The sequence below is a fragment of the Cornus florida genome, unplaced genomic scaffold, assembly GCF_030987335.1.
Source record: "Cornus florida cultivar Cherokee Brave unplaced genomic scaffold, ASM3098733v1 CherokeeBrave_3.0.0_Hap2_Chr03, whole genome shotgun sequence".
Lineage (NCBI taxonomy): Eukaryota > Viridiplantae > Streptophyta > Magnoliopsida > Cornales > Cornaceae > Cornus > Cornus florida.
In genome coordinates, this window is record NW_026775573.1 from 22,555,523 (window position 1) to 22,699,289 (window position 143,767).

The 143,767-nt window shown below is 35.5% G+C and overlaps 12 protein-coding genes and 1 long non-coding RNA gene across 20 annotated transcripts; 8 read left to right on the top strand and 5 right to left on the bottom strand.

Moving 5' to 3' along the window:
* The first annotated feature begins 16,447 nt into the window (after positions 1-16,447).
* On the top strand, positions 16,448-24,232 carry LOC132299915 (uncharacterized). The gene is made up of 12 exons (XM_059796805.1): positions 16,448-16,625; positions 17,606-17,672; positions 17,773-18,141; positions 18,250-18,464; positions 19,075-19,401; positions 19,540-19,756; positions 21,616-21,708; positions 21,789-21,880; positions 22,119-22,236; positions 22,369-22,454; positions 23,354-23,405; positions 23,537-24,232. The coding sequence occupies exons 2-12, from the start codon at positions 17,664-17,666 to the stop codon at positions 24,056-24,058; spliced, it is 2,100 nt and encodes a 699-aa protein (XP_059652788.1). The 5' UTR covers positions 16,448-16,625; positions 17,606-17,663; the 3' UTR covers positions 24,059-24,232.
* Positions 24,233-26,541: 2,309 nt separating this feature from the next.
* On the top strand, positions 26,542-28,840 carry LOC132299916 (uncharacterized). Of its 3 annotated transcripts, none has more exons than XM_059796806.1 (2): positions 26,542-26,847; positions 27,823-28,840. In XM_059796806.1, exon 2 carries the CDS (start codon positions 28,085-28,087, stop codon positions 28,715-28,717), a length of 633 nt encoding a protein of 210 aa, XP_059652789.1. In that variant the 5' UTR covers positions 26,542-26,847; positions 27,823-28,084; the 3' UTR covers positions 28,718-28,840. The 3 variants fall into 3 exon arrangements, with proteins under 3 accessions (XP_059652789.1, XP_059652791.1, XP_059652790.1); XM_059796808.1 differs by lacking the exon at positions 26,542-26,847 and adding an exon at positions 27,304-27,491; XM_059796807.1 differs by lacking the exon at positions 26,542-26,847 and adding an exon at positions 27,498-27,752.
* A 2,092-nt stretch (positions 28,841-30,932) lies between these two features.
* LOC132299917 (uncharacterized) lies at positions 30,933-31,573 on the top strand. The gene is made up of 3 exons (XR_009480224.1): positions 30,933-31,050; positions 31,131-31,222; positions 31,461-31,573. It is a non-coding gene; the product is annotated as an uncharacterized LOC132299917 (long non-coding RNA).
* Positions 31,574-33,094: 1,521 nt separating this feature from the next.
* On the top strand, positions 33,095-39,041 carry LOC132301266 (uncharacterized). Its single transcript, XM_059798535.1, has 14 exons — positions 33,095-33,238; positions 33,384-33,530; positions 34,599-34,658; positions 34,806-34,990; positions 35,261-35,305; positions 35,976-36,108; positions 36,521-36,579; positions 36,676-36,767; positions 36,882-36,959; positions 37,249-37,310; positions 37,407-37,523; positions 37,627-37,719; positions 37,805-37,996; positions 39,009-39,041. Exons 1-14 carry the CDS (start codon positions 33,095-33,097, stop codon positions 39,039-39,041), a joined length of 1,440 nt encoding a protein of 479 aa, XP_059654518.1.
* A 1,475-nt stretch (positions 39,042-40,516) lies between these two features.
* Positions 40,517-42,422, top strand: LOC132298696 (pathogenesis-related protein PR-4-like). Its single transcript, XM_059795082.1, has 2 exons — positions 40,517-40,979; positions 42,099-42,422. The coding sequence occupies exons 1-2, from the start codon at positions 40,563-40,565 to the stop codon at positions 42,303-42,305; spliced, it is 624 nt and encodes a 207-aa protein (XP_059651065.1). The 5' UTR covers positions 40,517-40,562; the 3' UTR covers positions 42,306-42,422.
* A 6,347-nt stretch (positions 42,423-48,769) lies between these two features.
* Positions 48,770-63,011, top strand: LOC132299918 (E3 ubiquitin protein ligase DRIP2-like). 2 transcript variants are annotated; one of them, XM_059796809.1, is made up of 7 exons: positions 48,772-49,345; positions 51,252-51,351; positions 55,643-55,976; positions 56,195-56,637; positions 56,726-56,776; positions 61,285-61,357; positions 62,528-63,011. In XM_059796809.1, exons 1-7 carry the CDS (start codon positions 49,225-49,227, stop codon positions 62,699-62,701), a joined length of 1,296 nt encoding a protein of 431 aa, XP_059652792.1. In that variant the 5' UTR covers positions 48,772-49,224; the 3' UTR covers positions 62,702-63,011. The 2 variants fall into 2 exon arrangements, with proteins under 2 accessions (XP_059652793.1, XP_059652792.1); XM_059796810.1 differs by lacking the exon at positions 61,285-61,357 and having other exon boundaries at positions 48,770-49,345; positions 62,528-62,746.
* A 1,844-nt stretch (positions 63,012-64,855) lies between these two features.
* LOC132299920 (probable prefoldin subunit 4) lies at positions 64,856-68,805 on the top strand. Its single transcript, XM_059796811.1, has 3 exons — positions 64,856-64,961; positions 65,075-65,185; positions 68,258-68,805. Exons 1-3 carry the CDS (start codon positions 64,953-64,955, stop codon positions 68,516-68,518), a joined length of 381 nt encoding a protein of 126 aa, XP_059652794.1. The 5' UTR covers positions 64,856-64,952; the 3' UTR covers positions 68,519-68,805.
* A 5,856-nt stretch (positions 68,806-74,661) lies between these two features.
* On the bottom strand, positions 74,662-76,205 carry LOC132299921 (PRA1 family protein E-like). Its single transcript, XM_059796812.1, has 2 exons — positions 75,442-76,205; positions 74,662-75,099 (listed from the first exon to the last, which is right to left on the bottom strand). The coding sequence occupies exon 1, from the start codon at positions 76,079-76,081 to the stop codon at positions 75,449-75,451; it is 633 nt and encodes a 210-aa protein (XP_059652795.1). The 5' UTR covers positions 76,082-76,205; the 3' UTR covers positions 74,662-75,099; positions 75,442-75,448.
* A 3,238-nt stretch (positions 76,206-79,443) lies between these two features.
* Positions 79,444-81,120, bottom strand: LOC132301267 (uncharacterized). Its single transcript, XM_059798536.1, has 2 exons — positions 80,112-81,120; positions 79,444-79,526 (listed from the first exon to the last, which is right to left on the bottom strand). Exons 1-2 carry the CDS (start codon positions 81,118-81,120, stop codon positions 79,444-79,446), a joined length of 1,092 nt encoding a protein of 363 aa, XP_059654519.1.
* Positions 81,121-88,337: 7,217 nt separating this feature from the next.
* On the bottom strand, positions 88,338-90,301 carry LOC132299922 (uncharacterized). Its single transcript, XM_059796813.1, has 2 exons — positions 89,553-90,301; positions 88,338-89,450 (listed from the first exon to the last, which is right to left on the bottom strand). The coding sequence occupies exons 1-2, from the start codon at positions 90,153-90,155 to the stop codon at positions 88,635-88,637; spliced, it is 1,419 nt and encodes a 472-aa protein (XP_059652796.1). The 5' UTR covers positions 90,156-90,301; the 3' UTR covers positions 88,338-88,634.
* Positions 90,302-115,769: 25,468 nt separating this feature from the next.
* On the bottom strand, positions 115,770-118,296 carry LOC132301268 (uncharacterized). Its single transcript, XM_059798537.1, has 2 exons — positions 117,350-118,296; positions 115,770-116,351 (listed from the first exon to the last, which is right to left on the bottom strand). Exons 1-2 carry the CDS (start codon positions 118,047-118,049, stop codon positions 116,269-116,271), a joined length of 783 nt encoding a protein of 260 aa, XP_059654520.1. The 5' UTR covers positions 118,050-118,296; the 3' UTR covers positions 115,770-116,268.
* A 5,263-nt stretch (positions 118,297-123,559) lies between these two features.
* On the bottom strand, positions 123,560-128,113 carry LOC132299923 (probable splicing factor 3A subunit 1). Of its 3 annotated transcripts, XR_009480226.1 has the most exons (5): positions 128,007-128,113; positions 125,086-127,377; positions 124,633-124,935; positions 123,856-124,210; positions 123,560-123,734 (listed from the first exon to the last, which is right to left on the bottom strand). XR_009480226.1 is itself a non-coding variant. In XM_059796814.1 (3 exons), the coding sequence occupies exons 2-3, from the start codon at positions 127,258-127,260 to the stop codon at positions 124,666-124,668; spliced, it is 2,445 nt and encodes an 814-aa protein (XP_059652797.1). In that variant the 5' UTR covers positions 127,261-127,377; positions 128,007-128,113; the 3' UTR covers positions 124,293-124,665. The 3 variants fall into 3 exon arrangements, 2 of the variants coding, with proteins under 2 accessions (XP_059652797.1, XP_059652798.1); XM_059796814.1 differs by lacking the exons at positions 123,560-123,734; positions 123,856-124,210 and having other exon boundaries at positions 124,293-124,935; XM_059796815.1 differs by lacking the exons at positions 123,560-123,734; positions 123,856-124,210; positions 128,007-128,113 and having other exon boundaries at positions 124,293-124,935; positions 125,086-127,396.
* An 11,122-nt stretch (positions 128,114-139,235) lies between these two features.
* LOC132299924 (probable WRKY transcription factor 39) lies at positions 139,236-142,755 on the top strand. 3 transcript variants are annotated; one of them, XM_059796816.1, is made up of 5 exons: positions 139,236-139,485; positions 139,602-139,703; positions 140,059-140,897; positions 140,981-141,106; positions 142,106-142,755. In XM_059796816.1, the coding sequence occupies exons 3-5, from the start codon at positions 140,086-140,088 to the stop codon at positions 142,251-142,253; spliced, it is 1,086 nt and encodes a 361-aa protein (XP_059652799.1). In that variant the 5' UTR covers positions 139,236-139,485; positions 139,602-139,703; positions 140,059-140,085; the 3' UTR covers positions 142,254-142,755. The 3 variants fall into 3 exon arrangements, with proteins under 3 accessions (XP_059652799.1, XP_059652800.1, XP_059652801.1); XM_059796817.1 differs by having other exon boundaries at positions 139,602-139,686; XM_059796818.1 differs by lacking the exon at positions 139,236-139,485 and having other exon boundaries at positions 139,496-139,703.
* The last annotated feature ends 1,012 nt before the right edge of the window (positions 142,756-143,767 follow it).

Genomic DNA, 143,767 nt, shown 5'->3' on the forward strand with positions numbered 1-143,767 from the left:
GTTTGAGAGCTTACACATACCCCTAAACCCTTTCAAGGTTATAACTTTTCCCTTACCATGCTTCTTCTTACTCTTTGAGAACTTTGGTTTCTTTGGTTTTATCATTTTGCTCTCCAATATTAGAGAGTAGGCAGAGTCATTGTTATCAATCTCACAAGCAGAGGATTGTCCCAAATCATCCTCAACTTCATCCCTATTCTCCTCTAGATTTCCAGTAGAGAGAGCCTCAAAGGGGTTAGCAATGGCAAGGGGTTCAGGGCTCTAAATCCTCCTAGGAATACAAGGCATTGAGAGGTCAACATACAAACAATTTTTTTTCCCTTCCCTAAATTAACTATCTCAGTTGTAGAGATTGATGGTGTGTTATCTTGGCCAAGATGGGGGGAATTACAAATAGCAGTGAGATCACAGTTGGGATGGGAGATTAAAGGTGTATTATCTTGGTCAAGAGGGGGTTGATTACTAGTAGCAGTGAGGTCACAGTTGGGGTGGGAGCTAGAGTGAGAATTGGTAAATTTCTTTCTAGATATCATTTCCCATTTTTGGGAAATTTCTTTCTAGATACCATTTGTAGAACTTAATATGAATTCAGTAATGGTAGTGTAGTAGAGCTTGATTCCATAGATGTCAAGTTCACCGGCGGCAAACAAGGCGGGTAATACGCATCAAGTGCATTCTCGCAATTAACATTCATCATACCATTCTTCTCATCAAGTTCATCATTTTTCAAAAGCATCCTGGCCACAAAGGTTTCTCAGTTATTACCGTAAAAATTAGATCATAGATTCAATTTGCAATATCATCAACAGCATATCACACTACTGTATAAAGGCTTAAATTACCAAGTATTAGCCCCCACGTACAATGTAATACCCTAGATTTTTGTTAAACTTCTTCATTTGGTATTATGGGTTACAAAAATTATTTAAACTAATCAATTGAAATCGAATTAGCAATTTCAATTAAATTCAGCAAAAAAAAGTCTACTGACACTCTCTGCTTTGACTTCATTTTGACACCTCAATTAATATATTTATCATATTTTATCACATGTTTGTAATCTTTCAATTTTAAAAGAGGTGGTTATTGTAAACAAAATTAAGAGAGAATATAATGAAGAGAAGTAGCCGTTTGGGCTTGGTGTTCCGTGGATATAGGTTGTAATGGCCGAACCACCTTATATTCTTGTGTTCATGCTTAATTTCTCTCTAAAAAAAAAAACTCCCAATGGTGGGGTAGATTTAGAAAATCTTTGATCTAATAGCACACTATAGAATAGGTAATGTCAACACTCAAACCACTAAAGCAGAAATGTAGAAGTGTCTATACTTCATGAGTTCCATGACATCAATTTCACACCACTAAAGCAGAAATGTAGCTTATGGGGGAAAAGTAGTCAATCAAAACAGCTAATTACATGCATTAAAATAAAACTAGGAAGCCGAAACTCTGAAAGTGCGACATATTAAATTTGTTTATTTGAAGAGTGAAAAATTCAACCTGGTTGATAAACACAACGTAACCTAGAAGGAAGTAGCCAATTAGAAATGGGAGAATCAATGGTGTGATGACTGCGTAAAAAGACAGTCAATCAAGGCCAATAAAACTTACTTGGGCAGAAACAGTGCTAGCAAGATAACTAGGAATATCTTTAGGATGACTGAAAGATTCTCCAATTTGATCAAGTACAGACCCCGATAACAAGCTTAAGAAGAATACGTTTCCTGAATGGGTGATTTTATAAAATAAAAGAAAAATAGAAAGAAAAAACAAAAGGGCTAGCCCTTTTAAACTTAACCATTATGAAGTAATCCACAGAGTTAAAACTAAACTAAATTTTTTAATTCCCTAATTTGACGTATCCCAACTACTTAGATTTTGTAAACTAAACCGATTGTATTATAATATAATCAAAACATTCACCCTCCTAGCTCATAAGAATGATAGGAAATAATCTGGTAATAATGAAAGTCCGTTGTCTCAAGTCCTCAATCTTTCTTGCAATACATTTTGCTTGAATATTCTACAAGTAATAATAAGATTTCAATGATGTTTTTAGGGAGGCAGGGATGGGGGAAGATCTAAAAAGATAGCCACTTTGTATCCATAGTGAAGACAACTTGGTTTCTTGTACATCATAATTATCATCCAGTTTAATGCACTAATAGAGTAATATCATCGAGACAATGCTTGGGTCCTCCGCTAGGAGGATGAACAGCTGATGTGGTCTAAGGAAATTTAGACACTTGATTAAAATTTAAAAAAATTCAAAATGGGTCATTATCCATATTCTTAGTTTCTTACGGGTTGAACTGAAAATTGCGGCTTTTTTTTTTTTTGGAATATATAATAATATTTTTCCATAGCCAACCTCCATTTTAAGCCCTAATCTTCCTCCTCCACTACTTGTCACGGGCTTCCTCCCCTGTTTCTTATGTCTGCTTGCTCAGACCTAAAGTATAGCGATTCACTTATCCATACTTGGGTCTGTCATCTCTGAACACCTGCGGCGTCCTAGCATAATATACTAAATTTTTTACTTCAATTTTCCTTATATTTCTCCATGATCCGTGCAATTCCAGTGTTTGCTTTATGGAACATCAATTGATTATGTATATATATTGTGGCTGAAATTTATTTATTGGATTAGATAATTTACCATGGATACTAATGGATTTTGTATGTAATGAGACAATCATTGTCCCATATTTGATTAGAGAAGTTCAACATCAATTGGAAAATGGGCCTTACAATCTTCTTATGTTTGCTTTATACTCTAAATGTGCTTTCTACTAGAAGAATTGTTCGACATTGTTTTGGTAGTTTATTTACAATATTTATCTTTAATTCCACTCCAGTCTCTTCTCATGTGGATAAATGGATAAATAATTAGGCTAATATATACAATTTATCAATTCTCTTGAAAATGCTTGCTTGTTAGTAAATCTATTATTACGAGTTTCAAGCATTTCCAATTTTTCAACCATTTTTATTGCACTTCTAAAACATTTTTAAAAGAATTCCATTTCCAAGACAATTGAATGTGCTGTGAAATGAAAATATTTTATCCTTGTCGAAAAAGTATAGGCTTTCTCATGTTCTAGTATGGAAAAAATTATAATACTTGAAGCCACGAATGACATATTTTGCAAGGTTTAACATAACTACTTAGACCACAGATACACTAAGGTCACGTTTGGCACGCGTTTTGTTTTTACTGTTTTTATTTTTGAACTACTACAATGTTGATTTTGACAACAAAAGTATGTTTGGTACCGCTTTGTTTTATTTTACACAGTGCTAAAACACTTCGTGAACAGTGGCCCAAAACCAAAATATCAAAAAGTTATTTTTTCTTGTTTTAACAACTGTTCATGGCCTAAAACCATAATAGTAGCGCAATACGGGTTAAAAATCAAAATGCCTAAAATATCGTTCCCAAACGTGTTTTCAATTTTTTTCCAAAACACTCCAACAGTAAAAACGCTGTTTTTATTTTAGCCAAAAACAAAACGCATGACAAACGGGCCTTAAGAGCTTAAAATTATGTTTTATGTGTATGGAAGAAACTATATCAAATACAAATAAGGGTGAAGTGCAAAAAACACCTCTATAGTGTACTTACAATGCATATTGCACTCCTCATGTGCAAAAAACATCCCTAAACTATGGCATTTGTGTAAATAGGTCCTATTTATAAAAATTGGACTAAAATTGTAATACCCCTACTTTAAAAAGGGATAAAATTGGAATTTAAATGTTATTTTATGTGCATTTTTATTTTATTTATTAATTTTATGAATAAATGTTTATTTGTGTGTATTAATTGATTTATTTGTTAATTATTTATTTGCGTTTATTATTTTTGTTTAATTGTCTTAGTTGAATTATTTAACATTATTTGCAGTAATTGACTTAATTGGATAATTTGATTTAATTGATTTATTATTGTTTATTTTAATTAAGGGTGAAATTCTTTATTTGTTGGTTTATTTTAATTACTTATTTTATTTATTTTATGTGTTTTAAGTGATTCGTTGCTTCCTTATTTGATTTAATTAATGGGTTTAAATTAATTGTTTATTAAGTATTTAATTTTTGAACAGGGTAATTATGTAATTTCCATTAACTAGGGTTTTAGATACGTTTTAGTTAGGGTTTTTGGAGCCGTCTCATAAGCATCTGATATCTAACTAAACTCGGATTAAGTTTAGGGCTTTATCTCAATGTGACAAGGATTAGGGTTTTAGTATTTAGTTTATAAATACTCCATTATGCGTTAAGCTAGGGTTTTACGATATATCACATAGCATATACACGTAGAGGGTTCTGCAAAACACAAAGAGATGCAGAGTAAGGGTTGAGATAACAGAGCAAATTGTGAGTTCTCGACTGAGGTTTCAAAGTCAAACCTAGGAGAAGGGAAACACAGAAGTAATAGGAGGCTAAGCAGTATTTTCAGTGTGGCCAGAACAGAGGAAAGCAGACCAACTGTTACAAAGGCAAGTTTTATCTTCCTCTTTCCCTTTGAGCCGTGTTCTGTGCACCTAGATGATCTCTAGGGAATAACTAATCAATGATTGAAACCTACATGTTTATTATATGCTTGGGTGATAGTCTGTTTGTTTTAAAATCCAATATATTTACAGTTCGTGTATATTTGTTTCAGTATCCTGTACGTCAAGTATATGATTCTGTTGTAAATTTAGTCTCTGTATGTGATTGCAACTTTTGTAAACACAGTATAGGAACACTACTGGGGTTATACAAAGCTTATAGGGATGCTATTATTCTATTTTAAATACGTGTTGCAATCCGTTCTGCTTCAATTTGCATAGGGTTCCAGTGTTCATACTAACAGCATGTTAAGTTGGGTAGCAAACTTAAGCTTTGTAATTGACTTAAATTGCTATAATCAAACCTTGGGGATGCTATCAGGAGGGTGTTAGATCCTTTAGATCAGTTTAAGAAACAAGCAGAGGGGTAGGAATTGATCGGAGAAGGAGCAGATTGACGAAAACGAAGCAGAGACTGAACTGGAGGCTCTCAAGAGGGAGAGAGCCGGCTCTAGGAAGTCAAGAGCCGGCTCCCCTTCAGCAAGAGCCGGCTCCTAGGGGATTGGAGCCGGCTCCAATAGGGGAAGAGCCGGCTCCTCCATTCCAGAGCCGGCTCCAATTGGTTTTTACGTCCAGAAAGTGGTTTTAGGGCTCTGTTTGGTGTTTGGAGCACTGTTTGGGCTTCTGAGTGATTCTAATGAACTGTAGGGACTTAACAGAGGATCTAAGTAGTTAATTTTAAGTGTTATTAAACTTAATGTTGCATGGTTTAAGTCTTTAAGACAAAGGATGAAGCAGTGTAAAAATATACAACGGTGTATGCTACTAACAGAGAAAGGAACTGAATGGCTTGATTAAATTTTAGAAATTTAATGAGACTTCACGGAGGGATTAAATAGTTAATTTTTGGGTGTTATTAAGACCCTAAATTAATTTAAGGTTAATTCTAAATTAACGGATCAAACTGTATAACACTTATGTACAATTGTATACGGTTGGTGGATGAATGAAGTTTTAAATGCTTAAGCTTATTTTTAGGCATTCCAGTGGGATGTAATATATTTATTAAATGGTCTTAAATATATTATGGGGTCATTGATGTGTTAGATGTAATCTATGCAGGCTCTGGATGTTAGTTGTTGATTTATTAAATCACCCCCTGCAACTGTATGGTTAATTGTTTGGATTTAAATTGCTGAAACATTTAAAAATCTTCTGTAATTAATTGGATATTGGTTTTGGATTTTAAATTGCTGTACTATCATTCGTAGTCTGTAATTTACATGGTTTTGGTTTTAAGTTGTTGAAATACTAAATACTATTCTACAACGATGTGGATGGTTGGTTTTGGACTATAAATTACATGCTTATTATTTATGCCTTGTAATTTACCTGGACTTATGTATTGGAACATAATTGCTGAATTCTTATACTTAATTCGGTCAATTATTTGGAATCATATCTTGGATTATAATTGCGGAATTCTTATATTAAATTTGACCAATTATTTGGAATTATGTATTGGATTTTAAGTGCTGAATTCTCACATTAAAATTCTGTCAATTATCTGGGTTTTGGTTTTGCCTTGTAAATTACTTGCTTATCATTTGAATGTTGTAATTTACATGGATATGGAGGAAGGTATGCACCGGTATGGGACGGTGGCATACTAGGTATGGTTTAGCTCAAAATGCTAAATCCTACCTTATGGATTTTAATTGGTGAACAGTATGACTGGTTCTATCAATTATATGGACTTTGTGGATTGTATGCACCGGTATGGGACGGTGGCATACTAGGGACAGACTGATTTAAAATACTCAGTCCTACCTGTTTTGGAATAAGGGAACGGGTTGTTAAATAAATCCTCCTTATATATATATAAGTCGGTACGGTTGAATACGCCGAATGACTTATTGGATTTCTTGTGAATGGTTAGGAACGGAGTTTAGATATATATGTTTATGGTACCACGAGTTGAGCTTGAGTCTCGAACTTGTTGGTTAGGGTGCGTATATGCAGTGGACGTGTAGCTGGTTATAGTAGGTTGGGTGTACCCTGTTAGGTCTAGGTACTCATGCCCACCTTTGGGTGCGTATTCGCATGTTGCCTTCTATTCAGGTTGAGATCCCTACTGTAGTTCAGTGAATGTCCCATAGTGTGGATATATATATGTATGGACTAGATAGATATTGTGAGGTATCTATGGTGTATCTGCGTATCGGGTCACTGTATGGATTGCAGTTAGATTAGAACTTGCTAGTGGGCCTGACCCACCCTTTTATTATTTTTTTCAGGTGTTCGTCAGTTCTGAGCTGTAGAGCGTGATCGTGCTGAGCAGATACAGTTATTCACTCTACTGATGGCGTAGGATTTTATTTCATGTTAAGACTTGGGTTTTGTTCCAGTCTTTTGAGTACCATTGGTTTTTAGGGGTCCACTAGATGGATTCCCGAGTTGTATACATTGGAGAACGATTTCCATTCTTGGTGGATCAGTTGTATCAAAAATAGTTTTAATTATCAATGAAATTATTTATTCTGAGGTTTTCAATTATTGGATTATCATTCTAGGTTCTTTTTAGCAAAATTTTATTTATTCTTGTTTTCTATATTGTATTCTGTGTTCATTAAATTGCTAATTGTTTTGATATCCTCGGGTAATCGGGCGTGGGCCTGGCCAACCCGCATCCGGAAATTCGGGGGTATTACAGTTGGTATCAGAGCACTCCAGGTTCTAGTGTCCTTAGGAGTGTTTTCGTTATAAGACTTCTGCGTTGCGTCTCTTAAAACTTAGAGCCATGTTAGGATTCGTTGTACTCTTGTTACGGATCGTTAGGAGGAACGGATGTCAATTATATTCCATAGTTATGGAATGGTTGGCACTAGGAGGAGGATGGGGTCCAGGACGGAAGCAATACGGACCTAACGGAGTAAAGGAGTATGTTGTCGAGTTCTTTGCAAGAAACAGAACTTAGGATTGAAGGCTTAGTTCGAAGATTGGCATTGCTTAGAAGGTATACGCCAAAGAAGGATTAAGGTGTAGGTGGTAGGTCACCGTTTATCGGGACCAACACAATTTCAGTTGTGTTCAAAGAAGAGAGAAGTGAAGAGTGGGATTCTGAAGAGGATCCTGAGGAAGAAGATTTCGGCGTATCCAAGAAAAGGGATATTGAAATTTGAGGATGACGAATCGCACAAATGTGTTTTCATTCACAAGTAGTATAGTGAATGATACGGGTAGAGTTGGTGTGAACCAATCTACATATGGATGAATTTGTGTATCATGTCTTAAGGAGTTAATTGAAAAGTACTCTTTAGGAGTTTGGGAACCGGACGGAGTTCTTGTCAGAACAAAGACGTGATTTATATCACATTCTGGAGCGTATAGGAATTAGGATGTAACGTGCTAAGTTGCTTTAATAAAGCCACGATAGTCGGTTTGCGTATTAGGTGGATGAGGGTTAAGCCATTGGATATTTGCTTAAGCAAACGATTGTGCAGTTAAGCTACGGTTAATGGATCAGTTTCAGGGTTGGATAATTGCCAACGAAACTATGGAACAGACTTTTGCGAACTTGAGTTCAAAGAAGGTTTCTTCTTTGGAATGGAGGATATCTTAAAAATGATTATATTTTGGTTGTTTTATGTGTTGTATGTATCTACGTGTTTCATTTCTGTTATTATATGTGTCATTTTGATTGTTATGTGTTTCGCTTTTGATATTACGTGTTCGTTTTTGTTAATTAATCCGGATTAGGAGTATGGATTGGTCGGGGACACAAGTATGTGTTCACTTTTGGATTTCGCATTAGTTCTACATGGCACTTACAATGGAGGAGATACTTGGGATAGGTATCCTAGGTTTTTATGGGAAGTTGTAAGTGTTTTTTTTCACTTCTCATATTGTTGGCACAGGGAGGATAGTATGATAACGTAAAAGGTTTTGTATATTATACGGTGCAGACTTCTTACCTGTTGGTTTGACATGGAAGCGGGGGGTTATACAATTAGACCCTAACTTCATTTAAGGATACGTTAGAGAGATATACTCTTCTTTGTAGTGGATTACGCGCAGTTTGGAGGCGGTAATAGGATATGGTAACTAATTCCATTCATACACTAACGATTTTCCTATTAAAGGAACAGTTGATTGGGTTGTCTTCCATATCGGAAGTAAGGAGCGTGATTAAGGAAGGTCAGTTTTTATGTCTTAATTAGATTGATTTGTTATGGATGGTGTTTCTCCGTTTAAGCGGTAACCTATCGATTTGTGTTTTCAAACATTGGGATGGGATGCATAGAAGTTTTACATATCTATGTTATGGAACTTGTAGGAATATGGCCCTATACCCTATATCAAAATTTGGGTGCGGATGAGTAGTTGTTAAATACAACTTACATGTTGGAAAATTTTTGTGTGTCATGTATATCGGACATATATATTTTTCTTTACGGATTTGGAAATCAGTGGAGCCCTTACACGGAGGCAGAATCCACAACGGAATGGAGTAAAACTAATTCAGAGTTTCGTGAATTCCGAGGACGGAATTCCTTTTGTTAGGGGGGAAGAATGTAATACCCCTACTTTAAAAAGGGATAAAATTGGAATTTAAATGTTATTTTATGTGCATTTTTATTTTATTTATTAATTTTATGAATAAATGTTTATTTGTGTGTATTAATTGATTTATTTGTTAATTATTTATTTGCGTTTATTATTTTTGTTTAATTGTCTTAGTTGAATTATTTAACATTATTTGCAGTAATTGACTTAATTGGATAATTTGATTTAATTGATTTATTATTGTTTATTTTAATTAAGGGTGAAATTCTTTATTTGTTGGTTTATTTTAATTACTTGTTTTATTTATTTTATGTGTTTTAAGTGATTCGTTGCTTCCTTATTTGATTTAATTAATGGGTTTAAATTAATTGTTTATTAAGTATTTAATTTTTGAACAGGGTAATTATGTAATTTCCATTAACTAGGGTTTTAGATACGTTTTAGTTAGGGTTTTTGGAGCCGTCTCATAAGCATCTGATATCTAACTAAACTCGGATTAAGTTTAGGGCTTTATCTCAATGTGACAAGGATTAGGTTTTTAGTATTTAGTTTATAAATACTCCATTATGCGTTAAGCTAGGGTTTTACGATATATCACATAGCATATACACGTAGAGGGTTCTGCAAAACACAAAGAGATGCAGAGTAAGGGTTGAGATAACAGAGCAAATTGTGAGTTCTCGACTGAGGTTTCAAAGTCAAACCTAGGAGAAGGGAAACACAGAAGTAATAGGAGGCTAAGCAGTATTTTCAGTGTGGCCAGAACAGAGGAAAGCAGACCAACTGTTACAAAGGCAAGTTCTATCTTCCTCTTTCCCTTTGAGCCGTGTTCTGTGCACCTAGATGATCTCTAGGGAATAACTAATCAATGATTGAAACCTACATGTTTATTATATGCTTGGGTGATAGTCTGTTTGTTTTAAAATCCAATATATTTACAGTTCGTGTATATTTGTTTCAGTATCCTGTACGTCAAGTATATGATTCTGTTGTAAATTTAGTCTCTGTATGTGATTGCAACTTTTGTAAACACAGTATAGGAACACTACTGGGGTTATACAAAGCTTATAGGGATGCTATTATTCTATTTTAAATACGTGTTGCAATCCGTTCTGCTTCAATTTGCATAGGGTTCCAGTGTTCATACTAACAGCATGTTAAGTTGGGTAGCAAACTTAAGCTTTGTAATTGACTTAAATTGCTATAATCAAACCTTGGGGATGCTATCAGGAGGGTGTTAGATCCTTTAGATCAGTTTAAGAAACAAGCAGAGGGGTAGGAATTGATCGGAGAAGGAGCAGATTGACGAAAACGAAGCAGAGACTGAACTGGAGGCTCTCAAGAGGGAGAGAGCCGGCTCTAGGAAGTCAAGAGCCGGCTCCCCTTCAGCAAGAGCCGGCTCCTAGGGGATTGGAGCCGGCTCCAATAGGGGAAGAGCCGGCTCCTCCATTCCAGAGCCGGCTCCAATTGGTTTTTACGTCCAGAAAGTGGTTTTAGGGCTCTGTTTGGTGTTTGGAGCACTGTTTGGGCTTCTGAGTGATTCTAATGAACTGTAGGGACTTAACAGAGGATCTAAGTAGTTAATTTTAAGTGTTATTAAACTTAATGTTTCATGGTTTAAGTCTTTAAGACAAAGGATGAAGCAGTGTAAAAATATACAACGGTGTATGCTACTAACAGAGAAAGGAACTGAATGGCTTGATTAAATTTTAGAAATTTAATGAGACTTCACGGAGGGATTAAATAGTTAATTTTTGGGTGTTATTAAGACCCTAAATTAATTTAAGGTTAATTCTAAATTAACGGATCAAACTGTATAACACTTATGTACAATTGTATACGGTTGGTGGATGAATGAAGTTTTAAATGCTTAAGCTTATTTTTAGGCATTCCAGTGGGATGTAATATATTTATTAAATGGTCTTAAATATATTATGGGGTCATTGATGTGTTAGATGTAATCTATGCAGGCTCTGGATGTTAGTTGTTGATTTATTAAATCACCCCCTGCAACTGTATGGTTAATTGTTTGGATTTAAATTGCTGAAACATTTAAAAATCTTCTGTAATTAATTGGATATTGGTTTTGGATTTTAAATTGCTGTACTATCATTCGTAGTCTGTAATTTACATGGTTTTGGTTTTAAGTTGTTGAAATACTAAATACTATTCTACAACGATGTGGATGGTTGGTTTTGGACTATAAATTACATGCTTATTATTTATGCCTTGTAATTTACCTGGACTTATGTATTGGAACATAATTGCTGAATTCTTATACTTAATTCGGTCAATTATTTGGAATCATATCTTGGATTATAATTGCGGAATTCTTATATTAAATTTGACCAATTATTTGGAATTATGTATTGGATTTTAAGTGCTGAATTCTCACATTAAAATTCTGTCAATTATCTGGGTTTTGGTTTTGCCTTGTAAATTACTTGCTTATCATTTGAATGTTGTAATTTACATGGATATGGAGGAAGGTATGCACCGGTATGGGACGGTGGCATACTAGGTATGGTTTAGCTCAAAATGCTAAATCCTACCTTATGGATTTTAATTGGTGAACAGTATGACTGGTTCTATCAATTATATGGACTTTGTGGATTGTATGCACCGGTATGGGACGGTGGCATACTAGGGACAGACTGATTTAAAATACTCAGTCCTACCTGTTTTGGAATAAGGGAACGGGTTGTTAAATAAATCCTCCTTATATATATATAAGTCGGTACGGTTGAATACGCCGAATGACTTATTGGATTTCTTGTGAATGGTTAGGAACGGAGTTTAGATATATATGTTTATGGTACCACGAGTTGAGCTTGAGTCTCGAACTTGTTGGTTAGGGTGCGTATATGCAGTGGACGTGTAGCTGGTTATAGTAGGTTGGGTGTACCCTGTTAGGTCTAGGTACTCATGCCCACCTTTGGGTGCGTATTCGCATGTTGCCTTCTATTCAGGTTGAGATCCCTACTGTAGTTCAGTGAATGTCCCATAGTGTGGATATATATATGTATGGACTAGATAGATATTGTGAGGTATCTATGGTGTATCTGCGTATCGGGTCACTGTATGGATTGCAGTTAGATTAGAACTTGCTAGTGGGCCTGACCCACCCTTTTATTATTTTTTTCAGGTGTTCGTCAGTTCTGAGCTGTAGAGCGTGATCGTGCTGAGCAGATACAGTTATTCACTCTACTGATGGCGTAGGATTTTATTTCATGTTAAGACTTGGGTTTTGTTCCAGTCTTTTGAGTACCATTGGTTTTTAGGGGTCCACTAGATGGATTCCCGAGTTGTATACATTGGAGAACGATTTCCATTCTTGGTGGATCAGTTGTATCAAAAATAGTTTTAATTGTCAATGAAATTATTTATTCTGAGGTTTTCAATTATTGGATTATCATTCTAGGTTCTTTTCAGCAAAATTTTATTTATTCTTGTTTTCTATATTGTATTCTGTGTTCATTAAATTGCTAATTGTTTTGATATCCTCGGGTAATCGGGCGTGGGCCTGGCCAACCCGCATCCGGAAATTCGGGGGTATTACAAAAATGCCCTTAGCAACACATTTTATAATATATATATATATACATAGGTACTATTTATAAAAATTGGACTTATAAAAATTGGACTAAAATGCCCTTGGCAACATATTTTATAATATATATATATATATATATATATAAAATATTTTGTGAAATGACTAAAAAGGGTTTGACCCTTCTTCTTCTTCATCTTGGTGGTTGCCGCCGCAGAGAGGGAAGAGAAGACTAGAGAAGACCCGTCATCTCCGGTGACTCAGTTCGAGGAGATCTTGGACCTAGGGCTTGGTTGTGGTCAAGAAATTTGTAGAGACAGTGACTGGAACTTCAGAGTCTATTCTTCCGGTTCGTGCTGTTAATTCGTTGCTTGATGGGTACCATGATCTCACTGGCTTGTCTTGGTAAGTAGTGATTCGGCTTTACTGATATTCGCACTTCAGTGTTTGGATGTTGAGAAAAGGAAGGAAAGTAAGGAGGAATTAAATTCATAATTTTAGGTTGTACCTTAAATGAGATTCCAAATTCTCCTTAATTAAGCCGAAAAGTGGTATTGCTCATGCCCCCACTGTTTGATTACTGAGAAATTGAAAGAAAGGAAAAACAAATGATATATTGATTGTCAAGTTTGTTTTTGTGGTTGGTAGAATTGGATTTTTATTTTGAAAATTTCGTTATATGGTTGATTGTTTAATTACAATTCGCAGAAAGACAATTTATTTTTTCCTCGCAATGATTAATAACATTATGTAGAATACCACTGTCACAAAGGGTTTTATTTTGGAATTCAAAAGCCAATTTTATCTTTGGCTTAAATTAGTCGTTCACATTTGGACCAAATTTGAAAGCTGGTTTTTTAAAATTTGGGCTAGCTTTGATTAACCCAAGAGCTTTTAAGTTTCAAATGTTTTGTCAAGCTTTTAAGTTTCTTGGTCATGTTTCACCAGATTTTAACTGTGCTATTAATTTTTTTTTTCTTTCTCTCTCATTTTATGGTTGGATTAGTGGAGTTTATATAGGATTCATCCCTACAAAATTTCAACAAACTTTGTAAATTCCTTATTGTACCTTAGCACACTGAACACCAACCAACTCTCCACAAACTGACAAAACTCCCACTGTACTACATGAGTACAACTAGAGGGAGATGCAGTACTCACCCTTCCATGTCAAACAAACCTATAAAGGCAAGCTTTTGCAGAAGGAAGTAAGGTTTGGTAGGGGGTATTTTTGGAAGAGTAAAAGGGTAAAATCTGTATTATATTAGTTGACGGGGTGTTTTCGCACAAATTGAGAAGAATAGGGGTGTTGTTTGCACACTTTTTTAAATAGGGAGTAAAAGTGCTATGAAAAGTATACTTCAGGTATTTTTTACACTTACCCCAATATAATAAACAAAGTAGAGATTGAACCATAGTTAGTAACAACAAGCAGTGCTCATGCTGACATGATCATTTACCTTTCTAAAAAAAGAAATAATGCACACCTCGATTTACACGAGAATAAGATATACGCTTCCACATGCATGAGAAATTATTAGATAGTCGGTCCTCGTCTATTTGACACTTGGTGGACTAATTTAATAAGAGTCATTCGATCATAAAACTTTGTAATTTATTTGGGGTCATTTTCTCAATCCTAGAGTCTGTATTTAATTGGTCCATCAAGTGTTAATAGTCCAGGACCATTTAATAATTTATCCGCATTGGAACTGTCTAATTAGGTAATGATAGGTGTAACATTTCAGCCATAAGTGACAGCTCGTGTGGTGTGGCACAGTATGTACCAAGAGACGGGATATTTTCCCCAAAAAACTTCACTGCTAACGGACTAACGGAGTGCCTCCACATGTTGATGAAATATATAGTCCTTGGGCAGTGGCTCTGTAGGTCATAGGTGGCCGGTCCGTTATGGTTCTGCATTGAGAGACATAGGGAGATATTTCATCCTGGTACCAAGCCATTTCTTTCTTTCCAAGCCAAGCCACCATGAGGTGTGTAAAAACCTTGAGGAGAGATCAACTAAGCAAACCTTGGACATTAACCACCAACTCAAGTTCTTCCAAGAATCACACAAAACAATCATTGGGATGTCAATTTAATCCGTACCGCCGGCCCAGCACCGTTTTGCCCCTAATGGGACTGGTTTGGGACCACCCTAATAGGGTTAGGGACGAGAGTTCAATATTCGTAAAGCCCCGACCCTGATAAATAATAAATAATAAATAAATAAATATTCTTTTGTTAGTTATAGTTTATATTTTCCTTCATTCCTAACCATAATTTTAAAATTTAACAGCATTTGTGTTATTATAATTGTTAAATATTTAACTTGATTTAATTTTTTTACAAAATTTATCTTAAATTTGTTTAAGCTGAATTGAATTTTTTAAAAAATATTTCTATCAAGACGCCCCAAACCCGCCCCAACTCCGATGCAAGATGAGGCGGGTTGGGAAATATTTTTACTTGTGGGATAGGTTTGGAAAAGGGGTGCCCCGTCCCATCCCGAACCCACCCCCCTTGACATCCCAAATCGTCATAGGCCTCTACCTCAGAGTCCGGCGACTATGATGATATCCATAGATTATAGAGTGAGCTATAACATATCCATGTACCCCAATATATCAAGGATGACTGTGGAGAAGGTTGCAAGGTTACATGAGAAAAAGAGGTCCTCACAGCAAAACTTAAATGATCGTGTAATTTACTACCAAGATGTTTAAATGATGCAAATGCTCCTTATGATTGATTATCACGAATTGAATTACAGTAATATTAATAAATAAAAAAAATTACAATAACAGCATTTCACATTAAAGTGAACAGTGAAGTGCATTTTTAAGAAAACGGGGTTCATTATCATAAACTAACATTGTTCAAGTTATATGATCTGTCGTGAAATGCATTAGAGAGGACCCATGTCAATTATTGCTTTTCTTTTGACGAAACTGAAGATTATTTTGGCTAGTTAATATGATATAATTTTGAAAAGAAAAATGATCTTATTTTAAAGTATTTTGATATAAAACATTTATTTTTATTATAAAAAAAGAAGAAGCCATTGATATAAAACATATTTGAATACCTGATTGCATTTTTGTACTCAAAATTATTAATTTAAGGATGCAGCTTAAATGAAATGTGTTAGCGATTGGTTGCCCGTGTTTTAAAATTTGCAAATTATTCTACAAACCAAATAGTTAAAAATAATAAAATAAGCGAAATCAGTACTATATATTTTTCTAACTCAACAAAAAATTACAATTCTTCAATTTGGATATTGAAATACCTAAAATGACCTTCAAACAAAATAAAAATAAATAAATAAATAAAATAAGTGCATATTTTAAAAATCCCCCCAAAAGTTATTTATTTATTAATTTTTCTGTTTTATTTGTCTTTTTTATTTATTAAAAAAAGAATTACCTAAAATTTCCTTATGGGTATTTTGGAATTTTTATAAAAAAATTGGTCAAAATTGAAGCCCAGAAGGTAATTTGCTCCAAATTTTGAAAATACAAAGATTTATATGCACATAATAAATAGTATGCATATTTTTTTGTGTATTTTTTATATAGCGAATTAGTTGGAGTTTTTTTTTTTTTTTTTTTTTTTTTTTTTTTTTTTTTTTTTGATATTTGGAATTAGAATTGAAAAAGGAATTGAATTTTAACTAAAATAAAATTACATTTATAATTTGGAATAAAGTGAAATTTGTAAAAATAAATTTCTTATCATTTTGGATAAGAGACGTTGGATATGACATAATTAACCCGCCACATTAACCTACCGTTTTTTTTTTTGAGAAGCTGCCGCAACCCCCCGCTCTCGTCAGTCGTCGCCACCACCTGGGCGTTCGATTGCTATCACACCCAATTCTCTCTCCCTATATCTCCCTCCTTGCACACACATAATCATCAGAAACCAGCTCTCAGTTTTTGGGTTCAAAGGTATAGTTACTCTTTTCTACCACAGTGCACTCTCAGAGTCGTCTAGGTTTGATTCCGAGCTATTTTCGGTTCACTGTTTTAGCTCACGTAACACACACACACACACACACATATATAATGAGGGGAAATATTAAATCCACTGTCACTCCTTTGTTGTAGAGAATAAAGATGATTTTATTTATGCAGCATAAGCTTATTCTTTCCTACCACTTTATGTTTGTATGGCAAATGTTTGTTAAAATGCATAAGTGAATGTCTTTCACTAGTGTACATAAAATATCTGTACTTTTCATTCAACTTCTAGCACTCATTTTTGTTTGATTTTCACTTGGTTCTTAATTTTGAAACATATTCCTCAAACATCTCTTTTTAATTGAGCGAAGGAAAAAAAAATGTTTGGTTCTTTTCTTTTCTTTTTTTAATAAAAAAACAGCTTTTGCAATCAGATTGCTAAAGGTCTTCCTTCATCTTCTGAAGGAAAGAACTTCTGCTTCTGAGATTAATTTTCTATTTTGTTTAATTTAAGTAGATTTTTAATGCCTTCATTCAAATGACCCTCTTGGAAAGTATGAACGATCAAGATCATTGGTCTTAACCCTTAAGGTATAAGGCTTAATAGAAAATGCATGGAATGATTCTATTATACGGTTTGGTTATTTTATTTTATGCTTTATTTGCTAAATTATTTTTTCTGCTCAAATAATTGGTTTTTATAGTTGATAAACCTTTAATAGTGGTGCTTTTCAGGTATTTTTATACTGTGTTCCAATGTTCAAAACTAAATTAATTTTAACTTTAGATATTGACTTGATGTTTTATGAAGCTTGATTGTCTTGAAAATAATTTGCCTCTTGCGTATTGTTTTTCTTCTAAATGGGCACTATGAGACTGCCCATTAGTGTTGGTTGCATATTCCTATTCACTAGGTGAGTCGTATGAAATTTTTGAATGAACACATGCTTCGAAACTGGTTTTTGCAGGTAAACAGCTGTCAGTTGCCGGTTTCTGCATCGTGGAATTTCCTTCCTGTTTGTATCTATGAAGTTTGTAAGTCTCTCTCTTTCTCATGAGGTTGTGCATATGGGTGATTGTGTCCATATCTGTTTTAGGTTTTTGCTACGGAATTGATTGAGTTTGCTTTCTGCAGACATGTTTGAGCAAAGGCAGGGGTTTCCATTTCCCACCATGCCATATACTCAATATTTGTGGGTTCCAGGTCTTACTTGATTGCCCTCTTGACCTTTCAGCTCTAACGATCTTCTCTCCTATTCCTGTGGATTCTTATGTGAGCCCAGACAAAGAAACTTCTGATTGTTCTGAATCTGTTTGTCAAAAGAAACAGAAAATTGAAAAAACCCTTGATGCAAGCAGTTTAATACACGCAGAGCCATGTTATAGAACTGTTAAAAACTTACATCTGTATAATGTTTCTTTTATCGACATTGTGTTGATCTCAAGTCCGATGGGTATACTTGGTTTACCATTTTTAACTCGCAATAAGGGTTTCTGTGCCAAGGTAAGTAAGAAGACAGAATATATTCCTTTTTTCTAAATTTGGTTCTAGTTTCAGTGTAGCCTAATAAAATTGATTTTGCTTGATTGGTTTGGTTGTTAACTGGGTCAGATATATGCAACTGAAGCAACAGCAAGACTTGGTCAGCTTATGATGGAAGATCTTGTTAAAATGCACATGGAGTTCAGGCAGTTCTATGGTCCTGAGGACACTGGTTTCCCTAAATGGATGAAATGGGAAAATCTTGAAGCGCTTTCATCAGCACTGAAAGATATGGCTTTAGGAAGCAATGGGGTGGAGCTTGGTGGTTGGATGCCCTTGTACAGGTAACAGTGTTCATTTGTTAGATAACAGACTTGTACTTATTTTTTGTCCATTCCACCAAATGAACTGTATTGTTCTTTTAGTTTGTTGACTTGGGTAATTGTTCTTTTAGTTTGTTGACTTGTTTATTTATTTATTTTTTTGGCCTGTTAGCTATCAGCAATCTTCAGAAGATTTGCTTTAGTTATATTGTTTTCCAGTTTAATATTGAAGTGTCTGTATCTGTTTTCCTTTTTCTTCTCTCCATCTTTTATTTATTTTTGTATTTTGTATTTTTACCTATTATATCATTTCTGTAAGGAAATGCCCTTTGCCTTGCCTTGCCTTGCCTTATATCATTTCTGTAAGGAAATGCCCTTTGCCTTGCCTTGCCTTGTGGGGAAATTTGTATTTATTGTGTTTTGTGTTATATTATGGAAAAGAAGAAATTTTTAGATCTGATATAAGTTTATTGGAGTTCAAAACGTGTCATTGATTTCCTTCCTAGAGCATCTTTTAATGAAATTTGCGATGAATATGCTAGAATTTCATTTGCATAGACAGTATTTTTCGAACAACCTGGATTTTTTTTATTATTATTTTTGGCTTGTTGTAATGATGGATATTTCTCAGTGCAGCTGATGCAAAGGATTGCATGCAGAATGTTCAGGCTGTTAAATATGCTGAAGAAGCCTGCTACAATGGCACATTGATAATTAAGGCATTCAGTTCTGGTCTGGAAATAGGAGCATGTAACTGGACTATAAGTGGTCCAAAAAGAAACATCACTTGTCTTTCCAGCTCAGTCTTTGTCTCTGCTCATGCAATGAATTTTGATTTCCATGCTCTTCAGGGAAGTGATCTAATTTTATATTCTGATTTTTCATTCCTGAATGTGACGGAAGACCTTGAGGATGATAATTGTTCTGGTCCATCTACCCACAATTTCTCAACTCTCGGGTATTTCTACTTTACACATCTCTAACTATATATCAAGCTGGACTATTTATATATTTTTTATAGCGTCACTGCGGCCAAAAATTACATTGAGATCAAATTCCTGGAAATGTTGAATAAAAATTTCTCAGTTTCATTTAGTGGCAGTGATACCAATGATGATTGGGAAGAAATCACTGAATCTTTGCTTAATACTGATGAGAGTTTAGAAGAGATGGAGAAATTAGCTTTTATATGCTCATGTGCCATGGATTCTGTCAAGGCTGGAGGTTCAGTGCTTATTCCCATTGGACGGCCTGGGATTTTTCTGCAGCTTTTGGAGCAGATGTCTTTCTCCCTAGAATCTTTGACTTTGAAGGTATAGTATCATTTATTCTGAAACTCTCTTTTTTGTGACTATACAAGTGACTTAAACTTTCCCTTGAATGTTAGATGGGGTGGCTTGTTTTAGTTGTTCACCACGATAAAGAACCAATACTGCAACAAAAAGTGAACATTTACTAATTTGACTGGGTAATCTATTTATGCTACAAAGTATAGTTTCGGTAAATAGTTCGATGCCTAGGTTGTTGATTGTCACCACCTAAGGGGTCACCCACTTGATGATTCAGGTTGTACTTTTGCTTTACCCTATCAGCATTACTCTTGGCCATGCCACTTGTTGATTTGGAATGGTTGAGGTCCCAAATAGCTGCGGACTCATGGCAGAAAAAAAAATTGGTGATCTTTGCAATTACTTATCCTTCTTGTTGACATGTCGGTCTGAAGGGGTTGTAGTTATGTCTAGGCGACTTCAACTGTACTAATCCAACCACTGGGGGGTTTAAATGGTTATTGGTGCTTGCACTGCACAACTACACAATTATTATCATTGTTCTTATACCTTTGGATCTACATGCTTAAAATTACCTTTTTTAAAATTTTTATTTTATTTATCTATTTTTATTTTTTATTTTTTGGGTTACTCATTTATACTTCTGAATGGAAGATATACTCAATGGCCAGAGTTATGAGCTCAATAATTTTGATTAGTTAGGAGCAAGCTACGTTGTTGCCTCGGCACCCAAAAGTTGTAGTCAGTTCCCTTTAATCCGTGTTAATTAAAGGGAAAAAGTGAGTAATGGAAGTCTTTTGGAAGAAAATTTAGGTCAAAATATCCTAATTGGTGTAAAGAGGGAGTTCCTGTGAGCACCAAGGCTCGCAAGAACAAGAAAACAGGCAAGGGTTGCGCTGTTGCCGAAGACCAGGACAAGACAACCTCGCGAGAGACGACAAGGACTTGTGAGGATACGGGGTTCAAGGAGAACCTCTAGAGGGGCTGGTCCTCCTCAGTGGGCATGTCTTAGTTTTCTAAGATAACTCCTACCCACGGAGGGCAGGAGGCTTAAGGTAGACTCTCGGAAAATCCCAAGTCACGAGAGAGTACACTTGACTGAAATAGCATGGCGTGGCTCTAGTGAGATTACCCAAGAATACTTTGCTAAATCAGTAGACTCACTGGGAGAGGTGTTGTCGAGGTAGTTGTCTTTGCTATAGCCTGCAAATCCGGATAGTACTCTCCACAGAAGGCACCACAAGAGCTTTCCACCGGTTTTGCTTCACAAGAAGGATTGGTAACATGTCATTGTCGGCACAAACGATGCTGTGCCACAGCCTGTGCGGCTATGTTGTCACATCGGTGCGTGTGGGGTCATCATCCTTCAACAGGAAATTGGGTTGTTGAGGCATGGTGGATATCAAAGAAGGGCTTGTCAGACTGGAGCACAGGTGGCTCACTAGGGTCATAACAGGGGGACTCACGAGGGTCACAAAAGTTACTCGCAGGGGTTTCATATGGGTGCTCCTGGGCTGACCAGAAGGAATAACATAATCTACACGTGGCGCAATAACATGTGCCACGTAGGATGATAACTGTGAAGGATCTGCGTCCTAAGCCTTATAAATATCCAGGGTACTTGTGATGTAGGGAGACACAGCATTCAAGGGCCCCTTCCATCTGATATTCCTTTTGTCTTCTTTCTCTCCCAATCCTCTGCTCTAAAATTTCCTTTACAGTTTTCTAGGTAGTCCCGAGTGTGACCTTTATCCAATTAATCCAAACACGAGACCCCCTTTACAATTGGCAGGGATAATATTCTAAATTTTGTTTTTATTTTATTTCATTTTTCACCTCCAAGTCATGTTCCCTAAATTATAATCATTTTGCTTGTTCTGCAGGTGCCCATATTTATTATCTCTTCTGTAGCAGAAGAATTATTGGCATTCTCCAATACGATACCAGAATGGTTATGCAAGCAGCGACAAGAAAAAGTACATATATTGAGTGCCTTATAAAAGCAGAATTGTCTGGTTTACAAACTTAATAATTTCTTTGTTGTTTGGTCTTGCAGCTTTATTCTGGCGAGCCATTGTTTGCACATGTAGAGCTTATAAAAGAGAAAAAGCTTCATATGTTTCCTGCAGTTCTTTCTCATAAACTATTGTAAGATATTTCCTTCTCTTCAGATGTAAGAAAATCACTTGCTAACATAGCTGTACAGTATTGTATCCAAGAACATTGATATATCACAAGAAACACTTTCTTCTAAAAATGCATTGAAAAAGAAATGCATCCAAACCACCCCTGGAGGTTACTTTTGCATGCACTGTCAACTTGTGCTTGTGATTACCTTATTTTGGTCTGTTCTCTCACCCCTAAGAACTGCTCTTTCTGTGCACAGAACAATTTGGCAGGAACCATGCATAGTATTTTGCCCTCACTGGAGCTTGCGGTTTGGACCTGTTGTTCATTTTCTTCGACGATGGCGTGGAGATCATAACTCTTTACTTGTTATGGAGGTGCCAATTCAATCCTTGAACTACCCTTTTGCCCAATGAATTATCCTAGCGTGTTATGTCTAAAATTCAGCTTTATTTTGTACAATTGGGATAGATGTTTAGTAAATCATTCAATCATTGCACATTCTGCAGGAAGGAGTGGATGCAGATTTGGCCCTCTTACCTTTCAAGCCAATGGCAATGAAAGTCTTGCAATGTTCATTTCTATCTGGAATAAAGTAAGGATTACTCCTTTTTCTTTTATAAATTGTCCACTTTGTGTATTTTATTGATTTCAATTTTAAGCTCATTCTCTCCCCCATCCTCCTCTGTATGTGCATTTATGTAGTGTGTGTGTGTGATTTTTGTCCATATGAGTCATGAATACATCATTACTTAGTGTGGTCCCCGTTAATTGAGGGTGCTGGGAGTGGTAGACTGGATGCAAAACTATCCTTTGGCATTTATTTGCACAAAGTAGCTGCTCTCAAATAAATTATGCATATGTAATTGTATATTGCATTTGGATCTTGAAAGTTAATTCAAAGGCCTTTGTATCACTTTTTCTATGTAGACGTTTTATAAGTAGAAATTGAAATTTAAAATTTTTATGTACCATAAATAAACTGCGAGATGAGAGCATCCTGTCCGCTAATATACAGTCTTATGCACCAATTGGTGATCTTTGTTTTCTTTATGATACCGATTCTTTTGGACATTATTTGGGAAGAAGTCAAATTATCGCATATACAAGGAAAAAACTAAACTACCAATATACAAGGAAAAGACTAAACTACCAATATACAAGGAAAAGACTAAACTACATATATACAAGGAAAAGATAAAACCAAAATATTCTCTAACTAGATCTATTTGAACTTGGCTTTGAGACACTAAATGACCTGGCCTCTAAGTAGATACTTCATGTGAGCAAGAGAGTGTTTTGTATATATATACATATTATGATTTTATTCATATTTATTCTGTCTTAGGCTGTTAGGCTCAATTTTTTTCTGTTAGTTTTTAGGACTTGCTGCAGTATTAAGAATTACAGAATGCAACTTCTCCACTGAAAACCTCTCTCTGGTTTAAATATTGCTTCTATATATTATTGGTGTTTTCGTCCTTTGTTTTTCAGGTTGCAGAAAGTTCAACCTTTGCTGAAGACATTACAGCCAAAGTTTGTCTTGGTAATCATTCAAACTTTTATTTATGAACCTAGCTTTTCTTCGTACTGACACGATGTTTCATGATATCTAATTTGCTATGCAACATACCACTTTTATTAATGAACTCCTTTTTTCTTCTCAACTCTTGATAGGTCCCTGAAAATTTGAAGCTTTATTTTGGGTCTTCAAGTCCAAGAGAATTCTCATTCATTCATTACTGTGAAAACGAATTGCTGCATATACCAAGCTTGAAGGACAGTTCTGAGTTTGATGTTGCGACAGACTTGGCTTCACAGCTCCATTGGACAAACGCAAAAAAGAAAAACATGAATATTGCAAGATTAAAGGGAGAACTTTTTATGGAGCACAGCAAGCATCGGCTACTGCCTGGAAATGAACAAATAACTTCCTCACAGACGAGGAGGCCACTGCTGCACTGGGGCACGCCTGATTTGGACAGTCTTCTGACAGCATTGCAGAAGATGGGAATCAGTGGATCAGTTGAACGAGGCACGGGTGGTGTTGAATCAGAAAATGCTTTTATTGTACGTGTTATTGAGCCCAACAAGGCTTTGATTGAAGTCGATGCAACTAGTACTGTTATTAGCACTTCTGATGAGAACTTAGCCTCCCTCATTTCTGAGGCCATATGTAGCTGTTTAAATGGCATTTAGTAGAAGGAAATCCCCTTTTTTCTTATATATTTTATTTTAGTACTTTCTCTCCATATTTTGAGAGAGATGTAAAAATTGCATATGGTTAGCTCTTTAGTAATTACTGTTGTATTGTTACTTGATGCTCATTTAGAAAAGCTGGGTTGTTTTATATAAACTAGTCATTTGGTTACAATTGAACTCATTTAGTTGGAGTTACAACAGCTCTAGATATCAAAATGTATCACAAGTGGCCTATCCTTGGTCTCACTTGTGAAGAATTGGTCCTCAAGATGCACACATCACCTTGTAAACATGAACAAATATATTGATTTTGGTTCCCATTTTTTTAAAAATTAAATTTACCGAAAAAATAAATATTGATTTTCATGTGCCAATTTTGTCTTCAATCGTTTTATCATCTAATATATAATTGAGTAGGAGCAATTATCATAATTTTTTTTTTTCCCCCTTCAGGGTTGTGGGTCAAATCTTGTTTTTCAACAATGGTGGTAAGATTATGTTTCTTTTTTATACTCAATGGGGGAGTGGGATAGGCTTAAAGGTTTCTTTCTTATCATCTCTCATACCTAAGATGCTATAGAAATTGAAAATGTTTCGGTGATTATGCAAAAGTTTAAATTTTTGTTTCTATCTGAGAAAGAGTTTATAGAATCAAACTGCTAACTTCGACAAAACAAAATAAGTTTTTTGTTGTATAATGTTTTGAAGAGTAACCGAAAGCATGTTTGGTAATGTCTATTTATTAAAATAAATAAATAAATGAATTGGAAGCAAAAATATAAATATATGATTGATAAAAAAATGTCGCAGGTTTGGTAAAAGTAGAGTATATATAAAACACCAAATTGGTTTTGACTTTTGATCAACATTCACAAAACGTTTTGCTACTGTATGAAACAAAATAGTTTTTTCCATACACACTTTTTTCATTGTTTAATACTCGACAAAAACGAAAACACCAAAAATAAAACAGGTACCAAAAACGTGGTAAAAAATCACTAATATGATTCTCTTAGGGGGCAATTTTTCGGAAAAGCAACCAAATAAAAATTGTTGAATCATAGTGTCATAATCGTGAGAGAGAAAATATGAAACATGTCATTTGCTAGCACAAATTTTTTTTTCCCAGAACATATATATATTTTTTCCTTTTCACAATTTTCTTGCTTCAAATGGTTGATGTAGTTTTAGAATAACTTGGAGCATTAATGTTCCATATTTATTTTTTTGCATGCCATGTTCTGGAACCAAGAAAAGCATCTCTTCCGATATTGAAATAAAAAAATATAAATCAACCACCAAGGTTAATAAATAGCGAGGAGTGGCAAATTACGACCCGATCCGTCAATACGATTCGAACGCGACACAAGACAAGTGGGTTTGAGTTGATCTTAAAAGGGTTCGGGTCATAAACAAGTTGACAAGTTGATTAACACGTTTACTTAACCCTGTAGAGTTAGGTTGAGTGATTTAACCCGTGTAATTCGTTTATGACTTGTTTTAACTCAACATGTGATAATCTTGTATATAACATATGTAATATGTTACCTGTTTAAACCCAATTACTATAGATAGTTAAGTCTTTTAATATAAACCTTATTTATGCCTTTTGATTTTTCTTTTGGTTAATTGTGACAATTTATTATTATTTGATTAAATATTAAATGTCTCATTTTGGTCAACAGACTAACACATTTATCCGTTTAATAAACAGGTTGGGTTCTTATTGAGGGTCCTGGATACGATTATTAAATGAGTTGGGTTTAGTATAATACCTTTGTATCGACACGACACGATTATGACCCACGAACACGAATTGCCACCCTTAATATAGTCCAATTATAATATATATATATATATATATATATATATATATAACTTGAGAAGACCCCTAAGCCCAACCTATAATTGCTTCCAATAGGCCCAGTGGCACAGACAAAAAATTAAATACCAAGTAGGCCCACAAGGCAAAAGGCCCAATAGGCTGAATATATCCCTAATTCAGCTATTGGAATATAAACCCTAAGGCTATGCTTGGTACGATGAAAAAGAAAAGAAAGATAACATTAATCATGAGAGAAATGAAAGGGAATAGAATGGAAAGATAATTTTAACCTCCTATTTGGTTGATTAATGAAGAAAAAATATATAAATATAATCATGTTTGGAAAAGAAAAGAAAGAAAACTATTTTAATGAATTTATTATTATACCTTTTTATCTTTTAAAAGATAAATTTATAGATTTAACTATGTAATATAAAAATAAATAATAATTTGACAAAAAGATAGACTAATATTATGTAAAATGAATAAAAAATATGAAACAATTATTTCAGTGATAAATTATATAAACTTCTCACAAATAGAATACAGAAACAATTATTTATGGGCCTAAAAATTTATAGGCCCATGGATGATGGGCCACCAGAAAAAAAAATAATTTTAGGGCAAATTATTTCAGCCTCCCCAGTCGGCCATCTACGTCTATGGTTCTCAACTAACTTCCTCTCCCTCTCTCTCTCTCTCTCTGCAACTGCAAACTACAAAATCTACCAGAAACAGAAGTTGAAAACCCATATATTTCAGTTTATCTATTCGTCTGCAAGAATCAAAAGTTCAAAACCCATATCGGCATATCAATTCTGATTGTTCAAAAAATCAAAACCCATATCTTTCAGTTTCCATCGCCCGCTGTTCCAGTTCGGGTTCGCCGTTCGCAAGCTTCAGCCGCTGTCTCTCAACTCTCAAGCTTGCCCCCCCTCTCTCTCTCTGCAACTGCTAACTTGTATGTATGGATTTTGTTTTAATTTTTTTTTCTAAATCAACTAATCAAGCTCTGTAATTCTTGTTTTGCAAACTAAATCCTATTTGGTGAAATTTTTTATGATCTTTTTTATATAATTTTTTTAGGGCAAATCATTTCAGCCTCCCCAATCGCCTCCATCTCTATTATCGTTCTCAAGTCTGAACTTACCCTCTCTCTCTCTCTGCAACTGCAAACTACGAAATCTACAAGAATCAGAAGTTCAAAACCCATATGTTTCTGTTTATCTATCTGTCTGCAAGAATCAAAAGTTCAAAACCTATTCCCTATATCAAAACCCATATCGGCATATCATTTCAGATTGTTCAAAAAATCAAAACCCATATCTTTCAGTTTCCATCGCCCGCTGTTCCAGTTCGGGTTTGCCGTTCGCAAGCTTCAGCCACTGTCTCTCTTCCCCCCCCCCCCCCCCCTCTCTCTCTGCAACTGCTAACTTGTATGTATGGGTTTTGTTTTAATTTTTTTTTTATTTTAAATCAACTAATCAAGGTCTGTAATTCTTGTTTTGCAAACTAAATCCTATTTGGTGAAATTTTTTACGATCTTTTTAATATAATTTTTTTTTTTTACAGTATAAAGTAACAAAATTTGCATTCCATTTTGAGGTAATCACCGTAATCTACATTTTATTTCACCAAAACAATTTTTTAATTTTATTTTATTTCTATAACTTCTATTTCTGTTTTTTTTGTTGTCAATTATGTCTAAAAGAAAATTTGAATCTGGGCATGAAAAAAGAAGAAAAAAAAAAAAAATCTGAATTGGATTGGATTAGAAATCTGCGGAGATTGAATCTGAAACAATTTTTATCAACTCTCAAGCTTGCCCCCCTCTCTCTCTCTCTCTCTCTCTGCAACTGCTAACTTGTATGTATGGGTTTTGTTTTAAATTTTTTTCTAAATCAACTAATAAAGGTCTGTATTTCTTGTTTTGCAGACTAAAATCAAGTGTAATCTTGATTTTGTGTAAGGGTATAAATTTGGCATCAGAAATAATACATCAAGCCTCTTCTCTTTCCTTCCATTTCTTCCCTTTTTTAGGTGGATAAGAAAGTTACTATTTAAGCCTTGTGATATCTTTCCAAAACCATCCCTTTCCTTTCAACCATTTATGTCCCTCCATCACCTTTCCTTTCCTTTCCTCCCTTTTCCATTGCACCAAACTGACAGTAGTTTTCTGCCCCTCTCTTTCTGTAAAAATGTTAATTCGAACGCAGCAATGGAGGCTGAAGAATAGTGTTGTTCATTTTGACGATAAAAAACTGGTACAGTTTGATTACTATCGCATGATAGTAAAAGTTCAGACAGTTAACTACAACCATGCCTTGGTGGAAGAAGAGAATTACACAGTGACTAAACAATTTGACCCAATTCCGACCACGTCGTTGGTGGATGAAAGATGGTTCTCTGAAATCCTCCATCCATTCCTCTCTACCGTCGGAATCACCAGGATTTCTGACCATAATATTGACAGAATTCTATCTATTTGTCGCGCAATGACGAGTCTTGACACAATCAGTAGCAGTCCTACTGCGGTGCCCGTTCTTGACATGAAGATTTTGGTTGTGATAAAGCTGGCTGAGACACAAATGAGGAGGGCTTTGCCGGCAAGCAAATCATCCGTTGAGGCATTAGAGACAGAGATGCTATTTGACGGTTCTTGTTCAATGGATCAGTGTATCATCTGCTTGGAGAAGTTTCGGGTTGGTTTTGATATGGTTAGTCGATTGCCGTGCAATCATATCTACCATGGAGATTGCATTTCCCGCTGGCTAGAGACCAGTCATTTTTGCCCGGTTTGTCGCTTTGAGTTTCCAACTGATCCCTTGTAATGTAATGTAATTTTTTTATGATAAATTGTAATTTCTGTGATGTTTTCCTGTTTGTTTCATTTTTTCCCCCTTTGTTTTGTAATATCTCTGAGGGAATAAAAATACATACTTTTCTTATTCTCATTTACTGTCTTGTGAGTATATTTATATGAGAAGAGGATGCAATTATATGATGATAGTATGTAATGAATGATGCTTCCCTGTGCAGATGATATGGGACTAATTAGCTCTCAAATTTCTTTCCATCTCTCCAAGGAAATGATCTTACTTTATATTCTGATTTCTTGTTAGTGAATGTCATGGAAGATGTTGAGTTGCTCTGTTCCGGCAACTAACAATTTCTCAAATCTCGTGTATTGATTATGTAATTCATAATAAGAGACTGATAATTTGTTTTCACATAACTTGCATCATTTGTGTATATTGTCTGAAGTAGTTTGGTTTGAGCTCATCCCATTTATATCATTTCATGTAATGGATGAGCTGACCTTTTGCTGAAGACTTAATTCTATGTTTAATTATTATTGCATGTACTGTATTTATTCTTTTGACAAAATTTGTGTATTGTGATTGATATTATCATGAAAATTCTGATGTGTTGATATAAACTATAAAAGGTTGCTATAGCCTATCGTTTTCATTGGTTGCACTGTAAATTTGTTTTCCTATTACACATTGAATTTGAGTGAAAATACACGTTGTTCTTTGTTCTGAATGGAGCCTGCAGCTTGGACCTTCCTGCTCATTTTTCTTGGACAAGGTGTGGGGATCAAAACTCTTTCCTTGTTAATGAGGTTTTTAATTTATTCTTTAAACTACCTTTTTACACAATCCTAGTGTATTATGTGTTAAATTCAGCTTGAAGTTATACAATTGAGAAGAAGTGGATGCAGCTGTCTTACCTTTCAAGGTGATGGCAATAAAGGCCCTGCAATGTTCATTTCTTTCTGGAATAAAGTAAGGACATTTTCCCCAAATTTTGTCTATTGTCAAGTATTAAATTGACTTTCCATTTCACAGGAATATGCTTGTTCTCTCTCTATATATATTTATATATATTGAGCGCATGATTTTAGAATTTATTGATTTTCCTGGTGGAGTTGAATATAGTTCCCTTTGTTGTTTTAAGGCTTAGCTTAGCACAATGCAGCTTTTCCATTGGAATACCTAACTCTGGTTTATATTTTGCTACTATAGGTCATGTCTTGCTTTAGATTCAATTTTTTTTTTTTTTTTTTTTTTAATTTACTGAATATATTGCTGCGACAATTTGTTTGTCGTTCAAATTCACACAATCTTTCATGATATATAGTTTGCTATCTAATCTTTATTTATCTACTTAGTTTGAACACATATTTGCTTCTCTGCTCAAATAATCTGGAGAATATTAGAAGCGGTATTTTGACTCTTCAAGTGCAAATCAATTATGATAATTCTTCTATTTTACATTCTGTTGATCCAAATAAGGCTTGGATTGAAGTCGATGCAACGAATATTGATATTAGCACTTCGGATGAGAATTTAGAGTCCCTCATTTCTGAAGCCATATGTAGCAGTTTGGACAGCATTTTGTTGAAAGAACAAAAGCATCCCTCAGGATTCGTAGCATATTTATGCATGAAGCTACTCTAAATAAGGTTCTTGAACAACATTTATGTAGTTAGCCTTAAATTTTGTGGGCAACATGCGGATTTGTTGAAAGAGAAACATCAAAAGCAACCGAAGTTTATTGATAAATTTAAGAAATGTAGGCATGTGTAGGTGTTTTCATCCGAGCAAGTTCAAAAGGAAGTCTTCGTGGTCTCCTAACGTATTGCTAATGACATGTTGCTGAGGCTGGTTTAGTACAATTTAAATTATCTCTCCTCTGATTTTCATCATTTCAATTTCATATCAAATTGTTGGCAATAACATGTGCCACTTAGGATGATAACTGTCAAGGATCTATGTCAGAAGCCTTATAAATATCCAGGGTACTTGTGACATAGGGAGATAGAGCATTCAAGGGCCCCTTCCATCTGATACTCCTTTTGTCTTCTTTCTCCCCCAATCCTCAGCTCTGAAATTTCCTTTACAGTTTTCTAGGTAGTCCCGAGTGTGACCTTTATCCAATTAATCCAAACACAGGACCCCCTTTACAATTGGCAAGGATAATATTATAAATTTTGTTTTTATTTTATTTCATTTTTCACCTCCAAGTCATGTTCCCTAAATTATAATCATTTTGCTTGTTCTGCAGGTGCCCATATTTATTATCTCTTCTGTAGCAGAAGAATTATTGGCATTCTCCAATATGATAACAAGAATGGTTATGCAAGCAGCGACAAGAAAAAGTACATATATTGAGTGCCTTATAAAAGCAGAATTGTATGATTTACGAACTTAATAATTTCTTTTTTGTTTGGTCTTGCAGCTTTATTCTGGCGAGCCATTGTTTGCACATGTAGAGCTTATAAAAGAGAAAAAGCTTCATATGTTTCCTGCAGTTCTTTCTCATAAACTATTGTAAGATATTTCCTTCTCTTCAGATGTAAGAAAATCACTTGCTAACATAGCTGTACAATATTGTATCTGAGAACAATGATATATCGTAAGAAACATTTTTTTCTAAAAATGCATTGAAAAAGAAATGCATCCAAACCACCCCTGGAGGTTACTTTTGCATGCACTGTCAACTTGTGCTTGTGATTACCTTATTTTGGTCTGTTCTCTCACCCCTAAAAACTGCTCTCTCTGTGCACAGAACAATTTGGCAGGAACCATGCATAGTATTTTGCCCTCAATGGAGCTTGCGGTTTGGACCTGTTGTTCATTTTCTTCGACGATGGCGTGGAGATCATAACCCTTTACTTGTTATGGAGGTGCTAATTCAATCCCTGAACTACCTTTTGCCCAATGAATTATCCTAGCGTGTTATGTCTAAAATTCAGCTTGATTTTGTACAATTGGGATAGATCTTTAGTAAATCACCCAATCATTGCACATTCTGCAGGAAGGAGTTGATGCAGATTTGGCCCTCTTACAATGTTCATTTCTATCTGGAGTAAAGTAAGGATTACTCTTTTTTCTTTTATAAATTGTTCACTTTGTGTATTTTATTGATTTCAATTTTAAGCTCATTCTCTCCCCCATCCTCCTCTGCATGTGTGTGTATGTAGTGTGTGCTTGTGATTTTTGTCCATATGAGTCGTGTGTACATCATTACTTAGTGTGGTCCCCGTTAATTGAGAGTGCTGGGAGTGGTAGATTGGGTGCAATGTGGCTGCTCTGAAATAAATTATGCATATGTAATTGTATATTGCATCTTGATCTTGAAAGTTAATTCAAAGGCCTTCATATAACTTTTTCCATGTACAAGTAGAAATTCAAAATTTAAAATTTTTATGTACCATAAATAAACTGGGAGATTAGATTATTATTATTATGCACCAGTTGGTGATCTTTTTTTAGTTTATGATACCGATTTTTTTGGACATTATTTGGTAAGAAGTCGTTAAATTATCTCATATACAAGGAGAAGACTAAACTACGCATATACAAGGAAAAGACTAAACTACCTATATACAAGGAAAAGATAAAACAAAGATATTCTCTGACAGATACCACCGAGTCATTGACCTAGTTGTAACTTCTCCTCCCCTAATGGGATGGGAGGGGTTCGACGTCCAAGCAGAGAAAAGCTGTGTGATTATGTGTGAGTTGTTTACTTAACCAAAAGAAAAAAAAAGTCACCAAATTAGATGGCATAAAACTTTTATCTTGTCATTTAAGTCATTTTTGGATGACAACTATATCTACCTGAAATTGTCTTTGAGGCACTTAATGACCCGGCCTCTAATTAGATAATTTAGAGTGTATATTTATAATGATTTTATTCATATTTATCCTCTTTTAGGCTCGATTGTTTTCTGTTAGATTTTTAGGACTTGCTGCAGTTTAAGAATTACAGAATCCAACTTCTCTGCTGAAAACCCATATCTGGTTTAAATATTAGCTTCTATATCATTGGTGTTTTCATCCTTTGTTTTTCAGGTTGCAGAAAGTTCAACCTTTGCTGAAGATATTACAGCCAAAGTTTGTTTTGGTAATCATTCAAACTTTTATTTAGGAGCATAGCTTTTCTTTGTACTTACACGATGTTTCATGATATCTCTAATATGCTACGCAACATACCACTTTTTTTAATGAACTCCTTTTTTCTTCTCAACTCTTGATAGGTCCCTGAAAATTTGAAGCGTTATTTTGGGTCTTCAAGTCCAAGAGAATTCTCATTCATTCGAATTGCTGCATATACCAAGCTTGAAGGACAGTTCTGAGTTTGATGTTGCGACAGACTTGGCTTCACAGCTCCATTGGACAAACTCAAAATGGAAAAGCATGAATATTGCAAGATTAAAGGGAGAACTTTTTATGGAGCACAGCAAGCATTGGCTACTGCCTGGAAATGAACAAATACCTTCTTCACAGACGAGGAGGCCACTGCTGCACTGGGGCACGCCTGATTTGGACAGTCTTCTGACAGCATTCACTACAACAAAAATGATTATTCACCGCATTTTATTTACTACATTTAAGCTTTAAAGCTTGTAAAAAAGTAAAAATTTCATTTTTGAATCTAAATTTTATATTAAAAACTAAATGTTAGTTTCAAATAAATTTTTAAAAGAAGCCATTAAAGGACGTCTCCAATGGCGTCAAACCCTCCAAATCTGTGAAGAAGAAGAAGGCACCAGAAAACGAAGATACAGTCGGAGGTGAAGCGCTCGATAGCCTCCTCCTTGTTCACTCAGATCTGTCTGCTCTCATTCATCAGGTATGTTCGAGAGAGAGAGAGGTGTGTATTTTGCTGATAATTTGTTCAATTGCGAAATGAGGAACCCTAGTTTTGTCTGAAACCTTTCAGAAAACCTTGTGCTGCGGTGTGACAGATCGAAGCCCTAGGTGTGTTTTTTTAGGGTTTGCTTCTATTAGATTCTTTTCTCTTCAATTAAATTATGCTTAGTTTTTCGTTCTGTGATTTATCGGCTGCTTTGTTATTCATCGTTATCCTAGTTGTTACTTTTCTGTTTATTATAGTTATTTATTCTGATTACCGTCTTCCAAATTTGATTCGTACAACCCCTACATTTTTTTTGCAAATCATTTTAAGCTTCAGTTATGGCTTTGATTAGTGTCAGGTTGATTTTGCTTATTTCTAGTTAGAAGTAGACGGAGTATTGATCATTTTAAAAATTGAGGTAAAAACATGAAAAATAAAAATGTCATTTTTGTGTTCCCATAACTCCAAAATAGACTATGCCAATAGTGTATGCACATGAATGTGAAAATTGACCCCCAAAAAAAAACAATGTACGAACGTGGCATGTCTTTTGGGTTGATTATGTGCTCTGTTTAGAATGAATAGCAAATGATAGTTTCTGCTTTGTTCGTACATATGATTCTTTTACATTACTTGATCTAATATTCATTGCACTCACATTGGAAACTGTCTTAGTCAATCCACATATAATTAAATTCAAATCGAAAAATATTGATGGAAAATATTCATGACAGCTAATAAGAATTGTAATTCTACCACATTAATATGAACTCTGCCCTATAATATTCCCTTGCAAGTTGTGACAGATGTTAGAAAATCTGTAGTTAGAAACCCCCAATAACATATAATATAAGTATTTCTTGAAATGCTGCTGGAAATATTAAATCCAGCTGTTGACAGTATTTTCGACAAAATGTCGCTATAATGTTTCACTTTGGTATTTCTGTATTGCTTGGCAGTTGATATAATATATGTAATATATGTGTTGTTATTTTTTCATTTTTTTCCCACACCAATCTGCTTTGTAACCGTTGGCTATTGATTCTTGAATTGGATATCTAGGTTACAAAATGTATCGAGATTGGATTGCCAGAGCTCATATTTCTAGTTATTTTTTCCCAGGTAATGTTTAATTGTGTATTGCTTTTCATTGCAATGGTCTAGGTTTCGAGCTTTATACATTTTTTTTTTCTCCTTCATTAGATCCTAAATCATCTTAAGCAGATTGGTGTTTTGTCTCATCAGCGTCACACATCTTAATGTTTTCAGTTTATACCTCATCTAATGAGTGGGGAGAGGCATGTCTTTGACCGCTTTGCTGTTATATTCTCGGTGGTGATTGTTTGGATTTATGCTCACCTACTTACTGTGGGTGGGGAATATAAGAACTCACCTATGAAAACTCAATTAAGCTGCCGAACAGATTGTGCTAGACTTATAGGTGCTGCTCCATCGTAAGGCTAGTTGTTTATCTTCTAATTGATGTTTATGATTCCCGTTATGATGCTTTATGTGATCATGAGTTCCAGACAGTATATCTATAAAAGTATATTCAAATAGGAAAAATCCATGCTAGTTAGCCTACTTTATGCAATAAGCTAGAATAAAGGCTTTGGTGAATGCAAGGTTTAGCTGTTCTCCTGATAACTTAAGGGTGCATGGAAAACCATTGTGGGGTGTCACTGTTGATAACTGTGACTTGTTTTTCTTATGGACATTTTCAGGATTAGAGTGCCATATCCATTTGAATGGGGAGTTCCCACATTCTTGTAGAGGTATTGTGCTTGTTAGTTGAAGCCTGAGATACATCATTAGACATTTGGATTGTTTTTCAGGGAACCATCAACTTGTCACTTCATATTGTTGTTTCCTGTTATGTATCCGTTTCGGTATTTATGTGCTTGTGTCGTGTTTAGTTTCTCTTCTTATGCAGCTGGTCCCATTCCCTAGAATGGAGGTTGGTTAGGTTAGGTAGCTTGATAGTTAGCGTAAAGCTGTAAAACTTTTGTTTATGAGTTGAGTTGTTTCTGCAAAATTTGTATGAAATATCTTATCCAAAGTTGTATTGACTTTCGAAGCAGGCACACTATTGCAGAATCTTTTTGATATTTCTATTGCGACACTTTCCTCCCTGTTAATGGCATAAACCCTCACTTTTCTACATCCATCTTTGAACCTTATTACGAACCTAATTTATATAATACTTGTATTCTATCTCCATGCAATTTTTTGTGTTTCTTAACCATTCTCCAAGTAGAGTTCACATTGCCTAGTTCATTTCCGGATTCTTTTACTTACACACACACACACACACACACACACATATATATTTGTTGTTGTTTTAAGTATGAAGAGTTTGATGCTTTCATAATTGGCATTTTGTACTTTGCATAGCCACATCGATTCACTGGTTTCTTTGGCAGTTTTTAATGTGGATAGCTTTGCGAATTTATTGATCTCTTATGTACTTTTGAAATGTCAACAGTCCACTGGTGCCTTCATTGCTGTGTCAAGGCATGCAAGTGCAACTCCTTTGCCACCTTCTATTCTCAGTCGCGGAGTTGGTTGGCAGGTAAAATTGACTTAGTGATAATTTTGTCTGTATTTTTGCCTTCATTAACACCTCAATGCTAAGCCTAAAAGACTCTAGATATGGCGCAATTTTCCACACTCAATTATTACATGGGCTGCTTCCAAAATGAATAATTAGAATTAATGGCCTACTCAATATTGTTGAACCTCCCCCCAACTAAAAAGAATGGTTCACGCGTAATTTAACTAAAATATTCATCTGACATAGTAGTGGCATTTAACTAAAAAGATGGCTCTTTGTCTTGAAATGATGGGAAACTAATCTGCCATGTCACTTTGAATGTGATTCTTTTGGTCATGAATTATGTTCATAAAGTACTTCTCCAAATTTGACTCTGTAATTGTTAATGTCCCGTGTGTTCTAATCATCTTAATAATGTTCTTTATCGAAGGGAGTGGGCATATTGTTCTCTGGAATATTTGGAACCGGGAATGGATCCTCGGTATCAGTGTAAGATTCTTGTGCAATAAATTTGTAAATTGTGTTGCAAATTTTCATTCTTAATCAGCAGGGGAATAAAACTTGATTTTTCCTCCTATTCTACAGTGAAAATGCTGGTTTGTTAGCATTGACACGTGTTGGCAGCCGAAGAGTTGTGCAGATATCTGCTGGTTTCATGATATTCTTTTCCATACTTGGTAAGTTAGGTGTTATGATGCCCAAATAATGCAAATAATCCATAGTTTAAGTGAACCCATAGTAAATAAACCTTCATTTCCAAGTACATTTGTTAAACATAATTTACTATTCATGGAAATTCGGAGCTGTCTTTGCCTCAATCCCAGCACCAATCATTGCTGCTCTGTATTGCCTTTTCTTAGCCTACGTGGGTATGTGTTACCAAATGTAGAAGTCCCTATTTTATTATAATTTTTCTTCTCGAATCATGAAGCAATTCATGTTCAATAATTTTTCTTGAATTTGCGTTCATAGCAGTCGATCCTTGAAGTTGCTCTTCATTTTTTTGATTCCTGAATTTGCGTTTCATTTAACGATTGTGCGCTTAATTTGAATCTCTACATTCTTGATGATTCATAGCAGTCGATTCTTGAAAGAAACTGTAGAAATCTTCTTTGATTAAAATTGTATGATAATGTTGACCACCTATGTATCCTTTAGGTTTTGGAAAGATCAAATTAAGTGCAGTAGTTATGCTTTTAATTTCAAAGTTACGCACTCAAGTTTGTTGCTTTCTTTTTGCTTCATGGTTTCAGTTTGATTATGTGTTGGCATGAGAATTTTGCTCTTAAATTAATAAGATGTTGTATATGCTGCAGAGAATGAGACTGAAGAACTCCGAAAGGGAATCAAAAGCTCCTTCCCTGCAGAATTGTGCTTTCACAAGAACATTTTTACCCTGCATTCTACCCCCTCTGTTTGCCCAGAGCACCAGAGTAAGTTGCTGCTGTACATTTACCACACTCTTCATACATTTTTAGGCCCTTGTAAACATGTTACTGCTGTTGATGCTGGTGGATTTTTATTTGGAATATGCAGGCTTTCGCTTATAAAAATCCACCAACATTTAAGCGTCTGGTATGCTTTTCCAAAAGGTTTCAGTTTGTTGAACATTCTTCTGAGAATATTAGGGTACATTATCCACAAAAATCCTGTGTTCTTTCTTTCTTTCCATCATTTTTTATTTTTCAGTTTATACTAACATTTTGCAACCTAGATATCCAATTCAAACTTTTTTCCATCAAATTCAAATATACGAATTTGGTGTGGGCACAAATCGAAAGTTACAAGAAAGATAAGGGATGTGGGAAAAAATTCACGTGCTGCCGCTCTTATGAAGCCAGACAATGTGAAATCAATGGAAGAATGGATGGAATTTGTTAGAAAACGTTGTTCTAAAGAGTCCAAGGTAAAAATAATCTCTTTAGCTCTGAATTTTTTTAGTTTATGTTTGAGTAATGTTGCTAGTAAGCCTAGTATGCTGCTGAAAAGCAGCATGAAGTCTAATTTCGATTGCTATAAGTTTCATATATCAGCCCAACGACCTTTTTCTTAGTTTATTTAATAGTAAGTGATAGCTGAGCGTTGCGAGTTCAGTTGGGGGAAAATGTTACAATGTAAGACTTGTCCCACATCAAATCCGATTGGAGAAATGTATGAGTATAAATGGGTGGGTATGCAACACTATTCAATAATTTAAGTTTTTGAATAAATGGGTAAGCGTCAACTCGTTACAGTCAACCTCTAGTTTGGACTTCGGAGTGTACTCTTAGGGCCCGTTTGGACAAGATTTTGTTTTTATATTTTCATTTGAAACAAAAATAAAATTTATGTTGTGGAGTGTGTTCATTTATGATTGAAACATGCCTTTGTTATGTAAATTTGTTGTAAAATTTTTGGTGGCAAAAATATTAGAACATGTTCCATAAAAACACATGTAGCATGATTTAATAACAAAATGGTGAATTAGGCATGTTTGGGTTCTATTCACTGCTACATTGTTTTTTTATTAAAAATATTGAGAAGCACCAATTTTTTATTTCAACATTTGCAATAAATGCGATACTATTGAAATGATTGTTACAATATATCAATCGCAACTAAAATGATTCCTTAGTGCTTAGTGCTGTCAAATTTTTATCTTATCTATATGTCCTTTGTATCAACTTAGTCAAATTGAACTGACATATTTTGATCAGTATTATGGTATGTATGATTTTTCTATTAGAAGCCCTCTTTAATATTTGAAATATTATGATGTGATTTGTGTATTATTTTTCATGAACTCTTAGACTAATCATAAAATTAATTTTAAGATACACTCGGTTCAAGTGTGTGTGTGTGTGTATATATATATATATATAGATAGATCCCTATATAAATATATAACAATTTCTAAATTGTGGGCTGATTTCATATAGAAAACTCGGAATCAGGATTGGGTCATTGCATGAATTTTTTTTTTTTTTTTTTTTTGACTAGTTTATCGTAGATCCCTATATATATATATATATATAACAATTTCTAAATTGTGGGCTGATTTCATATAAAAAAACTCGGAATCAGGATTGGGTCATTGCATGAAATTTTTTTTAAAAATTTCATGATAATCACTTTTCACTTCGCTTATTTTCTTTACTTTCACTTTTTGCTAATAATTTATACGGAATATCTAACAAAACAAATCCTATATAAAAATTAATCAAATCTGTAAGTTGAGCCTAGAAAATATGTAAGACTCGTCTCTTAAAAGAAAATGAAACAAAAAAAAATTTAAATCTTACATGAGTCAATTCTCAATCACAACAATGTTAAACACGGTCGTGACAAACATTCCAAAGCCTAACGAATCAGTCTATAATCTCATCATGGTCGCGTGACAAAGCAGATTAATTGAACAGAACAAAGAGCATTGATTAGGTAAAAGACGAAATTGACCAGCCATTTATTAATAGAAGCACCATGAATGAGACCACAAGGACACTTGTCATGACAAATGTCTTACGTGTCCAGCTGCCATTTGACCCAGTGGGGTGGGGGGGGGGGGTTGAGTCCCAAAAAGACTCCTCATCACACTTTCCCAAAAAAAAAAAAAAAAAAAAAAAAAAAAAAAAAGCAACTTTATCACATGAATAAATTAATAATAAATGATTAGTTGCGGCTTTCTTTGATTGGTCATTTCCATTTCATTTTAGCCGCCTCACATCACACAAGAAATTTTCCATCTTGTAGCAGCCATGGAACCTGTCTTGGAACTTATCCTTGGCTTTGCAATATATATATATATATATATATATATATATAAAATATACTCTATATTTTTTTAAATATTATATATAATTTTAATCTTTATCGCAACTCTTTTTAAAAAATAACATAAATACAACTAGGCTCTCTTTGATATGATAAATGAATGAAGTCTTAATCCAAAAGGGTTATTCTAGACAAAAAAAAAAAAAAGATTTGGGCCCAAGTACCAAATAAAGAATCAGGTCTCCCGATCGATTTTTTCTAATAGCAACTATTTTCTTAAAGGTCAGGCGTGTCATTTGCAAACATAAGTCGACCTGATCCGTGTGTCAAGAACTCCTTACACATCCTATAAATTAGTCGAAGCCAAACCTTAGACATCTTGATTTATCTATAAATTTAATTTATACTTTTTTAATTAGTAGTAGCCAAAAAAAAATAGAAAGTGAATTAGCTAGTGAAACATGTTATTTTGTTACATTTTCTTATTTTTTTATATCATTATTGTATTTTATAACTTTAGTTATTAATATAAATAGGTGCCAAATTTTTAAAATTATAAAAACTTCCTATAACAATTGGTATGACCTAATGGACCAAGTATTTGAAGCATTTTACAAGGTGTTACCACAACTAGCAAGGTTATATTCGTAATTTAAAGCACAGCCACTCCCCTATAAAGGCATAGCCTCTTCATACAACCATTCCCATACCAAAGAAACAAAATGGGACGATTTAATCTCTTCATGGTCCTCATCATCTGCCTGGCCGCCGGTGCAGTCGCCGAGCAATGTGGGCGGCAAGCCGGTGGCCGGTTGTGCCCGGGAAACCAGTGTTGCAGCCAGTGGGGCTATTGTGGGACAACCGATGAATACTGCTTGCCTTCCAAGAAGTGCCAGAGTAACTGCAAGCCTAGCGGCGGCGGTGGTGGCGGAGGCGGCGGTGAAGGAGCTTCTAACGTGCGTGCCACGTATCATTACTATAACCCGGAGCAAGTCGGGTGGGATTTGAACGCCGTTAGCGCCTACTGCTCGACGTGGGATGCCGGTAAGCCTCTCGCATGGCGGCGCCGGTATGGGTGGACGGCCTTCTGTGGCCCGGCTGGTCCTCGTGGTCAAGCTTCTTGTGGCAAGTGCTTAAGGGTACGTCAGATATGAAACTCTCTTAATAATATATATATTTATTTATTTATATATTCATACTATTACATATACATACATTGTATAATTTTATACTATATATATATATATGATGTGTATATATAAAATAACATAGATTAATTGTTGACATTTTCCCAACTCTATTCGATTGTCAAGGATATGAATTGAGTATGTGAAAATTTGACTTTTTTAATTTTTTAATTTTTTTTATCTAACCTGGAGTTGGGACAAACTTATCAAGACCATTGGGCTAAGATGTTTTTACTAATACTGGGCTTTGGGCATTATCAGTTGCTCAGGCCCAATTGGATGGGCTTGGGCAGATGTATTAAAGTTCGATCAGTGCTTGGGCAAACCTCAAGCCCAGCCCAGCCTATTCAAGTGTCAAGTGTCCCAAAGGGATTCATTTCATGGCCCATCTAATATTGTGTTGGCCCACATATATGACCTGTTACTTATTAGGATTTTGCAGAAAATCGACATTTTGTACATCACTTTTTAACTTTTTCTTTTTGGTCTTTGAGCAAAGGACTACTTTTTAATTGATTAATTATTATTATTTTTAAGGGAAGCTAAATTATTAAACAATTTGACAAAGCAAAAATTAATGTGAAATATTTTGAAAATCACATTTCTTGAAATAAATTAAGTATATGGATACAATCAGGAGATGATGCGTAGTTAGTAGTTACCCATTTCTGCCATGTAACAGAAGGATAAAGCAGCACACACACACATTGTTAGAGAACTATAGGAGCTTTTTATGGAATTAATTTTAAGAATCATTCATAATATATTTTTAATACGAGTAGTGACAGAGTACCCGAAAATTGAATACATTCCACTACAAATTTATGTGAGCAAAAGATGATATCAATCATAGTCATAATTAATGACATCACTCCCAAGTCGAACAGTTGAATTTGTCTGACTTTCGAATCACTTATCATTTTCGGCATTTGTATTAGTTTGTATTGACCTAATCACAATTATATTCTTTTGTTATTTATTTTGAATTTGTCTCTTCAATTCGATAGTTTTTCACACACGGAACTGATAATTAGTAATTAATACATATTTTGATTAATAAATTGGATGCAGGTAACAAATACATGGACAGGAGCTCAAACAACAGTGAGAATTGTAGATCAATGCAGTAATGGAGGATTGGACTTGGATGCTGGTGTGTTTAGACAACTTGACACAAATGGAAGAGGATATCAACAAGGCCACCTGATTGTCAACTACCAATTTGTTAATTGTGGTGATGGGATCAATCCTTTACTTTCAATTATTGACCAATATTAATTAATTAAGTCTGTCACACCCCCAATAACATGATTGTAACACCTTTTATCTTTTTCTTTTTTAATTTAATTTACGTTCCTTTGAAGAATAAAGCAAAAAAAGTCGTGTTCTTACTTATTAGTATTATTTTTTGTATGCTTACTTCTTATTTTGTTTTGATTATTCAAGAGACTAAAATTTTCAAATATTATAACATTTATATATATTATACATGTGACAACCCTTAATTTTTCAAACCCCGTGTGCCCTGTGATAACTTGAAACGGCTCTAAAATGCGGTAGCTAAACATGAACAAGTCTATAGAGATGTATGTCAAGCCTAAGATACAAGAACGACTTTCTGAGGAGTCTCGTGACTCAGTGGAAGTAAGACCGGAGTTAGGGTTTCAAAACCCTCCAAGGAATGGACCAATGGCAAAATGGTCATCCAAACTGAAGTGGGTGCCACTGTTCACACCATTGGAAGGACAACGAAAAATTAATGAAGATAGACTCAAGAATCACTTGATTCGTAGTCCGGACAACAAAGATATCAAGTATTGAAGTCAAAGGAAGAGAAACCACATCCCGGTTCGAACCAAATCCTGACACTACCTCATTAAAACTTGAATATCTTGAGTTACAAATGGAATCTAAAATTGTAATTGGTACCATTGGAAAGCTTATTTCGACGCGGTTAGTTTAGACTTAAGAACGGACCAATTCGGAGTTAAAACGAAGGAGATACGATAACTTGAAGTTGGAGGAGCAGTGCTGAAACAAAACACCACACACACACACACAACCTGGACGGACGAACGCTCGTCCCTTAGGGGCGACGAGAGCTCGTAAATGGGCATGCCAAGGCAATACCCACTGCCCTAACTATGAGCGCTCGTCACTGACAAGTATAACAGATTTCTGAACTTGAAACGTGATTTTGAGGACTTTCTGGGTCTTTTTGAAAAAAATACAAAGAAACCTCCCTCCAAAATCATGTTTTCTAGCCAACCATACCAAAAGAAAACTTTCTTTTTCATCTGAAAATCCCAAAATGCCCCTATGCATAGTTTTTGGCACGAATAGTACAAAATGAGCCCATAGAAAGCTCAAATCACCAAGGAAATGGTTTTGCCCGGATACGATTATGCACACAGACGTAACTCACATATTAGGACGTGCTACAATGATCCACGGCTTAAAAATACTGCCGATGCAAAATATGACCTATCAAACCTCAAATGCGGAAAATTTGCCCTTCAAAGGCAAAAAAAATGCAATAACCATACTTTAAGCCACACTTCATGCATAATATATGAGTCCTAGTGGAGGTGCTCGTGCACAATTTACGCCACCCGATTTGAAAATAAACCCTTAAAGGCTCAGATTTTCCTATTTTAGTTAAAAATTGCAGTATATGAAACAAAAATGCAAAACCTAAAACAAAATGGTGGTTGTCCTTTGGCCACACCTCATAAATGGTAAATGAATGCCAAATAATAAATTTCATATGTAATGCACACTCTGGAACAAAAATGACATATTAAACCCTAATTTTTCATATTATTATCATTAAAAGCAAAATTCAACATTTTTCAATATACATTGATTTCAAATGAAATTTAGCCATTGGCCACATATCATATACATGAAATAAGTGTCAAAAAGTGTGCTTAGGCACACATTATAAGTCCAAGGCAAAAAATGACATTTTGGCCTAGCCATGCATTATAACTTTAAAAGTAAAAATCAACATGCTAACACTTACATGTAAACATGAATACACTTAAAAGAACTTCAATCCATCGAAACGACCTAAGGATGTTGTGCATCCCAAACCAAGGCATCCGTACCTGAAAACAACTCGATAACTTTGGGGTGAGTAAATAAATTACTTGTAGGGAATGAGCATGCATCGACTTAACTTTTTACAAGGTTATCACATTGACGTAAAACAATGCAAAAAGGTCATGCCACTTAATGTCTATGTCAAAAGTGTGACTAAGGTATCATCTCAAGCTACTCAAGCAATTGAAATGAACCACGACGCACAAGTATACATGCTCAAATATACAAGACAATGTCAAAACATGATATACGACATATAAGCATACATTTACAAGTATACTAAATTATGTTAAACGAGATAAGCAATATCTAACATACATACACAAGTATTTGATCTATATAGAGCACTCATAAATCAAGTATACAAACACAAGTATACTAAGCTAAACGAAATGCGCACAAGGCAAGTATACACGGCACAAGTATACTAAATGAAATTTAAATTCATGGAGCAAGTATATAAGTTCAAATATACTAAATATGATTTAAATACCCAAAGTAAGCATCAATTCTCAAGTTACAAGTAATCCATGATTAACGACTTGAAATTAAATACGAAATCAAACAGTGGAAAGACTATGACATGCGGTCGCTAGACCAAACAAGTATTTTCGGGTAATTACGACCCACAAGGTACCACATAGTACGCACTTATGACTTAGAAGACTATTGTCTCCGTACTAGAGCCAAACCCTAGCCATCACATAAATTATGTCCTTAGAAGCTTTCCAAAATTAATAAGTTCGAAACTTATACAAAATCAAATGCAAGTTACCACATTCCATGCACAAGTAAGGTTGAATTTACACAAATCATGTCATAGAATTCAAGTCTAAATAGCATATGACATGTCATGTACTCAATATGCAATCTATATACAAAGTAAGAATATTTTACAACAATTGAGCCACATTACCATCCTGAACCACAAGTACTAAATAAGTTTCAATTTAGTAACTAATTTTCAAAGTAAACAATTGTAATATTCTAACAAGTTATATACCTACATAAGATATATTTAAACAAGTTATGCAAGTCAATAATATTCTATATCATGCTAAGTCCAATTACCATTTCAAGAGGCCACAAGCACAAATTCTACATCTAATTAGTAATATGCTCACAAGGTAATTAAACGTACTACATTTCAAGAGATTATCAACCTAACATGAAAAGTCTCTAGATTTCAAATCGATTCCAAATAGACTCAAATTAATATATGTTAAAGGATATAGCACGGTTTTCACATATATTACACCCAATATCAATTTAAGTGACTACAACACTTAAAATAAAATTAATTAAGCTAATTAATTAATTTCTTTAGATTTTTAAACAACTCTAAATGTCCTCAATATAACATAAGTTAAAGAATATACCAAGACCTATTTTAATATCACATTACAAGTTGATTTCATATTTGTTACAACTATGTGAATTAATTTTTCATAAAAGATAAATATTAAATAAAAGTTGCAATTCTTATTCAAATGCTACCAATTTAATATGTGTTGATAAACATACCAAAGCCTAATTTACTAGCATGTTACAATTTAATTCTAAGTTGTATACCATCATGAGAATTAAATCTTAAACATAGAAAATAATTAAATTAAATTCTAAAACTTAAACAAATGCATGCTCACAAGTTATATATATACTTATAAGACAACCAATACAACTAAAATATAAACCTATGACATCACCTACCTCACTTTGAGATGAAATCTCAAATCCCCATCGAAATGAAACTGCTCCGAATCCGACGAAACTTCGGGGTTTTGTCGGGGACAACAAGGTGATTACAAAACCCCAAGAGAGTCATACCAAAATCTTAACTTGGCTGCAAACTTGAACTCGAAAAATGGCCAAAACGGGATTCCAATCGGTTGGAATCGAAGGCCTCATTAAAGCGAACAATAAACGTACATTAAGGCATCACCACTTTCTACTATAGGGAAGGAGTCCAAAGGAGGAGAGATCGAGAAGGTAGCAGCCCTTTGGGCTTCCATGGCTACCGACCAAGAGAGGGGAAATAGATGAAAAATCTAATTTTTCATTTTAGAGACCCCTATTTATAGAAAAACCTTAAAAGTGCCCCGAATGGATTCCGCCAGGTTCGGAAAAGTGGAATTTGAGCAGATATGCTCAAACAGCAAAACTCCGTGAACAAAAAAGAACCGAAATGAAAAAAAATGAACAACAAAAGAAACGACATCAAAAACCGAGTCCCAAGCAGAGAGATATGCCCCCAAAACAAGTTTGACGCTGACCGAGGCTGAAAACCCGAAAACTGTAGGGTTCGACCGCAAGACAATTCTAAGAGTACATGACTCGATAAAATATGAAAATGAATCCCGTATGAAGATTCAAGCCCTAAGGAGACACCTGATCAATTAACTTTTATTAATTGCACAAATACCCCTACACAAAAGGATAACTGCGCAAGTGACCCCAAATGAAAATATCTTCTAAAAATATTTTCTTAGTAACCCCTAAATCAAAATATCTTCAAAACATATTTATGAAAAATATTCCAAGAAATAAAAACGTTCATCCACGCCGCTGCGGGAAAAAGAAACAACCGGCGAGCTTTTCTCTATAAGTAAAGTTACGCCTTTCAAGAAAACTAACTAGAATGGGAGTACGTGAAGTCAAAAACCAACTTTGAGCACGAAGAGTGAGGTTACACGAAGGGAAATGTCAACGAAAAAAATTAACTCGTAAAAATGAAAAAAAGGGAAAGAAAAAAAAATGACGGGGTCATTACAATATATATGTGACTCGTGTGTGTGTGTAAATATGAGATGCATGACTACTATTATAATTTGTAATGCATGTGAGTAACATTCATGTATATTTTCATTTGAATAATCAATAATGCTAAAGAACTGTCTAAAAAGTATTAGTTATTAAATAATAAAATAATTAATTGTCCACCACCAATGACAAAACCAAATTAATTTCTCCAATTTAGCATGGACAACATGAATGATATAATAATACCGGGTAAAGTGCATAAAATATTCTTATATCAAATATTTATAGTGCATATCACACCTCACGAGTAAAAAAACACCACTAAAATTTAAAATTTGTTAATAATGCATGTTTAAGATGATCTCAGAAATAGATTAAAACGTGTTATCACCCGTTTGATGTGATAAAATAGCACGAGAAATTAAAATAGATTTAGATATAATATTATAAAATGGATTGTATTATAATTCTTGGGAAACATGTGAGACAAAATATGTGATTTAAACATGATTTACACATCTTTTAAATAAATTGCATACAATTTCTCATTTTCTCTTCCATGGAGCTGTGATGAAAAATCTAGTGAATTATCAAATAAGCAAACCTAGTGTGGGTTAAATTAACATCCCCAATTTTTTTGATTTTTTTTTTTATAGTACTAAATTAATTATTTATGATGATTTTGTATTTATGCTAAATTATAGTTACTAATGATGGTTTTCTATACAAAATTAAAGCTGGCCTCTCTAATTTTTTAATTTTTTTTTTTCTATTTATGGTTTCCATTTTAACATATACATTAAAATGCACTTTTTTTTTTATTTTTTTATAATGATTTTATATTATTTTTAAATTTAAATTTTACATTACTAATTTGGCCCTCCAATAAAAAATTTATGGCTGCGCTCCTACCTCCATTTGTAGGAAAATCATTACCCTTCGACAGAAAGGAAGAAGAAAGAAATGGAGCAAAGTTACACTTCTTTTGCTTCCAAAATGGTAGCAATTAATTAAGCAAATAATTTGAATTATGGTGAAATTGTCTTTAATTTGATGTAATAAACTATAAATAAGTGGTAACATTACTTTAGAAGTGAGAAATTAGAGGTAAGAATAAGTTTAGAAGAAAAGTAAAAGGAAAAGAAAAAGGAAAAGGAGAAGGTGAGAGTGCAAGATATTTTCTCCGTTTTACACTTAGCTTTTCTCCGTCTTCTTTCTTTTATTTTTGCTCACGATATAATTCACAATCGGTAGATGCAGTTGTGGGGCAATTACAAAAAAAGAAAAAAAGAAAAAAAGAAAAAAGAAAAAAATCTCTGAAGTGACTCCAAAAGATTCCAACTTTCAACCTCAGAATACAGGAGTTAGGCAATTTAGGGTATATATAATTTTGGTAAAAGATATATACATGGGTTTGTTTGACAGCTATAATTGTTTTTGTTTTTGCTTTAATCCGAAGTAGAAACAATGTTTTTATTTTAAAGTATGCTTAAACACTATTTCAAAATTTGTTTAGGAACATAAATTTGTTATAAGATTTTTGAAAGTAAAAACGTGAAAGCATGTTTGATAAAAAATGTTGCTAATTTGAAAAGTTGAATGTTTAGTTAAAAATGTTAATTTAAAATTTTTTGTTTTTGAATAATACTTTATTACTGTGCCAAAGTAAATAAAAACATCATTTTGATGTTTCGGTACTATTTAAATGATAATAAATATTACTAGACATATTTTGTGTTTTACTTTGTTACAGTATCCTAAAAAAAAAAAAAAAAAAAAAACATTATTTAACTTTTCCCTATCTAGAGATTATTCCCAAAAGCGTAAGGCCCACCAAGACGACGCAGTTTAGCCACGGGCATTCCATACACAAGTCCACTACTTCTCATCGAACTCGCTCGAGCTCGTATGTGAACACTTTACGGGCATGTACAAAGAAACCTTCCTTCGTGGGTTCATGCTTTTTCGCTGAAACTCAGAACAACTCTCTCTCTCTCTCTCCTGTCTTTCTCTCTCAACATTCCATCTGATCAGCCTCACTATTCCTTTAACCCCCAAAAACCCAACACACCACACGTAAAATTTCACCAAACAATCCACACCCATCTTCAAATTCACTTCCAATTCCACCCTATTGTTCCACTCAACAGATCCATACTTCTCACTACAAACCCATCAAGCTAAAGGCGTTTGTCTCTGTTTTCCCTACCAATTTTCACAATCTCTCGTCCCCAATGATTCATTATTGAATGCAGTTTAGAGAGAGAAAGTAGATACACACACACATACATACATATATACACAAATATATATATATATAGAGAGAGGGAGGATGATGATGATGGGTCACATGGTGGAAGTACGGAGGGAAACAATAGCGCCATGCGTGACATGCCCTCTCTGTAACAAGCTCTTGAAGGAGGCCACCACAATATCTCTATGCCTTCATACGTGTTAGTTCCTCCAATATGTCTCTCTCTTCTTGTTGAATATTGTTTTCTCTCTCTGCCGATTTTGATGTGGGATTGTTCTTGTATTGTACATTATAAATTGGGTGTGTTCTTCTTAGTTAATCATTTACTGATCTGTATTTATATGTATCAATAATGTGTTCTTTTCCTGTTCTTTTTTTTTTTTTAATTTATTTTTATTTTTAAATTTGTTATTTATTTATTTGTTTTTGGGTGATTTTGGGTTGGGTTGTTCTTATGTTACAATTTATGATCTGGGTTCTACCTACTTTGATTTTTTGTTTATCATATATGTTGCAATTCAGAACTTTTGATTCGTAGTGTAAAATTGTTTCCTTTTTTGGTTCTGGTACTGTTTAAGTATGATTCAGGCCTTCTTTATTTTTATTTTTTTTTATTTTTATTTAAACTTTTTCCCGTTTGTGTTCTGAATCTAGATTTTGGATTTGAATTATAATATGATTGAGCTTTCAAAATTAAGCTAGGCAGAAAATGACAAATATTTCTGCGGGGCTTTGTAGAACTCGGTTAACGGCTTAATGTGCTTTGTCCTTCATCAGAAAAGGAAGGCATGACCGTATGATAGTGAGCATTACATGTTATTCATGCAAATGAAACTTGATTCTTGATAGTGATGTATTGGTTACATTGATACAAGCAGCCGGTAGTCTGTACAACAAAGTTCTATGACTGAATCACATTTAAAAACTTGTGATTTTTTCGTCTTAGAGTTTGATAGGGTTTTTTCCTCTGCCAATTCTTTAAAATTAGCCACTATTGGAGGTCACATGCCAATCCTGCAATTGTTTAGCAGAACAAGAAAGTGTGAAAATTCATTCCTGAGTTGATCTTATTTAGCTTGTAGAGAGCATATATTAAATTTGTTTCTATTTTTGGTTTTTATCTAATTTGATTTGTTTCGAATTTCAATCTTATGGTTCTTTCATTCATCAAAGTTTTTTGTTCAATTCATTTACCGCTTCTCTGTGCATATGTTACCCTTGAAATTTTCTTACATGCTTTCATCTCTTTATTCTAATTCTCGTTGAACAATCATGTCTGCATCATATTGATCATGCTGAAGTACAGCATATCGATTGTGCTGAATTACATCATATCCTTGAAACCTTATTTGTCGTTCTGTGTGATTTCTAATCATTGCAAATGACTCCTTAATCTTCATAGGAGTTAGGTGAAGTCACAAATGATCCTTAATCTTCTTTTGTACCCACTGATATTTATCTCAGTATATGCAAAAGACCATGATCTCATAGATTGATTCCACAATGATCTTTATATGCTTTTATCACTGTTTTCACTTCTATTCATGTCGATAACTATGCAAAAGTATAGAAATTAGTTTATTCTATACAATTTAGCTATTGATGTGTTATAAGCCTTTCCCTGAATCTTTTCCGAAAAGAACCATCTTTGCCCCCCCACCCCCCACACGCGCGCACACAAAAACTAATTTTTTGTGCTATTTTCATAAAGAAGACGACTAATGGAAAAAATAAGGAATATTTTATTTCTCTGAATTTAACACGCATTCCAAATTGGGAAGTGGCAACTAAGGCTTGGACAATAGATTATTTGAGTATTACTAATTTGTTCCTTCAATTGTTGTCCATAGCATTCTTCTTGGACGCTGTTTAGTAAGTTTGCCAAAACCTGCTTGTCTCTTTCCTTGTTTGCTCAATGATCAGTGTAATTTCTCTATCTGTTGACTAGAATACCTGAAGGAGATTAAATACATTATTATTTTTTATTAATTTAAGAAGTGCATGCTCTCACAATATTAATTATCTTCAACATCGTGTCGGAATTAATTGTTTTACTCTTTTATTAACCATTCTGTGACACATTGGGTTTTTGAACTTCAAACCAGTTTGTAGAAAGTGTATATATGAGAAGCTCTCAGAAGAGGAGGCTGATTCCTGTCCTGTATGCAATATCAATTTGGGCTGCATTCCAGTGGAGAAACTTAGGTCAGTCTTTACGAAGTTTTACTGGACCTCTCTGTCTCTGTCTCTGGTTTCTTATTTGCATTTTGGTCAATTCATACTCACACATACATGTATATAATAATATTGTGATATAGGTGAATGAGTATGCAGTTGTTGGTGCTATAAATATATCTTTTATGAACTACTGAATTTTCAGAAATTGTTTAAATTCTATGATAGATTTAGATGTTCAGAACTCCATAATTTAGAAATTTTTAGGAAAATATGTGATACTGTACTAACTTTATTATTAACTAAATATGTAGTAATAGCGGTAATAGTAATTATTGAATCTCTTGGTTAGAGCTTCCAAATGGACCTTTTTTTTTTTTTTTTTTTTTTTTTTTTTTTTTTTAATATATTTATTGCTAAATGACACATCAGTTCGTAGTTCAAGAAAATATTTTGGCCTTTTTCTTTATTGAAATTAATTAAAAGGGAGAACTTCATCAGAGTAGACGTATTCGGTTATGTTCCGCAGTCTTCAGTTTTAGATAACCATAATGTACATATGTATGCATCTCTTACTCTACTAGGAGTGCATTGAGAACTTGTTAATATTCTACCATTCAAAAAAAATAAAACTTGTTAATATTCCAGATAGGGAATTAGACTAAGATCATGTGGAATAGGCATTTCTATAAGATGGTTTTAAAAGGGTTCAAGTTAAATTGAATTGTTGGCTGTGGGTTCTTGTGGTTCATCGAATGGAATCCTGGAGGATGCTTTCAGACATTGGGAGGTATTGCCCAAGAGGATAAAACATAATATATATATATCCCTTTAGATTGTTCTTAGTAACCCCATTCTCAATGTTATGGAAATGGGTTTAATTTGGAGCTTTTTGCTGGCTGTAAAAGGTTGAGTGATTCCCATTCTGTTAATCACATTTTCCTTTTTGGTTTTGTTTGTGCGCGTCATGCTATGAAAATGTGCATGTTGTCTCAAAATCAACTTCAAGAGATGTGTGGTTGGTACTCATTTAGATAAATACTAGTTAACTTGCTTAACTAGTATCCTAAGGTGTCACTATAGCAGTTGACCTGTCCCATAATTTGGTCTTTCCAGCTCACTAGGTGGGAATTTTTGTGCGAAATCTTATGATATCAGTTAGCATATTGCTATGTGTGTGAAACCCTTCTTAATTGGAAAAGGGCTAGCCCAGTGTGCGAGGCTCCCGCCATTGCGGTGTCTGGGGTTGCCTCTGCATGCAAAGAGACTTTCCTTTTTTTGAACTTGTGACCTTCATGTCATGATGGAGCAACCTTACCATTGAGAAATCCTTCTTAATTCTGGTGTTTAATTCTTTCTTCAGCAGACATGATGTTTATCTCTTCTTTGTGTCTCTTCATGTTTGATATACAGGTCAAGGCCTCCAGAATTTTTGAGAGCGGGATAAAAAAAAAGGGTCATATCTTTATTAGTCAAAGGCTTGTAACCCTAATGTAGAGGCTTGTAATTGAAAAACATTGTCTCAGACACTGTGGGACTGATTTTAAAAAGGCTTTGGTGGGCCTTTAAGGACTCTCACTCACTGTGGGAAAATCCATTTTCCCAAACCAACAAAAAATAATGAATAAGATTAATCCGGGACTAGATATGAAAAAATATAAAAAATAAAAAACAACACAAGAGCAACACAGAAGCAGAACCCAATTTCTTCTTGAAAAGGTATATGCTTTTTCAATTGAGATGGAATGATGCTTAGAATGGTCAATAATATCAAAATGTAATGTCTCCTGCTTAGACTGAGAAATCCAAAAGAGGTGATCTGATAAGAAAGGCACTCAAATGAATGAATCATATCCGGTGAGGAAACTCGTCAATGCCAATACCCATGAAGCCTCAACATGCAAAATGGTAGTTCTCTAATTTAAGCAAATTTAGTATGATTGGGTTCATAACTCTTGTTAAGTTTTGGCGGACTATCTGGTGTTTGATACCGCTTTTTGGTGGACGTTTCTAAACAGGAGGCGTGTTTGTGTTGGACATATCTCAGACACTAACACTTCTTGGACACTCGCAACACTTCTATGACACATTTGGACCTATATTTAATTTAAAATTAAAATTTTGATTTCAGAAACATGGTCAATGCATCATGGGCACCTGATTAACATGTGATTAATGAACCTTAGAGCTTGGATAAGACTTCTTTTTAGTATAAAAATAATAACTATAAGGAAAAATCAAATTAAATATTTATGTAAGATTTATATAAAGTTTGAATTTATTAAAATAATACAAGACATTTAAAGGTTTATCAAGGTACTGGGCATGGGAGTAGGAGAAGAGTTATCCCATCGTGTTCAAGTACATATATTTATATATCTACATAATTCATAAACACATGTATACGCTATATGTCATGTACTTGTTATAAATGTCTCTCTAAGATAAGGTATGTAATTTGTATATCTATTATTGTCGTGTTCTCACCGTGTTTCATGTCATAATTCTTTTTTTCCCTTAAATTTTAAACACGCCTTCTTAAGAGTTTCTGATCATCCATTCTGTTTTGTTTACTGCATATAAAAATACATTTTTTAATATGATTATCCTACTTGCAAGCCACCAAACTAGTTCTCTTGAGACTACAAGTTGGTTTTTTTGTCTATCAGTCACTGCTTCGACCACTTGAAGTTTTCTTATCAGGTGTTCCTCTGGAACTGAAAGGATAACTTGTTTAACTAGGCTGTTTTTTTTTTTTTTTTTTTTTCAATCACTTTTAGGAAACTATTGTTAGAGGGAAAATAAACGGTACTGGCCTATTGATGATGGGAAACCCATCTTGCTCTGGCTGCAGTTTTCCTTAGGTTATATGTTTGTGGCAGCATTCATCCGTTGTTCTGGTATATATAACTCTCCTATTTGGTTAGCAAAAAGCTGTTCCATTGGTGGCAGCTCTAGATCATAGTCATCCTTTTATTTTTGTAATGCACGCTTGCTTTCCCACGGTATCAGTTTTGACGGACAACATCTGTGAAGCATAATACTGGTACAAGATATGAATACAACATGCTTATGATATGACAAATTCTATATAAATAAGATACGGATTGGGTAGAGACATGTTAATGCGTATGTATATACAATATAGATGCATTTATGTATGTCCAAAAATTAGATAATAATTGTTTATCCTGGTTGATATGCATATGCAATGATTATTATTTTTTTTTTAATGACTATCATATATACTAAATTTTAACTTGTAATGAAGAAAATTTAGATGAAAAAAGTAAGGGCTGTGTTCCATGATTATAGACGTGTATACATTTGGCATGAACTATCCTTGTTATATCTCATTTATTTATTTTTCTTCTTCTATACCAATCCTTGAACTCTAGACCTAGAGGTTGGTCTGGCTACACAAACCAACCCCTAAGCCAAAGAGGACACAAGAGAACCGGTTATATCTCATTTATTTATTATTATTTTAAGGAATAATCAAAATATTTGAAGCCTTTGTTATTTTATTCCTAATAATTGTGTTTTGATTTTACACTTAGAATGCCGCTTCTTAATTTCAAGGCCAGTTGGAGATGTGTTTCAAATTATCTAAAGGACTGGAGACATTTTTTTTTTAATTTAAAAAAGGCTCATATTGTGGATACAATTAAGAAGTATTGGACGTGTATATGAGGAGTATCGAAATCATGCATGCATGCATGCACTTATGTATGTATCTGCAGTTTGGGATGCATGCATTTATGCATGTATCAATTGTTTCCACACAGCTCTTCAAAATGTATTGACTTTGAGATTTTGTTTCAAAAAATATAATGCAAATACTTAATAGTTCAATTAATCAAATTGCAGATCATGGCAATGGGGGCCTCATCAAACAGCATTGCTATACTCCTTTTCCTTGATCTCATTACGTATATGTGTGTGTGACTGTGTGTATGTATGTATCCAGAGTTGCATACACAGAGTTCTTCATAATGAAAGGAAATGGCTTTCCTTATTTTTTGTTGAATTCACTTTGGAATTTTGTTTCCAAAAAATATAATGCAAATACTTAACAGCTCAATTTACCAACTCCCAGATCATGCTAATGTTGGCTTCATCCATCAGCATCGCTATATACCTTTTCCATGATCTCATTTTCCCATGAAACAAATGGAACCTGGATTGATCATTTACCTACTACTCACCCTTTGGAATTTTCACATAAATGGTTGCAAAGATATTTTACTCAGCTATTTATATACTGGGGCTTTTTGTTGAGATGTACTTATATTTAATTGGGCCCATTGAAAATATGCAGGCCAGACCACAATTTGCAAGATATAAGGGCTAAAATCTTCCCTATCAAAAGAAGAAAGATTAAGGCTCCTGAAGTCTTACCTTCGATTTCACTTCCTTTAAAAAGGAAGGAGAGATCTCTATCATCATTGGTGGTCAACACTCCCAAAGTGTCGATGCAGGCTGGAGTGACTGGAAGGAGAACAAAATCTGTTACGAGAAAGGCTGCTGCTCTACGAGGATCCAGTTTTTCCATTGAGGAACCAATTAAGAAAGAGCAAGATCTTAAGGAAGATTTTCCAGAGAGCTCAAGCTCACCTGAGACTGTAAACAAAATTATTCAGCATAAAAGACAGGTAAAGTTGGTTTCGTGTTGGTTCTTTTTATGCTTTTAGTATTGACATTTTAGATATAACATGTTGTAAGCAAGTCCTTGTAGGAAATTATGCCAAGAATTTAACTCTATTCTTCTATGACTAAAATAGTAGACACGATGCTGTTGCAAAGTATCCTTCGTAGATAGTTTTGCTTTTTAATTTACTGTTTAATGCATTTTCATCCTTCAATCTTGCAGAGCTCTTCCACAAGCGACCTTATTCACGATCAAAAACCAAATAAAGATACAGGGAATGATGCTGAAGCATGGGAAGGGAATGTCGATTTATGGAAACCCTTAAATTATCTTGTTGAAGTTGCAAACAGAACCAAGCCTTCTAAACTAAATTCACAAGGCTCATCTCCTATCAAAACAGAACTGCTCAATGCTACTGACTGTGACGCACATGTTCCTAAAAGCAAGGTTAAGGAGCATCAGCACAAAGCAAAAGTTCAAGAGGACAAGAACAAGCCAACCTTGCTTCAAGGACCAGTGAAACGTAGAAGGTTGCGTGCTGTTGGTCGAAAAAATGCATCCAATGGGTTGGGTCCCTCGCCACAGGCCATGCTTGATGCTAAGGGGGCTAAGCAGAACAGAAGAAACTATCCCATTTGGTTCTCACTGGTGGCCTCAGAAGATCAGTAATTACTAAAATCATGTCCAAATGAAATTTTCAGGTGTTTTGAATTTCATTTGATGGTTTTTTAATCTTGTGATATATGATTTCAGGGAAGGAGATGTTACATTGCCACAGATATCTGCATGTTACTTGAGGATAAAGTGAGTTTATCTGATCCCGTAACTAATCTTTAGTTTTGTTAGCGATATGCTGCTGTTTTTAATCCTGCTTCTTTTGTTTTCAATTTTATGTCATTAGAACACTATAAAGCGTGGTCGCGTCAGTAAAATATTTGTGAACTCATGAACTCATATTTTTCGTATCTCTCACAACTCAAATTGGAGTAGTGTGCTAAAAGAATTCAGGAGTTCTTTTTTTATTTATTTATTTTTTATTCCTTGTATATTTTTATTGAATAAAGTTGATATAGAGAAGCAATGAAAACACATATAAGAAATGAACTGTTAAATAATTGACACAGTATACCTTTCATCTATTTTGGATATTGATTTTTCTAAATATATGCGGTGACATTCTATAAATCAGCGTAAGTGATTTAGGTCTTCATACTGAAGTTTCTTGTCCCATCCTGAACCTCGGTTCCTAGATGAAAATTTTTGGGCTTCTACCTTTTTATTACTGTTTCTCAAAAGTAGTAAAGGAATCAGGATACATCATAGAAGATGCTCTCATAAAAATATGTTGAAAAAGTATGCAGAGAATATGTTTCTTCCTTACTAATTTGAATATTACCCTAAAAAAAGAAAAAGAAAAAAAAAAGTTGATATATTAAGGAGGGTTTATGCTAAATTAGTGGTTTGTCCTCACAAGAAGAATGAATAACTTAACTCAATCATTGATTTTGTAAAGAACCAGTGAAGCATAAAATATTAAAACCAATAATAAACAATGAATAAATCATACTTGTCAACAACAGAAGCTAACTGGGAAAAACTGAAACACACGTGCGCGAGTTCTCATGCTTACCCAATCAGTAGTGTATCCCTTGTAGCAAAGTTGGACTGAGGTGGTTATTTACATAGACACGAGGCAACAGGCCAGATGAAGTTTCAAAATGTGTCCTATTTCAGAATTGTTTTTGGAGGATATCAGCTCAGGAGCCAAGTATGCAATACAAGGACTCAAAGTGTAGAACCCAATTATGTTATGAGGATATTGATATTATTTAGCCCATTAATTCTAATTCAAGTAGCACTCATTTTAAATTACTTAAGGTTGATCTGTATATGAAACTGAGTTGATTTATAATATCAGAAAAAATTTGAGGTGGCCTCAAAAGCATTCTTGTGTATGATAATATGGGGACTTGTTTACTTTAGTGAGATTTATGGGCTTTGTCTCCCATTCTTGAAAAGGCACTATTCAGAAGGAAGGATTTGTCTTCAAGGTTGCCTTTAAGAAAGCCTATGAACATGTAGATTGTGTTCTTTACATCATTTAGTGTGTGGAAAGGATTTGGGGTGTCTATGGAGATAGTGGGTAAGAGTTCTTTCAAAATGCACAAATTTATAGTGCTTGTCAATCAAGAGTTTTACAAAGACACCCTCAACACATCTCCTCCGGTCCTCTTTTTTTAACTGATTACGTGCTTAGTAGGGTAATTCAAGCGCCAAATACTTGAAGGTCGTTGAGGAAATTACGGTGGGCAGTATAGGTTCACTTGCAGTCTCCCTTCTTCAATTTACTGATATCTAATTTCTCTTCTAGTGTGGAATGTCAGATTCATGTCTTTAGCTTTATCCTGTGTCTTTTGAAGTTACATATCTGGACTGAAAGTTTAGTTGTCTGAAGGCACCATTAGTGGAACCAATGTCTCCCAAGAGCATCTGCATGCCAGTGCTGTTTCTTTAGGTTGTGAAATAGAAGAATAAGTCCTCAAACATCTTGGTTCCCTGTTGAGAGGAAATCTAAGATCAATAGAATTTTGGAGTAATATGATTCATACAAAGTCTTTAAATGCCTAAATGAGAGGAAGGAGTCCTTTATGTTTTAGTGTTCGGGTCACTCTTGCAAAGATTTGACATATAACATATCCATTTACCCTGTTTCCATTTTCAGTATTGGTGTAGCCTTGTTGGGAAGCTGTTAAAGGAACCTATTTGTTTTTGGAAGTAGGAAATCCAAAAAGGATTACTTAATTGATTGGTGTAATGTTCAACCGTGGAAGGGAGGGTTGGTATGTGCAAAAATCTTTCGGGTACTTGGTAATCAAATTATATATGGCTGTCAGTCCATGGTAGGAATGCCTAAGTTTCTATTTTCTCAATATAATTATGGGGATGGATTTGGATTTTATGCTCATTTGGTAGAGAGATATTTCTTCTAAAGAAAGAATTGATGGGAAACAAGTTAACAAAACTGAGGGAGAATGGGTAAAATGGGTTTATTTGGATATTCTTTGTGCTTGAATGATTATAATCAGCATGGTATTTACTGATTTTAATTAGTAGTTGTTAATTAGATCATTTTGTGCCACAATGACTTGTAGCCATTAGAATTCATGTCAATTTAGTGGAATCTTGTTTGGAATTTGCACTATTGTACCAGCAGATTATTAAGGGATATTAAGCAGATTATTAAGGGGTATTATTATCTTCTGGGTTTCTTCCATTAGGTTTTTTATTTTTATTTTTATTATTTTTTTAATGGATGATACTAGTTTGGGTCATGGCCTAGAACTCGTTTTAATTGGGTATTTTACTCCTTAAAGATGGTAGTATCTTATCTTTCATTTTGTGCCACAATGACTTGTAGCCATTAGAATTCATGTCAATTTAGTGGAATCTTGTTTGGAATTTGCACTATTGTACCAGCAGATTATTAAGGGATATTAAGCAGATTATTAAGGGGTATTATTATCTTCTGGGTTTCTTCCATTAGGCTTTTTTTTTAATGGATGATACTAGTTTGGGTCATGGCCTAGAACTCGTTTTAATTGGGTATTTTACTCCTTAAAGATGGTAGTATCTTATCTTTTGAAGTAAATATTGAGTTGAGAAGTTGCAGCTTTATAGCTTTGCTCTAAGAGATTGTGATTGTCTTGTTTCATCATCATCATCTTTGCTCTTGAACATTATGCAACTAAACAATTGGCTGCTGTTATTAATCAGAACTATTCTCTAAACAGCTTAATGTCCATATCAGGACATGATATTAAGATGCCTTTGAAAACCCTAAAGTTTTGTTCTACATATCCATGCTCATACATAAATATTGAGGAGAAACACTAATCAAAACGGATCAAAAGGTGCTGAATCTCGAAAGTCTAGAATTACTTTCAGTCTACCCTGAGCTGGTTGATCTTGCGACCCAGTACAACATTTATGTTTGTTGAAATTTCAATCCTTCTAGAAATTGAAATACTATGGAAGTGTTGAGCTTGTTTCACTCTCGAAAATTATATCTGTCTTCTCCCTCTTACAATAGAAGATGGGAATCTCAGAAGTTGCGTCTTCTTCTCCAAATCCTGTTTTCTCTTGTTCTGTTTCCTTCCATCTGGTTTAATTAATTTCGATTTCCAAATTGCCTCAAACAGTATAGAACACAGTTCAACATTTCATTTGTTTAAAAGTTCTGTTTAACTGTTTATTGAAAACTGAGTGGAAAAACTACCTGGATTCAGAAAACTGCCTTTTGTGGTTCTTTAAAAATTGTTTGCTGTTTTCAGAGTTTTTGAAAACTGTTTTCAGAGAGCTGAACCAAATAGTTCCCAAAACACTTGGAAAGTCGATAAAATTATATGCTTAAAGCTAGAAGACTAAGCTCCATGCGACGATATATCTACACTTTGCCAAGATAGTTGTTGGTCCATCCATTCATTGGCCAGTTTGAACTTTCTTATTCAATGTTGGGGATTAATTTAGAGGTTTAAAGAAAGGAAAGAAGTGATAGTCCTTGCACTTCTGTTCTATACTAATAGCCTTTTGGGTGGTATGGTTGGTAAGGAGTGTCAAAATTTGGGGATTAATGTCTTGCGGGGAAGTTGTGTGGCTGGAATCTCCCTCAGAACATCTGTGTTGATATCCAATGAGAATCGTTACCAGTAATTGGACCTAATTTTCCTATCTTATCTCGTTTACTTGGTAAACTAAGTGGAGATCCATTTCAAGTGACAAGTTAAATCTCGACTTTCAATGGTTGTACTATTGGGAATCTAGGCCAGTTGTGTAAAGAGAATATTATTAGGGATCAAACAAATTCAATCATTTCATGTGATCCAGACTCCATAGCTAATAAATATGGGTGTTGTATATTTTAATTTTTTAATTATATAATAATCTTCAACATAGTCTGGCATATATCTGTTTTCTTTATTACTCTTGCTTTTTTGTTTTTTTTACTTAACTAGCAGAAACAAAATCTTATTATAACACTTTCATCATCAAATTTTCTCCTACCCCAGCCGTATGACTAACCACTACAGCTTCTTTTCACCAAGTGAGCACCTTAAATCAACTGTACTTGTAACCGTACTAATACCTTCTTTATGACTAGTTAATTTAGTCTTATGTACTTAATTATGGTTTTGCGTTTGAAGTTGTGTGATTGATCTTTGTGGGCATTCCTCTTCTTAGCAGCAAATATCATTTTTTTTTTCCTAGGGACTAGATAACTTATTCTATGTTATGTGTTTTTCCCCTTCTCACAGGGATGGTAATTTGCCTGTCTCATTTATCCAAAAGTACCTCGTAATGAAACTTGATCTTACAAGTGAAGCTGAGGTGAGTATATTTAGCTTTGCTTTCTTCCCAGAATAACAAGACTGTTAATGGCATTTGGAATTGCAGTTGCAATCTCCTTGAATTGTTAATGTATTCTCTTATTAAATAATTTAATATAATTGTTTCTTTTCTTGATTGTTGTTTGTTTGTAAGTGAGAAACTGAAAACAAATTGATGAGTGAATCGAGTGACACGAGTTTAAACTAGTATATTTCATTATATTGTTTAGGTTTTTACTGGGAAACATAATCTTGCAAACGTCTGTTTCTTTTTTCTTTTTCTTTTTTTTTTTTCCTTTAATACACTTCAAGATTTTTTGGAATGTAATATATGGTAAGTCCAGCTGAAAAATATCAAACCAAAAATCTGTTAATGAACCCTGCCTGAAATATAACATGAAACACTTTGAATGCATTTATTTAACCAATAAACCCTACCATAAAATATGTTTTATTGAATCAAAGGATCCAGCACAGGTGCTTTTTAACGTTTTCCTTTCAGTTTCTTAGTACTCGTTGTTTTTGTTATTTTTCTATGGTGTGCATGCATTTCACAGCCCTTGTGTTACTCACATTTCTGCAGCAATATGACTTTAGGAATTTCAAAATTCACTAGAGGGGCATGGGTATGTGAACGTGGCACAAGCATAGACTTGTAAACGGATTGGATTTGGACTGGATCACATTTGATCCGATCTGAATCCAATTATCTGGATATGGATTGCGGGAAACTACGCTTGGTTCTTGGACTCTTCCCCTGTAACCTTTTAGTTCTGATAGGTTCCAATTCTAAGTTTTTGTGTTCATTGTCTAAAGACAAAATGCAGAAGAGAAATAAGTAGAAATTCCTGAGCAGTCTCATTCAGGTACCGGATACCACATTGTGCCTGAAGCGTCATAAAATGAAAAAGGAGTTTCTTGTCAAGTTTTGGCATGATGACAAGCCCTGGGCCTTCATGTTTATCGTCTTGTTAGGAGCATTATGTACAAGTTCTACGGATATTTAGCATTAAATGTTGAACTTGTTAGATTACCATTCTGCCTGTGAACCGTGCCATATTTATGCACAACACGTCACAAATCGATTATTTTACTTGTTACAAGTTATTTGAAAGTTTTACAACTTTATGTAGAAGATCTCCTAATGTCTTCGGCTACTTTTCTTCTGCAGGTGGAGATAACGTGCCAGGGTCAGCCGGTGCTTCCGACATTGCAACTACAGAACTTGGTAGATTTGTGGTTGCAGACAGCTTCAACATCAAGAAGGATACCCGCAGCTGTCGGCAGCTCAGCCAAAGACTTTGTGATGGTCCTGTCGTATTCTCGAAAAGTCCAAGCACCATAAAATAATCCTCTTCTTTTTCGTTCTTCTAATGTCGGTTTTTTTTTTCCCTCTAATGTCATATAATAATCTTCGTCGGATCTCAACCGCCCTCCGTAAACTCAATGTCTTGATTCATATTTATGTATCATGCATGTGGTTGCATGTATGAGTAGTTATTTGATTTCATTTATACGTTGAGTTGTATGTGTTATATGCGATGTATACCATAATTTGTTGTTGTAGTTCTATATGGGGGGTACTTGCAACTTGCAATTTGCAATGTTCTACAAGGAATTAACACTGAGCTTTATAATAAATCCGTTTTTCTTAAGTTGCTTCCAATTTGACCCTTGTGATTAAAAATCTTGAATATGGATTGAAGATATATATATATATATATATATATATATATATATATATATATTCTTAGAGTACGTGTATCATTCGAGTTAGGAGTGCGGTTCGAAAGTAAGACCTTCAGGATTTACCTTCCGAATTTCTGTCAACGCTGTTATGTTCCTAAAGGTGGATAGAAGTTATATTTACTTTGTACTTATGATGGTGGTATATTTCTTAATGTTTGAGTAATGTCACGTAGTCATCCTAATAATCTGTTTGGACATACAAATTGAAACAGAACTATTCCAATGTTTTCTTATAATTTGAACGAACGTCGTAGGTTAGAAATTTCAATTTTGGAGAAATTTAATGACGTGAAGTTGTGAACCTAATGTTTATTTCTTTATAGTTGGAAATTGAAGGTGCACTTGGATAACTTGGTCGTGCACTTGGAATCAAACGGTTAAAATATTGATTTTTTTTTTTTTTTTTTTTTTTTAAATTCCAATTACCATTTTGGTTTAATTGTATTAAAAATAAAAAATTTAACTACTAAAAATATGCGTATTTCACTTGAAATTTATTTATAAATTTTGAAAATATTCTCAAGAGTAATAATACATTTTTTGAATTGGGAGGGTGTTTGGTGGGGTAAGTTGGGACTGAATTATGTGATGGGATTCGTACTTTCTTTCACAAAATATGGATATTCTCTTATTTCAAAAGATAGTATCATTTTTAGTTATTCAAACTTGATTAATCACATTTTTCATATAAAATCTAAATTTCTAATAACATTGATCTGTATTCTAAATTTCTAATAAATAGTAAACCCAAAAAGATGCTCCGTATATAAAGTCTCATCAGTTCACTTTATTTTTCTCAAATGCTATAATGAGTTAATAGCATTTCCAATTGCATTTCACCTTTACGCTCTATTTATTTAGATGTAAGATATTTTTTTAAAAAATACATTTTTATTTAGATGTAAAATATTTTTTAAAAGATATTTTTTATTTTTTGATGTTTGGCTGTCGCAAGTAAGAAAATAAAATAAAATAAAATATAATAAAAATAACTTATCTATTAATTTTCGGCAAGACATTTTACACGTCCCACTCGTTGGACTTGACCTAGACCTTTGTCAAACAGCAGAAAATAAAAATAAAAAAAATATGTTTTAACTAAAAAAGAAAAATATTTTTTACGTTGGAACAAACAAAGTCACTTAGAAATGAATTATTATTCATTTTTATGTATAAGAGATGAAAAATAATTGTTTATCAGAAATTTAAAAGCCCAATGGGGTGTTGAATACTCCTCGTTCATAGGATGCAATTTCAAAACCCTATCAATTATGTATTAGACATGATTTTTTTCTAACAGTACAAAGGTTCTCACTAGTGAAGTTGTACAACATTCTTACTACTGATGTAGATCAATAATATATTTTACCTGAGAAATAAAAAAATATTTTAAAAACTTCAATCCATGTATTCAACAATTTTGAGGGGTACACCATTATGCTATTTTAAATTCTCAAAAAATAATTGTCTTGGACGGAACAAATAAAAAAAAAAAAAAAAATCTCAAAAAATAGTTTCAAGACTCTTTGGATGGGGCAACTTACAAATTTTTCAATGCTGTTTTTGTTTTTTTTTTTTTTTTTCGCTAGTAATTACATCACACACTCAATTTTCATTTCTAAGAAGAATACAAATTCTCTTATTTTCTATTTTAAAAAGTAGAAAAAATAACACTGAATTATTTATCATACTTAATTTTACAAATCTTTTAACAGTTAAAAGTGCAAATTTTACAAATTATATATATATATATATATATAAAATATACAAGGTCACTGCGGTGTGGTCAGTGTGGCAAGAAGCATCGAGTACTACCTTCTCTCTCATCGCCTTCTTCGATCAAGCAAATGCAGCAGGTAAGTACAATAAAAACCCTAATTTTGGTCGCCTTCTCATTCTCAATCAACGTGTTCACCAGATTTTCCAGTTTTTGGGCCTCACATCACTCTCTTAAATTTTAACTGTACAGGGCGGTGGTTCTGAAACGGAGGTGACATGGGAGGATCAGCAGAACATCAACAAATTTAGTAGATTAAACAACCAATTTCACGAACTCGAAGATGCCATCAACACGGCTAAGGTAAATCCCTAACACGCAAAGCACCCAAAAAAGTGAATCTTTATTCTACATGATTTGATTGATGATATCTGTTTTTTGTGCGTGTCTCTCTCTCTATATATATGTGTAAGTATAGTTTTAGATTCTTATTTCTTGTTTGTGGTGCATAATCTGAAGTGGGTTTTCAAAATTAAGGATTTGCAAGGTTGATTTCGTTGTGTACTAACATAGATAGTAAAATATGGATTCCAAGTCACTCAATGTGCTTCTAGTTGATGTGAGTAAAATAAAATTGAAAAAAATAGTGTGTCTACTATGGTAATGATGTCTTCCAGAAATACATCAAAGAACCGGGGGAGGTGAAAGAAACTGTAGCAAGAAAGTAGCGGAGTAGGGTAGAAATTAATTAATTTTTATTGATTTTTGATTTTTCGAATTAGAATCACATGGTTGCGCATGCAAATTTGAAAATTCATTGTGAGAGAGAGCTCAGTTCAAGTTATTTAAGGGGTCTTATAAAAATAAATTATTAAATGATTATAAACTGGAATAGACACTGGTATCTAATATATTTTGGGCTGGAGTTCAAAGATTATCACTGTGAATAGACTAAGTTTTGGGATTTTTGACGAGGGGCAGATTTGAATTACTGTAATACACAGACACATAAAACTAAGATGAAAAGAAATGGAGTGGGGGCAGCTGGTCCACTAAGCCACACATAGCGCCGTTAGTGGTTGAGCCTTAGTTTAGGAAATTCTTTGTTAAGTAGAACTTAGAAAATATAGTTAGAAAGTTTTAATACTTTTATTTAAGCAAGTCTTTTTTGTAAAGACAATTAACCAACTTTGATTAATAGTACTCTTTGCAAATTCTTACTCTTTTAATGGTGAGACTCTATGAAATTATTCTAGCTAAAACTCCTTGAAGGTTCTACTGAGATTCTAAGGTTTATCTCTTCTTGTTCTTCTTAAGTCCTATCTTTGATATGCACAATTGACAGCCATAACTCAGCTTTTTATGCATTGTTGTCATGAATTATTAACCCTTTTATTCAGAAATGCTAGCCTAATTTACTCAACATTATTTTAGTGCTAAAATTCCTTTTTGCGTTCATGTCCAGAAATTTCTGCAACAATGTATCCTTTGCTTTCATACTGCAATCAATCTAATGTTGAAGTATAATTTTGTTCCTGAACCTAATTTTACCTTTCCAATACTAAACACTAAATGCTTTATTCCTAGCCCACCATTTTTGTTGTAGCCTTGATTGTCAGCTTTAAGGTATTGTCCTATTTGTTCACAGTGAGCATCTCATACAATGTTGTTTACCATAAATTAGTTGTTGTCGATAGAAATTTTTGTTAGTTATATAACTCATATTACATAACTTCAAAATATTGAATGTTTGGAACAAAATAACCAGTCTGTTGTACCTGTGACAGCCTTTTGACCCTAATTTTGCCTTTCCAATCATGAACCCTAAAAACCAAATCTAGACCACCCTATTTGATTGTAGGGCAGCCTCTATTATCCGCTTTAAGTCATCTTCAGCATCTTTTATCCTGTGAAAAGTGCACTCACACAATGCCATTTACCAAATATATATATATATATATATATATATATATATATATATATGTATGCATGTATTTCAATTATTGTCCATGAAAACCTTTGTTATCAATCGGTAAAAGGGATATTACCTAGTTTTGCTCCTATTACAGCAAGGTCTTGGGGAGGGAGAACTCAAGGCATACCTAACTATTTACTATTTTGTAAAGCGGCTGCTTTGAGAGACAAATTAACACAAATGACATTGATGTTCAAGCGATAAACCACTGTCCTTACCTCTATATCTTTCTCAACTCTCATTTCCTTAGAGCTTTAGGGTTTCCATTTTACTCGGTTGTCGCCATCCAACTCCTCTCTCATTCCTCTCCTGATCGGCGTTCATTATTAGAGCCTTTGGTTAGCGATTAATAATATCACTTTTACGACAAGAAAATTGGCTACAATCATCTCTCTGTACTAGCATCTACACTCCTTAGTGGCTAGTCACGATTATTGAAATCAACTCCATCCCTGACGGATAGTCATGGTAAACTGTGTCTCTCTCTACATATATACACACACGTATATATAAAGTTTTCTTTTGTTTTATATCTTTTATCTATATGTACAGATCTATATATGTATATATGGTCAGGATGGAGCAGGAACGGCTATTAACTCAATTGTCAGGATAAGGATGGGACTGGGCTGTAAACCTGGGACAAGGATTTTGTAATCGGGGTGGGTGAGGTTTAGGGTAACCCGTTCTAGACCCACCCCCTTTCTATTGCTTGAACCGACCAACCAATAGACTGAGTTTGTATTTCACTAGTTTGGCGTGAGATTCTTTGGGCAGGCTGAATATGAGATTCTTTGGGCAGGCTGAATATGCATCAACGTGAAAAGATAAGATATTTGTAGACGCCGCCCCCCCGGTGGACGCGCGCGCTTTGTCTTCTTTTTAAGGCCTTATCTTCTACTAAATAATAGGATAGTACACTGTATCCTATTATACTGTTGCACTTCTTCAATTTATTGTGCATGAAAGTTGGTTGTGTGGAAGAGCATGGTCAGTTGTTCAAAAAGGAACTGGTCAGAACTGACATCCTGCTTCTCATTAACAACATATTTGGTTCCCAGTTGTGGGAAAATAGCCAAATATGGAGGGAAAATCTTGTCTGTGAAAGCAGAAACTGCATAATAACATTGTTTTTCCATTATATTCCTATTCTTTAAAAAAAAAATTTGAATGAGAGATTTTAGCACTAAAAATAAAGCAGTCCTAACAAAGATATCATCCAACTTGTGCAAATCTATTATTTCTCTTACTATTAACAGTTTTGTCAGCTTTATGTCCTGTGTTAGTTCAATCTTGGTAAAGTCTCTTTTCTTTTACATTATGGAGCAAGCCTCAAGACACTCTTTGAAGTATGCAGATGTACATTTAGGCCATCACTAGCTCCATTCTGTTAATCACTCATTTTAGTTTTTTCTTTTCATTTTTTCTTTTTCTATAATTTCCCCCTTTTTTGGTGTCAGGAAACAAATGAAAATCTTGAAGATGCAGGCAATGAGCTAATTCTCACTGACGAGGAGGTGGTTCGCTTTCAAATAGGTGAGGTTTTTGCTCATGTACCTAAGGAAGAAGTTGAGAGCAGGATTGAGGAGATGAAAGAAGCAAATTGTCAGAAGTTGGAGAAACTGAAAGAAGAAAAGGATTCTGTACTTGCACAGATGGCCGAGTTAAAGAAGATTCTGTACGGGAAGTTCAAGGATTCCATCAATCTAGAGGAGGACTAGCAGTGGTATGCGTTATTTAGAGTTGGCTGCTTATTACTTTAAACGACGGGATTTCCTTGGTTTCCATGATATTACTTGGGAAACAGTAGCTTCATCTTTTCTAATTGCTTGCTTGGATATCCTCGTCTCCTTCGGTGAGCATGAACAGTTTAATTCTTATGCACTGTTGGGGTCTTCTTTAAAAGTGAATTCTTGTATTTCCTTTTTAAAAATTGTTGTTTCAGTTATATTCAAAATACTTTGGTAGCATCAAGTTCTTGGAAATTGAGGTACCCTGATTCCGTGAATGGTCTTGAATTTTCTTCAGCTTGTTGGATCTAAGTCCCAAGAGATTCATGTCCAGATCCTACCCAAAAATGTTTAAAACACATAGACGGGTGAAATAGTTGAAGCAGCCTAGTCTCTACTGATGACAGTTTCAGTTATACAACTATTTTATTCGGCTATCTTGTCAATTGCAAAAACCAGTGTACATTGCATTGGCAATTGCTCCATGGCATGAATGTGATAAGGTCATGGCATTGGACGCCTAATTTACACTGAATTTGTGCTCGAGAACAACTATGGACAGAATGCCAAGCATTTGAGGATAGGTTTATGTCCAGTTTACAGTAGCTGCCTGTTGAATAATATCTTTCTTTATAGAATTAGCTCTGTCCCCTTTGTTTTAAAATGATATCTTTCTTTATAGAATGAGTTTTGCCCCCTTTCTTTTAGCCATTTTCTTGTATGTGATCTAAAAAAAGAAAAAAAACCAACAAATAATAGGGGAGAGAATTTGATTGGAAAAATTGTATCCTGTTGTGTTTACAATGTAGGAACTTGATGGGATCTTGAAGTGGTTCTCTTGTCTTTTTTCTTTTTTTTTTTTCCCCGGTAAATCAAATATATTAAAAGAAAATAAACTATACAGAAAGGGCCAATTGTTGCTTCAATAGCGAAGCCAACAAACGGCAAAGAAGACAGAGCCAGCAACAGCGAAGCAGCTAATTATTTGCAGAGTTGGTGATAACAGTGCTGGGAAGTCTTCATTCTGCAGCAATCAAGCTGGTGCTCTAGGAGTTCTTCATTTTGAAAGAAAGAAGACGGTACCTAATACAATCATCCATAAGGTTCCAAACAATATTTGGAGTGGTCTGTTTCCCTGCGAAGACGTGCTGGTTCCTCTCTTTCCATATGAAGTAGATAGAAGTAGAGAAGCAAAGCTTGACAGTAACAGCAGACATAGAGAATCAGAGCTTGACAGTAACAGCAGACATGGAGTTAGGATTAGCATTCCAATAGTTTGGACAACATCCCATAATCTTGAGGAGAATGGGCAATCGAAGAATAAATGCTAAGGTGATACCACGTCACTAATACAATTGGCGCAATTAAGTTTTTCTCCAATAGCTTGAAGTCTCGACTGTAGAGCAAGCCAGGTGACAAAAGAATGACCGGGAATATTATTTTTGAACCATGAGAGACCGGCTCGCGAGGGGGGCAGGAGGAAGGAGAGCTGTGGAAGTATGTTTGAGATTGAATTGTCCCGTGGGAGAGAGCATCCAAACGGCTGTCTTTGCTATTAGAAGCAATAGGAGGAAGCTGCTTATTAGTACCAATAGAGGGAACAATGCTTCTGAAGTGAGAACTAATATTCCACTGACCATGCCTAATCAAGCAATGGGTTCTCTCGTCTTCCCAATTGAAACCATGTGCAATAATGCCTCATTTATTTTTCCCCAGCCTATAAAATGGTTCTTTATTATCCCATCATTCCTATAGTCTCATTGGTTTCAACATGTCGGGAATTACTCAGTGGTGTGCCCATGTTCGTAGTCTAGTAGAGTACCCAACTTTCCGAATAGGTGTGCCCGTGTTCGAATCCCTCGATTTCAACGGCATGTCATGTATCACATTATGTTTGACGAATAATGGCTACTGGGAGCGCTCATGAATATATGGAACATTGGCATCCCAACGAACTGAAACCTGAAAATCTAAGAAATAAACAAAATCAGTTCCTCCGAAGTAGCCTCAAAAAAGAATTTCAAGATCTTCAACGTAATGTCTAATTTGGTGAAACAAGCCTTTTTAAAGTAGCAACTTTCTAATGCTTTGTCAAAAGCCAACATTATTGGGGATGGACCTTCAATAGAGCTCCATCCACAAGCTATTTTAACTTTCCAATGCTTAATCAAAGGCAACATTATTGAGGAAGACCTATCAATAAAGCTGCATCCACAAGCTCAATTTGTAGAGGTTCTCCCAGGTAGGTGATATGTGAGTACTGAGGACTCTCCATGGGTGCACGGAGTGAGTAGGGTAAAGTCCTATAATCTTCCACATTTATGTGAATGTTATGAACGGTTAGGAGTTTTAGAAATAAGAGAGCGTGTAGATATTAGTAGAGAGTATAAAGAAGATTCTAGAAGAATATAGAGTTCGCTAGTGTTATAAATATTTAGGTAGAAAATTCTAAAGAGTAAATCTTAACAATGTGATGCATCTAGCCTTTCATTAGGAGGAAATTGTCTATATATATGTGTGTGAGGGTGTCATTTGTAATAGAAGGAATATCTATATATATATATGTGTGTGTGTGAGGGTGTCATTTGTAATACAAGGAATGAGTACTATACTGGTGTCACTAGACTCTAAACGAAACAAAATTTCCATAAGGAAACTGAAAGATGAGAGGGTAGGAAAGAGAATTTAGTCGAGCAAAAAAATTTCCAGAAACTGAAAGATGAGAGGGTAGGAAAGAGAATTTAGTCGAGCAAAAAAATTTCCAGAAGGAAACTGAAATATTAGGATTTGGAATGACTTTGTAGCCTCTTTGTGTGCATCTTACTCTGTCTTTTGCTTGAATTTTTCTCATCCCAGTGATCGAACCGCCTTTGTAATCTTGATTTTATTTAGTGTTGTTTGTTTGTCAAGAAAACATAAAAAATAAAATAAACTATTTCTATTACTTTGATTGGCTGGAGAATATCTCTTAAATCCACATACTTGAAAAATAATTTTCAAATTTTCACTACCGAATTAAAAAATAACTTTATAACCTATATATGTGACTATATTATTCTCATTAAGATATATCATGAACACAAAAATCAATTAACATCTAACTTAGTATAACCTAACTTAGTATAACCCCAATCCAGTCAAATCAATCAACCCAATCCCAAGCGACCAAGTTCCTCGTGATCATTGAATCAATCACAACACAACTAAAAAACCCCAAAAAGAATCCTTTATGAAATCCCAACATTTGTAATCAAGTTACTCATGATCATTCAACCATCCTTTATGAAATCCCTACATTTGCAATCAAGTTACTCATGATCATTCAACCAATTACACACAACATCAAAACCCCAAATTGAAATTACCCATTTTGAACTCAAAGCTTGATAACAAAAAATTGCAATGCCATTAGATATCAAAAAACCAATTCAATCAATAGACTTGCAAAAAATTCAACCAAGAAGGCCGCATTGGCTCGCTACCAACAACCGAAAGCAACCCTCCCTCAGCAGCCTCTTGCTCATCCAATATCTGGTCCTCTGCTTGGATTTCCTTGTGTCCCCTCCTTTGTGAGGATGAAAGTTTAATTCTTATGCATTACTTTACTGGTGTTTTCTTTAAAAGTGAATTCTTCGATTTCCATCTTAAAAACTGTTTTCCTTTCATTTACATTCTAAATACTTTGGTAGCACCAGGATCTTGAAAATTGAGGTACCATGGATGACAATCTTGAGATTTCTTCAGCTTGTAGGATCTGGGAAGTCCCAAGAGATTCGTGTCCAGATCCTACCATATGCAAAATCCGGCACATGAAATAGTTGAAGCAGCCTAGTCTCAACTGATGACAGCTCCAGTGCTACGACTATTTGATTCGGCTATCGTGTCAATTGCAAAAACCAGTGTACATTGTTGCACTGCCAACTGCTCCATGGCATGAATACCATAGTTGACTAATTTTTCCGACCTGCTAGTGTCATGGCATGGGATCTTCGACCCTTCTTTTAGCAGTTTTATTGTCTGTGATCAAAAATGGGAAACCAACAAATAACAGGAGAAGATAGATCATTGGAAGAATTGTATTGTGAAATTGAAACGGTTCTCTTGCCTAGAGAATGGTACTTTATTCTCCTACTGAAGCATTTCTTGTTTAATTTTGATCCAAACTGAATCCCATCATTCCGGTCTCATTGGTTTTAAACCAACTTGATATTGCAATATATGGTTTAAACAAGTTATTGCTGTAGACAGAAAAATGGTGTAACAAGTTCTCTAGCTTGATGACAAAGTTTGACTGACTTGAGACATTTTTTTTTTTTTTTTTTTTTCTGACACTCCCAACTTGGATTTGAACCATCGAACTTCTGGTTCAGAAGAGAAAAAAAGTGAAGTACCACTAGGCTACAGCTTTGATGGTGAGCTCGAGGAAGTTAAGCCTTACAGTAATTGTTCTAGTAAAAATAGGCGTTTTCAAGAACTTGCTTTCTTCAAGAATAATTAACCAAACATCACCTACAGAATATTTAGCAATGGCTAATGCAACCGGCAGCCTATCCGCAATTCAATCACACAGATATTGTATCGGTTTTGTTTAACGTAAATTTCTTGTACAAATATTTGCATAACTGTTACAATAACATATCAGGGGCATACATCACAATTCACCTGTCTCTAAACCACCATCTTTTGTTCTCTCAACACAACTTCAGTGAGAAAGCTACTTTTCACAAAACTTCAGAAGAAAAAGAGAATAAAAAAAAAAATACCACTTTCCACATGCCTAATGAAGCTTTATACCAACCAAAGCATAGCATTGACGAAAATTATGAAATTCAAATTAGTCTATTTTGATACTCACGGAAAATAAAACCCACACTACCAATGATTGCATACATGTTGTAAGGAAGTTGTTTCAAGAATTTAAAATCCGCAGGGTGTGGGGAACTCGGTCTAGCAACATAAAACAATAGGATACCAACAACAGCTCCAAAATCGTTGCATGGCATGACAAATATCATGTCACACCCTTCCATGAAAAGGTTATGCCATGAATAGTCTGCATTAGAAGGACATTTAGCTTGTGCATAGAGTCATGTAACATTCTCTATAATAATGTAGAGTTGTATAATAGGCTTGTAATATCCTTAGATATTCTTTTGGAGCATTCTACAACTCATTCTAAATACTTTTACCCTTAGATTGGTGACATGTTTACGGATCCTTGTCATTTAATATAAGGCCTTGGCCTATAAATTAGAGTGGGCATTCATTTGTCTCTCACCAATCAACCAGATCTTGTAAAGCAATCATCAACTTAGAATAATGTTGTAAAGCAATCAACCATTAGTATGATATAGGTTTGATTAATTATGTGTTAGGGTTTGCAGGTGGTGTTAGGATAATGTTAAAGCATTAAGTTCTTATCTAAGAATTAGAAGATTCATGTTTCTATTATTAAAAATAGAAGTATTCCCCCTGTAAACCTTTACCTACCTTTACCTCGATTAAGCGCCAAGGTATCGATTTCTTGAATAACAAGATTTCGGGTTCTGATCAAGTTGCTGATTGGGAGAGAATTGCCTAATGATTTGAGTGACTTCATGGGGTTAGTGGGAATTTAATTTGGGATGAGTGTGTATGACATCAAACATATGATGGTGGATTGGAACGAGATTTTTCCAAATATACGTGTCAATTAAAGAAGACTACCTATCTAACTGAATAAACATTAAGTAAAGATAGTCATAGTTAAGCGAAACTAGTTTCATTACCTATCGGCCAAACACAAGATCAACTATCCTACCACCATTTGTTAGCTTGAGGGATATCTACTCTCACCCTCAAAGCTCAAAACGGGAAGACGGGGCATATTAATTGACAGGGATATCTACTCTCACCCTCAAAGCTCAAAACGGGAAGACTGGGCATATTAATTGACAAGTAATACCCAACCAATGCATGTTTTTCATTATTAGTAGCATAAGATGATAATTTTCAGTTTTTCATGCACCGGGGAGCATATGAATTGACAATAGTACCCTACAAGTGCATGCTTCTCATTAATAATAGCATAAGATGACAATTTTCAGTTTTTCATGCACGGGGAAATGAAAGGTTTTTTAGTCGGAGCATATGAATTGACAATAGTACCAAGTGCATGCTTCTCATTAATAATAGCATGAGATGACAATTTTCGGTTTTTTACTTAACAAATTAACATCTAAACTCAATACTGCCAAGAGAAAAGTGCATTATATAGCATTCTCTTTAACATATACAAAAAAACAATTAGTTAAAACAAAGTTCAAAGACTACCCTGCATATCCCAAAAATAAAATTCGGATAGCAAGAAAAAGATAAATCACCTCTACTATTGATACTACAAAATGCCGTATAGCCCAATTCTGTCCATGACTAAGCAATTGTCAGTTTGCTATTTCACATTACAAATCATCACCACATTCCAATGATAACAGCACTTGAAAAGACAGTCAGAGAAATAGAAACGCCAAACTTCAAAATCCGAATCCAAGTCACCCTAGTCCCACCATTAGCAATACTCATGATCGTTCAACCTGTTACAAACTTACAACACAATTCAAAAAACCCATTTTGAAATCCGACCATTTGCAACCAAGTTACTCATGATCATTGAACCAATTATCCTAATCCCATCATTAGCAACGAATTTCCTCTTGATTATTCAATTAGTTACAACACAATTCCATAAACTCCCAAAAGACCAATTTCGAAATCTACCATTAGCATCCAAGTTACCCATAATCATTCAACCAATTACACACCAACACGAAAAACCCAAAATTGAAATAACCCCAAATTGAAATAATCCATTTTGAACTGAAAGCTTGATAGCCAAAAATTGCAATCACAGAACCAATTCAAATCAGCAGACTTACAACAAATTCAACCCAGAGTATGAGTAGGCCGCATTGGCTCGCCGCTGACGACCGAAAGCAACCCTCCTTCAGCAGCCTCCTGCTCATCCAAGAACTGATCCTCTGTAATCCTAAACGCCCCGTGTAACCCAACAACCACAACCCCAATCAACAACGACACCAACACATTCAAACCCACATGAGTATACACCAAGGCGATGACAGTAATCAAACTCAGACCCACCAAAACGAGCCGATCATCGAACCTCTTGTTGAACAGCATAATCGGGTCGTCGCGAAAGAAGTAGAGGAAGAACCAGGCGACGAACACGATCAAGAAGACGATTATCGAAATTGGGTGGTAGATGAGGCTGAGGAAGAGAACGAGCAAAATAAACATGGCGTAGTTGACTCGGAAGTAGTTTAGGTTTCGCCTGATGCGGGACATGGCATCCGCGTAGGTGTGAGGCCGAGAGAAGGAGTGGCGATCGAAGAGTTCTCGCCATGGGCGGCGGGTGGCGAATAGGGTTTGGGTCTGGGATTTGGCTTGCGTGATGAATGTTGTCAGTGGCTGTTGTCTGGTGGTGGTGGTGGAGGAGGTAGTTGGTACCGTGCCGTAAGTGGAGTTTGATTCGTAAGTGGAGGGTGATTGACTTGACATTATTGATTATTGTATGGATCTGTGAACCCTGGTTCTGAATCAATATATTGGATTTTGAGATAGAGATAGATAGAGAGAGAGAGAGAGAGAGATTGATACAGGCTTATTTCTTTTTCTTTTTATCTTCTTTTTTCTATATGGTTTTTTTTTTTTTCAATGATATGACAGAGTTGTACTTCTCAAGGGAAAAAAAAAAAAAAATAAAATTAAAAGAAAAAATGGAGAATTACTCAAACCCCATTTTTTTTAATAAGTGAAAATAACTTAAAACATTACTTTTATTTATTTATTATTTTTAATTTTATTACGAACTTTCAAAACAGTCGTCCATCTCTGGTTTTATAACTTTTTAAGGGAACATGCAATTAATGTATTGTCTCCTTTTCAAATTATTAAATTGTCCTTCAAACATTAAATATATATAATAACAAAGTTTGAAAATTTTTAAAAAGATAAATGACAATGATGGAAATATAATGGAAAGATGATTTGACTTTCAAAGAGGATAACTAATTTGGGACATATAAAAAGAGAAAAATGGATTACTAATAAGGGACGGATGGAGTATATTTTCATATCAAATCTATATTTTGAGAACTAATTTGGGACATATAAAAAGAGAAAAATGGATTACTAATAAGGGACGGATGGAGTATATTTTCATATCAAATCTATATTTTGAGAATAACTACAGTGTCAGAATGTTATATTTTTACAAGTATGCTGCAATTGTACATTTCATTCAAAATACTATTTTTTGACACAACAATCATTCCATATTTTGAGAGTCCATTGGAGTGTCTTATTTTCATTGTAACAACTTTTGATAATCTCAAAATATGAGAAGTCTTTTGAGAGAGCCCATTGGAGTGGCTATTTTCATCCATTTACTATATTTTGAATTTAAGAGGCCATTTAAGAGCTGTTAGAGCATCTTCAATGATAAAATGCTAAATTCGGATGCCAAATCTATATTTTGACAGTGCTACAGTATCAAAATGCTATATTTTAACAATTCTGCTCCAATAATGCATTTTATGTAAAATACTATTTTTTGACACAACTACTATTCTTTTTCAACTACCATTCCCACCATTCATATTTTCATCAGTAATGTTAATATTAGGCACATTTCAAGTTAAGTTATAGACATTAAAAAGAAACTAAAATTAAACTTAATTAAAAAGAATCAAAATCAAAAAAGGACCCAAAATATATATATATATATATATAATCAAATATGTTAATTTATATATATATATATGTATGTATATTATATATATTTGATTATATTATTATTAAATATATATATATTTAGGGCAAATGATTTCAGTCATGTATAGTTTTAGGGCAAATCATTTCAGCCTCCCCAATCGCAAGTTTCAGCCACTGTCTCTCAACTCTCAAGCTTGTCCCCCCCCGCCCTCCCCTCTCTCTGCAACTGCTAACTTGTTTTTTTCTTTCTAAATCAACTAATCAAGGCTGTAATTCTTGTTTTGCAAACTAAATCCTATTTGGGAAAATTTTTTATGATCTTTTTTAAATATATGTATATATAGAATCCAAACGAATCGTCGCCGAGGAAATTGCCGGAATTGGAAGCTTTTGCTCTGAAGAGAGAGATTTTGGCAAAGAGAGAGAGAGAGAGAGACACGGCCGGCAACAAAAAAAAAAAAAAAAAAGGAAATAGCTATAGCTATTTATTTTGTTAGATTTGGCACCAAAAATAGCAAAGGCAAAGGCAAAATTTGACAAGTGATATAGCTGTGGAAGGCTAAATTTTAACTCACCTACTATACTTTGAATTGGCAGCTCATATTGAGATGCTCTTATATTAGATAATACATTTGAAAATCCCAAAATATGAGAGATGTTTTAAGAGGCTATTGAAGTATCTTATTTTCATTCACATGTTATATTTTGAGTTTGAGAGCCCATTTAAGAGGCCATTCGAGATGCTCTAATCACTCGACACTTACTATTGACTCTCAAAATCACTCCATAGTTTAACACTTAAACCCAAACACATGCAGATCAATTTTCATAACAGAGTTTCATTTTTCAACTTTTAATGATATGAAAACAAAAAATATTATCAAAAATTGAACCAAACATGTCTTGGATGGCTAAATGTGTTGTTATGAATCTATGTCTCGTCCTGTGGAGGGATTCTACGCCTTGAAGTCCCCTTATGTGGAGGGCTATGCCATCTTTCTGTACATTGTTATACAATGAAGCATGTGCTCCCTAGATTGGGGGCCATCTTTAAATATAAGATATTTTTTTTGATTGTTTATATATATAGAAAAAAATTCTATATAATGCCTCCCTAAACTCTTTAATTTTTAAAATTTTCATTCTTTACTTTTTAGATTTCTTTAATTTTCTTAAAAGAGAAGTTAAATTTCCTTTCTTTAATTAGACTCTAAATTTTTTTTCCTTTAAAAGATCTCTCATTTTTCTTTTCTTTTTCTTTAATTTTTTTTCCCCACTCCTTAAAATTCTTCTTTTTTTCCCTTGTATGTAACTTTGTTTCCCATCTTCATATTCTTTTTATCTATTTCTCTTATTTAAATTTAACTGTAATTTTATGAAGTCAGTAGAAGTAATTTCATACATGATTTTCAAAATATGAAGATACTACACCCCCGTCTCGGTCTCCTTTTAAACTTAAATTGTGACTTAATGGCAATTACTTTTCTATTACTATAACATTATTCTTTTCAATTTTAGTCACCAAAATTTATTTTTCCATAATAATTATATATACAATCTTATTAACTTAGGATTGTGATGAAGCATATAATAAGCTTTATATTCTGATTACGTGCTTGACCGCCACAACAGACTTCATTTCCATCTTTAGACTGACTGTAGGTGGACCCACTACTTTACTAGTTACCACCCTACCATTTCATCCGAAACAATGCTTATTGACCTTGATACAAGTGTCAACAATATTTTATTGTTCACACGAACAAAATTCTCAACACGTGTGACTTAGATCCACACAACCTCAAATATTTTAAAAATAGTAAAATAACAGTGTTAAGTTTTCTTCTTATTAATTGAAAACTTATATATACATTTGAAATATTCAGAAAAAAAAATGAAAACTTATATATACATTTGAAATATTATCTTTCACTTTTGAGAGGAAGAAGATATACAAAAACTAAGAATCCAAACTATTTAGTACATACTTGTGTATTTGATTGTCTTCAAACCAATTAACAAAGTTAATTTACTCCACTCATTGCCTTCAGGGTAATAAATCAATTACCCAGAAAGCCCCCTCCTTTCTCTCTCTATCTTCTCTCTCTCTCTCTCTCTCTCTCTTTCTGTACAATCCAACCCACCCTTCAATTAGATGACTGCATCACAGAACATGCAACTGCTTGAGCCCAATGCCTCAACTTTGTCTTCACCTGTTGAGGATTATCACCTGAAAAATATATATATATATATATATATATATATATATATATATATATATATATATATAATGTGAAAACTATGTCAATGAGAAGAAAGTTCACTATTTCATGCTTTTTCAAGTTAAGGTACATGATGATTGTATTATATTGAAATGAAGGATAACTAATTCAACACCAAAATAATTTTAAAGTTACATATCAAATCTATTTACAAAGAGATACGTACTCTTAATGTTATAGTAGATACTCTATTGTCAAAACTCGTTGGTCCTGAATTCTAAAATTCAAAATTTTATGACTTTTTTTATAAAAAAAAAAAAAAAAATAGTTCGTCAGACAAAAAATGATGACAATGAATACAAACTAATTGAAGTGCAAGGCTTATTTGGCTTTATAACTCTAAAGGAATAAGGATTGGACCATGAATGTGCATTCAATTTCATGAATGTTACTCTTACTCCGTTGTGTTTTTTTCTATTTGTGAAAAATGAAATTATTTTTTTGATAATATATAAAAATATATATATATATATTTATTCAAAGTAATGTCAAAATATGTATAGGATTATTATTTGTAAAATGCATGTATAGACCTGGACTACATATCTTCCATGGATCAGACTCACTCCCTGGACTTCCAACAGCCGATGATTGTCTTTCGAGAGACATGGAGGAGCCGCCAAGAGATGTCAACGAGCCTCTACTGCCCGGCGACGAGACCGGGCTGGTTGAGTATTGCCGATTCACCGCAAAATAAAGGTCAAGAGCAGGCAAGGTGTTGCATAGTTCTTGTCCATCCTCTTCGTTGAACCCGAACCCTAGCTCTATACTTCCTTTCAGCTCATTGAGATCCTCATCGGTCAGGCCCCCGGTGTCGTGAATCGAGTTCCTCCTCTGCACCTGACGGACAATCTGGCGGCGCTGCCGTCTCTCCCATGCAATTTCACGAGGCATCTCACACATTGACATTTGCTTGGACAACTTCTTGCGGTTCTTCCAGAATGGCGGCGCTTGCTCAAGACACCGCAGCTCCTCATTTTCCGACGTCTCAGACAAAAGGCAATCCAAGAACTGGTCCTCTGTAACCCTAAACGCCGCGTGTAACCCAACAACCACAACCCCAATCACCAACGACACCAACACATTCAAACCCACATGAGTAACCACCAAGGCAATGACAGTAATCAAACTCAGACCCGCCAAAACCACCCGATCATCAAACCTCTTGTTGAACAGCACAATCGGGTCGTTGCGGAAGAAGTAGAGGAAGAACCAGGCGAAGAACACGATCAAGAAGAAGATTATCGAAAATGGGTGGTAGACGAGGCTGAGGAAGAGAATGAGCAAAATGGCCATGGCGTAGTTGACTCGGAAGTAGTTGAGGCTTCGCCTGATGCGGGACATGGCCTCCGCGTAGGTATGGGGTCGAGAGAAGGAGTGGAGATCGAAGAGTTCCCGCCATGGGCGGCGGGTGGCGATTAGGGTTTGGGTATGGGATTTGGCGGGCGTGATGAATGTTGACAGTGGCTGTTGTTTGGTGGTGGTGGTGGTGGAGGAGGTGGTTGGTACCCTGCCGTAAGTGGAGGGTGATTGACTTGACATTATTGATTATTGTATGGATCTGTGAACCCTAGTCCTGAATCAATGTATTGGATTTTTGAGATAGAGATAGAGATAGAGATTGAAGATTGGCTTATGAGTAGTATGACAGAGATTGAAGATTGGCTTTTTAATTTCTTTTCCTTTTTATCTTCTTCTTTTGTCTCTATAAAAAAAAAATTTAAAAAGAGAAATGGAAAATTACTCAAACCCCATTTTTTTAATAAGTGAAAATTAAAACCCTACTTTTATTGTAGTATTTATTATTATTTATATATATATATATTTTCGGACTCGGTAGTATTTTTTTTGGGAGGCAAAAATCCCTGAACTAATGAATACATTATCCCTTATTTTATTATACCATAATTACAGTTTGCACTATAAATTTTTATTTTTTTTTATTATTATTTTTTTTATTCTATACTTGCTTGAAAATTTATAATTTAACGTAGCACTGAAACAATTGTCCTCCTAAATCTTACATAAGATAGTAAATACACTAACTAATTTTAAACAAAACTACCTTTTCTTCTTCATATTTGAGGAGGCCCTGGATGACATGGGCCAGGTCCGACTCGCAAAACACAACCTTCAGTCCAAACAGCTGGGTCAGCCCATAAAAAGACACTGCCATATGGGCCGAGCGGGAGTAAGCCCATCAAGAGTGACCAGGGCTTACTGAGGAATAGGCCCAGGTCCAGCAATTAGTAAATATCTTGTAAATATCTTGTAAATATCTATAAATAGGAGTTGGAATGAAGAGGAGGGGGATCTTGATTCGGGTTGAGGTGTAAGAATTCTAGAGAGAGAAAGAATAGAAGGAGTTTCTTGCATCTTCAATTGGCGCCGTCTGTGGGAAACGCATAAAAGTTTGGTTGATCAATGAGGAGGATCGAATGGATTCAAACCAATTCGGTTGATCGAGACTCGATCTTGCGGATTTGAATCCAGATCTGAGCGATTGTGACCTACTCTGGAGGAATTACGATTCTTGAAGCTTTGGCAGGAGTGACTTCAGATCTACGCAACCGCGAGTTGCTCGATTGTGACAGGATCTGACGGATTTAGAGTCCAGGCAATTCAGATCTTGTAAACAGTGAGCATAATTCGGAGAATTAGAAGCCAGATCTAAAAATTCCTACTCACGAAGCTTAGATCTACTCGCGAGCTTGAGATTAATGCCTTTACTCCGTTCGGGAATAATGATAGGTGAAAGCTCCAATCCGATGGAGGCTGTCCAGCAAACAAAGCTTGAAGAGTTGATGAATTTGATTGAAGCTCTCAGAAAAGAAAATGCAGAATTGAAAGCTGGATTGCAGCATCGGCAAATACCCGCAGTCTCGCATCCGCTTCCGGTCGGAGAAGGAGGTGTTCCATCTAGTATCGCGCATCAAGGCGATCAGAACGAGAACAATCAGTCAGCTCACCACCGTGATGAAAGGATGATGGACAATTCGCCGCCAAATGTTCGTCGAGTTGAAGATCACGAAGGCTCGACTCACGTTGATCCACAGCGGGAAAGGTTTGACCGAGAGGAAGTGATGGAGGTAGATCGCCGTCGAGTAGCGTCGCCTTGGCAGAGAGAGTTCATAGAGGAACGGTCGTTCGATCCGTCTTACCGGCCCTCCATGGTTACTGTCACTCATCACGGTTCGGAGGGCAGAACCGTAACTCACAGAGCTACCGCCGGACTCCAGAGAGAAAATGAAGCTCTCCGATCCGCAGCTCGGACGGTGGATTCACCATTCACCGACGAGATCTTGAATGCGCCGCATCCAAGGAAGTTTGCTATGCCAGTCTTTATTCTGTTTGACGGAACAACCGATCCGATCGATCATGTGTATCATATCCAGTTGAAAATGGCCCTGAACACGGAAAACGACTCTTTAATGTGCAAATGCTTCCCTACAAGTTTGGCCGGACCGGCGCTCAGCTGGTTCAAAAACTTGCCTAGGAGCTCCATTGGCAGTTTCAGGGACCTGTGCGATCGGTTCATAAGCCAGTACTATGGGAACAAACGCCCGCCGAAGGACATCTCGAGCCTGTTCACGATGCGGCAACACAAGGATGAACGGCTCCAGGCCTTTCTTACCAGGTTTAATCTCACTAAGAGTATGGTAATCGAATGCCATCCTACTACGGCAGTTCAAGCCTTCAAGTTAGCCATGACACGCGGAACTCCGTTTCACACCAGTCTGGTAGTGAATACGCCAGCTACCATGGACGAACTCAATGAGAGAGCCGATGGCTTTGTGCGCCTCGAAGAAGAGGAGGCAGCTAATGCTCGGACAACGTCGCTTGTGTCGACCGAGGAAAAGTCCAAGGCAAAGATCAGGCAGAAGCAGGCTCAGCCGCAACGTCAGACCACTTGGAAGGCCGAAAAAAGGTCCAGGGAGGAAGAGTTGATTACTCCGCTGAAGGTCACTCTGGCGAGGTTATATCAGGAGAACAAGGACAAGTTTCATCCACCACTGCCAATTAGACAACCCCTCGAACAGAGGGATCAAACTAAACATTGTGCTTTTCATTCTGATTTCGGACATCAGACTAACGAATGCAGGAACCTGAGGAGGCAAGTGGAGATGTTGATAGCTAGAGGGGAGTTTGCGAGTTATGTTCAAGGCTCGGCGATGGAGCAGAATCGACCAGTGGAACAAATAAAAAGGAGTCATAAACAAAGCTCCCACAATTCGCAACCAGTTCGTATAATCAATGCTATCCATGGTCGACCCGAGCCTAGTGAAGAGCCAGATGAGCTGCTACGGGTGCGCCTGCGGCAGGCACAGATGAAGAAAAGGGTCGGCAATGTGACCACTCTACACCAACAGAGCCCGTCAATGCAGATAAAGTTCGACTGGACAGACCTGCAGCGTGTCCAACTGCCTCATGACGACCCGTTGGTAGTCAGTTTGACAGTGGCAGAGTGCTTGGTGCGCAGAGTTCTGATCGATCCTGGGAGCAGTGCGAATGTTATGCCAAGGGACACATTTGACAGGCTCGACATTAAACCAGAGAGGCTCAAGCCCACCGGAAATCCCTTATTAGGGTTCGATGGGAAGAGGGTGGAACCCGTCGGGATGGTGGAAGTAGAAGTTCAAGCTGCAGAGCGAGCTCTTATGGAAACTTTTGTGGTTGTGGAAATTCACCCCTCGTATAATCTCCTGATGGGAAGAGGATGGATTCACAGAGTCCGAGGTGTACCCTCAACTCTGCATCAGGTCATGAGGTGCCTCGGGCCCGATGGAGATAAAGTGATAGACATTCGGGGGGATCAGGTCGCAGCCAAAGAGTGTTATTCCGTCACACTAAAGCATGCAGGGAAGGGAAAGGCGCCCGTCCGGTCGACAAGCCCCAGATAGCAATTACAGGAACCTCCACTCGAGCAGAATAGGGTGGAGGAGTCAGCCGACTTGACCGAGGAGCCCCTTCTGGATGTGCAGATCGATCAGTCCAGGCCAGAACGAACTACCAGAGTGGGTATAAGACTGACCAGAGAAGAGCAGCAAGAGCTAGTGGATTTCTTATCCCACAATGTCGACGTATTTGCATGGAGTCATCTCGACATGCCTGGAATTAGTCCTTCCGTCTCCTGTCATTCCCTGAATGTCAATCCTAATTTCAAACCAGTGAAACAGAAGCAGCGAAGATTTGCTCCAGAACGTAATCAGATCATAACGGAAGAAGTTGATAGGCTGCTTGATGCGGGATTTATCAGAGAGGTGCACTACCCTGAGTGGTTGTCCAACGTCGTTGTGGTGCAGAAGAAAAATGGGAAATGGCGCGTATGCATTGATTTCACCAATTTAAACAAAGCCTGCCCGAAGGACAGTTTCCCGTTGCCTAAGATTGATCAAATGGTGGATGCCACCACGGGGTATGAGCGTTTAACCTTTCTGGACGCATATTCAGGTTATAATCAGATTCCTATGGACCCCGCAGATGAAGAAAAAACTTCTTTTGTCACCGAGCGAGGAACGTACTGCTACAAGGTTATGCCTTTTGGATTAAAGAATGCGGGAGCAACTTATCAACGACTTGTCAGCAAAGTTTTTAAGAATCAAATGGGTAAGATTGTCGAAGCCTATATTGATGACATGGTGGTGAAAAGTAGGAAAAAGGATGATCATCTGAAGCATCTGCAAGAGGTATTTGATGTACTAAAGCGATATGGGATGAGGCTCAATCCGACCAAGTGCTCGTTCGGTGTGAGTTCCGGGCAGTTTCTGGGACACGTGGTCAACCGCAGGGGCATCGAAGTTAGCCCCGCTCAAGCAGAGGCTTTGATTAAGAATGCCGAGCCAAAGACGATCAGAGAGGTGCAAGCCCTAACAGGACGAATAGCTGCATTAAGTCGATTTATTTCAAAGTTGTCAGACCACTGCAAACCATTCTTTGACACGATTCGGAGCCATGGAAGGCAGGTCTGGGGGGATGAGCAACGACAGGCATTGACTCATTTGAAGCAATATATGCAGAATCCGCCAGTCCTGTCAGCCCCAGAACCGGAAGAAAAGTTATTTCTATATCTTGGAGTATCTGGTGTCGCGACGAGTGCCGTTCTGATTCGTTGCAAGGAAGGGGTGCAATACCCAGTATTTTATGTAAGCAAAACACTGATGGAGGCAGAAAAAAGATACTCAAAGGCCGAACGGGTGGTACTTGCACTTGTAAATGCAAAAAGAAAGTTAAGGCATTATTTTGAATCCCACCCCATAGCTGTTCTAACAACTTTCCCAATCAGAACGCTCATGCACAAGCCAGAGCTCTCGGGCAGAATGACAAAGTGGGCCATAGAGTTGAGTTCATTTGACATAACGTACGAGCCGAGAACAGCTATTAAAGGGCAAGCAGTGGCCGATTTCCTACTAGAATGTGATGCCGAAGATACGGAAGAGGACCTTAGAAGCGGCTCTTGGAAACTTTTTGTGGATGGCTCCTCTAACCCGACGGGGGCTGGGATTGGGATCAAACTGCAAACCCCAGAAGGTACTTCCTTGAGCCAAGCACTCAGACTTGAGTTCCGAGCCACCAATAATGAAGCGGAATACGAGGCGTTGCTAAATGGATTAAAGTTGGCCAAAGAGCTACAGATCAAAAGTTTGACAGTGTATAGTGACTCGCAGCTGATTGTTCGGCAGGTAAATGGTGAGTACGCAACCAAGGATGACATGATGGGGGCATACCGTTCTGCCGTTCTGCGTAGAGCCAAGGACTTTGCAAAGATTGAATTCATACAGTTGCCGAGGGAACAGAATGCAGATGCAGACCGTTTAGCATGCAGTGCTTCAAGTTGTGGTGAAACATTGGCGAGGGTGATTCCAGTGGGAATAGTGACCCAGCCGTCCATTTTCGAAGAACCGATGGTCTCGGACCCTTGGCAAGTCAACGTCATACCGTATGAACCGAGTTGGATTGACCCAATCATTACCTATATTCGAGATGGCGTTTTGCCTATGCAAAGGGATGAAGCTAGGAAACTCAAAAAGAATGCTGCCAAGTACGCCATCGTGCGGAACCAGCTGTACAGAAGGTCCTATTCTGGCCCGTACTTGAAATGTGTCACCCCCGCGGAATCGCAGCAGGTATTGCGAGCTATTCATGAGGGTGTGTGTGGCAATCATTCTGGGGGAAGATCGTTAGCGCATAAAGCAATGACACAAGGGTATTTTTGGCCAAACATGTCAAGAGATGCGGAGGAGTTCTCTCGAAGGTGCGATAAGTGCCAACGATATGGACCAATGATCCACCAACCACCTGAAGAATTGCACGTAATGGCCTCGCCGTGGCCTTTCGCGCAATGGGGGATGGATGTGGTCGGTCCTCTGCCAACTGCAAGAGCTCAGAACAAATATGTGTTACTGGCCACGGATTATTTCACTAAATGGGTGGAGGCAGAACCGTATCCTAGCGTGACTCAGACTCAGGTGAGACGATTTATCTGGAACAACATTATCTGCCGCTTCGGTGTTCCCAGAACAATAGTCATGGACAATGGCACAAACCTCGACAGCAGGCAAGTAAGAAAGCTGCTGGAGGAGTATGGAATCAACCAGAAGTTGGCTGCAGTAAGTCATCCTCAGGCTAACGGACAAGCAGAAATCACAAACAGAACCATTTTCGCCTGCATTAAGAAGAAGCTGGAAGATCATAAGGGGAAGTGGTTGGATGAACTCCCGAACGTTCTATGGGCTTACAGAACCACCCCAAGGCGGCCGACTGGGGAGAGCCCGTTCGCGATGGCGTATGGTACCGAAGCAGTTATACCGGTTGAGCATTTAGTCCCCACTATCAGAAGCTTAGCATGGAGTCGAGATCAGAACGACAAGATGTTAAGATTGAACCTCGACATGATAGACGAAAGGAGGGACGCAGCGGCTATAAGGCTAGCATCGTATCAGCAAGTGCTGGCGAATAGTCACAATAAGAGAGTAAAACACAGGGATTTTGCCCCGGGCGATCTGGTTCTGAAAAGAAAGGTGGGGATGGTCAAAAAAATGATGCCACCCTGGGAAGGCCCATACAGAATTGCAGAAGTCATTGGCAAAGGGGCATATACGTTGGAAACCATGGCGGGAAAGTTGGTCAGCAAGCCCTGGAACGCCACGTCTCTGAAGAGGTACTATCAATAGAAGCTAAGTTCTGGTTTTAATTGGATGTTATTTGTTGTTAATCAAATACATATGAATGAGCAAGTTACCGGAATTTACAAAAAAAAGAAGAGAAGAATTTTCTTTTCCAATGGTCTACTATAAAAATTTAAAGCCAAGTGGCAAGTGGCATTCTAGCCGAGCGCCAGGCACTTAAGCAAGATAAGTGGCAGCTGGCACTATAAGCCGAACGCCAGACACTTGCTAAAAATTGAAAGCCAAGTGGCAAGTGGCATTCTAGCCGAGCGCCAGGCACTTAAGCAAGATAAGTGGCAGCTGGCACTATAAGCCGAACGCCAGACACTTGCTAAAAATTGAAAGCCAAGTGGCAAGTGGCATTCTAGCCGAGCGCCAGGCACTTAAGCAAGATAAGTGGCAGCTGGCACTATAAGCCGAACGCCAGACACTTGCTAAAAATTGAAAGCCAAGTGGCAAGTGGCATTCTAGCCGAGCGCCAGGCACTTAAGCAAGATAAGTGGCAGCTGGCACTATAAGCCGAACGCCAGACACTTGCTAAAAATTGAAAGCCAAGTGGCAAGTGGCATTCTAGCCGAGCGCCAGGCACTTAAGCAAGATAAGTGGCAGCTGGCACTATAAGCCGAACGCCAGACACTTGCTAAAAATTTAAAGCCAAGTGGCAAGTGGCATTCTAGCCGAGCGCCAGGCACTTGCCGTACAAACACACAGCAAAACTAATATAAAAAGAAAAAGAGAGAAAAGATATATATGTACTGAAGATAAGTTGAACAGAGCACAACACATAGAGAAAAAGAGTTCGGCCATTTCATTAATATTGAACATTTAGTTTACAAAAGAGAGGTGTCCATCATTACAAGAAGATATGAACTGGAAGAATTCGAAGGAGCCCTAGCTAGACGCCTCAGTACCAACAGCATCCTGGTCCTGCCGACTCGCCTCCTCGGCCCCATCAGCCGCCTCACCTTCATGAGGTGGGGAATCCAGGTGAATAACTGAGTCGTTCGGCTGGGGTTCAGCGTCAGCAGTGGCTACAGAGGGAGCCACGGTTGACGATTGGGGAGCGGTCAGTGGCAGAGCGGTAGGAGGAGCTGTGGTGATCCTTGAGGATGCGATGTCCTGGCACTCATCAAATATACGCTCCGCTTCGGTGGGTTCTGGGTCGACATAGACCCCCAGAGGCTCGATCCCCAGATCCTTGTCTACCTCATCCGGAGTGGAGCTGGTCTGTCCCTCATCCGGAACCCGGTCGGCGAAGCCTTCCCGGAATCCTTGAGCATACCGAAGAGCACCGACCCTGGAGAACCGAGCATGAAGGGCCAGCATCCCACCACCCACTCTGCTGATAGCGTCGATCAGAGCGGTACGCTCGTCCAGAGCTCTTTTTTCAAAAGCCATCCGAGCAGACTGTTCATCAGCTAGAAGACGTTGGAGTTCTGCCTTCTCTTCTCTGAGTGATTCCTGCTCAGTCTGCCAGACGCTCTTCTCGAGCTGGAGGGCGTCCTTCTCATCCTGAAGGGAATCATTCTCCTTTTTCAGGACATCTCTCTCTTGCTCGGCTTTGTCAAGCCGAACCAGCACCTCGGTATTCTTCATGGCAAGGAGGTCGTTCTCTTTATTAGCCACCTCCAGGCTGTCAGAATACTTTCGGGCCCTGGCGTTCCCCATTTCCACCTGCTTCTGCATGGCCATCATCCCAAACAATGTCTGCATAGGTGCACAATAAGAACGGTTAAACCAATAGTCAGAACGGGAGAAGGCAAGACCAAGTAATATAAGAGAATTCATGAGTTAGAAAATAAAAGTCACCTCCATAGCAGATTGGGGAAAGCGACTGAACACGTCCTTCTGGGAAAGGCCCTTTGCCGCCTCAATGTCCTTCGGAGTCCACATGCTCCTGTAGTAGGCCATAGCGGTCTGGCCATCCTTCAGCATGGTCTCGTTCGGTTTCACGAACGTCCCATCCGTTCGAGTGTACCGAGGGGCCCATGGCGGCAAGCTGGGGATAGAAGGGGGGCCTGAAGCAGAAGCAGAGCCACCAGCTGCAGGAGGCCCAGAGTGAGAAGGAGCTCTGATCGCTCGGTGCAAGAGAGTACCCGGCCCAGAGACTCGGGTCCTTCTAATAAGAGGCTCCTCCTCAGGGTCGATTTCACTGTCAGGATGAGGCCTTTTGCCTCGCTCTTTGTCCCGACCGCCCCCCGCAGCAGCAGGAGCTATGGTAGCTGGGGAGGGCGCGTTCTGGTTGGCCGCAGGGGCGCTGGCAGCAGGGTTAGTAGCCACTGCGCTCGGGACAGTGTCAGATATGGTGGCTGAAGAAGAAGCCGACGCTGGAGAGGAGGTCGCCCCAGCAGCAGGAATGACTGGGGGAGTATTTTTCCTCCTGCCAAAAGAGGGAATCTGCAGTCTGCTCATATTGTAGCCGAGTGATGAGAGCGCAAAGAGGTTGTCTGAAGTGAGGAGATCTGAGCAGGAAGGAATATCGTTCAGAACGTATCTCTTCAAGTAGTTAATCCTATCCCTGCAAACACTGTAGCTCAAGTCATCACAAGGTATTCCCAAGGAGCGACATAAGTAAGTGCAAAAACGAGGAACGCATGTTTCACAGGGGCAGTCGTGTTTATGGGATTTGAATTTTTTATAGGAGGAGACAGAGCAGACACCAAAGGCGCTCGGGATAGGGTAATCCTCTGCAGCCGGCGAAGACCAAGCCCCACTAATACCCACTATGCTATCCCTCCAACCCTTTTCAGATTTTATTGTGTCAGTGCATATGGACATCTTCTCGAACGGGTAGAGGTGGTAGAAGGGCTCGTTAGTACGGATCTTACTGACCTTATAGCACAGAAGGAGGTCTATGAGGTCAAGGTCCAGATTTCTGTCACGCATCAATAAGAGCATAACAGATATGATCCTAAAGAAGTTGGGGTTGACCTGCAGAGGGGATATCCCCAATCTGTTGAAGACGTAACTAAAGAAAGGGTGCAGAGGGAACCTAACAACATTCAGTTGAAGGTTTGTGAATAAGACTTCGCCGGGCAGGAGGCCGGCGCCGGTCGTAATATTAACGTCTTGGGGGCAAACCCTAACTACGATGTTGTCAGGAAGCCTAAGTCTCATACGAAGGACACCCAGATCTACAACCATGGTGGAAGTGCAAGAAGAATCTAAAAGAGGGAAAATGGAAGCCTGCCGAAAGTAAAAAGACCGAAACTAACCTCGGAGGACTGCAAGATCGCTGGGAGAATGACTCTCGAAGGATTTCACCGGAAAAGGCTTAGCACAGTTCTAGAAAGAGGGAGATTTGGCTGATGATGGAGACGGTAAAGGGAAGTGAAGTGGAATTCGAGAGCATTATATAGGCAAGGGGGCCCGAGGGCCGAAGCGTCGGGAAGGCAAGAAATCCCTCGAACCCCGGAACATTGATTCTGGATCTGACCGTTCGCTCCCCCACGTGGTTATCTCGAGCCGTCAGCGTCATGATGAGACGCCATCAATAATTACCCCTTATTAAATAAGGGGCAATTATGGGGGCAGTTGAGGAGGCCCTGGATGACATGGGCCAGGTCCGACTCGCAAAACACAACCTTCAGTCCGAACAGCTGGGTCAGCCCATAAAAAGACACTGCCATATGGGCCGAGCGGGAGTAAGCCCATCAAGAGTGACCAGGGCTTACTGAGGAATAGGCCCAGGTCCAGCAATTAGTAAATATCTTGTAAATATCTTGTAAATATCTATAAATAGGAGTTGGAATGAAGAGGAGGGGGATCTTGATTCGGGTTGAGGTGTAAGAATTCTAGAGAGAGAAAGAATAGAAGGAGTTTCTTGCATCTTCAATATTCTTCACCCTTTTTCTTTTTATGTTAGTTATTCCTCTATATAATATCGTTTTTGTTGAAAATCCTTCTAAAACTCCTTTCTATAAAATATTTTTCTTTCCATTGCAGTGAATGTTTTTTATTTTTTATTTTTTTATTTTTTATTATGAATTCAATTAAGGGATGCGATATTCGCACTACACTTTTCTACACTTACACTGCATTTTTTTTTTTTTCTTCTATAAAGTAAATGACAAAAAAAACCCCTAACATATTAATGCATCATCTCTTATTTTGTTATACCCTAACTACCATTTGCACTATAAACTTTCCTTTTTTACCTTCTTTACTTTAATATATATATATATATTTTTAAAATTATAATTATTTGACTTTTTATTTTTTTCTTTTTTAAGAACCAACAGTAACCCATTACAAGCCTCTCCCTCGCCACTCTCTATCCAATTTGCAGACAACATAAGCTCTCTTTTCCTCCCTTATTATTTTTAATAAAAAATTTTAATGAGATGATATGATTTCCCTGAATATAAGTCCTTATTTTATTTTATTTTATTTTATTTTTTCTGAAATTGATATTTAGTCCGTAATTATGTGGCTACATAATTTTACAATGCCTAAATTGAATGAAGAAGATAGAAACATTAATAGGGGAGAGAGAAGAGGAGAGAAAAATATCTTTTCATAACTGAAAGGGTAATTGTGGTATTCTAAAAAACAAAAAAATTATTTATAAAATTATGGATAGAAATGTCATTTCCTTTAAGAATGTAGTGTAAGTGTAGAAAAGTGGAGTGCGAATATCCTCTCCCTTCAATTAATATTATATATTGTTATAGCATCTCCAACCGTTGTGTATATTTTTTGAGTAAATGTGATTTGTCATAATAGATTTATACAAAAAATTTAAATTATTTATTTTTAGCTCTTGTTTTATATAAAAATATATCCCCCAATAATAATCAACCAGTATCATGCCTGAACCCCACATCATTTTTACTAACCTATTTAATATAGGTTGATTCGTTAATGAAATAAGAAATAGAGAAGAGAAAGGAAATATACTGACGTGACGGTGTAAAATACATAACAATTTTATACATTGGTGACGTGGCAGTGTATCTTATCATAATGGTGGAAATACTTTTAATCTGTAATATATATATATATATATATATATACACCCAAGGAAAAGAAAAAAGAAAAAAAAAATATTTGTAAGGTGAGTTTTGTTGCTGTAGGTTTTGACAGAGTTAAATTTAGAATTATGTTTCAATTGATAATGTCAAAACAGTTGTAGGGTTTTTCTCATCAACAAGAAAAACTTCAAGATTTAAAGACATTCCAAAATTCAAATTAAACTCATCAAAGCATACAATACCAAAAGAAAAATTACAATCACCATTTGCATAGATGGAATTGAATGGCTCATGAAGTTTCGATAGTTCTTACATGTTTCTTGTGGCTTGTGCCAACAAGATCAACTCCACCCTTTCTTCATATGTGAGATTTTCCATTGTTACATACAAAGATCAATATTAAACCCTAAGGAGAGATAAAAGATATTTAATAAATAGTAAAGAAAGAAGAGGCTGGAAGTGACCCAAAAGCTAATTCGGGAGAGAGATGAAGAGGAATATATATTTCCTTAATGAAAGGGTAACTGTGATATTTAAGAAAAAAAATTATTTATTTATTTGTAAAATTAGGGATAGAAGTGTCATTTCCTTTAAGAGTGTAGTGCAATAGTAAAAAAGTGGAGTGCGTTTTATTCTTTAAATTGCATTAATCATTTTGATTTTTTTGTTTTGTTTTGCTTTGTTTAATTATGTTTTATTCTTTGAATTGCATTAATCATGTTATTTTATTTTATTTTTTTATATTTTTGTGTTTGTTTAATTATGTCATGTCACCATTTATTTTTGATAAAACATTTTAATTTATTTTGATTGATCTGTTTCGCAGCATGGTTCAAAATTCTCGAATCAAAGAAGAATAGCAATGTCAACGACACCCTTCTTGAATCTAAATATTCTTGAATCTAAATATAGAAAAAGTGTGTAGTGTGCTAAGAATAATAGATCAAGTTCTTCTCCATTTCATCTCATTTGGCCTTGCCCCTTAATCTAAAAGATGGTAGTCTACCCCTTCCATTTAAGGATTTCTTTTGCTTACTATGAGTTCTTATGACGAGATTGAGGTCCCATGGCTTTTTCTTTCATTCATCTTCTAACTTTGGTAGTAATTCGTTATAATATTTGGGAAAATTATATTTTGGTGACCAAAATTAAACATAATTGGTCTATAGTGACCTAGAGTCAAGAAAAGATGAATAGTGACCAATGTTAAAACTTAATTGATATTAAGTGACTATTTGGGGATAATTTGGTCAAAAACACTTAAAGATTTGATAAACATTTTAAAAATAAATTTTAGATGACAAAATTGTCATCCAATACAAATAATAAGTCGTTGAATTCATTCTCCTACTCTCTCTATAATCCAATGTTTTCTCTAATCTAACGTTTTCTTTTTTCCTTTTTAGTTTATAATTTACCAATTTAAAAAATTAAGATTTCTTTATCAACATTATCTCTTTTCCACCCTTTATCTATTTTTCAAGGCTCTCCACCATGAACGCTCGTAACATTTACAGTGGCAAATTATACTTTTGAAACATCCATTAACAGTTGGCAAAATTATGAAATTAATCAACAATGGTCATTATTTCTTAAACTATAACTAAGTAGTATTAAAAAATTCTTAAAAATTACAATCTTATATCTTAAGGAAGATCTCTTAGACAAATCAACTTGTAAAGTATAATGACTATACCTTGAAAATAATGAATAAGAAGAAAATTTACAATTTTCTCGTCCTGCCTCTTAGAACCTTGAAGAAAACAATGTAGAATATCCGTCCTCAATTTTCTTCCATCTTGGTCTTCTCTTCAAAGACTTACCCTAATAATTTGTCATCTTTTTATTAGTCAATTTAAGTAAGTATTTATTTAGGTTAATGTAGAGGGTAAATTTGTCCACTTATATAATAATATATTATAAGAAGGTTATTTAGGTAATAAACCATCAAATGGTCACTTAATATCAATTAAGTTTCAACATTGATCACTATTCACCTTTTCTTGACTTTAAAGTCACTATAGAACAATTATGTTTAATTTTGGTCACCAAAATATAATTTTCCCTATATTTATTATTTTTTTCTTTTGAATGACTCCATTTATTTTTGAAAAAACATCTTAATTTATTTTGATTGATCTGTTTCGTAGCATGATTCAAAATTCTTTATTTTATTACAGGTACATTATTCTTTGAATTGCATTAATCATGTTGCTTTTTATTTATTTATTTATGTCATGTCAGCATTTATTAACTAAACAAATAAGTTTTGTAATATTATATATTTCCTTCTCTATAAGTTTTTAAATATTATGTATTTAAGTAATTATACACATATTAAATAAATAATTACAATCCCTTAAAATTGAGGTTTTACTCTTAAATTTTAATCTTGACAACACATTTTGCAAATAATAATTTCATTAAATTTAAACTTAGTATCAATTTTACGTTAAATTGTACCAATTTCATCTCTACATCAAGTTTGCATCATATTTACTTTGAAATTTCACTTTTTGAATTACAAGTGGTGAAAACTTGAGGTACAAAACACCATTCTTTCGTTTTTGAAAATAAGTTAACATAGCGTATTTTGAGTCATTCAATTTACACGGTGCAGTGGAAAGTAGTCTACTAGAGAGGATTTTGATCCAACAAGTTAGTGCAGGGTCAACTCGAAAATTCAGGCCCTTACTTGCAACATGCAAACGAATCAAAGTCAAGCTAACATTTTTATTGTCAACAATCAATCTAGAGCTTGAGTGCTCTAACTGGTATATGAATGTTCCTGCTTGGACATTGCTCATTAAGCTCGAGCTTAGGCTTGCTTAGCAAATTTTCTCATCAAACGAAGATTGACAAGAAGAAATTTAGTTATAAATTCAAATAATGCCTAATAAACGTGTCTTGTTTATGGACCTATAAACGAGCTTGCTCATGAACTCATGAATTATTCACCAGCCTAGTCAAGCAATGCAAATAGAACTCTATTTTCTAAAAAATCATAAAAAGTTATACTAAAATAGATTTATAACAGAGTTTTCAGTCAATTTTTAACTTTTATGCTGTGTTTGGTGTGCAGGAATGGAATGGAATGCCTATTTCAATCATTCCTTTGTTTGGTATGCACTTTAAAGTGGAAATGATTATTCTATTGGAATGAAAATTCATTCATGGGAATGAAAATCCATTCTACAACTAAACCTATAGAATGATCTTTCTATTCCAAATTAATATTTAAAAAAAAAAAAAATCAATTTCCTAAAAAACTTTCATGTTCCAAGTTCAAAAACCACCACTACCTTCCACCACAACCACCTCCGCCTTTCACCACCACCATCTACCTTTATCACTGCTCACCAATTTCCACCACAACCTTCCACCACCGCCACTGCCATCGCCTTTCACTATAGCCATCGCCTTCCACTACTACCTTCACCACCATTACCTTTAACCACTGTCTTCCATCGATCACCACCACCGCCACCATCTTTCACCACTACCACCGCCACCGTTTTCCACCACCGCCACCATTTTTCACCACTAGCACCGTCTTCCACCAACATCACCGCCACTAGCACCGTCTTCCACCAACATCACCGCCTTCCACCGCCGCCTTTCACCGCCGCCACCTTCGCCGTCTTCCACAACCACCACTTTCTTTCACCACCACTGCCTTCCACCACAACCATCACCACCGCCTTCCACCATTGCCACCACCTCTACTGCCTTCCACCGCCATCGCCTTCCACCACTACCACCGCTTTCCACCACCATTGTAATACTCCTAATTTTTAGAGTATTTAATTTATTATTTTAATTGCATTTTAATTGTATGTTTTATTTGGATAAATTTTTTTTATTAAATGATTATGTGGCTATTTGATTTATTTGATTAATTAGGTTATTTTAAATTATTTAATGTGCATTACTTGTCATTATATGTTTATGTGCAATTTGCTTATTTAATTAATTAGTTTATTTTATTTTAATTAATCATGGCTTGGGTTGAGAGTTGTTTTGACCCAAAGAAATGTGTTTGGGATAATTGGCATATGGGAATTATGGCATATGGGAAGGTGTATATAGAAATATATGTGTGTATGTGTGTGTGTGTGTGTGTGTGTTAATTTTTATATATATATATATATATATATATATATATGTATATATATCAAGTGAATATTTGATTTGGTAAAATTATACGTTTGGGGATTTTTTTATTATTATTATTATTTTAGTTAGACTTAGGTTATGATTTGTGGGTTAGTGTGTGTGTGTATATATATTAGTCAGAAGAAAAAGTGTTTTTGTATATATGTGAGTTACAAAGAGAGACATAGATATAGAGAGAGAAAGAGAGAAGGAGAGAAGAAGAAGAAGAATATGATTGGAGATAACTTGAAGGTTGCCGGAATTAGAAAAGAAGACCGGAGAGCTTGTATAGTTGATTTTCAATCCGAAAATCATAAGGCAAGTTCTTTATCTATCTCTTCCCTTTTGAATCTATAGTTTCTCTATCACATTCTAGACTTTAGGGCTTAAATGAGACAATTAATTGATATAAATGAATTGAATTGACTGACTTCGATTATGTTCATATATGTTTGTTTTTCAAATTGATGGGTTCTTTGATTTAATGCATAATTGATGGGTCTTGTGTATTTTCATCATATAAATTATTGGTAATTATATGAAACTTAGAAACTATGTTTTTAGGACCCAAACAATAGATTTACATACCAAAAACGAATCTGCAAAACTGCTGCCGCGACTTTGTGCTCGAGCACAACACTGTTTTACCCCTAGTGCTCGAGCACAGGGAGGTTGTGCTAGAGCTTTGAGAACCTGTTTGCTTCAAAAGTGTTTCGAATAACCCCGGTTTGAGTATAAATGATCCTGAACATGTTTATAAGTTTTGTAAACAGTATCATGGTTTTAAAATATATAAATTGTATTAGATTCTTGTGGTTTTTTATTTTTAGTTTTTTTTTATGTGAAAGATTAAATTAACTAATAGGCTATAAATTAATCTTTATGGCATATAAATTGTGTAATTCAATGTATTAATCTTATTCATGATTATAATCATTGTTATTGATATACTTGTGATTTACAAACATGGTTGAAGTTATCTGATTTACCATTCTTAAATATGAGTAATTATTATTATGATTTAATCATTCTTTTACCGCATGTATGTGATCCTAGATTCGATTTATGACTATTTGTGATTGCTGTGCCATTATTAGATATGGCTATGATGAGATTTATCCTTATATGTGATGAAATCATTGAGATAGCTAATAAGCTAGGCTCTTTGATAGTTTACAACATTGTTAGATATGGTTTTGTTGGATCGATGAGTAGGTGCGCTGACTAATAAGTCTAGACACGCTACATTGTGTCATTATTAGATATAACTTTATTGATGGTGTATTATATATATATATATATATATATATATATATATATATGTGTGTGTGTGTGTGTGTGTGTGTGTGTGTGTGTGATCGATGATATGAACTTGAGGTCTCGGGATCAGTGGTTAGGACTGAGGTGTATATTGCCGGTTTAGATGGGTAGCTTGATATAAAAGATGTGTCCTGGTGGAAGGGGACTCTGTACCACCTCATATGTGATTTTTTATGAAATATCCACTATCTCGTTGAGACTACCCTATTGTCCAGTGAGAGTCTTAGTGTATATATATGTATGCATTGACTATGTAGATATTGCATTAATTTAGTTAGGGATGTATTGATTGTCGGTTCTCTGATCGGGTTGTAGTAGAGGGGACTTGTTTGTGGGTCTGAGCCACTATTTATTTTTCAGGTCCTCGGTAGTACCAATTTTAGAGTTGTTCGTGCAGATCAGAGATCGTTCATCTTCACTCTTCCGTATCATCGATGTAGGGCGTTATCTCAGATTTCTTTTATTCCTCTGACTTAGTAGTTATTTATTATTCCGGTAGACGTTATTTCAGTTATATGCTTTTTTTATTAGGGGTCCTTGATATACGGATTCCCAAGTTGTACTTTGGAGGTTTATGGTTTATTGGATTTATTTGAAGTATTGGTATCAGAGAATAATTATTTATTATTTAGTTTCCTTTTCAGCGTTATTTATTTATTTTTATTCCATTTGTATTTTGTGCTTATTTTAAAATATTAATTGTTTTGATAACCCCTGATTTTTGGGCGAGGACTTGATCAACACGCGTTCCAGAATTAGGGGGTATCACAGTTGGTATCAGAGTATTCCGGATTCAAGTGTCTCTAGGGTTCTTTCGTTATAAGACTTCCGCGTTGCGTATTCTTTTATTTAGAACCTAAGTTTTAGGGCTCATTGTATTCCTTTATGGTCTGTAAAATGTGTATTAATGTTTATCTTTCTTTGTTAACAGAATGATTAACGCTGAAAGAAGATGGAAAAGAGAGCAAATTTAGAGAGCAAGGCAACAAATGAGAGCAGAACATAGGCATCAGAATCTCCTACAACGTCAGCAAGCTGCAGAAGAGCAGCAGTTGTCTTTGTTTCAGGAGGAGGAGCAAGAGTATCACGAACATCAGGATTTGTGCCATAATCAGGGCAGGGATCCAGAGTATCATTTTCAGATGGATGACATCTTTGTTCAGACAGTAGCTGCAAAAACATCAACTGCATTTCAGAATTAGCCACAAATTCAGCAGACACTTGTACTTTTACCAGTGGTTCGACTTAACCCTTGGGTGAAGGTTAGGAATTCCTTCACGAAAGGGAGCCTACTAGAGTTCTTAGGCTCCATCGATGTGAAGGTAGCTTATCAGTGGAAGAAGGACATTGAGCGTCATCTTCGGATGGTTGAGTGCACAGAGGTTCAGAAGCAGATGCTTGCAACATTCAAGCTTGTTGGAGAAGCACATCAATGGTGGGAGTCTGTTATCACTACGGAAGAGAGTACTTCATTGACATATGCTTGGTTTCACGCTCGTTTTGATGAGAAGTATTTCCTAGATACAGTCAGAACAGCCAAGAAGAGAGAGTTCCTTGATTTACAGCAAGGGGACAAGACCGTTACAAAGTATGAACAACAGTTTACAGGCCAACTTATCCTTATTTACTCTAGAGGAGGTGGACACTGAGGAAAAGAAGTGCACTTGCTTTGTTAATGAGTTGATATGACCCATTAAGCAGGTCGTCATGGGTAATCCAGCCTACACTACTTATTCTCAGGTAGTTGACACAACTTTACATCATTGTCAGACGAGGAGAGAGTACAAGCAGTCTGTAATACCCCTAATTTTCAAAAAGGATAAAATTGAAATTTAAATGGATTCTATGTGCTTAGGTGTCAAATTGTTTAATTAGTTGTTTTATTTAAATGAATTGTTTTTTTTAAATTGTGTTTGTTGTTTGATTATTTAATTTAATTGCATTCCTTGATTTAATTTACTTATATGATTTAATTGGTAGTTATTTATTTTAATTACATTCCTTTATTTAATTGATTGGTGGTAATGGTTTAATTTATTGTTTGTTTTTTTAGTTCGCTTTATTTATTTAATTAAATTAAATGAGTATTTAAATTACGTTAATACAGTCATTACAACCTATGGGCCGATTAGGGTTTTATTTAGGTTAGGGTTTTTATCTCAGATTACCATTAGAATTAGGGTTTTATCTGTGCCTATAAATATATGTTTATAGCTTGAAAGAAGGGTTGGAAAATCCTATTCACGTCTCAAAACACAGTGTGATACAGAGTGAGGTTTTGAGAGAAACAGAACAAGTTTGTGAGGTTTCCGACTGAGGCTTCAAGGTCAGACCTAGGAGAAGGGAAGAGCAGAAGTAAGAGGAGGCTAGACAATAACTCAGTGTTACCAGAACAGTGGACACGACGCCGGGATTTCATAACTGAAATCACAAGCAAGTTCTTTCCTTCCTCTGTAATACCTCGAATTTAATAAGGATAGTTCTGGAATTTATTTAATTGTTTACATTGTGTTTTTAATTATTTAATGGTTAATTTGTTTTGATTTAATTAATTGTGTATTATTTAATGACTTGTTTTATATGGTTGTATTTAATTTAATTTATTTAATTACTTGTTTATTTAAATTAGATTTTATTTTATTGTAATAGGTTATTTGTTTTTAGCTCATTGTTATTTGCTTAGTTGTCTTAATTGCATGGTTATATTAATTGTGATATCCCTCGGATCCGAGACACGGGTTAATCAGGCTCAGGCCCAAATCCGAGGGATATCAAACAATTAATATTTTAAAGCGAACACGGAATACAAAGTGAATTTAAGAAATAATATAACGAGCTGAAAGAAACTAAAATATAAAATCCTTTAATATTAAATATACTTAAATCCCAATAATCCAAAACCTCCATAAGTTAAATAACTCAGGAATCCATCTCTAGTGAACCCCTAATAAAAATCCCAAACTGAATGAAAGTAAAAATGAAGATAAAATCCAAATCCAATATCTGGAAAGAAGTCCCATATCATCGGAAGAATGGAAGATCGTCTCTGCTCAGCACGAATAAGCTCAAGCCTGGAACTGACGTAGACCTGAAAAATAGAAATGGGTCAGGCCCACGAACAAGTTCTATCCTACTACAATCCAAGCAGAGACTCGATACGCATGTACATACTAAATAGTTCAACAATAACTAATAATCCGTATATAAATATATCCACACTACTGGACTCTCGCTCGACTATGAAGAGGGTCTCAACCTGAATAGAAGGCATCACGCAAAGTGCACCTAAGGGCCATGAGTACCTAAGCCTAAACAGGGAAAACCTCAACCCTCACAGCCAGCTATGCATCCTATTGCATATATGCACTCTAATCGTCGATGCTGAGACTCAAGCTCACATCGTGGTATCATAAAAATATATCTAAACTCCGTTCTTAACCATCCACAAGAAATCTAGTAAGTCGTTCGGCGTATTCAACCGCACTGACTCATATATATAAGGAGGATTTTATTTAACAACCCGTACCCTTATTCCAAAATAGGTAGGACTTAGCAAATTGAGCTAATCCAAACCTAGTATGACACCGTCCCATACCGGTTCATACAATCCCATCCATCCAACGGTTGATAAAGCATTGACAGTACGAATATCAATATCAACAATTCCATACTAAGCATATTAGAGTATATTAACAAACATGTTTAAATAAAACCAACAGTTGATAAAGCATTGACAATATAAATATTAATATCAACAATTTCATACTAAACATATTAGAGTATATTAACAAATATGCTTAAATACAACCACTATACAAAAGCCATTACTTGAAATCACATCACAGAAGCCAATGCTAGATCACACAGGACTGTGTCTGTAAATATAAGTCTATTCCCAGTATTCATAATTAACAGAGCCTAAATAAATATTAGGTTACTTAGTTCCTTAACCTGTATAATAAATTTAGGCAATTTATCGTACCTTTAATCTCCTGTTCAACAAATTGATGCATTAAATTTTACAATTTGACCATCAATTAATCCTTAGCAAATCATAGATTTCTAGCATGTATTTCCATTCCACGAATACGTAATTAGCAGTGGACAAGCTCTCACAGAAATTTTGAATATAATTAAGAAATATAAATGTCCGAATACCAACAGGTCTGCGAAGCACATAAGAAATCCATACCGTTTTAACGATTAAAACTCGGTGTTTAAATCTGTATTATTCTATCCCTTGAGGCTTTAATCCTACTCTGGACAACCTCTAAAACCTCCACTACAGTATTTATTCTCCTTAGAAAATTTAGAAATTCAATAACCAAAAAGCTTCCTCACTGAAAACTGAAGAACACGTTAACAGAACAAGAAAAACTGAAAGAAGCAAAATGGAGCAGGCTTTAAAAAAACTTGGAGCCACCTCCAAGTGCCTTGGAGCCGCCTCCAAAGGCCTTGAAGCCAGCTCCAATCCAAAAGGAGCTGGCTTTCTCCCTCTTCTTCTCCGTGTTTTATTTTTTCGGCGTCGTTTTCACCTCCGGTACTTCCCTGCCAATGTTCCTAGAAACTGTAACTAAATCCCAGTAGGTTCCCACCCTTATTTAAGTCCTTATTACAATTACTAACAGGGATTTGAATAGAAAACAATGCAGGAAAGTTTCAAGTTGAAACAGTTTATCAAGTATAAAAGTTACGACTTAAACTTTAATCATGGAAACAGATAACACACACACACACACATATATATATATATATATATATATATATATATATATATATATATATATTTAAACATGTTATAAATAAACCTGGAACTAATCTAGTATGTAAAGAACACGAAGCCTAAGGGAGAGAGTTAAGACAGAACTTGCCTTTGAGATTTTTGTTCAAAATCTCTACGTCGTCTTCTAAGGTCTCCGGCGGTTCCTACTGCAAAATTCCTCCTATGTTCTCTCTCTGCCTCCACAGACGTGAATAAGTTTTATTTTCTTTTTATTTTAAACCCTAAACAAACGTATTCTACATATTTATAGAGTTATACCAAACCCTAAATTAATTCAAGCCCCAAACTGAATCCTACTCGACCCATAAAACGTAATTAAAACCTACATCGGCTACAACCGTGATTTCTTAAAGAACCCTAATCTAAATCATTAAATGAAAACAAATACGTAAATTAAAATAGTGATTTAAAGAAATAAAAATTATATCATGTAAACAACTTACCAATTTAAAATTAAGTCAAACAACTCAACTAATTCACATAAGTCAAATAATTCAAATAATTCAAATAAACAATTAAATAATTAAAAATTCAATTAAAATAAAAAATTAAATACCAGGACTATCCTTTTGAAATTAGGTCAAATAACTTAACTAATTCACATAAGTCAAATAATTCAAGTAATTCAAATAAACAATTAAATAATTAAAAATTCAATTAAAACAATAAATTAAATACCAGGACTATCCTTTTAAAATTAGGGGTATTACGTTAATTGAGTTAAGTTAAGTATGTTGTTGTTAAATTAGGTTTTTAGACGTCACGTATGTAACCGACATAATTATACATTAATTAGGTTTTCTGTGGGCCGACTAAGAAATAGTTTAGGGTTTAGTTAAACTAGGGTTTTAGTGTAAACCTATAAATATAAGTATTACATTCGGTTTAAGGTTTGAGAACCCTTTTCACGACATAAAGAGAACAGAGAGAAGTCTGGAGGAGTCTGGGAGAGAGAAGAGAGGGAAAACCAAAGGGTCAACGGGAAAGCTTAGGAGAAAGATGCTGAGATTTCTGAACCGAGTCTCACAGGCAAGTTTTATAACTAACTCTATCCCTTTGACTTGTGTTCTTTGCATCTCTAACTCAATTCCAGGAATGGATAAAGATCTAAAATCAATCTGGTTTGCATGCTTGCATTGTTTAATAAACATTTGTTCATAAACTATTAAATTGTTTCTTTTGCAGGTTTGTTTGTTTTACAGTTTTGTTTTACATAATTCGTGAGGTAAGTGATGCCAATTGATGGATTAAGAGTCTTATTAGTTCTAAAACATATTGGGAAATCTTAAAATTAATCCGGATCGCAAGGCTAGATACTTGAAACAGTATGTGTTCTTGTATGGGTTTTAATATGTTTTTAAACTGTTTTTGCTTGATTCTTGTTCCAATTGATTTTGATTAATAAGTAATGAATTTAATTAACTCTGGAACACACTAAGGTTTAGTTTTAATCAGTAAGGAACTTGGTTTGGAGGATCAACATAGCTGGACACCGCCGGAGTTGGAAAAAATAACGCTTCTACCTTAGGTAGAGCCGGCTCTTTGGGCTCTAGAGGCGGCTCCACCTTGTGTGGAGCCGGCTCTACTAAGTGGTGGAGGCGGCTCCACCTTGTGTGGAGCAGGCTCCTTCGATTTTGCTTCCAGTTTTGATTTTCTGCGAAACCTGGGCTACGGAGATTGAATTCTTTACATTTTAGGCTGAAAACAGAGTGTTTTTAAAGTTATTCGGTAAGGTATAAACCCTTGTTAAATGGGAAGAAGGTATGGTAATTCATAAGATACCATAGGAAGCTGAAATAGGGTTACAGTCTAACCCTTAGGGAAGTTTTCAGTACTTTGTTGTGGACGATTCAAGTTGTTTAATTTTCTAAATTAGCAATTGAATTAGGAGTTTGATATGTAAATCATATAACAGTGGTATGAGATTAAGCCTGCTAACTAATTAAATTCAGTTAATGCTTAATAAGAACTAGTTGATGTTTACCAAGAATTGTTTATGTTTACTTGTGGGATGTTGTGGAGTCATTACAAATAAGCATGTAATTACTATTAATATTATTATTATGCTTATTGTGAGTTACATGATGGTTATATTTATTTTCTGCATTTAAAATTTGTTAGAGAATCAGGTACTAGATGTATTGAACAAGCATACTAGTTAAACATTCTTATTATGCTTATGATTGGAAATGTTGATATTGATATGTTATGCTGTCATATATATATTATCAATACTGGATGGATGGTTTGTATGCACCGGTATGGGACGGTGACATACTAGGGGGATTAGCTCAAAAAGAATGCTAAGTCCTACCTACTCTAGATTAAGAGATGGATTAACTACAAAAGTTAAGTCCTACCTGTATTTTATGTCAGATCACTAAATAGTTGAGTGACACTTTGGTTTGGAACGGAATTTAAATATATTTTTATGGTGCCACGATATGAGCCTAAGTCTCAGAGTCGTTGACTAGGGAGCGTATATGCATTGGGATGCATAGCTAATTAAGATGGTTAGATGTGTATCCTACTAGGTCTAGGTAGTCATACCCACCTCAGGTGCATTTTGCACGGTGCCTACTAGTCAGATTGAGAAGGGCCTGTAGTCCAGTGAGAGTCCTGTAGTTTGAATATATATATATATATATATATATATATATATATATATATATATATATATATATCTACGGACTATTTAGTTATTGTTGGATTGGTTAGAATGTACATGCATATCGGGTCTCTGCTTGGGTTGTAGTAGTATAGAACTTGCTAGTGGGCCTGACCCACTTATCATTTTTCAGGTATCGGACGTTTCCAGTCTAGGGCTTGTTCGGGCTAAGCAAAGAGGATCTTCCATTCTACCGACGATGTAGGACTTTATTCCTTGTGTTAGATTTGGATTTTTATCTTCAGTTATTTAATTACATTTAGTTTAGGATTGTTATTAAAGGTCCACTAGAGATGGATTCCCGAGTTGTAAAATTATTGAAGGATTCTTTTAAAAAGGTTTTGGATAATTGGATCTCAAGTATTTTAATTTCAAGGATTATGTTTAGTATTCTTTTTAGCTATTAAACTTTTATTTATTAAATTCATTTTGTATTCTGTGTTCGGATAAAATATTAATTGTCTGATATCCCTCAGGTTTGGGCCTGAGCCTGATCAACCCGTGTCTCAGATCCGAGGGGTATCACAAACTCCTTCCTTTTGGCTTGTGTTCTGTGCATCTAGATGGTCTCTAGGGTTTAATTACAATTCGTGCGTATTTGATATCAGTGTGTTTCTTAAAGCATGAAAAGTCTGTAGAACTTGTAGTTTCTATTTTTGATTTTAACTGCTGTAAACACACCATGGGGATTATACTAGACATAGTTAGGACTCTTAGGAACTGTTGTAAACCCAAACAGACAGGTTGAGAATGGCCGGAGACGAAGAAGAAGGCCGGAGGAGGTTCAGGTTTTTTTTTAAGATTGAGCCTGCTCTTTTTTTTAAAATTGAGCCTGCTCAATATGTTTGGAGCCGGCTCTTTTTTTTTTTTTAATGGAGCCTGCCCAAAGTTTTTGGAGTCTGCTCTTTTTTCTAATTGAGCCTGCTCAATGTTTGTTTGGAGCCTACTCTACTAGTTGAAGAGCAGACTCCCTTGTTTTCGTGAAATCTGGATTTTTGGGCACTGTTTAGGGACTTGTTTGGTGTTCTGAAATGGTTTTTGAAGTGCACTGTGGGTTTTAAATATAATTTCATGAATTATTAAAGTCTCACATGGCAAAAATTATACCCATAGACTAGTAGATGAAACAGTATTAAACTATGCAATTTAACATACTGTTAACGGACGGGTGGAACTGAACTGTTCTGGAAAAATTCTAGGACTACACAGAATGATTAAGAAGTTAATTTTAGGTGTTAATAGGACTTTAATTGATTAAATTTTACCCATAAATTAACGGAACAAACCGTATAAAAATTATGTATTTCTTTATACGGTTAATGGATGGAAGAACACTTAAATTGCCTAAGCTTAATTTTGGCAATCCAGCAGGATCTAGTATATTTATAAATCTTATTTTGGTTGCATGCTAGGATCATTTAATTAACACGTTTGATCTATGCATATCTTGGATGTTAATGGTTAAATTACTATATTCTTTTCTGCAGTTACTTGGACTATGGATTTGGGGTTCTAATTGCTGGATTATTAAATTGTTTATGCAATTACTTGGATTATGGATTGGGATTTTTATTGCTGGACTATTAAACTGTTTTAGCAACTACAGGGATGATATTTTGGGATTATAGTTGATGTACTGTTTCAATTTTGTTTTATCAACTATTTGGATTATGTGGATTTATTTGATGTACTGATTGAGTTATTGCACCATTTACGGATCATATGCATAGTATGCACCAATTTGGGACAGTGGTATATGGAGGGACGGATTAAACCAAAACGTTAATTCTAACCTGTTCATACATACGGAATGGATTAACTAAAAACAATTAAATCCTACATGGTTTCATGTCCTGTCAACTAAAACAGTTGAACGACATATTGGATGGTTGTTTATATTTTCTGTTAGTAGAATGGATAGGGATTTAATTAAAACATTTAAATCCTAATTTTATGTCGTGTCATGGCAACGAACTGTTGAGCGGCACTATATTGGTTTGGATGGAAATTTATATATATAAATTATGGTATCGCGATCTGAGCTTGAGTCTCATAGTCGACGGTTAGGGAGCGTATATGCAGTAGGATGCGTAACTAGCTATGTTAGTTGAAGTATACCCTGTTAGGCTTAGGTAGTCATGCCTACTCAAGTGCGTTTTTGCATGTTACCTTCTATTCAGGTTGAGACCCTCAGCATAGCCTAGTGAGAGTCCTGTAGTGTGGTTATATGTATATATCTATTAACGGACTATATAGATATGGTTGAGACATCTAGGATGTATCTACGTATCGGGTCTCTGTTTGGATTGTAGTTAGGATAGAACTTGTTCGTGGGCCTAACCCACTATTATTTTTCAGGTAACGGGTGGTATCAGGTCTTAGAGCTTGTTCGTGCTGAGCAAAGACGACTACTCACTCTACCGACGACGTAGGCGGTTCCTGTATGATTTAGCATTGGATTCCTTTCTGGTGGTTTATTTCTCAGTGTTGGTTTTATTAGGGGTCCACCAGATGAATTCCCGAGTTGTATTAGAATTGGAGAAGTTGGATGTATCAGATTAATACTTTATTTATAAAAATTTTATTCTGAGGTTTTCAGTTTTGGTTTATTATTTTAGTTTCTTTTTAGCAATTTATTTATTCCTATTTTCTTAATTGTATTCTGTGTTCGTTTATTACTAATTGATTTGATATCCTCGGGTAATCGGGCGTGGGCCTGGCCAACCAGCATCCGGAATTCCGAGGGTATCACACAGTCAAAGGGTAAGAAGCGGGGTGACAGAGACTCTGCTAATCAGTCAGTTGAGAAGGGCAATGGAAACAGTAATAGGCACAATGATAGGGCAATAATTCCAGGGACAACAGCGTTAGAAGAAACACAAGGGTAACACAGATGTGTAGAGAAATGGAGCTCCTAATCACAGACAGCAGAATGGGGCACCATATGTAGGATAGGGTCAGCCACAGGGCAATTAGCAGAAGATGCGGTTTGGTCGTTTGAAAGGTCGTTGCTATAATTATGGAGAGCTTAAGCATGTAGCCAAACAGTATCCCAAGGCTAGACAGGGACAACATGTGTTTCAGGGATAGAGACTTCCATTACCTTTACTTACTCCACATATTCTGTGTATTCAGGGACAAACATTCTTGGCTATACCAGCAGCACCACCATCACAGGGGCAGGCATCGTAGCAGTTGTACTATGACAGGGTGTATAATATCATGCCATAAGATATTCAGGCTCCTCAGGTTAATGTGGGTATGTTTCTTATATATGGTAAACTTGGTCGTGTTTTGTTTGATACAGGTGCTACACATTCATTTGTATCTAGATCTTTTGTTGCATTATCTGGGATAGTGACAGTTATATGAGACACCCCATAGTATAGTTACACCTTTAGGTGTTAATATAATTGCATGAGAGTTGTATGCATGTCTCGATAGATATTGGTAGACTTAGATTTATAGCCAATCTATTCGTTTTTGACATGCACTCTTATTGTAATACCCCTAATTTTTAAAAGATTATTTGGAGGATTTATTTATTTATTTTATTGCATTTTATTGAATTATATGGCTATGTGTTTATTTGATTTAAATTGTTTATGTGAATTGTGTGTTTTAATTGTGTATGATTGCTTATGTAATTAAGTGTATTTGCTTGTTTAATTATGTGTAATTTAATTGTAATTATTTGCTAGGAATTAATATTTATTTTTATTTTATTTTTAAAATGAATGGATTTGGATAGTGATAATGGACCAACCAAATGGGCCTTATGGATTACTTGGATAGGAAGCCTAGATAGGTAAAGATTATGACACATGGGTATGAATTTTATATATATATATATGTTACTGTGTGTATATATGTATATAAGTATGATTATATAGTTATGATTATTATTACTTTATTTATTTTGTTTTTCCTTTTTCTTTTCTTTTTCATTAAGTCAGAAGGATGAGAGTTGGGGTAGGATTAGGAGTAGGGTTATATTATAGCCTATATATATTATGGGTCTGCTGTAGGGATTTACGTGTATATACAGAGACAAAGAAAGAAAGAGATACAGAGGCAAGAGAGAAAGAGATAAATGTGAGATTTGGCCAAGGATTGAAGGCTGAACTAAGAAATAAGAGGCTAGGGCTGTGCGTGGGGTTAGGACCAGACCTACAGAGTAGGACGACGGCATCCAGAGGTTGTCAGCGGTAAGGATTTGGTCGGAGAAAAAGGAGTTTTGGGTTTCAATCCGAAATCCTTAAGGCAAGTTCTATGTTCTACTCATTTTCTTTGATCTATGGTTCAATGCATGTCTAGGACCATTTTAAGATAATTAAGCAAGATAAATAAACATGTATGCATGCTTAAATCGGATTAAAACAGAGGTTGTATGTGAATATATGTATATGTTCTTGATTTGTATTATCTTGAGATTTAATGCATGATTTGTTGTTTAAACTTGATCTTTACATGTTTAATCACTTTAAATAAATTATTAGAGACGTATGGAACTTAGAATGGATTATTAGGACCCTTAACAGAGAAGTTATAGTGGAATTAGAGTGGTTGGAGATAAAGAAGACGACTCACAGCAAGAACGAGTCAACTTAGTTCCAACTAAGTTGATTCAATTGCTGAATAAGTCGACTCAGTTCAACTGAGTCGACTTGGTTGGAGAAGAAGTTGACTCGTTTGAGAACGAGCTGACTCAGTTAGAAACTGAGTTGACTTCTTCTATTAAAAAGTCAACTTGGTTAGGTTGAGAGTTGGGATTTACGTTTTAGGTTCCCAAAAATTGATATAGCCTATTTTATTTGATTTAATTAGGTTAAATGGACCGGGGAAAATCCGAGAATGCTTAATATACGTTAATTTTTAGGACCCAAATTACAGATTTACAGGCCTAAAAACGGATCTACAAAACTGTTGTTGTGACTTTGTGCTCGAGCACAACACCGTTTCGACCCCCAGTGCTGGAGCGTTAGGGTTGGGAATCTATTTGCTTCAAAAGTGTACCGAATGACCTCGATTTGAGTATAAATGATCCCTAACATGTTTATAAGTGTTGGGAACAATGACATGGGTTTAAAATTTATAAATTGTTTTAGACTCCTGTTATTTCTTTTTTTTTTTAATTGGGAATGATTAAATTAACTAATAGGTTATAAATTAATCTTTATGGTATTTAAATTGTGTAATTCAATGTATTAATCTTATTCGTGATTATAATCATTGTTGTTGATATACTTATGATTTAGAAGCATGATACATGGTTGTAGTTATCTGATTTACCATTCTTAAATATAATTTAATAGTATTATGATTTTAATCATTCTTTTACCGCATATATGTGATCCTAGATTCGATTTAGTACTGTTTGTGGTTGTTGTGCCATTATTAGATATGGCAATGATGAGATTTATCCATGTATGTGATGAGATCATTGAGATAGCTAATAAGGTAGGCTCCTTAATATTTTACACTATTATTAGATATGATTTTGTTGGGTCGATGAGTATGTGGGCAGACTAATAAGTTTAGATACGCTACATTGTGTTATTGTTAGATATGGCTTTATTGATGGTGTATTTTATATATATGTATATGTATTACCCCTAATTTCAAAAGGATAGTCCTGGTATTTAATTTATTTTTTAAAATTGCTTTTGATTATTTATTTGGTTTGATTTAATTGTTTTAGTTGCATTTGATTACTTACTTGTTTTAATTTCATTTATTTAATTTATTTAATTGTTGTAATTGAAATTAATTATTTAGTTGGTTTACTTTACTTAACTTAATTTACTTAACTTAAATGGTTTAATGAGTTTACTTTAATTATTTAAAGTAAATTGTTTTATTTACAGTTAATTTTGTTTTCCGCGTGACTGTATGGAAGGTGGCACATAGAGTATATTAGGTTTAAGTTATATTAGGTTTAAGTTCAGCCGACATTATAATTTAACCTAGGTTGTTCTATGGGCCGAGTTATACATGGATTAGGGTTTAATCACTAAGCCTATAAATATGTATGTCACGGTGGTTTAGGGTTTTAGAAAAATAAATGTAATTTTTGTAAAAACAGAGACCGTGAGATACAGAGGGAAAACAGAGAGAGATAGGAGGGGAAGGCTAGGTGGGATCAAATGAGGAAGGAACGTGGTTTTGTGGAACAGCAGTAGGGAGTTTAACAGACAATTCAGAGAACAGTGGTGTTGAGTTTCAAATCTGAACCTCAAAGGCAAGTCTCTGTTCTACTCTTTCCCTTAAATCTGTGTTCTGTGCATGCCTAGCTAGACTCCAAGGGTTTAATGAATGCTAAAATTGAGTAATTATGCATGCTTAGTTGAACTGAAACAAAGGGTGTGTGACTTTGTTTTCATATTTCTGTTTTGAATGATTCTGAAAATTCTTGATGCACAATTGATGTTTAGGTTTAATCTTTGCATGTTAAAACATCTAAAGTAGTTTAGTATGGACGTGTGGGACTTAGGTTGAAGCTTAGAGACTTTAACTATGGAGTTTTAGGGTTTACAGAGGCTGAACAGACGAAGAAGATGACTTCAGCACCAACTCAGCCGACTAAGTTGGCAACTCAGCCAGTTAAGTTGGACCGCGACCTGGATGTTGGTTTTTAATTGTCTAGAATTATTTTTAAACATATTTTAATTAATCTAAATGGGTTTAATGGACTTAGAAAGATCCTAGAATGCATTTTATATCTATATATGCTAAGAAGGTGGATGGTTGGGAAATTCAATAACTTATATGTTGTTTAGATTGGATAGAAGGGTAAATTTAATTGCTCTGCCAATTGAAATTAATGTTTAAACGGATTAAACAATGTTCATGAAACGTTATGTTTGTTTATCTGAGATGTATGTTAGTAACTTGGAGGGTAAGTTACCTGCATGCTATTTAAACTGTGGTATTGCTTAAATAAATGCAATACTTATCTGTATGACGTGTATCATATTATCTGTGGATTAAATTGATGTATTATTTTTATATTGCATCATTTATTGGACTGGATGGTTTAATTTTATATTGTAATATTTCTGTTTTAATTGATGTGTTATTATTTTGTTGCATCAATTGTTAGACTGGATGGATTAATGCACCGGTATGGGACGGTGGCATTTTAGGGACAAATTAACCAAAGAAGTTAAATCTTACCTAACTTGGATTGAGGTATGGTTTAACCATAAGGGTTAAATCCATCTCCTACTTGTGTCATATCAATAAAATAATTGAATGACCTACTTTGGTTTCTGGATGGATTGTTATACAGGTATCAAGCCACTATACCAGATGGATAATATTTTGTATTAGGAGGATATGGACTTTATATATTTATGTTATGGTACCATGGTATGACCTTGAGTCTCAGGATCATGGTCAGGGTGCGTATATCGCCTAGGATGGATAGCTGGACAGTAGTTGCTATTCCCAGGTACTCATGACCACGTAATGTGCGATTTGCATAGTATCTCTACTCAGGCTGAGACAGACCTATTGGACTAGTGAGCGTACTATAGTGTTTAATATATACATATATGGACTACTCTAGATATTATTGAGCCTATCTAGGATGTATCTACGTATCGGATTCCTGTTTGGATCGTAGTAGATCAGGACTTGCATGTGGGCCTGACCCACTCTCTTATTATTTTCAGGTGCTCGTCAGTTCCAGGGTTAGAGCTTGGTCGTGCAGAGCAGATACAGACTTCTATTCCACCGACTATGTAGGACTGCTTACTTATTAGTTTTGGTTTTTATTTCAGTTATCTCATTTTACGGTTGGGATTTTTATTAAGGGTCCACTAGATGGATTCCCGAGTTGTTAATTAATTGGAGATTTTGGAGTTGGGTTTTATATTATTATTTTGAGGATTTTCAGTTAGAGTTCTTTTCAGCCATTTTTATTTATTTCTTATTATTTCATCTTGCATCCTGTGTTCATTAAATATTAATTGTTTGATATTTCCCTCGGGTTTGGGTCTAGGCCTGATCAACCCGCGTCTCAGATCCGAGGGGTATCACAGTATATGTGAGCCATGATAAGAGTTTGAGGTCTCAGGGTTAGTGGTTAGAACTGAGGCGTATATTACCGGTTTAGACGTGTAGCTGGATATAGGAAATGCGTGTACCCTAGTGGAAGGGGACTCTACACCAGTGCGATTTTTCCTAAGATACCCACTATCTGGTTAAGACTTTCATATTATCCAGTGAGAGTCTTAGTATGTATATATGTATGTATCAACTATATAGATATTACAAAAGTTTAGTTAGAGATGTATTGATTGTCGGTTCTCATCGAATTGTAGTAGAGGGAACTTGTTTGTGAGTCTGACCCACTATTTATTTTTTAAGTCTTCGATAGTACTAGTCTTAGAGTTATTCGTGCAAATCAAAAATCGTTCATCTTCACTCTTCCGTATCATCGATGTAGGACGTTATCTTAGATTTTATTTATTCCTCAGACTTAGTAGCAATTTATTATTTCAGTAGACGTTATTTCAGTTATGGAATTTTTTTTATTAGGGGTCCTTGATATACGGATTCCCGAGTTGTACTTTGGAGGTTTATGTTTTATTGAATTTATTTAGAGTATTGTTATTAGAGGATAATTATTTATTATTTAGTTTTCCTTTTAGCGTTATTTATTTATTATTTTTTTTTTCCATTTGTATTCTGTGCTTATTTTAAAATATTAATTGTTTTGGGTAATGACTTAATAAACCCAAATTCTAGAATTAGGGGGTATCACAACCGCCACCCCTTCCACCACCGCCACCTCTACTGCCTTCAACCACCATCGTCACTGTCTTCCACCACCACCTTCCATCATCGCCACCTCCATTGCTTTCCACCAACGCCACCTCCACGGCTTTCCACCACTACCACCTATACCACTACCAACACCACCACCTACACCACTACCACTTTCCACCTCCACTACCATCGTCACCACTAGGGATGGCAACGGGTCAAAGTTGGGGTGGGTTTGGCTAAACCCTACTCTGCCCCATTAGAAAATTTGTCATACCAACTCCAGCCCTACTCCAGGACAGGTTTATAATTTGTATACCATCCCCACCCCTACTCCAGCAGACAAATTAAGTACCAACTCCGCCTCCACCTGCTCCATTTAACTGCAGGGCGAGGGAAGGCCAAGTAAGTAAAAAAAATTAGCCCAATGTGCTAAAATTTGGCTGATAAATAAGTTGGTTCAGCTTTTAAATACTAAATAGTGAATATTCTTAATATATTAACTATACTTCCAACAAAATAACAAAGTTTTAAAAATATTAAATATATATTTTATGTATATATAAATTTCTTAATGGTACATATATAATCGAGACGGGGAGTGGCGGGGTGGGTTCACCACTAAATCTGCCTCCGCTTCAAACCCGCTTCGAGTTTTCAATTATTTTATTATACCCGTCCCAAATCCATTTAAGAAGCTACCAAATCCACTCCATTAGGGATGAAAAATCGTCGGGTCGGAGGAAATTGCCATCCTAGTCACCACCATCCACCACCGCCACTGCCACCATTTATTTTTTAAAAAAATTTAGAAAATTTATTTGTTATTAAGAGTGATATTTTGAACAACTCAATTTCAAATTTATTCTATTCTGAATTTTAAATTAGTTCATCCAAATACTAGAATGGTTATTATTATTTCATTCTTACACATTTCATATTTACAATCAAACAATAGAATGAGAATGGTCACTCTATTCCTATTCTAATTCTAATCCCACTTGCATTTTATTTCATTCCTGAACATCTCAAACGTAGCATTAATGATATGAAGAATTGTGTGACTTAGGATGAACCCACTCCTTTACCAAGCCCGTACCATACGGTATTAAGAGAAACTTTACACAAAACGAAATACAGTGCTTATTGACCTTGATATCTGTGTCAACGATATTTTATTGTCCACACGAACAAATTCTCACGCTATGAACATTTTGTTCTCATGTTCTGCGCCCACTCTCGCTTCATTTTTATTACGTATGACTTATATTATGCCATTTTCTCTCTTCGTGTGACATAGGTCTACAAAACCTCAAATTCCTCCCCACCACCTCTTTGAGAATAGTAAAGCAATAGCGTTTTTTTTACCTTTCCCCTAAATATTTGTTCGTGTAAATACAGGGAATTGGTGTTAATTGAAGTCCTACCAGACACACAAACACACGCATATATATGCTGGTGATTAACAATTCTCATATAAATTATTGCAAGCCCATTGCCACCCCAACTATGTTTAAGTGACAATATATTTGATACAGATTTTATTATTATTTTTTTTATTTTTTATTTTTTTCTTAACAAGAAACTTACATATGCATTTGAAATATTACCTTCCACATTGGGAGGCAGAAGATATACAGATTTCAAATAGAAAACTAATGAATAAGCAATTGTATGGTTCTCTCTCTAATAAAGCTGTCTTCAAATCAATTAACAAAGTTGATTTACTCCACTCCATAGCCTTCAGGGTAATAAATTAATTACCCAGAAAACCCTAGTTTAATCTTTGTCAATTACTCTGTCTCCTTCTCTCTCTATCTTCTCTCTCTCTTTCTGTACAATACAACCCACCCTTCAATTAGATGACTGCATCACAGAACATGCAACTGCTTGAGCCCAATGCCTCAACTTGGTCTTCACCTGTTGAGGATTATCACCTGAAAAAACAAATATATATATATATATATATATATATATATATATATATATATATATAATGTGAAAACTATGTCAATGAGAAGAAAGTTCACTATTTCATGCTTTAATTTTTGTGTTAAGGTACATGATGATTGTATTATATTGAAATGAAGGATAACTAATTCAACACCAAAATAATTTTAAAGTTACATATCAAAGAGATACTCTTATGATTATAGTAGATACTCTACTGTCAAAACTCGATTGTCCTGAATTCAAAAATTCTATCTACATAAAAAAATAAAAAAATTATTACTTTTTAATAAAAAAGTAATTTGAAGTTTGTACACAAAAATATGACAATCAATACAAACTAATTGAAGTGCAAGGCTTATTTGGCTTTATGATTCTAATGCTATGTTTGGTTGGAGGGATGGATTGAGGAGGGAAGAATGAGAAGAGGGATGGATGATGCTTTTCGTGTTTGGTTGGAGAGAAGGGAAAAGAGGGATGAAGCAAGAGGGATGCTTCATGTTTTTCATCCCTTCTTTCTTCATGTTTTTCTATTCGCCCAAATTTGGGGGAAGGGAGGATAATCATAAGAGTGTCTCTTTGTTTTCAAAAAAATTCAAATGGATATCTACTTTTTATTATTTTATACAGTGAGGATATATTGGTAAAAAAATATAAAAAATCCATCCTTTCTACTATCCATTCCATTCAACCAAACAAAAAAATGGAGGAGACACCTTCGGTTCCCTAGGGATTCCTCATCCATCCATCCCTCTATCTCTTCCATCCATTTTTCCGTCCCTCTAACCAAACGAATCATAAAGGAATAAGGATGGACCATAAATGTGCATTCAATTTCATGAATGTTACTCCATTGTATTTTTTTCTATTTGTGAAAAAGAAAATTATTTTCTTAATAAAATATATATATATATATATATATATATATATATATATATATATATATTTATTTATTTATTTATTCAAAATGAAAAGCGTAACCAACTAATCAATGTCAATGGAAAGAGATCAAGAGTATTTTTCTTTCTTATTTTTTTTTTGGTTGGCAAATAACATACTTCAAATTTTTTGGGTTGTAAGTATATGATTGTTATTTGTAAAATGTATAGACCTGGACCACATATCTTCCATGGATCAGACTCACTCCTTGGACTTCCAACAGCCGATGATTGTCCTTCGAGAGATATGGAGGACCCGCCAAGAGACGTCAACGAGCCTCTACTGCCCGGCGACGAGACCGGGCTGGTTGAGTATTGCCGATTCACCGCAAAATAGAAGTCAAGAGCAGGCAAGGTGTTGCATAGCCCTTGTCCATCCTCTTCGTTGAACCCAAACCCTAGCTCTATACTTCCTTTCAGCTCATTGAGATCCTCGTCGGTCAGGCCCTCGGTATCGTGAATGGAATTCCTCCTCTGCTCCTGGCGGACAATCTGGCGGCGTCGCCTCTCCCATGCAATGTCACGAGGCATCTCACACATTGACAATTGCTTGGACAGCTTCTTGCGGTTCTTCCAGAATGGCGGCGCCTGCTCCAGACGCTGGAGCTCCTCATTTTCCGACTCATATGAGGACATCGATGACGACGACGACAACGTCAACGATTTATCTTTACCTTTTGGAAATGAGGACATCGATGATGATGACGACAACGTCAACGATTTATCTTTTCCTTTTGAGACACCCATGTTCTCTTGTTTTTCTTTTTAATTTGTACTTTCAAGAATAACAGTGTAGAGAGATTGTTTCTGTCAATGTTGTGGGCGGCCGGAATGTAGGTGCGGCGGGGGTGGAGCGGCGGCGGATGGGCTTACGACCGCCTCGACCAACCAGGGAAGGGTTGGGAGGGGTGGGTGGGGGAAAGGAATGGGGGGTGTGTATGTTGATTTGAAGAAGGGCACAAGCCCCACCAGCTCATGCTGATTGACCAGGGGAGGGCCTTAATGGGAAATTGCCAGCAGATGAATAGGGGCGTCTATCCCGGCCATCCATTGGGGCTCTCTCTCTCTCCATATATATATACATCTATATATATATACATATATCGATCTCTCTCTCTACCTTTCATTTGTAAATGCTATGCATGATGCTTTCTACATTAAAATAGGAGGTGAGAAAGCTAGCCATTGTATGGGTGGTTAGCTTCTCAATATATATATGAATAATGATAGGTGGCCGAAGTGCATCCCCAAACAAACAACCGAATTTGACGTGGCCAAGCCACGTCGGAAATTGATGGAGGTCATGGAGCTACGGACCGTGTGAAGATATGCTAAAGAAGTGGGTATGGATAGAGATAAATATGTATATATATTTACACTCACATACAAATTTACATATATACTGAAAGCAAATCATAGATGTTCATAGATTCTTCGTCAATTTTCTGTCTACGATTCTGATGTATATGTTTCTCTCTTAGATTTCACAAAATCGAAGGGATACAGAACAATAAGCATTTTTCCTTTCTTCGATCACCGTATTTTGCATATAAAGTCCTAATCTTCTATTTGAATCTAAATAAGCCTTAATCTGAATTTTTTCTGAAAAAATGTGGAGATTTCCATTGCTAATTCTGATTTAGAGATGGAAGTGATCTCTTAAAAGAAGCACAAACTTTATCAGATAAACTGCTTAAATACTAGGAGCTACTACTGTAATACCATGATTTTTGAATTGATTCAATTTTGTAAAATCAGAGAAAGAAAGAGACTGCTAGAATCTAAGAAAGAGAAGAATCTATCAACCGAAGATGAAGAGACTAGAGAGAGGAATTTGGGGAGAGAAAATCAAAAGAGAGAGTTTGACTTTTCCATGTCTTCTAGCGGTGTTTAGGAATTATGAAGATGACGTGGTTATTAAATCAAGTTCGGCACCTTTTCGGGTGTTATTGTTTGGTTTTTGTATCACCACTCATATATAAATGTAAAAAACATCCTAAATATCTCGTATTTTTAACGGTATTTGAAGCATTGTAACACAATATAATATGTTTGAAGTGACTCGTAACATTTGATGTACATGTGCCACCTGAGTGTTACATTGTTTTTGCACAGTTTTATAATTAGACCATTATACAAAACAAAATTCACCAAGAGTTTTGTAAACAATGGTATCTCTTTTACACTCCAAATTAAATAGTAAGGGTTCGAATCTCCAAAAGAACAAAATGGGTATGTGAGTTACTTGTCAATGACCAAAAAAAAAAATCAAGGTTGATCCGACCCGACTCCAATAGTAATTCCTTGATCCGATAACCCTATAGATAATTTTTAATTCGAATATTCAATCCGAAAAATTCAATAATTGTTAATGGTGTTATTTTTTATTTTTATTTTTTTCTTGTCATATCATATTGATTTTAATTGAATTTGATTAGATAACTAATCAGATTAATTCTTATAATTTAGTTAACTAACAAAATATCCGGTTGAAATTGTTAACCTTTATCAGGTTCAATCTTCAATCTACGTCTGAATAATCATATTGAATGAGATCCGAATCTTATTATACTTGCCTCTTTGGAAATTTATCGAGAATATAGGGTGCCCGGCTATTGTTTCAAAAATTAGATAGATTTGACAAAAACTTGTCATTTTACTGTTAGACCCTTGAGTTATTTTAATACTTTTAACATTGTTGTTTGGTTTTTTTACCTTAAACAAAAAGGCTAAAATCATAAAACTCACACTATTTTTATTTTTTTTCCATCTAAAATTCTGTTTGTAAAAACCCATTTGCATTACAAAGTTATCACTTTGCCCTAATTATGTTACTTTGTAACATTAATGTGATTTCGCTTGCATTGTCAAAATATTTTTAGTGACAAAATTACTCCTACAAAAACATGTGCCAACGATCGGATTCGGATTGGCGGTGAAGCTTGGAAGTATGCTTAGAGAAGGCCAACAATGGACAATGCCGACGGGCACGAAGGACTGAACGGCGATCAAAGAGAGTTGAACCGACGAACAAGGATGATTTCTGAATGGTCACGACTGAACGGCGACTGGCGAGCAAGGTTTTGATTGGCGACATAGACCAGCAATTCTGACGATGGCAAGGCTGTTGGTGACTGCACGATTCCGGTGTAATTGGCTCTGCGTGGTGGAGTTACAAAGATTGGGGTTTGTGCTTTTGAATTCTTGTTTGCAGCTTAGGTGTAGGGACTGATGAGAGGTGGCGTGGCTTGGGTTTTGCAGTCCTTCGGTTTGGGGCTTGGGATTTTTTATTTTTTATTTTATTTTTATACAATTGGGGTTTGGCTTTGTGGTGACGGTTTTGGGTGGTGGCGGGCGGAGGTGCTAATGGAGGTGTTCGGTGGGGTGGGTGGTGATGGAGGTTTTGGATGGGGCTGTTTGTGGTGTATGGGTAGTGGTATTGAAGGTTTTGGGTGGGGGTGATGATGTTGGGTTTTGGGTGGTGGTAATGGAGGTTTTGGGACTGTGGTTGGTGGTTATTGTACTAGGCGCTAATGGGTGAAGGAGATGAAGGTTTGGGTATAACAGTAAAATGATTTTTTTTTTTTTTTACTTTCATTTAACAAGTCTTTAACGGATTATTGACAAAATTGGAATAATATAATAACTTTGTAATAGTGCAGAGGTTTTTACAAACAGATTAGAATTTTATGATTAAAAAAATAAAAAGTAATGGAGTTTTTATGATTTTACCCCTGAACAAAAGGAAAAGTAAGTAATGAGAATTTCTGAAACTATAAATTAGTCTAATTTTTCAAACAAGGGAGGTAAATATAATTATAACAATCTGAAATCACTACTCCATAATTTCCCCTCAATCCACCAATAATAGCCCATAAGGTTCCCTTCCAATCAAATGGTTGTGCTGTGAGACGATGCTAGGATTGGCCCACAAAGTTTTTGTTGATTTTTAATCATTTAACAAATTTTAGGATACTTGTCACATCACCATGTACTCTCAAAATAGCTGTCCACTTATAAAATTGTAACTCACAAAATTATAAATATTATAAGTCACAATTCTCAATATAAACAATTATTTTGGAACAAAAAATGTAAAAAAAAACAGCCTAGTTTAAAACATTTTGAAATATGCCACGTTGGTTTTGTGGACATATATTTATACATGTTCCGGAGAATGTGATACTCACCGATCACAAACTGCCACGCAAGCTGACAACATTTTATTATGTGGCCAAACTCAGGACGGAGCTAGAAAATTTGCTCAGGAGGGGCACATTTTGTAATATTATACACCATAATATATATATATAGAAAGAAATACTTTTGGGATTAAACTAATTATAGATGTAAAATATATGATTAATTTCACTGACATCCTCTTAAATTTAGTTAAATATTACATTGAAATATGTTTTAAAAATCACTATTACTCGTACTGTAAATGTTTGTTTCGTCTTGCACTGATAACTTTTAGAATTCTGACACCATGCAAAAAGACTTAAATATCCTTTGACTTTGTCAACAAAAATATTTAACATGAAGTATTACTTTAAAAGACTAAAATATTCCTAAATGTTCTACAAAATTACAATTTAATTATACATATATATACATATGGTGTTGCAAGAGATGCATCACCTTCGTCTCGGAAGAAGTTTCCAGTCCAATCTGCTAACCAAAAATTTTTTATTCAATATTAAGTTTTGTAAATTATAAATTAGGACATTTAAATTCAATATAAAGACTCCATACCACCGGCAAGCTTTCATCATTACACCAAAACAGAGAGCCAAACCTGGTGTTGTTCATAGAAGAATAGAGAGAGCAAGATCGAGAGACGGAGGAGGAAAATAAAGTGAATGCTTCCAACGATCGACCTTTCACTAATATATCACTGTAACCGCTGGCCGCCACTGCACCACCATCCCATCCCATCCCATCACCGTATCCACCATTCCCACCTCATGCCACCACTGCCACCGCCACCATCCAGCACCATTGATCTATTATACCATCTGATATTTCTCAATCCCATCGTCGAAATACCATCAAGTCAACGTCGGCTATGGAGTTTCGGTGGTGGTGGTTATGGGTTGGTAGATATATGGTTTTGGGATTTAAAGATGTCATCTTCAACAAATCAAGTGGCGCCACTACCACCATCCCTACTACCACCACCACCACCACAAACCTTAACCTCACCCCTACAACCACCGGATAATGAACAAAGCGATGACGCTCCTCCTCCGGCCGACTAACACAGATTCCCTGCAGCTGCTGACAATGACTTCATCGTCATCACAACACATTTCCCTCGACACCAAACAACAATAATCTTCACTTGCCAAAACCCTATGGTTTCAATTCATCCCCAAATCCTGAGTGCACTCCGTCGCCGTTCGATTCCTCTATTCCGGAATAAAATGGTGATTCGAAGTCCTATGATGTCGAAGTTAATACGGACAGCTTCGTTGGTTTTTTTCACCATCATCGGAACCATGGTCGTCACCGGATAATTTGCTCGCCGTCGTCCGATCCGCTTCTTTTTGCCGTCGCTCGAAGTGGACGTTCACAGATCGAGCTCTATAAATGTGTCTATATATATATACTACGAACAAAAATGGGTAATTTTGTCTTTTTAAGTTTACTATATTTTGAATTAAAATGAATTTTTTAAAAAAAAGGTAAGGTTGTCTTTTCACACGATTTTAACGGTGTTACTGGTGAAATGTAAAATTGGACCTAAGTGATAGTAATTTTCGAAGGATGTTTCAAAGTGATATTTGGCAAACCTGAAGGAATGTAGTTAACGAATATAAAAATTAAAAAAACTATTTAAGAGGGAAAAAAAAAAAAAAAAAAAAAAAAAAAAAACAACATATATAGAATATTACGATGGAATGAGAAAATTAGGGGGGGCCCGGGGGGTTCTATATTTTTATGAAAAATATAGATATTATAATTAAAGTATATATAAAATATAAGAAGGGGAGAAAATTCAGCCGCCCAGGGGGGCTCCGTCCCTGGCCAAACTGCCATGCAAGCTGACAACATTTTATTGTGTGGCAGCTTGTGATTGGCCTAGGCCATATACTTCAGCCCTTCGGTGCAGAGACCTTTTTAACAGTTTATGCAGGACACAAGCTACGTGTAACAAATAAATTAAAAAAAAAAAAAAAAAAAACAGAGGCTATGCCAGGTGAAATTGAAGGGCACAGAACAAGTAACGTTGCAATCCCAAGTACCATGACTCATAAGCATAAATTCATGATTCTGAATTAAGGTCTTAGGAACAGCCATCAAAGTTGTGATGCCAAACAATTTGACTGGAAGAAACAGAGCAAAATCCTACCTGCAACTGTAAAGACAGTAAAAATGACACAATCCATAGGCAGCACAAACCTTCCCACAACTCCAGATAGAGCTAGGCTGTATTGAGAAAAGAACAGTATCAGGGAAAACTGATCAATCAACCACTTCTCGCTACTAGCTTAGTGAGAAAAATAACGACAACCAAATGAAACTATAATTAGTGAGCCGTGTGACGCACCAAATAAGATTACTGGGATCTCTGTACAAGCAAAATAAAAGTTCCCATCCTGGCATAAGAGCCCTTTCCCATAGATTCTAGAGGAGACCTTCAAATTGCCAACTCCGCCTAAGAACAAAACTCAAGAGACCACCAAAAATATAAGGAACACCACGAAAAGACTCGTAATATACCATATATACAATCCATCTCAACAACAAGAACGCGAATTATCAGAAGCACAATACAACTACAGGGAACAAGTGTGCTTAGAGATCCACTGCAAATCCAAATAGAACACTGAATTAGTGGTACAAATAGGTGCCAGTGTTGATTTGCCCTGCTCCTTAGTAACTTAGACGCCAAAACGCCAGATCTGTAGTGGATACCATACCATCAGATTTCCAACCCAAAAAAGAAATAAAGTACCATCAGCTTAAAAAAAATACATGAAAATATGCGAAATACCACCAAAAGACTCATAAGAATACATATAATCCATCTCAACAAGAAGAACAGGAATGATCAAAAGCACAGTACAACTACAGTGAACAAGTTCAATGCAAATAAATAGGAGTTAGTATTGACTTGCCCTGCTTAGTAACTTATAGACGCCAAGACGCCAGATCTGTAGTGGATACCATACTAAGAGATTACCAACCCAAAAAATAAATAAGTATCATCAGCTTAAAAAAATACATGACCAACAAAATCTCCAGAATAAGATTAAAGAAGGTAAAATAAAAAGTCTGATAATACGAAAAATCCCCATGATATCCAGAAAGTTTCAATATAAACCTTTTGAGTGACAGCTTGCTTCAGCAAAACCGTTTATCTCTTTCTACCACCACGTTCTCTTAAAGAAAGAGCAAGTGTTTCTCCTGCTGCCACATTGTAGTATGCAAGTGATAAATTGTCCTTAAAAAAGCCAGCCTTTCCACTCAATTTCTGTTTGTTTGCAGGAAGCTGGATCTCTCCTGCAATTTTCTCCTTCAAACTGCCAATGGTTTCAGATAAGGATTGTACTGTAATCTCCAATACTTGCCCTTTGAGGTTTCCTTCATCAACATTTGGCACCGACACAGTGATGCGAACAGGTCCCTGCAGTAAACAACAAAAAGAGAGATAATCTCAATAAGGTGAAATGACAATTCTACAAATAGTAACTATAATGCAATCACCAGATGAAATAATCAAATGAATGATTTCACAAACAAACGATGTAAAGACAAATGCAGAGGAGCCTCGTACCGGATGTTGAGCAAGAAATTGGTCTTCCGGAATAAGCATAGAATCATCAAGCCTTTGCCTCTTTGGCTCTGGTTCGTCCGGAAGAGGTGGAGGAGCTTCCTCAGGTGGCGGTGGGGGAGGCATTCCTTGAGGTAGAGGCGGGGGTGGAACCATGGGCATGCCAGGTTGGGGAATGGAATGGGGAACGTAAGGACGAGGAGCAGCCAAAGGTGTAAACTGAGATCCAGGTGGGGGTGGCACAGGAATGCTAGGGGGATTCACAGAATAAGATTGAGGCATTGGTGGTGGTCGGTTTACCAAAAGTTGTTGCTGTCCCGGCATTAGTGGCATTTGATGAGGTAAAGGCCGACCTGGCGCAACCATAGTGACGACTGGTGGCCTGGGTGGAGGTAAAAGGACCCCACTACCAGTAGGAGCAGAATACTGGATTGCATTTGGAGGCGGCCGAAGAACATTCAAGGCTAATCCAGGTGGTGGAAGAGGAATTGACCGAATTGTTGGCATACCAGGTCTAGGGGGAGGAGGAGGAGCTGCAGGGCCAGGAAGATTTCTCGCATCATTGGCTGCATCATTTTGATCCTCTCCATTGGCACCTTGAGACATCGCTTGGTTTGCAGTCCGCCCGATGCTTCCTGTGTGACCATCCCATATGACCTGCTTAGGTTGGTCATCTTTCTTCTTCTCAATCTCTGCCTTCACGGCATTAGAAACTTCTTCCTCTGTTGTACCAAAAATATCAGGACGGGTCCGTGCAAGTCCAACAATGTTTTTGGATATCTCATCGTCCTGAGCAAGAGTAGTCTCACGAATCTTAGCAAACATCCTATCTTTTTGCTCCTTGTACTTGGGATCAATGAGTGAAATCCTCATATGTTCGGACATCTCATTAATGGGAATTAGTTCGCCAGTAATAGGGGAAACAACAAATTTAGTCGGGTCTCTTTCAGCAGGTATCCTGTCCTCAGGCCTTTTCCAGTTCTTCACAATTCTCATTGGTGGTTCTTGCTCCTCATGAGTTGCTTTCATCTCATACTTCTTCTCACCATTCTCTTCGATACTAGCTGCCCTCATGCCCTCTTCAACAAGCTGCACCTCTTCTTCATCCATCTCCATTTCAACCTCCTTTCCGGGTTCAACAATATCCTCTTCCTCCATCGCTGTCATCTTGCTCCTCCTTATAACCTCTTCAAGCGTCATTGGAGGAGGTAAATCCTCATCCTCATCATCGGCAAAGTCTATTGTCTCAACCACAACAAAATCATGCCAATCAATCATAGCCATTTGCACACGTTCCTGTTCAATCTCATCTTCTGCTTTCTGCCTTGCCTGCTCTTGTGAACGTTCCCACTCTAACCGGTGCAAACACCGTTCAAGCACAGTAGTCATATCAGCAACACTCTTCCTCAGCTTATCAGTCAACCCTTTTGGAGGCATCAACACTTTAGAGTACGCATCTGCAAGTGATGTAAAAAACATGAACATACTGTGGGTTGGTTTCAGAAAATGAAATTGGGGGTTGTTAATCTCTCTGCTTGTCAGTCCCGTCAAAAACGATTTCCCATTGCGAGCCACGAATTGTGCAGTGAGTTTAATAATATCCAGCTCCTCCCCGGTTATTCCTTCAGGAAGCCGGACAGTGTACTGCTCTGCCTCTGGAGGCTCAAGAACTTTATGGATGGGTCTAAACTGGGAAGCAGGATCAGGCTTTGCAGCTGCGTCATTACTATCAGCAGCCGGAGCAGAAGGAGCTGACTCAAGAACAGATGAATCTGCAGATTCTGAAGGAGTCTGCTGTTGAGCAGAAGCTTGATTCTGCGAACGAAACTCGGAAAGGCGGTGCTGGTAATATGCATGGTATGGATCTGAAGCATTCAAGAAATTGAACTTCGCATTTCCTGCATTGTTTGCAATAATCCTTTTCTCAAACTCGGGTCCATTCTTTGCCACAAACTGTGCAGTTTTGTCAACAATATTTCTGATATCCGGAGGAGGGTGTATAATTCCAATGGTTCTTGTATGAGTCGCAACCGATGCAGGAGCTGAATTCTGATCCTCAGCAGCCTCTAACATATTCTCATCATCGGACTTCTCTGGAACTTGAGATGGGGGAAGTGGACCAAGATTTCCATCAGAAGGGGGTGCCGGAAGGGGCAATATCGGTTGCATGACCGGCATTTTTTCCTCTTGACGTAAAAGTAAACACAAAGCAAATGATTCACTCTAAAAAATTCAGCTTAACCTCATGGTCCGAGCAAGCACTAATTAGATCCTGCAAGTATCTGATTTTTCCCTCTGAAAGGAAACCAAAGCTGATATGAAAATTCAGAATCTACAAATAACAACTTATCTCATTCAAAACCAGTTTAAATCAAGCTTATATGCGCACACACAAACCCGCGCAAAACACACACACACATATATTTGTTCTAAACAAGTATAAGGGTTAATTAGGTTTTGATTTTAGTTTTATAGAGTGCCAAATACGAATGCCTTTACTTTTCATGTCCCTTTTCTCAGTAAGGGCACCATGCTTAATCAAAAATTCAACTTCGTTGGGAACAAAAATTGGGAACCCATTATACGACCTCCGAAGAAAATCGCAGTATGAACTTCACGAATGGAAAATTAGGGTTTTCAACTAGGAGAATTAGGGTTTTATGCTATGAAGTTAGAAACGTCCACGATAATTAAAATCATGTTATTTTCTGTAATATATGAAGACAAAATCAGATAAATGTTAAAATAACGAAACAAAATACAGATTTAGACTAGAGATCTTGAAATCTATCTTATCGATTCATACGAATTAAATTCTTCCAAACAAAAAATAGAAGAACAAGAGAGAGAAGGAGATACATATATAAATATATATATATATATATATATATATAGAGAGAGAGAGAGAGAGAGAGAGAGTTTACCTCTGCTGTTCGATGAGCTCTGCTACGCTCTCCTCCAGGTCGGGGATGTAAAACGAGAGAGAGAGAGAGAGAGAGAGAGAGAGATGTTCTTCGCTTTCGCTTTAGGCTTTTTACAGTCCTAAATGGCCAATGTTTTTCAAGCCCAGTTATGATTTTAATGGGCTTACCTTCTGTACTAGTCCACTGGACTCAGTTAATCAACCCACATCTCATAGTTGGGCTAACTGGTCCCTTAATATTTATCAGGCAATAATCCTACAAGGTTGGTGAATGCCCTTTTACCTATGAGGACCTTAATAATTCGCCAAAAAAAAAAATCAAGGTTTAAGGATGTCAATTTCACCCGAAATACGGGTAATGGTTGGGATTCGGTGCAACATCGGTGGTATCGGGCCTCTTAGAACACATTATAATCCATCGATGGATACATGCAGTCCCCGTTAAACATGAACCATGCAATTATAGGGAAAAAAAAAAAAAAAAAATCCTTAAGAATAGCTTTAAAGGGATTCGAACTCTCAATTTTCAAGTGTTGAAAGATGAAACTGATTTTTAAAAGATAAATACTATTGATAAAACCAAACTGCTTTAAAGGCAAACCATTGATGGTGAAAGTTGTTTTTTGCATAGAAGCCTCCCTCTTATTGGTATGACTAGAATATTTTGCCAAATATCCTACCCTCTCTTACTAGAACAGATCTGACAAATTATATATACTCTACTTCCTTTATTCAAAAATAAGTTTTATTTATTTATTTAGATGTCAAGTGTTTTTGGGTTCTCAAAATTGTTCTAAGATTTTGAATATTTTTCTCAAGTAACAAAGTAAATTTCAAACTTTTAGTGGATCAATTTTAAAATTTCTACCTTCCAAAAATAAATAAATAAATAAATAAAATTTCTAAGTCCATGTCTCCTTAAAAAAGTTAAGTATTGGAAGTTTTATATATATATATATATATATATAGTGTCAAAAGTTCAAAACTCAAAAGGGTACAAGAGCGCATATATATTCCAATAGTTGAAAAATCCAAACACAAACTGGGACTAGATTCACTTTCATTGTAATCCAACTACAGTCCTAATTGGCCAATGCTGAATAAGCCCAGTTCTGATCTTAACGGGCTTACCTACTTGGGCTAGACCACTGGACTATATTAATCAGCCTAAATCTCATAGTTGGGCTAATTGGTCCCTTAAAAAAAAAAAAAAAAAAAAAAAAAAAAAAAAAATCATGCAATGATCAGACTTTTGGGGAAACCACTTGTACAAGTTGTACTACTAGGCTGCTAATGCCCTTTACCTAAGAGGAATTTCATATTCAACCAGAAAAAGAAAAAAAAAATTAAGGTAAATAATTCACCAAGGAAAATGGAATACTAATAAGGCTAGTGCAGACTATGAACATGTCATGTCATCACTTCTGTTAAGATTTAGTTGTGTATACAATCATAACATAATGTGTAACAACCCAAACTCGGGGGTCTGGATCGCTAATTGGGTCCTTGTCCAGACCAGAGGACACACAAGGTTACTATGGTCATTTCATGCAATGGAGATAGATAATTTGACACTAAGTAAGTCCAAATAGGTAAATTTAACTCAGTCAAGTCATTATATAATAAATCAAGAAGTTCTAATGGTCGTACACTTGGTTTCCCCATAATTACGCATTCTCGGCATAACCGGATTCCTGACACGGTTTCACTAAACCTGAATATCTTCCCATCGGAATTGAATCTGAGAATGGCATTGGTACCATTGGAAAGCTAACGAAAAATTCTTCATTTTGAGCTCAAGAATGACCCCATTTGGATTTTAAAAGAAAAAGATATAGCTGTTTGAAAATGGCACATCAGTGCTGAAAAAGGAGGTGCGAGTGCTCGGATGACACCCTGCGAGCGCTCGTAGGGCATCCGGCGAGCGCATCTGGCAAACTCCGAGCGCTCAGCTAAGGGTTGTTGGCTACTGGAAAATGGTGCTCGGAGGGGCTGAGATTGCTCAGCCCTAGGCTAAGAGCACTCGGGAAGGTCATGGGATGGAGTTTTTAGCCCATTTTTTATCTGGTTCCTATTACCGAGCATGATATTTCTCCATTTTGACCATTATCCCCCTGTCCCAACTTACAAGCATAGATAAATGAAATGTTATAACTTAAAATACATTAACATAAATGAGGCAAATATCTTATTTTACATTGATTTGTCCCAAAACATACATCTTGATAATATACAAATGTAATACTACGATCACCTATTACACGCCTCAAAATTATTCATAACAATTACATTGATCCATCATTATATCACAGACAAAATAAATGACTTCTATAGTCTCAAGTACATTGCTTTCAATGAGTTAACAAAAGAATAAACCCACATTACACTATAACTCTATTTCTACATTAAGGTTTGGTTACAAGAGGTCGTCAACGGTCGTCATAGCCACAATTTGATTAGCGAAGGTGCGTCAACTACTACATCATTTCCATAACCTGAAAAATATTAAAGGAATGGGTGAGCACGAAGACTCAGTAGAAAATGCCTAAGGCATCAACTTTGGACTCACTTGAGCCACATATCACATATTAAGGCTAAAAGAAAACCGGGGTCATGCATTGTGATCTTTATAACATTTAAGCCATAAAATCAATCTCATCAATGGCATTTATACGATTTATCACAATTATTCATAGAAGTGCAATGCAATGCACCACATCCCCAATCTTGGTCTCCACTAACCCTAACTCATATCGAAAATCACTAACCGACTTTACCGAGGCAAGATTAATTAGGTATCCTTGGCCTCTAAACCGACGACCATTTGGGGACTAGTAATCAACTTTATGCGTCCTAAACTGGTATGCGCTCCCTCTAGGTCAAGGTTAGCACCGAACTCGCGAAATCCGGTTCTTTTTATAAAAATTCATTTCAAGCCTTTTCTCATTTCCCTTTCCCTTTATGTCATGCATATGCTTCAATTTCATCAACTAGACTTCAATTTCAATTTTGCAATAGTAATAGCATCAACATAACATTCTTTATACAATGGATACAAACATGACATTTTCTACGATTTGGCTACAAGCATGTTCATCATATAACTCACATTTCACAATCATGCTAGCATTTAGAACATAGCATAGAATAATACTTCATTCATCACAAGTAAGCATGCTTAATCCACATATTTCATATCATCATCATCTAATTAGCAACATAGTTATAATTTTACATTCAACGTGAATTTTTTAGGAGGACAAGGCAATTTATTTCAATGAAAGACAAAGCTTAGAACATTAGGAAACCTCTACCTCAATTGTGTGCAACCAAACAAGCCCTTAGCTAGACCCCAATCTCGAAATTCTCCAAACACTAGCATCCATATCACCAAATGAAAGCCATTGCCGTGTAGAATCACAAAACTCTCTCCTTACTCTTCATCAAAATCATACTCTAAACACTTCAAATATAAACTTTAACAAGGTAGATATATATTTGTACATAGATATAAAGAGAGAAAAAGAAAAATTTAGAGAGAAAGAGGAAATGCCGAAATATATGGGGAAAGAAGGAAAGGGTTGGGTTTGTCTTGCAAAAGGGGTGTGGTTCAAGTGTCAAATTATTGTGGTTTACTAACTTTTACCAAGTTACCACTATTGTAATGCCAACAAGATCCCCAAAATGTCATTTATAATCTATAGATACATGTATATGTATAACCATAACGTCCCTCAATGCAAATGGCAAAAGTGAAAAAAGTTATCGAGCACGGAAATCGTCACAACTTTCAAAAATTTTTAAAATCAATCCCATCGCCTCTAATTGACTTAAAATAATTAAAATGCATTTCTAAAACCCTCGGCTCAAGAAAATGACCTAAACGGCTCGCGTGGCACGCAAAACGAGCCATGAAAAATAAATAAAATAAAAATTAGAAAAAAAACAGAAAATCCGGGACATTACATAATGACTAGTTTGCACAATTGATAATGTGGTATGTTTATAGTCGTTGGATAATGTCTTAGAGATGTTTGAAGAGAAAATTTAATAGAGAAAATTAATTTTTAATCCATCTCTCCCTCCCACTTATTATTATTTGATTAAAAAAAAAAAAAAAAGCATGATATTTCCTTTATAAAGTTAGTATTTCATATTGTAGGAATAATCAAAATGAGTGCATAAACGTAATCGATTTACTTCAAAGTAGCTTTACTCGAATCGAAAGACAAATTGTCGGATTCTTCACATGGCTTCTCAACCTCCTTAAGATCTCGTGAGCGGAATGCTCTAATCTATAACCCAAAAGCTTTTCTTGCTCTACAAAACAATTCACATAGAGGATTTTGTGTGTGCTAAGATTTGTGTGTTTCCTTCTTTGGTTCTCAAAAAAAATTAGACAAATAAAGCTCCTAAATATAATCCAAACTTTCCAAACCGGATCAGACACACTCATTAGGCACGATTAGGGGTGGCAAAATTTGTCATGATTCGCCAACACGATTCAAACACACAACACGATATAAATGGGGTTTGGGTTTACCTTAATTGGGTTTGGGTCATAAATTGGTCGACACGATTAGTCCGTTTAATTAATCGTGTCGTGTTAAGGTTGAGGGGATTAACACGTGTAACCCGTTTATTCTTGTTTAAATAAAAGTTTCATAATCGTTTTAAACTATCACTCGTGTAACTCGTTACTTGTTTAGACCTAATTACTATAGACCATTAGGTCATCTCAACATAAACCCTAATAAAAAAATATATTAGCTCCTTAACTAATATATATATATTTTAGTATTTATTGTTTGATTAAAAATTATAAATAATCTAAATAATATAATGCCTTCTTTTGATAAATATGTCATTAAATAGGTTAACATGTGTAACATGTTTAATAAATATGTCGGATTTGTGTTTGGGTCGATCTCTTCAATAAAATACCTTGACACAACATAATTATGACCTGCGAACACGATATTCGCATTGCCACCGTTAACCTTGATTTGAGTCTGAACCCAAAGTCCAAGACATATGAATTAAGAGAAGACAGAATTTTTAAGACTCCAAAGGACCATTTTTGCTACAAATAGTTTTGAAACATGTGAAATAGTTCTTTTTCTTTTTCATATGCATATTCCTTTTACCCTTTTTCTTTTCCTTTCCCTAAAAGCGAGAAAGACCTTTTGCATTTGAAATGTGAAGTTGATGCCAAAAATTGCAATTACTTGAAGCAAATTACCACCAAACAAGTTAGTAATTAACATTAAAATGTAGGAGAATTGGTCATTATATATTGAAATAAGCTATAATATATATATATATATATATATATATATATATATATATATATATATAATCATTAGGGACTTCCAAATATGGGCTCATGGGATTTTTCTCTGTATCCAATAATATGTCATGTGCATGAGGGATTAATATGGTTCATATGATTGACGCAATAAGGTTGTGTAAAATGAAATAGACATGAGATTGTTTCAAAAGTAACATGTGAAATGAGCCCTCAGTTTGTGTGCATTTTTTTTTTTTTTGGGTAAGGCAAAGCAAAAGCTTAAATTCACCTTCTAGTTATGGCCCAATGATCATTAGATTCATTTTTTTTCCCCTTTGTGGCAAAACGAATAAAAGTAAAGGTGAAAACATAGGAGGGGGACCATTTGGGAGTTTAAAGTTGAAACTTATTTTAAATTTTAAACTGATTTTAAAAAAGAAGTGTTTTTTTTTTTTTTTTTTTTTTTTTTTTTTTTTTTTTTTTTTTTTTTTGAGATGCATAAAGCAAGTGTTTTTGGCTTCTCAAAATTGTTCTTATATTTTCAAATTTTTTCCAGTAAAAAAGTAAATTTCAAACTTTTAGATCAATTTTGAATTTTTTAAGTGCATGTCTCCTTTAAAAAATTAAAATTGTTAAAGAAACCTATATGAGTGTGTGTATTAGAAGGGTACAGGAACATATATCAATCATGGTTCGCCGTATCAATCGATACGCGACATATTGGTCGGTTTATAATCTTTTTTTAAGAGTTCGATACCGTTACACACCTCTATAAATCGAGTGATTCAACTAATTTACATCGATATTTGTTCGAATTTGTTACACCGTGATTGCGACTACGAATCATGATACCAATACTTGTAAAATCCAAACACTAAGAGGGACAAGATTCACTTTCCTTGTAATCTAACCATAGAGGACTTCATATCCCTCTCTCTTTTTTTTTAGGTACATAAGACTCTGTATCTCCTTCAAATTTTACTCCCTCAAATTACACCACATTTGACAAAAAGGTGCTACATCCGAAGTTCTCTCTCTTCCTTACCCCCACTGGAATGAAAGGAAACTTTAGCCAGATATCCTTTGAAGTACTCACTATAACCCAAACAGTGTCAATACAAGCAATATCTTTTTGTTAATACACACATATAATAACCAACACCTCTTTTATTACAAATTTAAAGTCTACCCTTTTTCTCTTTTGGAATTAGAAAGTAGACTAGAAGTGAAAAAAAATAGAGATAGAATCCTTCTAATAAGACTTGAATAAATGTGCAATATAACCAAAACCATTTATTATAAATTAAAGTTACTATTGTTTTTAAAATTAATTTTTGCGTCCGAATTCAAGTTCTCGTAATTATAACAAAAACAATAATAATAAATAATTTTGTCCTAAGGGTAAAATGATATAAACAACTCGAAAGTGCATCTTCACATTTTTAGTGATTCGGTGAAAAACGAATGAAAAAATAAAGATTTTTCATTGCCATGGGTTGAAAGTTCATCAAAAATATTTGACATAACAATGAAATGTCAAAATTGCACTCAATTTAAGCTATGACTGCATAACAACTAAGTTGTTAATGTAGTACATGAGAAAGATTGGTAAAATCAAGTGTTTGATTCTTATCATTGTACAAGAAGAAAAAATAAAAAAATTCTAAAGAGCACTTTACATGTAGCTCACTCAAGTCTCTCCAAAAAATGATTTGTATATATCATCACAAACTTTGTGCCAATTAAGGTTCTGATTTGTGGAACATTGTTGTTTTCCACTTTCATTTTTGTGGGCTAATCTTATCTAATGACACAATTTTTTTATAGGCAAAGAGAAAAATGGTGTTCCTCAGATTCTTTTGACAACTAAGACAATCATGACTGCGAATCAGATGCTCGGTAGTAGAATAAACACACAATTTCTAGAAGCTTAACAAACAAGATAAGTATAACCCCGATGAATGGACCAAGCACAATATATTGGATCTTCATTCATGAACTTCTTAGTATCTCACTAATTTTAATGTATTTTCTGTGACATAGGCAAGCACTTCTAGGTCTCCTCTTACAATTATTGGTTCAAATGTCACCCTCATAAACCCTATTTTTTTTTAATTAAAAAAAGTTTGAGATGAGCTTGGATCAAGTGTAGTATTACACAAATATTATACTGCATCTATGGCAGTTCGTAATAAATTTTCAAAGGTTTGATATCTTTACACACCTCCATGAACCAGCCAGATTACACCAATATTTGCTCGATCTCGAGTTCGATACACCGCGACCGATATCGTGACTGCGAACCTTGACTGCATCTGACAGTCTACAATCCTCGCACATATGAACGTGAACAGATGTAAAGATTTTAGACCCTCAAATGCGCACAGTAAGTTAATACGAAAGATTGGGGAGAAATTATTATATAGTGCCAGTCAATCACAACCTTACATGCAGGGACAGACCCATGTTCTCACTATTATGCCCAGGGATGGATAGTGGGGGCAATTACCACCACTGAATTTTTTTTTTAGTATTATACTCTTATAATTTGTTCATTTTCAATAATATACCTATGAAATATTACATTTCCCCCCCCCCCCTTAAAATTACTTTAAAAAATGCACTATTGCACCCCAAAATTCATTTTTGCCCCCCTTTCCCTAACATCTTGGCTCCGTCCTTGATTATGATCCCTATTTTTGTCACTTTGATATGTATATTTATGAAATTTTACCTTTGTCTTTCTGAAATTATTAAAAAAAATCAGTATTGTGCCCCCAAAATATTCTGGATCCGTCCCTGCTTGCATGCAAATAAAAAACATTGAAAAAGTTGGAAAAGTTATTATATGGTCTCAGATCAATAACCATATAATATGTAAGTAATTGTGTTAAAAATATGTAAATTTATTTCAAATTTTTTCTTATATAATCAACGGTGATAGACTGGGAATAATAATTTTGAACCTTTTAATTTGTCTTCATAAATTAATATATTTATAATTATGTATATGTCGAGTTGTAATTGATACGGAAGAATTTCTCATGATGCAAACTCCTTTGAAATAATCAAGCTCGAGCAATGACTTCATGTGACATGACCCTGGAGTGTAGAGTTTGGTCACTTACCTATAATGTCCGAAAGGAATACAAAGAATATAATAACATGGTTATGCTTAGAAGTCAATTGCAGATACTCAAAGCATTTCCTTTATAGACTATATATATTATAATACATAGTGAAATTTTATTGTGTATTGGATTTTAAAATAATAAAAATAAAAAGCACGTTAATCAAATTGGATGTGGTGGTTAGTGGGAGAATCATTAGGCATAGGTTGTGTTATCATGTGAATATCAAATTGGACAAATATAAAATCTATGGATAGGCTTTTTGACATTGGATCAAATTTATTGAGATGATGGGGTCATGCCACCTATGAGGTTAGAGATCCAATTATACCCTTCACATTAAATGGACTCAATTCTTAAACCGGTTATGTATTTTAGGGTGAAGGGAGTATTTAATTGAGTAAAAAATAATAATAATTAAAATATAGTTTTTTTTCAAAATTCGGGGACATTTCTATATTTTTTTTTATGTCCAATTTCTATATGTTTTGCACTCTTTTTCCGTATTTTTTATTTTTTTCAAATACATTCATATAGTTAAAAAAATGTTTATACATATAAATGCCGTCAAATATTTCTCAGACGGAATATGAGATTTTATAATCACTTCTTTTTAGGACCCAACATCATGTTTGTACATGTGCTTCCTAATCTCTTGGGGAATAACTTTGATTCCATTTATTACGACGCTCCTCCATCGTAAAAACGTCTCTTAAAAATGAACAAGAAGAAAATAGTAATATGCATACTGATTGCCACCTATTTGTGAACATATTAGTCCGGCCATTTCTAATGAGTTATAAATTCGGTCAGAACCGCTTCATATCCCTTGATTAGGTCGATCTCTTCATATGTGGACGCATTGTATTGTATCGAAATTCTAAACTCTTCCAAAAAAAAAAAAAAAAAAAAAAAAAAAAAAAAAAACCTATCAATTTTTGAACTTGATCTCAATTCTAGGTAAAGTTGAGCAATGGTACGAACCCAAGTGGAACCTTACTCGTATTTTAATTTTATAATATTGTTAAAATCAGTAACCCAAGTCAAACCTGATCTAACCTAATCATAATCCCATTCACTCAATTAACCTAGTTTAACAAATCTAATTCCACCTTCACTCCGCCTTGAGTTATAATTTTTAAAAAAGATAATAAAAAAGAGAAAAAATTAAGATATTATATAGTGATCTAGTTAGTAGAACACCCAACTCTCTAATCGGGTATGAGTCCTCCCCTCCCCTAGTTTACACTTAGAGTCCTCCCCCTCCCCTAATTTACCGTGATAAAAATAAAAACTAATTACCTATAATGACTTAGTCCTATCAATTTTTAATGACTTAGTCCTATCAATTTTTAATAAAACCAGTGAGTCCTTTTTCTTGCATGTTCCTTATTAGTTCTTGATCTCTCAAACTTTCAAAAAAAATTTAACCAATTGTAATTATATAATTTCAAATTTTTGAATAATTATGTCCAATTTTTTTTCTCTAAAAATTTATTTTATTCTCTAGACTAGTAATATTATTTTTTGTTGAGAAACATTTGAATGATTTTCTTATATTTTTTAAAAACTAAATATGTAATAGTTAAAAAAAATAAAAATAAAAAAAATAAATGATCAACAGGCCAGTGCCCTAGTCGTACAAAACTCCTACTTCTCAAAGGGAACTCAGGGCTCGACTCCTGATGAAAGCAAGTGAGTTTCAATTATATATATATATATATATATATATATATATATATATAAAGTTAAAATTCATTAAATGACTAGAAACTCCTGAATTTTAAGATAATATTATGTTATAAAATTAGTGCTTTGAAATTAAAAAAATTTAGCTCAAAATTTGTCATTCCTATACAATCTAATGGTGAAGAGGTCCAAAATTATCATGGTAGACCAAATATATATATATATATATATATATATATATAAATAATTAAATAGAAATTATTAAAAGAAATAGTAACAAATATGAGACTCATTTAAATAATAAAAACAAAACTAAAATGACACATACAGAGTGGAGAGAATCTTGGTCAGGTCAACTATGTCCTCACACAGTGGGTCTCACATACCTTTACTATTTGTACACACACAACCAAACAAATAAGCCACGAAGCCTGCACAGTCAACATTCTTGGGACAAGTGTCCACTAACCTGACATCCTTCCACGTGTCAACATCTATGTCGTCAATAATGCCAACGTCTACTTGGGATGCTCCCGTTCCAGAGTGGATTTGTGGGCCCAATCTCTGACAAGACACCAACAGATAATAAACTCGTCCTAATAAAGAGATAAACTATTATATTATTTTTTAAAAATTAGATATTTTGCTATTTTAATTACTAATGTCAATTAAAGATTCTTTATCTATTATGAATAAAAATAATAAAATAAAATTTATTACTGAAGTGTTTATTTCTATATTTGTCAGATTAATTAATAATAAAAAAATTGACATTTATATTATTTTTAAATTATTATATTATTGTAATATCAATCTCTGAAGTACAACAAGAATTTTGTATTTTGTGTCAGTAAACGATAACGATAGACTCTCCATCCTTTTAAGGTTTTTATCTAAATAGCTGTCTTGATTTTTATTGTGGACAATTATATCAATTTTTTTTTATTATACTAATATTATTTTTGTGACTAAAATAGAGAAATTAATTTGGGTTTTGAACTAACGTGAATAATGATTATAAAAAGTCGAAAAATAAGGCATAACGAGGTCTTTGGTGGGACCCACATAAGGATCTTTGACAGAGGTGTCAGTTTCATTACTGTGCTTCTCTTCTCTGCTCTCTCTGTTGCCATAGCTCCCTCTCCCTCTCTCTCACTCTACTTTCTCTCTCTTTTGTAACTTCTCTCATCCCATTGTGCTTGCGATTTTGTTCACTTTCTCTTGTTCTTTTTATTTGATTTTTTTAATTAAAAGAGAGACTTTGTTTTCTTTTGATTATCCTCGTCCCTTGTCCAAGAGAAAAGCAAAGTCTTCTCTTTCACACCTTCAAATTGTAGACCCATAGAATGAATTAGGGTTTCGCTGCTCAGGTACAGTGTCGTTTACACTTGTTGCTTCTTCTTTTCCATTTTTTTTTCTTCTCTCTGTTTCTGCAAGAACTACCCATCTAAATTGCTAATTTCTGTGTGGGTATTTTTTATTTCAGTCTGATCCTCCGAGCTCACTCTGGCTCTGCTTCAAAACCCTCTGAGGAATCGAAAAGTCTGGAGTTGTGAACACTGATTTTCTGGGTATTTGCTCTGTTTTGGTAATGTGTTTTTGTTTTCTTGTTATATAAAAATGAAAAACAAAAAAAAGAAAAGAAACAGTTTCTCTTCTTTTCTCTTCTCTAATCTGCTTTCTGGGGTTTTCAAAATGAGAGTTTTGTTTTTCCCGAGGGAAGCAAACAAAACAGCTTTGGAGATAGATGATTTAAAACTCTTCAAATTTAGGCATTTCCCATTTGGGTTTTGTGTTTTTTGAAATGGGTTTTTGGGTTTTCACTTTATAAGATCAGTATTTTCTTTTTTTTTCCTTTCCTTGGAATTTTGTGTGTTTGTGTGTGTGTTTGTGTTTGTGTGTGTGTGTGTTTGACATCTAAATTCTAATTTTGTGGAAAATAGGTTTGGCTTCAGTTGGGTGGTTTTAACATGGAGGGTGTTGAAGAAGCTAACAAAGCAGCTGTTGACAGCTGCCATAGAGTTCTGAGCCTCTTATGTCAATCTCAAGATCAGGTTCAGTACAAAAACTTAATGGTGGAGACAGGGGAGGCTGTGTTCAAGTTCCAGAGGGTCGTGTCTCTTCTGAGTAATGGTCTTGGTCATGGAAGAGTGAGAAAGTTGAAAAAGTTCAGCTCATCCTTGCCCCAAAACATTTTCCTTGAAAACCCAAATCATAAAACCAATCCTTCACCACTAACCCTCCAATTACTCCCAACTAATAACCCTAAAAATCCAATTCTTGAAATGGATTCAAAGCCTAAAAGTACTACTATGCAACTCAGCCAGAAAATGTTTCTCGAAAACCCGACATTAGATGTCCCTTCATCAGTCAAGCCTCCTCTGCAAATTGTCCAGCAAAAGCCATCACAGCACCACCAATTCCTTCAACAGCAGCTTCATAATCAGCAGCAGATGCAGAAGTTGCAGCTTCATCAGCAGCAGCAGCAGCAGATGAAATATCAAGCTGATATGATTTATTCTACTAGTAACAACAGTGGCATAAATCTCAAATTTGATGTCTCTAGTTGCACCCCAACCATGTCATCCAACAGATCATTCATGTCGTCTCTAAGCATCGATGGCAGCGTGGCGAATTTAGGTGCAAACTCCTTCCATTTGATCGGCGTGCCTCAAACGTCCGACCAGAATTTGCAGCAGCCTCGGAGGAGGTGCAGTGATAGGGGAGAAAATGGGAGTGTGAAATGTGGCACCAGTGGTAAATGTCACTGTTCGAAGAAGAGGTCAGTTTTGGTCCTCTACTTGGTAGTCAATTGGTTGTTTTCTTGCTAGTGTGTGTTTGAATTGTTAATGCTTGTATTTGTAGGAAATTGAGGGTGAAGAGATCTATAAAGGTGCCTGCCATCAGTAACAAGGTTGCAGATATTCCTCCCGATGAGTATTCTTGGAGGAAGTATGGACAGAAGCCAATTAAGGGATCGCCGCATCCTAGGTTTGTGTACCTTTACTGCTTGAACATGCTTGATTGTTTTTATGATATGGTTTAATCTTCAATTTGCCCTAATTTTTTTCTGTAATTGTTTTCAATAGTGTGTGTCCATGACCAAATTAGATTTTCATATTGACCACTTCTTGTTGTTACTGCTTTTGTAATTTTCTGTTTGGAACTTGTGTACGTCCCGAAATTGTCAATTGTCTAAATATTCGTGTGCTTGCATGAACTGCTGACTGAACTTTTTGGTGCTTCCATATAAGTTACTAATATTTGGTATTGCTTATATGTGTGCCTTATAAGTTGCATACCGAGTATTATTTAATTTGACCAGCTTCAAAGATTAAATTTTACCAATTTTGGAGAATCGTGAAATTTCAACCCTTTTATATGCAATGTATTAGCAGACTATATTTTTTATTTTTTATTTCCTAAAGTTCAAGCAAACACGCTCATCCACAATATATTTTTGCCCCCACCGGGACTCAACACTCGACCTCCCCAAAGTGGGAGAAAAGCTTATACCATCTAGGCTCGAGCCTATTGGTTTCTTTTTTATTTTCCTTTCAATAGGGGTGTCATGTTTAACTCAAAAGCTTTCCAAGGTCCCTTACTGCTTATCTATTTCCCCGAAGAATGTTCATACACCTAATCAGAGAAAGTGTACAATTAGGTTGGTTGTTTTTTTTGATTTTTGGTTAGGTAAATACTCGCACACACATCCACAAATGCCAACTATGGGGCTGGAACCCCTCACCTTTCCTTTGAGAGAGGAGAGGTTATATCAGCAGGGCTGATGGCCCTGTGGTTGTACTGGTAGGTCAGTTGAAGAGGTTTCCTCATTTACTTGATTCCTTTGACTATGTTTGTAGGTGTTAAAATCTTTTATGTTACTATTGTTATTAAATTATTATAGTTTCTTGTTCAATGCTTTGCTGATTATACGTTATCTAATTTGATTTTAGAACCATTCGAGCTGACTATCATGCTCTTGTGCAGGGGTTACTATAAATGTAGCAGCATGAGAGGTTGCCCAGCGAGGAAGCACGTTGAGAGGTGCTTGGAAGACCCTTCGATGCTTATTGTCACTTACGAAGGTGAGCATAACCATTCCCGGTTACTGACAACACAATCTGCTCATGCTTAAGAACTTCAAGGAATTCTACATCGGATGTGGTTTCAAGAATCCAGCTTTGCTTGTTTTGATACAATGAAACCGTTGATGTTCAGTTGTGAATTGCTCCTGTATATAGTATATGGTTCAAAATTGAAGACTGCCATTGATGGAGCTGATATGTGGTAAAGTAGATAGGTTTTTTGCCGTTCTTTTTGCGTTTTGGATCAGGTGCCTTTGAGTTAGAGAATCAGGCTAAATGAATAGGTTTAAAGTTGTAAACTCTCTCTTCCCGGAAAAACAAAGTTATGCTCCTTTTTTTTTTTTTTTTTTTTTTTGGTGGATGCAAAATCATTAGTCAGCATAATTTGTAAAATGTTAAGCTCTAGTTTGGTTGCAGGCATTGGATCTGGAGCACTGCTTTTAGCTTAGGTTGTGTCTTCACTGCTAAGAAAGTTTTAAGCAACCGATGTCAAGTTTATGTCCTGTTTTACTCTTCTGGTAATGGAAATGGAGGAACTTTCTTATTTGATTATCCTGGAAATTACTCATGAGTTTAGGGTTCTGTCTGAATAGCAGGTGACATATATGCTTAATTTACCTGCAATGTGGGATAGCTAGAGTGGATTACATTAAGACCCTTTTTTTGGGTAGTTTGGTAAATTCAAGGTTGAAGTTACCCAGCCAAACAATCACCATTTTTATTTATTTCTTATTTAACTATGACAAGAAACACTCACGCAAACCCTTTTTTTAGGCGGCGTGGAGGTACCACTTGCCCCTATTTGTAAAAATGTTAAAGACATTCAGGTAATATGTCTTTTTCTTCTATTTTTCCCAGACAGTGATCGGTCTCTTTGGACCCTATCACTACCATATGGTGGGGCCCACAGAAACTCCATGGGAAATCGGAGTATCTCACAAACAACACACACGCATTAAACATCACACTGGCAAATTTATTCATATTCGTGTGTGTGTGTGTCTATATATATATATATATATATTGAATTTTTTAGAGTTTCTGGATCGAGAATACTTCTTATGAGAACATAATGGTATGTACTTATGATTGGTTCTAGGGAGACTGAGCGATTGGGGGTACCATAGAACCATTTGACAAGGAATAAGTACATCAAAAGAGAAAGCAGAAAGAACCGAAACGAAGTAGACAAGCACTCTCGATAAATGCTGTTAGATTATGCTCTTACAGCCCTCGATTGGCTGCTAGAATATTCTTCCAATTTCATGCTCAAGTTGGGCTCCTATTTTCATCCAAAGTGGTTTGAGGGTCCATCAGGGAAAAAAAAAAAAACACACACACACACACACACGACTTTGTGTCATAGATAATGTTCACTTTACACAATCTACATTTTCAAAACGTGTATAATTATAATTAGAAGGCGTCCACATATGCCAACAACTTTTCCCCCTTAAGCAATGTTGGACGTCATACTTTCTTTTGACGGATTATTTAAGAACACATATTCGCCATTTTTTGAGGAAGAAGTAGACTAAAGATTTCCTGTATAGGCATCACGATT

Bases quoted from the DNA above. Each gene is read 5' to 3' on its own strand.
- LOC132299918 (XM_059796809.1), top strand. From the start codon at position 49,225: ATGATGATGATGGGTCACATGGTGGAAGTACGGAGGGAAACAATAGCG. The intron at 49,346-51,251 runs GTTAGTTCCTCC...ACTTCAAACCAG, and splicing joins ATCTCTATGCCTTCATACGT to TTTGTAGAAAGTGTATATAT. The intron at 56,638-56,725 runs GTAATTACTAAA...ATATGATTTCAG, and splicing joins CTGGTGGCCTCAGAAGATCA to GGAAGGAGATGTTACATTGC.
- LOC132301268 (XM_059798537.1), bottom strand. From the start codon at position 118,049: ATGGGTGTCTCAAAAGGAAAAGATAAATCGTTGACGTTGTCGTCATCA. The intron at 116,352-117,349 runs GTTGGTTACGCT...TTGTTTTTTCAG, and splicing joins CTTTCCATTGACATTGATTA to GTGATAATCCTCAACAGGTG.
- LOC132299915 (XM_059796805.1), top strand. The intron at 19,757-21,615 runs GTATAGTATCAT...CTTGTTCTGCAG, and splicing joins TAGAATCTTTGACTTTGAAG to GTGCCCATATTTATTATCTC. The intron at 22,237-22,368 runs GTGCCAATTCAA...CACATTCTGCAG, and splicing joins ACTCTTTACTTGTTATGGAG to GAAGGAGTGGATGCAGATTT.
- LOC132299924 (XM_059796816.1), top strand. From the start codon at position 140,086: ATGGAGGGTGTTGAAGAAGCTAACAAAGCAGCTGTTGACAGCTGCCAT. The intron at 140,898-140,980 runs GTCAGTTTTGGT...TTGTATTTGTAG, and splicing joins TGTCACTGTTCGAAGAAGAG to GAAATTGAGGGTGAAGAGAT. The intron at 141,107-142,105 runs GTTTGTGTACCT...GCTCTTGTGCAG, and splicing joins AAGGGATCGCCGCATCCTAG to GGGTTACTATAAATGTAGCA.
- LOC132301267 (XM_059798536.1), bottom strand. From the start codon at position 81,120: ATGTCAAGTCAATCACCCTCCACTTACGGCAGGGTACCAACCACCTCC. The intron at 79,527-80,111 runs GTCTATACATGC...TATATTTTTCAG, and splicing joins ATGGAAGATATGTAGTCCAG to GTGATAATCCTCAACAGGTG.
- LOC132301266 (XM_059798535.1), top strand. From the start codon at position 33,095: ATGAATATTGCAAGATTAAAGGGAGAACTTTTTATGGAGCACAGCAAG. The intron at 33,531-34,598 runs GTATGTTCGAGA...TTGGATATCTAG, and splicing joins TGTCTGCTCTCATTCATCAG to GTTACAAAATGTATCGAGAT. The intron at 37,720-37,804 runs GTACATTATCCA...TTTGCAACCTAG, and splicing joins ATTCTTCTGAGAATATTAGG to ATATCCAATTCAAACTTTTT.
- LOC132299922 (XM_059796813.1), bottom strand. From the start codon at position 90,155: ATGAGCAGACTGCAGATTCCCTCTTTTGGCAGGAGGAAAAATACTCCC. The intron at 89,451-89,552 runs GTGACTTTTATT...GCACCTATGCAG, and splicing joins TTCCCCAATCTGCTATGGAG to ACATTGTTTGGGATGATGGC.
- LOC132299923 (XM_059796814.1), bottom strand. From the start codon at position 127,260: ATGCCGGTCATGCAACCGATATTGCCCCTTCCGGCACCCCCTTCTGAT. The intron at 124,936-125,085 runs GTACGAGGCTCC...TGTTTACTGCAG, and splicing joins AATTTCTTGCTCAACATCCG to GGACCTGTTCGCATCACTGT.
- LOC132299921 (XM_059796812.1), bottom strand. From the start codon at position 76,081: ATGTCAAGTCAATCACCCTCCACTTACGAATCAAACTCCACTTACGGC.
- LOC132298696 (XM_059795082.1), top strand. From the start codon at position 40,563: ATGGGACGATTTAATCTCTTCATGGTCCTCATCATCTGCCTGGCCGCC. The intron at 40,980-42,098 runs GTACGTCAGATA...AATTGGATGCAG, and splicing joins CTTGTGGCAAGTGCTTAAGG to GTAACAAATACATGGACAGG.
- LOC132299916 (XM_059796806.1), top strand. From the start codon at position 28,085: ATGTTAATTCGAACGCAGCAATGGAGGCTGAAGAATAGTGTTGTTCAT.
- LOC132299920 (XM_059796811.1), top strand. The intron at 65,186-68,257 runs GTAAATCCCTAA...TTTTGGTGTCAG, and splicing joins ATGCCATCAACACGGCTAAG to GAAACAAATGAAAATCTTGA.